This window comes from Magnolia sinica, chromosome 9, assembly GCF_029962835.1.
Source record: "Magnolia sinica isolate HGM2019 chromosome 9, MsV1, whole genome shotgun sequence".
NCBI lineage: Eukaryota > Viridiplantae > Streptophyta > Magnoliopsida > Magnoliales > Magnoliaceae > Magnolia > Magnolia sinica.
The window spans coordinates 58,717,029-58,853,939 of NC_080581.1; the positions used below are offsets into that span (position 1 = coordinate 58,717,029).

Here is a 136,911-nt window from a genome sequence, read left to right on the forward strand (position 1 = left end):
CACAACCAAATACACGCAACCTTGAGTAGTCAACTGCATAACCACTTCTCACTTCCTCTTGAATTTTGCAATCAATCGGCATAAATGGAGATCGATTCACTATGTAGCAAGCCATGTTAACAGCCTCAAGTTCATTACTCATTGCTTAACCCAACATTGCTCAATATACTTTGAGCTCTCTCCAAGAGAGTCTGATTCATATGCTCTGTCACACCATTCTTTTCAAGTGTATGTGTAACCGTGTTATGCCATATGATCCCTTCATATTTACAAAATTGATTATATTTTGTAGAAGTGAACTTTCCAAAAAACCATTATCGAAGAAGCATGACCGTCCAGTTAAATCTCGTTACCCTCCTGTGTGATTATGGGGGTGGGCCCGAAATTATCAATGTAGGAAGAATAGTATGATCATATATTACATAAATTATATAAAAGATTTATATATATATATATATATATATATATATATATATATATATATATATATATATATATATATATATATATATATGTAGGGGTTGGTTGCTCTGAGAGTGAAGTCGGGAGTTATCATGAATGGAGTCAATAGCTTGCCTCCCATAATGGGTTATTGTCTCCTATGAGAACGATCTCTCATCAAATTAAGAAATCAAAACCTCGAGTTGAGCATTTCTTTATATGGAATCAATTTCTCCTCTCTTGTTTACCAATTTCCATTAGTTTGACTTATGACTAGTTGTTTCAATTTAACCTAGCTAGCAAGCGATCCTAGTCCATGGCAGAGAACAAGACAACAAGCGAGCGTACCTTTACTAGCTTCTTCTCCACCAAGCATGAAAGTTTAAGGATAATCGTAGGTCGGTGGCTACCTAAGGAAATTCTAATTTTGTTAGTCCTGAGTATTTTCAATTTTTGCCTTGATTGTTTTTCAACAATTTCTGTCCACTGCTTGAAAGTGATAAAAAATAATGACCCCCTTTAGAAACAACAGGTGATTACCCCCACAGATCAAAATGCACATAGTGAAGCAATCTTTTATTATTATGTTATCCGGTTTTAAAAGACGATTATGAATGTTTACCGTATATGCAGTGCTCACTTGAATTCATATCTAAATTCTTAAAAGCAAGATTTAAACCACGATCAAGTAGTACCCTCGTACCACGTTAATTCATGTGGCTCAAGCATGTATACCACAGACGTGCTAACATGGAGTCTGTTATTGTCACTGCAACTCCACCTGATATAGTGCTACCGATCAACCTGTAAAGATTTTCGCTTCTATATACTTTTATTATAGTGAGTACCCCTTTAGAAACCTTCAAGACACCATCATGGGCATAGAACTTGCATCCAAGAGCATCAAGTGCTCCCAAAGATATTAGATTACTCTTCAATTTAGAAACGTGCCTCATATCTGTCAATGTATGTTCCATCTCGTTGAACATTCGTATGCGAATCGAACTAGTCTTGATCATCTTATAAGCATGATCATTGCCCATAAGTACCACGCCACCATTATACTTGTTGTATATGGTGAACCAACCCTAGTGAGGACACATGTGATACAATGCCCTAGAATCCAAGATTCACTTGTTATGCAAGTGCCCGACCTTGAAAACAGACAATATATCGTAGTCACTGACCTCCTCACTAGATTCCGCTGAATTAGCTTCTTTATGAGAACTATCTTTCCAAGTTTTAGAGTTTGTGCAATCCTTCTTTATATAACTCATTCTTCCACAATTCCAGCACTTCAAGTACCCTTTGCCCTTTGAGTTGGACCTCAATTGCGATTTGCCCTTCTCTCGCTCAAACACTCTTCCGCTAATAACTAGTGCGCCCGCAGATGCACCTTCTCCACCATTTTTCTTTCTCAATTACTTCAACTGAAGCGATGAGATAACAATGTATAGGTCTAAGGTATATCTACCATGGCACAAAGTATCCACTAGATATTCTCATATGAATCCGGAAGGGAGGTCAGCAAGATCATGGCTTGATCTTCTTCATTGATCTTCATCTCCACGTTCATCAGTTTGCAAATTAATTAGTTAAATGCATTAATGTCTTCATTGAGATCCGACCCTTCTGTCATCTTTAGAGTATACAGAAGTTTCTTAAAATATAGGTGATTGGAGAGCGATCTCGTCATATATATACTCTCTAAATTCGCCTATAAGCTCGAGGCAGACATCTCATTGATCACAGTGTATAGGACATTATTGGTTAAGCACAATTGAATTGTGCTCATAGCCTTTTGATCTAAGTCTTTTCAATCCTCTTCCTTTATAGTTTCAGGACATTCTTTGCCAACGAGTGCCTATCGTAGCCCTCATTGAATCCAAAAGGCTTTCATATTCAACCTCTATAATTCAAAGTTATTATTTTCTTTAAATTTTTGTCTCGTATTTAACATTTGATTCTTTAAAAGCCATGTCTCAGATTCAATCTAAAAATCTCAACGTAATAGCCTACCCTCTAATATCATTTGTTGCACGCATGAAAAAAAAAAATCAAAGAGAACACAACGATTTACGTGAAAAAACCCTTGCAGGAAAAAACAACGGTACAAAGCAACATAATCCACTATGAAAACGAAGTTACAAGAGATGAAAATAATTTACAAATTCAAACCCTAGAGTAGAAAACCCAACCTCCCCTTCCTTCAAACTCTAGAGTAGAAAACCCTAGTTCCCTTCCTCTAAACCTTAGAAACATTTTTCTTTGTTAGAATTACCCTAATCACACATTAACAAGCCCTTATATAGTGTTACACATGAATTAGGAAACAAGTCGTGCAAAATTGAAAACTTATGCGGTATGACGATAGGACTTGATAAGATTGACAGCCATCGACGGCCTGTCGATAAAATCAAAGCTACCCTCAATAGGATCGAAGAACGCCAAAAAACTGTCTAACAAGTAAATTAGGATTTCGAAATTTTTCTCGATAGGATCGAGACAGGTCCAATTCAATCAAAGATTCTGTTTCAGCATAGATTAAAGTCACCAATTTTTAACAATACCTAGGAGTGTCAATGGGCCAAGCTCGGGCCTGCAAAATAAGAATTTTGAATAGGGCCGACTTCAAACAGTTCAAAATCTAGGCCAAGGCCAACCCCAAGCCAGGTCGGTTGATAGCCCTAGTACTCAATCCACACAAGCACGGCACAGGCTAGTACTCTAAGGGGCTGACCATGATGCATGCACTTTATTCACACCGTCCATCTATTTTTCCATATCATGAGCTCTGGATGCACTGCCCATAATAATCAGAGCTGGTAATAGATTATTAGAATCTTCTAAAATGGGAGGCATTCAGGCCTTGCCCATCTAAATACACTACAAGAAAATTGGGCTTTACCTGCAGCCAAAAACGCTCCTAAAAGTCCAAAAAACAGCTGGTAAAGGAATTACCGGCATTCATATTCGAGCCGCTAAAGGGGGGTGTCATTGTATATTTGACCGCCGGTCGCACATCTTTACCAGCGTTTTTTATGACCGCCACTAAAATAGAGACTTTTATCGGATGCTTATTATCATTTACCAGCGCTTCTGGTGCCTGCCAGTAAAAACGGTAAAAGCACTGGTTAAAACTGTAAAAGCACCGGTAAAAACTGTACGAAGCGCCAATAAAAGCTGTAAAAAACACCGGTAAAAGCTATAAGAAACGCTGGTAAAATCTGTCACAAACGTCGGTAAAATCTGTAACAAACGGCAATAAAAGCTGTAACAAGTGCTGGTAAAAGATGGAAAAAGCACCGGTAAAAGATGAAAAAAGCGCCAATAAAAGATAGAAAAAGCGCCAATAAAAGATGGAAAAAACGCAGCAATAGGTTGCCACGACACCGAGAAAAGATATGTAGAAACGCCGATAAAGGCCTATCGAAAAGTCGTTTAGACTTATCAACGCATCGGTAAAAGCATTTTTGACCGCCGCAATAAGGTTGTCAAAACACCGGGAAAGATATGCACAAATGCCGGAAAAGGCATGCCGAAGTGTTATTTAGACATATCAAAGCACCGGCATACATCGGTGCAAATCTACGAAGCCATCAGTAAAAGGCTCCCGACAAGCCAAGCATAATTCAAATGTCATGAAACGCCGACATATGCCATGGAAAACCTTTAAATATGCACAAGTAAAAACTACTGACTACTTGTAAAAGTGCTAACCGCGAGTTATTTTTTTCTTAATCCATTTGATTGTTTATATTTAATTGAAACCTATATTATTTCTAAATATTTAGAACCTAAAAAATGTTGCACAACACAATTAAAAATGAATACTAAATAATTGTATTACTTTACAATGAAAAACATATAATATTTACAATAATGTATTGAAAATGTTCTGAATACATATAAAAGAAATCCCTCCATCTAGCCATATATCATCTGTCTAGGCCGGCAACCTGGAAGACAAAATAATAAAAATAAATTAATTACATTTCAACCATTTCATTTGATTTAGATAGCATATCCTATGACAATCAACACCCCAATAAGATCGCATTCCTGCCCATAAAAGTCAATGAAAGGAGGGGCCCATTCACTATAAGCAACACGGTCAAATTCCAATCCAAAACTTACATGAGGCATATCCGGTGACTTTCAATGGTCAATCCGATCTATGGTAGGGATTATTCATGGGAAGATGAAGCTGCAACAGCCTAAAACAAACAAATAAATGGAAAAAAAAAAAAATAGAAAAAAAAAAAAAAAAGCTGCAACCTATCAAAATAAGAAATTATAATAATGATGTCTCTTACCATTGCTGCCTTGATAAATCAACTCATCTAAGCCACTGCCTATTTTTACACCACTCATGCACTCTTTGTCCTTCATATACCACCATCAAAACAAAACCGTTATAATAAAAGGAAAAAAAAATCAACACGTCCAGCCAGGTGTTGGAAAATGTGACAATAAAAGCCTTTATCTTTATTAGAGAAAATCACATTAGATAATCCTCATTGCCTACAAACCTGGTTTTCCATTTTGAAATGGTTTGGAGGAGATCCATCCTAGCCGAGCAGCAATCTGGGATTTGATCTCACCCCATTCTCATGATCGAGTTGATCCATTGCCTGAATCATGTCTTCACGGATGATTTCCGCGACTATTTATTGAAGCCTGTTTTGTATCTATAAATACGGAGTTAAATCATGCAATTAGCTTACAAAGTCAAGAAATAGAAAAACAAAGTATACAAAGTACTCCACGAAATACTCCAGCATGTCGAGAGACACGACAATGATTCTTTCACCAGGTTGGGTCAACAATGATTCTTCCACCCATATAATAGCTTACAAAGTATTAAGTATGTGTAAAATTCAGCCCTTCCAACAGGTTAACCCCCACTACACCAAAATTTCTATTTAGGAATGGTTGAGATATGAATCAGATCAACAACATTCTCATCCACCATTATATTAGATGAAGGTCTATGAAATTTTCTAAGTTATTAGTCTCTCCTTTTTCCTAATAGAAGTTACTCTTCCTCTTTCCTTCAAATAGAGCTGAATTCAGATGATGTTCGCCTCACAGAAGAAATAATAGTAGTACCTTGTGAACAAGGTTTTAAAACTCAATTTTAGAGTTCAACTCATGGAAAACCATCATAAGTCATCGTGATTTGGCCAAAACCAATGAGTTTCACAGTGACTCACTAGGAGCCTATATATGTTTCAAAGAAATGCCCCGGACAAGTAGACTTTATCTGGATGAGTTTTTGACCTTGTTTGTCATGAATTGAAGAAAATTTAGTTGCCACAATATATAGTAGCAACCTGACCCTCGAAGGACTAAGAGCTATTTTAGTTCCCCGCCTGATAGAGAGACTAAACTCAATTTTGTTGCTTCCAACAAGTACGTGTTGATTTTTAAATGGTGAGTGGTTGTGACTGTTAGTCACAGAAAACATATAGTTAGAATGCCTGTCATGCTTTGGAATCTCACAATTAGTAGTGCTTGAAAGTCCGGAAATAGCTTAATTTGTACTTCTTCTGCTCCAGATTCATGTCAGGCTCCAAGTAAATATAACTATTACTCTAGTTGGGCAGCTTTAAGAGTATGGGATCCCACTACTGCTGAAGGTGCTAAAGATCAGTCTAAAGTGTAAATTTAGCCTATTTCACAAGACATGTCGATTGGTATCCCAAGCTAGGATTCAATATCCACTTGAGAAAATTTGAGCCACTCACAAGCATTTTGGATTTGATTGTGGATTTGGGAGAGAATAACAAGGAGGTGAGTTGAAAGAAGTAGACATGACTTCCTTCAATTTAGGATAGAGGGGTCAACCAGATTTACAAAAAAAATACAATTCCACTATAATTAACATAACTTCGAATCTAATCAAAGAAGATAAAGGTAGAAAAAAAGAATTTAATTCTGAATGAAAAGGGAGCACATGGAGCACATGGATGTATACAGCATACAATGTCTATGATAGAATACCTGTTCTACATGTGTATCTCTAAAGAAACCCAATTCAATTTACCTCAATCACAAATTTAAAATCTGCAAAATACCCATTAGTGGAATTTTGATGTAACAAGCAACTGAATTTGTTATAAAACAACAGAAACCGCATACCTGCAATATTTATAAAAAACAACAATGCCTTTGAAACAATCATTCAAAGTTGGCTAATGTAAAATTCATGCACTTGAAATAAATCACTTAGGGGCGTTTGGACCGTATGTTACTTTGGATAGGCCACGTATGCCACAAATAGCTTATCTTGGTTTCTATTTATTCAGCTGATAAGTATGTTTGGTAACCATATTTATCAACCAAAAGGTAAAAAAGCATGTTTGGTTTCCAACATCATAAGCAATTATCTCTTAAATCTGTTCCCCCTCACATCCACCATCCAATATTTGGGCCCAACCTTTGATGTGGGTCATTCATTGTGCAGGCCCCACCTTTGATGTGGACCGTCCATCATATGGGGATTGCATTCATATATTTTATCAACCCTCTTATTTGCGCTCCCCTGGGTGCAGATTTTGATGGGGATTGCATTCATATAATTTATCCAGTCTGCTGCAGCAAGAACAGAAATTTTGGATGCTATTTAATGTTGAAAAGCAAATCTATAATTCTTATAGTGGTACTCTGAATTTACAACTGGTGCATGATTCTTTATTGCCGTTTAAACTCATGTACTGGGTTATATCTACAGCTACATGAAATCTTTGGCTGTGGTTTTTAGGGCCATGGATGAAGCACTCAGTGACTGATTGCTTGTGTTCTTTTTATCAACAACATATTTCTATTCAAAACCAAAGCAAATAGATAAAACATATATCCATCAAGACATTTTTTCCTTACATATTTCTACATTTTTTCTTTGATGTCTCTGTGAACAATTTTCAATCTTGATTCTTCATGGAGATATGCCAAACCTCAAGCTATCCCGACACATATCTTGTGCCTCGTCGACCAACCCAATTTCAGCTGACATTCTTCTGGGCCTATAGATATCCAAAAACAAAAATCAGACACGTGCATTTTATTCACACACCATACACATCACAACACCAATTACAAATGCTGGTGAAGCAAATCATACCAAACAGCGCACAAGGAAGTTATTTGATACTCCAACAGCACATGATGCCTAATATGCAGGCACATCAACATGAACAAGTTAACTTCACACAACCAGTGCAAGCAGGTCTTGCTGTCTGTGTTCTCTTTAAAGCTGTCCAAGTATCTGGTTGAAAATTATTGATAAAGAATAGAAAAACAGACTGCAGAAAGGAAAGATCGACCAATTCAGAACACAAATATTACTTGACTGATTCATGTGCTGTTTGGATGGATAATTCACGCCTACAGTCCAGATTGAGTAATTACTCCATTCTTGCTATTTTGATATTTGAAATCTCATGATTTGTACCCATTTCATGTCCCTATTAGCCGGTAAAAATAGGCGCCTGGAATAGCGCATTTTCTTGTAACCCTGATCATCAAGAACGCCTTACTAACAATAACAGCTGAGGTGGGATGGGGGCATTTGCCACCATAGAGAATCAACAAGACCATTTGCTCATGAGTATGAGGACAGAGAAACGGTGAGTATTGCCATGTGCTTCAAGAAAGGTTTTGAATTTCCTGTATTCACCACTATCATGAGTTTCAATACTTTTGATTATGCACTCAAAGATATTCTCAATATTCAATTTAAATCTTCAAAAAATACTATATAAATCTACAAACATTATCAATGAAATGTATCTTATAGTGAAACCTTGAATAGATGACAAGGGAGTATGTCTGTTCCCACATATCAGAAAACATTAATTACAAAGGTCAATTGGCCACAAATATGCATATCATAGAAAGAAAGTTTCAAGTCTTTTGCCCATCTGGCAGGAAGAACAAGAGTTCACAAATTTATTGATGGAGATAGCAAGATAAAAGCAAGAAACCACATGATGAACTGTATACATTGTTGGATGATGGGTTGCCTCTAGATGATATAAATTGCCTTTGCTGGAGCTATGTAGATGAAATCTCTTGTATCTCTAGTCCTTCATAAAGAAAGCAGTTGGATTAAACTCAAAGTGAAACAAACACCAATTTATAACTATTGTACCAAACACCAAATAACCATTTTCAGCACAACTGTAATCATTATAAAATAGACACACCGAGCCAACACCATCCACATTGTATTATGATGTGAATCAAATGGACTTAAAGAGAACACCCCAAACTTGGTATTTCCCCGGCTTCATCAAATCCAATTCTATTAAATGAACACACTTGAGACTGTCCATCTATTTGGACCCATCAAAAAAAATTTGTTAGACAAACCAAGCCTAAATTTCCTCTCTTCTCCAAAATGTAGGCCATGAACCCTTTTTCTTCCACCATTGGTTTGGAATCTGCCATTTAAGTATTTCTAACCGTTCAGTCCAGATTCGTTGCTTGCCACAAATAATAGTTTTCTGTTTGTTGCAATGTAATTGGGTCACGTCATAGCAGACTGCATTTAATGCAGCAGTGCTGACAATGTCAGGGATGATCTGGACCAATCACAATGCAGGAATACAGGAAATGCTTGCATGTGATAAGCAAAGGATCTGGATTCATCAACCATAATAAAAAATGAAATATCATCCGACTTGTTACCACGATGAGGATTTTGATAGGGTACAGTGGACCCCTACCACATGTACCATATAAGGGTGTTCCACCTCTAGATTGCATCTTAGATGATGATATGAACTGATCAAGTTCTGAAGTTCTGCTACAAGGGCCATTTAAAGAAAATTTGCTTTGGATGATTGTGAATGAAGAGAAAAATGAGATATTGAAAAGTAAAATTTTTAACGAGTCATATTCAATTTAAAATTCAAAGGTTAGATGATCAATGATGCATGAGCACAAGAAAGTAACATAGGTGTATATAGTAGTAGTAAGAATATGAACAGTTCAAATCAATCTAAAAAAGTATCATGACCATTGCCACTACCTATAAAAATACACCCATCAAAACTATTTCTATTAGTTTTATTATATGACTAAAAGCAAAACAGATGGGGGCACTTAACAAATCAGTGAGTGTATACAAAAATGGTGATTTTGTACATGAGGTGAATGTTTTGTAGATAAAAAAGTTGTGGAAGGAGCATATGAGCAACAATTGAAAAAGAAAAAGTAAAAATACCTTCTTTTTCTTCTTCGGTGGTAGATGGAACTTCAGAGAGGATGGGACCACTATGTGTGTGTGAAATTAGCAAACCTCCTGACCACAGGACGTAGCATATGTCATCTTATTACAAGATTTGAGAATTTTAAAAAAAAATTTAAAAATTTAAAAATTAAAAATTGTAAGGGATTCATGAGAATGGATAATTTGTGGCACACATGTGAGAGAGATTTACGCCATTCATTAGGTGAGGCATCCCATTAGAGGTCATCGACCCCAAAATGTTGGTGTCGTCCCCTGCTCATGTCGCTCACCCATGTATGAGAAAAAATGGGCAGTGCTCTATGGGACTCGTGATGATGTATGTGTCCATTTTGCCTGCTTATTTTAGGCCACCTAACTCTAAAAGGGTTGTGATTCAATGAAGGCTCTTGATGTGAAGGTGTGGGACGTGCTAGAATCTAGGTAGACGCCAACATGTGCTCGAGATCTATGGTATTGATCCATATTCTGAAAGAGTATGTGACACAATCGAGAATATTAGTTGAAGCATTTCTTCAAACATGTAGGGGGCCATGGACAGCGGCGGACATGGCTACCGCTGCCATGGCTGCTGCCCAAATTTTTGGCCATCAAAAGAGGAAAATAGAGAGAGAGAATACCTTCGAGCGCCTCGTCCGATTTCTTCTATTCTCTTCAGTACTATTGGAGAGAGATCGATGAAAGGACTGCTTCGAAGAGAACGAGCTAGGAGGCCTCAATCTACAAGCGTGATCCTCAATCCGTTGGAATGATCTTCGGATCAGATGCTGGACATCAATTTTCTTGGCCGTTAACCACTGGCCGTTGATTAGGGTCCTTGATTGCTCACCGTTGATGACCACGTCCGCAGGTTGCCGGCCCTACTCGATTTGCAGCTCTAGATCTGATCTAAGAACCCAAGAATGAGAAGAAAGGAAGAGAAATAAAAGAGAGAATGAGATTTGGAGGTAAGATGGGAGATTGAAAGTTCCAAATCCAAGATGGGAGAAGCGCATGAGGAGAGAGAGAGAGATGAGAAGGGAGAGTGTGGAAAGAGGAACAAATAGAGAGGGAAATGAAAAACCCTTTGCGCTTTTTTTTTTTTTTTTTAAATAGCTAACATTTACCAGCGGCCACATACCAAAATCAGGGGCATTTTTGGACGGCCGCCAGTGATTCTCATCATCACTGGCAATTATAGATGGCCACCGGTAAAAATTGCGCCAACAAAGACGCATTTTCTTGTAGTGGCAAGGGACCATCAAATCAACAGTCAAGAGTATAGAGAATGCTAGTGTATTATATTTATAGTGTGTCCTTTTAGTGTAAGTGCATGTGCACACTTCCCTATTCCCCTGCAGTGTACTATATGCTTTTTCATAATAAAATATTATGTGTTAGGGCATGCAAGCCTAACACATATCATCTCTCCCAAACTTTCCTCCTCCTTCTCTCTCAATATTCTCATCTCTTCTTCACATTATCCTCATCAAATCTTTTTCTACTTGGTATCAAAGCAAGTTCAAGGCATTCCGCATCCAACAGGTTGAGAGGCGACACGTCACCTTGCTGACGTCAGCAGCCGTACGGCTGACGTCAGCGTTGTACGGACGCATGGGCTCTGTTTGAGCTAAAAGTTTAGGGGTTTGATAGATCTTGATTTTAGAAGATTTGTCATGATTTTTTCAGAATTTATTGAACCTCATTTCATGGTATTTTGGGCGAAATAGAGAAATTCGAAAATCGGTTCCAGATTCCGTTTTTCTTCGATCTACCTCAAATCGGTAAGCTTTTCTTCGGTTTCTTTGCTCAAGATGGACCGAAATCTTCCTCCCAAGCTATCCATGGTGGATTTTTTACTTAAGATCAATGTTTGAGAGGTTTTTAACCTCAAATGGGCGTGCGGCTGGGCCGTTTTTCACTCGGTCAGGCCCTATTTGACTGCGTTTCATGGTATTTTGGATGATTGACATTTGTTTGAGGTTTATCTCTTGTTATGTTGAAGGATTGAGTGAGATAGAGTTGTTTGAATCAATCTTTCTTGGCATAGGGGGTCTCTTGGCATAGGTTTATTTCTCTTGGACTCTATTATGGCTGACAAAAGGCCCTCATCTCTTGGCATAGGGTCTCTTGAATCTAACCCCTTGCAAATTACCTCCATTAAGTTGAATGGTGACAACTATCTTCAATGGGCACAATTTGTAAAAGTATTTTTAGGAGCCCGTAACAAGTTGTCGTATATTTTGGATGATTCCCCAAACTCTACAGATGTTACCTACAAGTCTTGGACAAAAGAGAATTATCAAGTTATTGCATGGTTGTTGAATAGCATGGATTCCTCGATTAGCCACTCAGTGATGTTTTTATCCTCGGCTAAAGGCATTTGGGATACGCTTCATGATATGTTCTCGGAATCTCAGAATTTTTCACGGGTATTCCAGCTTATTCAAGAAATTGGTCGGTTTCAACAAAACTCCAGATCCTTAAAAGACTACTATTCGATGCTTCGGGGTATGTGGGATGAGTTGGATATGTATCAGCCTCTTCCTTCCAAATGTAAAGAGGATCATGAACATGCTCATAAGCAACGGGATGATACTCGTATCATGCAGTTCCTCGCTGGGTTGAGTTCTGATTATCTTCACGTTCGCGATCAGGTTGTTATGCAGGATCCTCTTCCCCCATTGACGACAGTCTATGCCATGTGTCAGCGTGCTATGATCTCTACTCTTCCTTCTCATTCATTTGTGCCACCCGGGCGTTCGGCACATCTTGTTGGCGATCAGTACTCCCTTGGTCTTAGGGTACCATCCTTGAGCTCAGGGCGCATTTCTGGTTTTGGTGGTCGTGGTAGAGGCCGCGATCTAGATCGCAGTCGCGGCGGCCGTAGTCTTCGTGGTCGTGGTGGACATGGACGAGGACGTGATGGTTCCCACATTTGTTCACATTGCGGTGGAACTAATCACAATATTGATTATTGCTGGCAGCTACATGGTCGTCCTACGTATGCCGCTGCTTCTGTTGCTTCCAGCAGTCTACTTTAGGGGAGTCTCTTATTATTTCTCGGGCGGCATATGATGCCCTTATGCGGCTTCACATTCGGGATATTCCTGAGCCTTCTCACGCAGCTTCGGCCCAGTCAGGTACCGCCCTTCTTGCGTCATCCTCTCCTACCTCCTGGGTCATTGACTCTGGAGCTTCCTCCCATATGACTGGTAAGTTGCAATTCTTTTCTTCTTATTCTTCTTCTTCTTCTCCCACTCAATATGTCACAGTCGCAGATGGAACCCAATCTCCCATCTCTGGGATTGGTTCCATCCCTCTCTCTTCTTCCTTGTCTTTGTCCTCCGTATTGCATGTGCCTCGTTTTCCATTAAACTTATTGTCTGTTAGCTCTCTTACTAAATCACTCAATTGTTTCATCACCTTCTTTCCTTCTTATTGTTTGTTTCAGGACCTACAGACGAAGAGAGTGATTGGTGGGGGGCATGAGCGAGGAGGCGTTTATCTTCTCGATGATACACCTGTTGCCGCTTCTAGTACCCTTTCTCTAGATCAAGAGTCCATGACTCGGTGGCATTGCCGCTTAGGCCACCCATCCATTGCTAGATTGAGACTTTTATTTCCCTCCTTACCTGTCACTAAACCATTATGCTGTGATATTTGTGAATTGTCTAAACATCATCGTGCTACGTTTCCTCCTAACTCTTCTGGGAGGAAATCTCAACCTTTTCTTCTGGTTCACTCGGATGTTTGGGGACCAGCTCCGGTTACCTCGACTTTTGGATTTAGATATTTTGTTACCTTTATTGATGATTATTCCCGCATGACTTGGATTTATCTTTTGAAATCTAAAAGTGAAGTATTTGATGCATTTAAAGTGTTTTATCATGAAGTGTGCACTCAATTTCATTGTTCCATCAAATCCCTCCATTCTGATAATGGGGGAGAATACATGTCTACTGCCTTTCTGTCCTTCTTGCAGGAACGTGGTATTTTATCTAGGACGTCATGTGCTCGCACTCCTCAACAAAATGGTATTGCAGAATGAAAGAATCGTCATCTTCTTGACGTTGCTCGCACCCTTCTACTTGGTATGCATCTACCCAAATATTTTTGGAGTGATGCTCTTTTAACTGCTACTTTTCTTATTAATCGTATACCCTCACGTATTCTGTCTTATAAATCTTCATTTACTATTTTGTATCCTCATGATAACCCATTTCCTCTACCACCTAAAGTTTTTGGTTGTACATGCTTTGTTCAAATTTTGGATGGGAGTAATGATAAACTTAGTCCCAGGGCGATTAAATGTGTCTTTATAGGGTATACTCGGAGTCAGAAAGGTTATAAATGCTTTGACCCATTGACTCGCAAGAAATATGTCTCTGCCGATGTCACCTTCTTTGAGGATCTTTCTTTTTTCTCCTCTCCAGGCAGATCCCTCTGTGATCCTCTTGCGCGTCAGGGGGAGTATAACTGTTATCCTCTTTCCACTAATGATCATGGGAAAACTCCTCTCCCCTCTATTCAGCATCCTGTTGGTGATATGGTTGAGCCTAAGCCTCTGCGGGTGTATCAGCGTCGAGATAAATCTTCACAAGCTCAGTCATCTACCCTTTCGCTTACTTTGGATGTTGGTTCAGGTGACTCTCATAACTCGAGTTTAGATCTTCCCATTGCCTTGCGCAAAGGGTCACGATCTTGTACTCAATACCCCATTAGTAATTTCGTTTCATATGATCATCTTTCACCGTCTTTTCAGTCGTTTGCAGCTTCCCTTTCATCACAGACTATTCCTAGATCTCTCTCACATGCTCTTCAGAGTCCGGATTGGACAAAGGCGATGATGGAAGAAATGTCTGCTCTTAAGAAGAATCATACTTGGGATCTTGTGCCACTTCCTGTAGGCCATAAGCCTGTTGGCTGTCGATGGGTTTATACAATCAAGTTTCTTCCAGATGGCTCAATTGATCGCTATAAAGCCCGTCTTGTTGCTAAAGGTTACACCCAGACTCATGGTGTGGATTACTTCGAGACATTTTCTCCAGTGGCTAAGCTTAATTCAATTCGTGTTGTGCTCTCCTTGGCCGTTAATTTATCATGGCCCTTGTTTCAGCTTGATGTTAAGAATGCATTTCTCCATGGGGATCTTACAGAGGAAGTTTACATGCATCAACCTCCTGGCTTTGTTGCTTCTCACAACCCTGCACTTGTATGTCGGTTGAAGAAGGCTCTTTATGGACTCAAACAATCTCCACGTGCATGGTTCGAAAAATTTAGTCAGGCTCTCTTGGAGTTTGGCTTTGTTCGTAGTCATGCTGATCATTCTCTCTTTATATGTCGTCGATCGACGGGCATCATGGTTCTCATTGTCTATGTGGATGATATTGTTTTGTCTGGTAGTGATTCTGCTGGAATGAGGGAGGTCAAAGATTTTTTGAAGACCAAGTTTGAAATCAAGGATCTTGGTCCTCTTCGTTACTTCCTCGGAATTGAAGTTGCTCGCTCATCATCCAAATTGGTCTTGTCACAACGAAAATATGCGCTCGATCTTCTCATGGAGACCGGCATGTTAGGGTGCAAGCCTGCTACCACTCCCATGGATACTTCACAGAAGCTTCGACCAGATGATGGTCCTCTCCTTACTGATCCCGAGATGTATCGACGACTTGTAGGCCGGCTTATTTACCTGACTATTACTCGCCCAGATCTCTCATTTGCAGTGGGGGTTGTTAGCCAATTCATGCAAGCTCCCTGTACTTCTCATCTCACGGCTGTCTACCGCATACTTCGGTATTTAAAATCAGCCCCGGGTCTTGGCCTCTACTTTCAGTTGCATGGTCATCTTCATCTTTCTGGCTATTCCGATGCTGATTGTGCAGGAAGTACTTTTGATCGCCGCTCTACATCCGGCTTCTGTACCTTCCTAGGTGGCAATCTTATAACCTGGAAGAGCAAAAGGCGGCCAGTTGTTGCCCGGTCCTAGGCTGAAGCTGAATATCGTGCTATGGCTCATGCGACATGTGAACTTGTGTGGCTTCACAATCTTCTTGAAGAACTTGGCTATCCTCCTTCGGATCCTATTCCTCTTCACTGTGACAATCAAGCGGCTATCCATATTGCTCGTAACCCAGTTTTCCACGAGCGAACCAAGCATATTGAGGTTGACTGTCACTTTATTCGTGAGAAAGTTGCTTCTAAGGAAATTGTCACTCCTTTTGTTCGATCTGGGGATCAACTTGCTGATGTTCTTACAAAATCCTTGAGTCGAGATGCTCTTCATCGTGTTCGTGACAAGTTGGGCATGATCAACATCTATGCTCCAACTTGAGGGGGAGTATAGAGAATGCTAGTGTATTATATTTATAGTATGTCCTTTTAGTGTAAGTGCATGTGCACACTTCCCTATTCCCCTGCAGTGTACTATATGCTTTTTCATAATAAAATATTATGTGTTAGGGCATGCAAGCCTAACACATATCATCTCTCCCAAACTTTCCTCCTCCTTCTCTCTCAATATTCTCATCTCTTCTTCACATTATCCTCATCACATCAAATCTTTTTCTACTAAGAGTACCAAACAGTAGACCCAACATGTGTAGAGTCTTACCTAAGGACTAGATATCCTAGTTACAAATTGAGGAGAGAGATGCAGCGTCTGTCATAGTAGGATCGATCGTACTAATAAATTGCAAACGTGGCATACAAGCAATTCAAACTCAACCATCAAAATTTGGTCCCAGTTAATGCATTATCATCATCTAAGCATTATCTTAACTAAAGAATCCTATCCCTCCATCATACCATATCAAGGACCATATCCTTAATTGAACCATAGGCTCTGCCCATGCATAACCATATCCTCAATTGAACCATAGGTTCATGCAGTTTTAGCCCTTCTCTGGACTCTTGTAAAATCTTTCAACATGAAACAACTCATTCACCACATGGGTACTTGAACCCATGACCTCAGCTAAGAGAACCACAGGATCAACCCTAAGCCATGAGTAGGGACCCGGTGCAGTTCTTGAACTCCATTGCATACCAACAAACCATCTCAACTACCATGTTGTATGTGTTAAAGTCACTCTATCCATAAACTTATATCCTCCGTTGCAAGATACAAAGATCAAGTGAGCCAGGCTAGGAGATGAGATGCTGACCATAGGTCTCTCTGTGTGTATGGGGAGCAGATTCGGTGCGTCCTGGCTTCACCCAACAATGTGTGGCACTGACCGTGGGACACATCTTGATGTATATTTTGTAAATCTATGCCATCCATCTGTTTTACTGTCCGTATTTTGTAAATCCATGTTGTCCAAATCTCAGGTGGACCACACATCATAGGAAAAAGTGATGATTGAATGCCCACCATTAAAGACCCACCGTAGTGCCCACAGTGCTTATTTACCATCTAACCTGTTGATAAGGTCAAACAGACCTAGCTGAAGGGAAAAAAACAAATATCAACTTGATCCAAAACTTTTGTGGCCCAAGAGAAGTTTTTAATGGTCAATTACCACTGTGTCCTGTTGTGGTCCACCTGAGATTTGGATCTGATTCAATTTTGGTCTCATGTCCTAAAATAATCTGGCAAAATAGATGGACAGTGTGGATATAAAATAGATTTTTTTTTTTCCAAGGAAGGAGGAAATTTTATTAAAGACCCGCTAGCAAAAGCAGTCAAGAAAAGAATACAAAGGGCAACCAAAGGAAGAAGACCGAGAATCAACCAAATAATAATCTGTGTTCTTCAAGAGGGAGACCCACTAAAAAAACAAGGGCTGAAACATTAGCGATCAGCACCGCTGGTAGGGAAAACCAAGAGAAGCTTGTCTAACACTTCCGGAACAGACAAAACCCCTCTGTAAGGAGTCCAACAGAATGGATATATAATCTTTGAGAATGAAACATGAAAGTAGGATCCATAATTTGGCTGGTTTATTTAGTGTTCATGCATATGAGTAGCAATTCCCATGCTGGTCCCAATTGGGCAGACGTGGATTGCCTGTGTGGGGCCCACAGAAATGTCCATGACAAATCCACTCCATCCATTAGTTTTGCAAGGCCACAATAGAATAGAAATGTAAAAATCAGGTGGGCCACATCAAACAAGACAGTGAGAAGGGAAACGTCCACCATTGAAACTTTCCTGAAGCTGACCATGATGTGTGGCATGGCATGGCATGGCCCACTGGAGTTTTGAATTGGCCTGATTTTTAGAACCCTGCCTTATCATGTCATGCAAAACTGATGGAGTGAGTGGATTTGGCACGGGCTTCTCTGTGGGCCCCACACAACTTCCAATAACAGGGGGACAGGAATATCCCGGGAATGTCAAGGTTAATAATTACATATGGCCATGACTGTGTAAACATAGCTGTACAATTCGGATGGATGCCAAAAATAGAACTGGTTTATTGTCTATTTTGTAGGGCCTTGAATGGCTGTTAGTCTTAACTGAAATTGAGAGTGGTTTTTTAAAAAAAAAAAAAAATAATAATAATAATAATAACCTAGGGCAGGTCCTTTGAGTTTGTCAAGTGCCTACGTGTCCACAGCACACGTGCTAGCAGGCACATAGGTGGTAGATCCAATCCGTCCATCAGGTCAGCCCAACCTTCTACATGCTTTCCTAAAAGTAAATCTGATCCACTGAGCATGTGGGTCCAATAGTGAAACAGGTGGATGGCTTAGAAAACCTAGGTATGTCAGATCTGTGTTTGTGTGTGTGGTGTTTTGCTAACATCTCCACCTTCATGAGATGTTAGCAACTGACTCCAAACATTTTTAAATGACAGAAAGGGTGGTTTATTGTCCATATCAACCATTCATTCATTCATTCAACTACGAGGAAGCCATAGTGCAAGAATCACATTGTGGCACCCCATATGTGCATATGTACTACATATGCTATTGTGCCATGAGTGCCGCAATCCATCTTTAAGTGCTACACATATGCCATATATGTTAGCATACCACATGTGCAACATGTGCTGCCATCCATCTTCAAGAATCCCACACATGCCAATGTCCCACGTGTGCCTGTGTTACATGTGACAATGCCATATGCCATGCCTGCCACAATTCATCTTTAATACACGTGTCACCTTCCATTTTAAAGGAATTTTTAATGAAAAATTCATTTTCTCAAACAACGAATTTTCAAATGAAGTTTTTTTTAAAGAAAATTTATTTGAAAAACAATAAAGGACCGACTTTTCATTTATCATTGCTTTTTTAGAAATGCCATGAAAATGCATTCCATGAATCCAAGTAGGCCCTTACTATTACTGATAGATGGGTGGTGAAAGAAAACATGTAAGGCCAACTGTGTAGCTAGGACATAGCTATGATGAATGATGAGAATTCAATAAGCCCTTTTAAAAGGGCAAAATGGATGGCAAAATGGATGCAAGATTAGTGTGTAGGCCTAACATGGAAATATATTAGCAAGAAATTCCTAGCATAGTTTAAGGGATAGAATGTTGGATAGTCAAGGAATGACACATTCATAAGATGAGTGTAGCTGAAATGATGATATTGAGATTGATGAATCACATAGGATGAGTATAGCTGAAATGAGGATGATGAGATTGACGAGTCACAAGAGCAGGAATGATATAATTAGAAATGAATGTATTCGAGGTAACTTAACAATAGCTACTATAGGTAATAAAATAAAGTAAATTGGCATGGTTTGCACATGTATTATAGATACCAAGAACCACGCCGGCTAGGAGTGAGTTGGTATTAGTTAAAAGCTCTAAAAGGGGGATAAAATTTATAATTTTAAAAAAAATAATAATAATAAAATAAAATAAAAAAAGGGAGGGTAGGGGAAGAAAAGACTTAGAGAGCCTGATGGTCAGGTATGGCCTTTGATAGAGTTGAATGGTCGAATGGGATTCAAATTAATTGAGGTAAGGCTTAGCTGATGATGATGAGTTGGAAGGAGTTACATAATTCCCAACAAGAGGATACGCATAATATAGTCAGCCTTTTCCCCAGTTTCTTCTTCTTCTTCCTCCTTTTTTTTTTTTTCTTTTTTTCGTTTCTTTCTATGTGAGTTATTTGGTACTCTGGCAGCGCATGACACTTGATATGTAAGCACTCGAATGTTAACGCATTGCATGCATTCACTCAAATTAAACTTGCATACATTTACACAAATTAAACTGACTAAATTGTGGAATTCACTAAATTACCTGTCTGAAAACAAAATAAATTGGTTCAACAATCCTAACATCTGATTCATGGGCATGTCAATTTGGAAATAGGTCCATTAGGTACTTTTCATTTTAACTATCCAATATATGTCAACAAATCCTACAGCCAAAATATTTTTGGTTTATGATGCATCCAACAATTTAATTTGAACTACTTGTATCCCTGTATCCCACGTGTGCAATTTTTAAGGCCCCGTTCTTGTAGACGCCTCAAAATGAGTTGATCTCATTTCAGTAATTATGTATTAGAGATCTTGATCTATAATACATAACTCATGCTAACAGTAATTACTTATTAGAGATCAAGATCTGTAATACATAACAAATGTTAACTAAAATGAGATGAACTCATTTTTAGGTGTCTACCAAACAGGCTTTGAGTATATTTCTAATTGCCCAGATATTATCCATCATACCCTACCAGAGTATCAACATTTCTCCCTCTCCCTCTTCCTCTCTATGTTTTATTTTCTTTATTTATTTTTTATTTTATTTTATTCAAGTGGATCCATGGTTAGGTGATCCCAATCATTGTTCTGTTGGGCTCTGCTAGGGGTGTCAATGGGCCAGTAAGCTTTTGATGGTCTGATTTTTATTTAGGTTCAACAATAAGGCTTGGGTCTGGCCCATTTAGCAATCATGCCCTCAATTTCAGGTCCAATACAACCCATTCAGATCATAAATGAGCCTGCTCATTGGATCAGGCCTGACCTTAATACAGAATTTTGCAAAATCTAACTCTAGCCCCAACCCGCAGATCCACATCATAAATGCAAGCCTCACACTTGTAGCGCCATGACCCAAACATGACGGGACACCATGGATGGTTCATAAATCACTACCCCAAAGATCTCCTTGGTGGGACACTCTTATCCTTTCCAGTTGTGGCCTACACAAAAATATTAGGGCCGTTAATGGTCAGGGCCCAGGCCAGGCAAAATCAAAATTTTGAATAGGCCTAGGCCGAGCAGTTTCAAATCCGGTTCGAAGCCAACCCCAGGATGGGCTGACAGCCCTAAGAACCATATAGAAAGGGTCCACATTCAACTAAAGAAAGGCCCACTCATTGGTGTCTAGGATTGTCCCATGAGATATTTTGGAGCATGGTTCATCCAACAAGCGGCTAAATGGATCATTGATCTGGATCACTAAGCGATGGAACCCACTTGTACAAACTGAAAACTTGAGTATAGTGTTCATATCTTAGGGAGTTAGAATACCAGTTCAAATAATTTGTCTATGTACATAAGCTACTGTTTTGTGGGCAGAATTCCTCCAAGCCACCAGACAGAGATCTGCATCCAACATTCAAGAATCATACAAGTGGTGCATGTTGACAAGATCTGGACCGTTCGTGAGTGTCCACATCTTAAAAGACCACAGTGATGGGGTTATCCAAACCATCTGACTGGTGATCTACAAAATTAATGGTTCACATTCAGTGGGCAAACGTCTCATGTTTGACAGTAAAGATTATCCAATAAGTGCGTTTTTTTGAAGAGCCAATATAATGAACGGTCCAGATCTTGTACAAGCTTTGCCTGGTGTAGAAGTCGACTAATACAAAAGCTTTCTCACATGTTATGATGGATGAACAGAATACACAATAATATAGGGATTTTTCCATATAAACTGTTGTCTTTTGTTCCAATTCCAGATAAATACCTCCCTTTTTTTAAAATCCCAAATAAGTGCCTTTCTTTTAGGCAGCTACCAAAAAACTCCATCTAAGATAAATGGGAGAGAAACCTTCAATTATTGAGCAGTATTGAGGTTTTGGTGGCGGCAATCAAGAGAAAATTTTAGCTGTAGAATTTCCATTTTTTTCATTATAGAAACTTGATAATATCTAGACAAAGATCTTTAGGTTTACTTATACTAAAATCTGACTTTAAATTTTTTATATCCGCTGCATTTGAAAATCCTAACATATGCCTAAACGATGGGCCCTTATTTGGGAATTCAAAAAAATAGGGAGGAATTTAAATGGGATTGGACCAGAGAATAGGGGTTTATATGGAAAAATCTCAACTATATAAAGAAATGAGCAGGAGAAGGCTGCTTACATAAGCACATCAACAGTGCTACCTTCAGTTTATACAGAGATTCAACAACATTACAGCTTTTCATTATAGATGCACATGCTTTTGAAAATTGGCAATGGAAGCACAAAACCTGCCAGACAAAATAAAAACGTAGATGAGCGTTACTGAGTCTCACAAGATAAATATCTAATTCGCACATAAACGTGTGGCCCACCTGATGGGCAGACCAGCCAACTTTTTGGGCTGGGAAACGTTCAGTGCAGGTTGCACCTAATAAATGGCCCCGATTTTGAAAATGTGTGCCATGCTGGCATGTGTGATTCGACTCACCATTTTTACCTCTCCTTGCATGAATCATCTTAACATCTCCCATAGAAGTTCCTTCATTCATAATGCCAGTTTCATCGGAGCTCCACATGAAGTTTTCCATCATAAAACTTTGTAAGTGTACTATCAGAAGCTTGAGGGCCACTAACTGGACAAATAGGTAGCACATCTACTACAGGGCTCTTCAGATGAATGGCTCAAATAATCCCTCCAAGGGTTCGTGTGGGCCTCATCATGAATCAGCTGAGCAACAGATGCTTGACCACCACAGAGTGGAGTTAATCTCTTCAATTAATATGGGCCAGATGTGACAGCATAGAGGCGTTTTCTGATTATCCACTGCAAGAGACTTGAAAATTGCAATCAACTGCATCAGTGCAAATCATTTAGGCAAAAAAGAACAGGTTTTTGCAAAAAAAATGGATTCTCTTCCATTCTCTTAACCATCACTATTGCTAATCTCAAAGACGATATGTCGAGCAAGGGAAGTAGGATCCACTGTAGATGACACCATTGTCCTAGAACGGCAAACGGAGACGAAGGATTTTTGCTTTCTGCCAGAAATACTGAGTTTGCTTGCTGCCTGGAGGAATCGTTTCCCGACGTCACTTTTTCCAAGCTTGCTCTTTGGTGTTTCAGTACTCGGGTTGGCAAGCAATGGGAGGGAGAGAATTATAGGCGGGGTTTTGGCTGTGAATTGAGTATCATTAGCCAGATTTCTTGAACAACAACCGTTGATTCTGGACTTGGAAGAATTATGAACTTGGTGGGCCCCTTTGCTGTCAGAAATGTCATCGCTTGCAGGATTTCTCCCATTCTTATCAGGATCAGCTGGTCTTGTGGCAACCGAAACAAACGTTTCATTTTCACTCTGATTTTTATTGACCATGGAGGAAAAATTAAACTTGGAATTCTTTACATCAGAGTCTCGATGACCTCGATGGGTCCCATTCATAGCATCGCATCCCTCCATATCAATAACCATTCTCCCCATCGCAAGAGAAGAAGACACTCCTATTTTCCGACGCTTTTTACGAATATTGGCTGCAACATAACACTCGGACTCATCCACATCAGAATCTTGATGGCCTTGGCGGGCTCCATTGTCATCAGTAATGTCATTGCTTGCATCATTTTTCCCTGTCTTACCAAGGCCCTTTACTCCTATCACAACTGAAGCAGACTTTTTACTTTTGATACACTTTTCACTGATCTTGGATCCAATATTACACTTGGAAACCTTTACATTGAAATCTTGATGACCATGGTGGGCCCCGCTGTCATCAGCAATGTCATCACCTGAAGCATTTCTATTCTTCTTATCAAGACCCCCTAATCCTGTCACAGCAGAAGTAGACATTCCAGTTTTGCTGTCTTTTTTACTAATCTCAGTTGCAATATTACAATGGAACTTCTCTACCTCAGAACCTCGACGATGATGATGGACCCTACTGTCAACAGTAATGGCATCGCTTGCAGCATCTCTTCCCTTCCTTTCAAGACCCGTTATACCCATTGTGACAGAAGCAGATACTCTTGTTTTGCGACAGTTTATACTAATCTCAGTTGCAATGTTACCCTCAAACTGCTCAAAAGTAGAATCTTGATTACCTTGAAGGGCCCCACTGTCGTCATTAACGTCATAGCTTGCAACACTTCTCTCCTTATCAGACAATTCAGTTTTGTTGCATTTTTTACTGATCTTGGATACAATATTACATTTGGACTTCTCTATGTAAGGATCAATCAATGGATGGACCATGTTATTTTCTGACGTGTTCTTGTTATGCTTATTCCGTTTCATGGAAAATTCTACTCCAGTTGTACAATTAACATTATTGGTGCATTGAATTTCTACTAATTTTTGCATTTGTGAGTCTACAGATTGCTCGGCCAGTTCGTTAGGGTCTCCTATGCTCTCAGCTTGGCAGTTGAATATGTTCCGCTCATCGAATTCAGAAAAGTACCTAGTGAGGATACCAGTCACAGATATTATCCCAGATGAACTGACACTATCATTGCCGCTCATCGATTGAGAAATCCCGTCTTTTCGACCAACCATAGCATTGCTAATATCAGTTGTGGGCGCTACTTGACTATGTATATGCTCGACCTGAGTTGCACTCATTCGAAGAAACCAAGACCCTTTCGATCCTTGAAAAGCATTCTTTATCAGAAGTGAGTCTGGAAGGTGGTAAAAACATGACTTCCTCTTTACCTACACAAGTAAACAAAGGACTGTGACCAAGTAGAACTTTTCAAAATTACAATTCAAAAATAAGTGAAATAGTTGCAGGTCATACCATCAATGCATGAACTCTGACCTCTCCAAGATTCGGAAAACAAAGGTAGTGCTCCCTCCCAAGTTTTCCTATGCCACAGTTCAACACTAGTTACATTTTCAGAATCTATACAAAAAGGAAAGCACTGCAGAGCCAAGAGAGAGAGAGAGAGAGAGAGAGAGAGAGAGACAGGGAAAAAAAAAAAGGCAATATAGCACCAATGTTCGAAATATTGATACTATCGGCCGATATTATCGTTATCGGCCCCCAGCGAGACGAAACTCGTCCGATAACTCCCGGAAGATACTGAAAATCCAAAAATTCACATATCGCACAATATATCGTGCGATATCGAGCGATATAGAGTCGGTATCGCCGATACAACCCACATCAGACGATATCACAGTATTTCTTCCTCCATTATTGTCGGAAATCGACAAACAGAGTCACGAACACTCACGAGTGCGTTTGCAGGGGACTCACAAGTCTCACTGTAACCAACAACCCACAACAATAAAAAGCTGATGCCGTAGGTTGTGAGGAATAAAAAAAATATTGAATTAGAAAAGAGAGAGAGAGAGAGAGAGAGAGAGAGAAATCGGAGACTACTTGTAGCCGTAGGCTGTAGCGGTGATCAGAGGTGGGCCATTCGACAAGTAAGTATCTGTATCCCTCTTTCTTCGAATTTTTCTCGCTATTTTCTTCAATTTCTCTCTTTCTTCACTAATTGGAGCATGCTTGTGCGGATTTCTCGGAGATTCGGCGAGAAATCAGGCCGAATTTGAGGAAACGGAACGAGAAATCCTCCTCCGGAACCCTCGCTACGTGAAGGAGAGGTAAAGCGCTCGTGACGGAGAGGGAAAATGAAGGAGATGGCGAGGGAGGGGTGAAATGGGGATCGGCGCAGGAGCTGGTTTATTGAGCACGCTCTTATCGTACTTAGTAAACTCAGTTGGGCCCACCTTCGATGTAAGTGGTCTATCCATGCCGTCCATCTGTTTTCCCATCTAAATTAAGGGGTTGATCCCAAAACTTAGAGACGGGCAGTGGATCATACCACAGGAAACAGTGGTGATACTGATTTCCACCGTTGAAACCTTTCTGGGCCCTGCAGTGATGTTTATCGGTCATTCAAACCATTAATAAGATCATATAGACGTGGATGAAGGGAAAATACGAATTTAAGATTGATCCAATCATCTAAGACTTCTGTGGCCAAAAAGGGTGTTTCAACGGTGGATGTTCAATTCAACTGTTTTGAAAGGTGTGGCCCATTTAAACATTGTATATGGTTAATTTTTGGGCTAAAGCCCTGAAATTATCTGGTAAAATGGATGGACGGAGCGGATAAAATACATAAATCGTGGTGGACCTCACATGAGTTTACACAGTACGCTAAGCGTAGTGAGTTACTCACTGTACAATCGCATAAAGTGGTGTCCGTGTTCTGTGGGTCCCACGATAATGTGTGTGTCATATCCACACCATCCATTAATTTGGAAATAATTTTTTAGGGCATGACACAAACAATGATGTAGATCTAAATCTTTAGTGGACCCCGCCACAGAAAAAAGCAGAGAGAGTGAAGCCCACCATTGAAACTCGTATTATTCTTGAGGGCCCATCATAATGTTTATTTGTGATCTAATCTGTTCATAAGTCCAAGAAGATATGGAATAATGGAAAACACAAATATCATCTTGACCATCCATCTCTTGTGGCCCTCAAGAAATTTTTAATGGTGAACGTCACTCTCTCCACTGTTTTCTGTGGTGGGGTCCACTCGAGCTCTGGATCTGACTCATTTTTTGGCTCACACCCTAAAATGATCTATTCAAATGGTTGGACGGTGTGGATAGAAAAAATACATCATGGTGGGACCCACGTAACTTGGTGACCTCACTTCAGTAGCAATTTAGAGTCGGTATCTAATCCGCGCCAGGATTTGTAGCGGAAACGGATTGGCTACTCCACGCAACACCGGCCTTTCGCTGGTGGTTAGTGCTCTATGGGCCCCACCATGATGTGTGTGTTTCATCCATGCCTTCCATCTATTTTTTTATAGATCATTTTACAGTGTGAAACTAAAAATGAGGTATATCCAAATCTCAAGTGGACCACATTACAGGAAACAGTGTTGAATGAGCATCGACCATTAAAAACATTTTGGGGGCCATTAAAGTTTTGGATCAAGCTGATTTTTGTTTGTTCCCTTCATCTAAGTCGTCCATCCTTTTTTCTCAGATTATTTTAAGCATGAAAACAAAAATGAGGCAGATTCAACGTTAGAATGGACCACACACATGGTTATTAAATGCAACCAAGCTTATTATTTGGTATTTGGTGTGGTCCACTTGATCGTTGGATCTACCTCATGTTTTGTGTTCAAGCCTTAAAATGATATGAGCAAAAGGGATTGACGGCTTGGATGTACAGATACTGCACGGTGGGCCCACCCACAGAACTGCCCGTTCGGGGCTAGAGACGGGCAAGGGTAGGATGCAATCCGCGTGTCGTGCGGACACCCATTTCCTACGAAAGCCTTTCGTAGGAAGTTCCTACGCTGGAAACATGGGTGGGGGCCAACATGATGTTTTTGAGAAATCTACCCCGGCTATCCGTTTTCTGAGATATTTTTAACATAATGGCCTAAAATGAGCCGTATCCAATACTCAAGTGGACCTAAAATGTGAGTATTGAACGTACACAGTTGAAATATTCGTGGGCCACAGAAGTTTTGAATCAGGCTAATATTTTTGTTTTCAGTTCATCCAAGTAGGAATGACGTTATTAACGGTATGGATGTCATGTAAACATCACTTTCTACCCCAGAAAGTTTTCAACTGTAGGAATTTTCTACCCACCTTTTACTCTAGTGTGGCCCACTTGAGTCTTGGATCCTTCTCACTTTTGGTCTCAAGTCCTAAGATGAGCTCAAAAAACGGATGTACGGGGTGGACTTCTCAAAAACATCACGTTGGACCACAACTAGTCCTCATCATTGATATGTATATTTCTCAAATTTTACTTATTCAGTTCTTTTTTTCCTTTTCAATGAATTGGTTGTGTTTTCATATATGGCTATGATATATTTATAAATATCATTCAATTTAAATATAGTTGCGTTAGTTCAGTTAAACATCGCATAGCTTAGGACCCTATACAAAGGAAATTTATTATGTGCATCTTTTTTTTGAGATGTTATGATTTAAAAGTGTGTATTAAGGGCCTTTTTAACAATCCCCAAAGTTTCATTAAAAAATTCAACCATTTTCCCAATGTTTCCTCATGTTTCCCAAAAAGTGCGATAAACTATGCGATACAAACGATATCTCCCATGCGATAACCGAAATGTGTCTGTATCCCAAGGGTGCGATACATTGTGCGATACCGATATTTCGAACACTATATAGCACCATAAATATTGAGGGTGTGTTTGAGTGCCATTGAATTGAATTGTAATTAAGTCTAATAAAATGGAAGGAGATATTTTGTTGTTTCCTTCCTAATAGCTAGCATTCATGAAAGGTTTGGACTCCAAATGGCAATTAAGCTACTTTTCAGTTAAGAGTTGAGAAAGTGATATGTGAGGACTACTTCCTTGTATAATACTATGAAAAATCATTAATTTTCACCATTTCCTCTTGGTTAAATTGAATGTTTTCTATTTGTTGATGGACCGTGATATCTCACATGTGGCCATGTGTGGTCTACTTTACATGGGGATTACGGTTTTTAGAGTTGTTTTTCCTTTTAGTCCTTAAGATGATGTGTTGAATAGAGTTTTAATTCATGGGCCTTATTTTATGTAATAACTTAAGTATGGGGCTATTTTTATACTTTTGCATTTATTTTGAAAGCCCTAATAACAAGATAAGGAGAAGCTAGGGGTGTCAAAACCTATTCAGCCCTTCTCTCTTTCTCTCACTTCTTCTCATATTCCCTCTATTTCTCATTCTCAATCTCAGTCAAGAACACTACTAAATTGATTTGTACATCCAAACACAGCTTGAATATTTAGGTAAAATATTAAGTGACTATCAGTTCGGAAGGAAATAGCAAAAGTATCAAGGTGGAAGGTACACATTCTACTAACTATCAGTTTTAGTGACAAATAGAACTTACAAACATCCTTTGTCTTTTTCTTAATTAATGAGATACTAAACATTACTTCTAGTCTCGTAAGTCTAATTTTGTCTTAACACAATTTTCTTTCTTTCTTTCTTTCTTTCTTTCTTTCTTTATTTTCTTTTGATAAATGACGAAAAGTGCTGGTGGGGCAAACCCAAAATTGTTGTGCAGTATCTTGGCCTCCCTCTTAGGGCCTACAATTGAACAATTCAAGAAGAAATTGGTGTCATGGAAGCACCCATGCCTCTCCTTTGATGAGCATGTTACTCTTATCAAATCTTCTCTTGCTAATCAGCCACCAAATTATCTATCACTCATCCAAATTCCTTACAGTGTGGGGGGGAAAAAACTTGAGAAAATCCAAAGGAACATCCAAATGGAACTCATTGTGGAAGGGAAGATGGATCGGCGCACGTATCATCCAGTGAATTCTTTTATTATTATTTTATGATGGATAAGTATCATCATGTAAATTGGGAGGAAGCCCAACATAGAAAGGAGGAAGCCGGGCTCGTTTTTGGGTGGAATTAAGGAAAGAAATTGAGCTATTCTTGCAAATGGTGGAGGTTGGAAGTGAACAAGATGCATTGTGGAAGAAGGTAGTTCCCTCAAATACGGGAAACTAAGAAGATGATGGGAACAAGGCAATGTCTCAAGAAGCAATGGATCATCTATGTGGAAAATCATCTTGAAATTTTCCTTTCCACTAGAGGTGTGGATGAAAGCTTTGAAAAATGATCAGATTCAAAGCGGGCTTGCAGCAATAGAGTTTGCTTTTGGGAAGCTTTGTGATTGAAAGACAGCCCCTAGCTATAAGGTCTCCACAACTCTATACTCTTGCTATGCGAAACACGCTCGTGAGAGATTTTGATGAACTAGAGGATGAGAAAATTATTTGGAATCTGGACTTCATCTATGTGATTTTTTGGTTACTGACCTTTTGGACCTCCCATATTGGGTTGCCTTAATACCCCTTTGAAGAAGATGATGAATGGTGGGCTCCTTACAGCAAGGTTGTTTCTCCTTGAAGAACTTTGTCTCCTAAGCTCCCCCTTGGGAAAAAGTTTGGGGTGCCTATGCCCTACCTTGTCGAGGCATTATGCTTGGACGGTCACAACTAAAATGATCCTTAGAATAGAGAACCTTAAGAGAAGAAATCGGTTGCTTGTAAAAATGCATTTCATGTCTCAGGAAGAGGAAACCATGGACCATTTTTTCTTTGATTCTCAGTGACTTCTTCCATTTGGTCTTACTCTTTTTGAAATAGAGTGGGCTGTTCCGGACTCAATATTGAATCTTATGGATGGTTCGGGTGGTGGGCCTTTCATGTCAACTGGCAAGAACTTTGGAGGATGCTCCCTCTTGACATTATAGTGAACAAAAGAAAACATAGGATTTTTAATTTTAAAGCAATCAAGCTTGTCCCAAGTGATTAAGAAAACTAAGATGTTGTCGATAAATTGGGGTTGTGTAGCCCAAGATTTCTAAAACATCGACTCTCTCTCTCTCTCTCTCTCTCTCTCTCTCTCTCTCTCTCTCTCTCTCTCTAACGACACAGCCCACAGGACAATCATAAGAAGAGATCTCCCCAACGACACCACCCACCCCCCCAGATCTGCATGCCAAGAACAAATGAGGCCATCGATAGATTCAGGCATGACCTACGAAACCCCAGTCAAATCAAGGACTCTCCACCAAACTTCCAGAGTGAGAGAACAATGACGGAAGAGATGATCCATGTTTTCGAGGCACAACAGACACACATTAGGCAGAATCATGCTTCTTTTCCTCAGGTTATCAACCATGAGCACTCTATTTTTGCTCACCCATCACATAAAAGCAACAACTTTTGGAATCACTCTGTAAAACCAAATATCTCCTGTCTGACAACATCTCACTGACGAGGGCCGGAGGGTGAGGGATACATACAAATATTGCACTGGTAAGGAACCTGAATCCCAAACTGTAGCTGGATCAAAAGATTTATCTCCCCAAATCCCAAACTGCAACTTTGATCTCTTCAATTAGAATGCATTTATTGATTGAGGTCCACAAAAACACATTACTTAAGTCACCCTCCATAATGAATTTTCCAAAACTTATTTTGAGAAAATCCACAACCTTACCAAAAGAGCTTTAGCCACCTTTTCTGGAATCTCTCTATCCATCCTATTTGGCAAACAACAATATAATTGCTTGTTTATCATATGTAAACTCTATGCTAACTTGAAAGCCCTCTGTTACACTGAACGGAGTTGGAGAGGCAATGGGCCAAGTCTAGACTTGGGCCAGATCAGCCGGAGCACAACCCGATTAGTAATTGAGCCAAAAGGTCAGGTTAGGTCAGGTCAAGTCCAGACTGGGCTTGTTTGGTAATCAAGCCCCTAATTTCAAGCCCAAGCCGGCACATTAACATCCTAAATAGGCATGTTCTAAGGCTTAGGTCGAGACTTGATATAAATTTAATATGCTAGCATGACCCTTTGTCACCCATATAAAGGACCGATTATTAAGATCCTAATAGGTTAGCATGGCCCTTTGTCACCCATAAAAAGGACCAATTGAATTTTTGATTTCAAATAATACTGCCAGTGTACATTTTCAAATAGCCAAGGTTTTCATAGGGCTCCAGCTTGTTCTAAACAATTGCTCCAAAAAATTTATTGGATTCTAGAAAATTATTTCCCTTTTTTTATGGTTGCACATCTTCACCATTCATCATAGTGATTGATATGGTGGGGCATCATGTGGGTGAGCCAAAAAAAAATAAAAAAATAAAAACTCAAGGTGATTGAACTGTGATGGCCATTTGATCAGTGGCCTGCGAAAGAGCAATTACCACAAAGTAGAAAAAATTGGACAGCAGCCATATTTAATGGGTAAAACCTACAATGATTAGATGGCAGGGATGGCCCAACCACCACAATTTTTGGTGTACAACCCAATTGCTTAGTGGCCAGCCAGATCAAAAGCCCCAATTGCTACACATGCTTGCCACGTCTGATGGACATTCTACTTCATTGAGTTTCCATGATCGAACATCATAAAAGCAATTCTCTAATCTATATCTCAATGAAAGATGGGATCAATGGGCCACCAAGAATATCATCCGGGGCAAGGCACACCTTACTTTGGCAGTTGAGCCAAGACCACCTGCACCGAAAAATCCAACTATCCATTCAATCATTGCACTTCTTTCCATCACTCATAGACTGTTGGTTGTACTTCTAACCATCCATTTCTAGACCGAAACTCTAGATGCCCAGAATGGTTGGTGGGAATCTTCCGCAGAGCATCCCCATCCACTATGGAGCCCGTGAGACCGAATTGTTGGGGAACCTTGGAAGCACACAAAGACGAATCAAGCAAGGTACGAGCAATCGCACAACCAAGTCCAAACAAGAACAATCCAAATTTTGCATGGAAAAACCCTTTCGGGAAAAGAAAAAAAAAAACATGGCACAAAGCGACGAGTAATGCACTATGAAAGCAGAAATTATAAGAGATAGTCTTACTGATTCAAACAAGCCTCGAATCTACTTCACAAGCCCTAGCTATGCCCTTGAACTCTTAGGAAGGAATTAGAAATGCCTAATAAACCTCTTCTTTCCCAAATGCAGATTACACCCAATATATAAACAATCACAACCGGAATAGGAAAGAGATCCCACACTTACGCAACTCTGCACGCTCTCGATGGGACCTTCGATGGCATCGACATCCCATCGAGGATCTATCGATGGCATTGAACTTACTTCGAAGACATCGAGTAGCAACACTAAAACGTTTCAACAACCAACATGAAATTTTCCGGATTTTTCTGATGGGATCGAGTATCTATCGATGGCATCGACATCAGTTCAATGGCATTGAGTAGTCTGTCCTTATTGACAAATTTAAGACATCAACAACAATAATCACAATAATGTACTTGGGCCCCACTTGTGAGAAAATTGCTGTTAATCTAGCAGCACCCTGCGCCTCTCACCAAAAAAAAAATATAATAATAATAGATAATAAATAAATAATCTGGAGCGTTTCTCGAAATAATTGGAACCACCCATTTCCCTCCCACATTCGAAATAAATTACAGAAATAGTATCATTGATTATTTCCGGCCTAATTCAATCATATTTCTAGCGCATGGCGCCTCAATAAACTCCCAACAAATAGCCAAATAACAAAAAATAGAAAATACCCATCTCCAACGAGCATCATCAAGAATCCATTTTCACATTTTAAAAACAAAAAACAAAAAAAAAAAAAAAAAAAAAAACATTAAATGACAAAATGCTCCATACACACCAATAGGACATCCAACCAAGTAAAAATTGCAAAACCCATCTTGAGAAATGCATCGAGAACCGACTTTTTTTAATCAAAACAAAGCATCGGATGTTCATTTGAAGGATTCCAATCAAATAAACAGAGAAAGATAAAAGACTAAGGAAGGGATTACGAGATAATGGAGATGATGATAGGATTTTAATCTTACTTTTGAGGTCTCCAGTTGTAATATCTGGAGGAGTAGATATTGCAATGCGGGTGCCGAGGTTGGTTTCTGTAAATACAGGAAATTCTGTGGAAGAAGGCATTTGAAGATGGGAAGAGCTTTGGAGCTTCTTCCTCTTTTTAAATGCGAGGGAAGGTGGGATGCGATTAGAATCCCCGTGAACCTGTCCGGTCCTTGCCTGGGACGCGCTTTGGCTGGTAATGCAGCCACTAGCCAGGGGGCTAATGGTCGGTGCTCTTATGGGGCCACCATGATGTCTGTGTTTTATCCACGCCGTCCATTCATTTTAAGATCATTTTAGAGCTCAATAAAGAAAATGAGGCAGATATAAAACTCAGGTGGACCACACCACGGGAAAGCAATAATGATTAAATGTCCACCATTAAAAACATCCTAGGCCCACTGTAATGTTTATTTGACATTCATCCTGTTAATTAGGTCGTACATACCTTCGGGAAAAAGAAATATCAGCTTGAACCAAAACTTTTGTGGCCGGTGAGAAGTTTTTAATGGTGGGTGTTCAATCAACATTGTGTGGTCCCTTTGAGATTTGGATCTCCCTATTTTTTTGGGCCCATATCATAAAATGATCTAGAAAAATGAAAGGATGGCATGGATGAAACACATACATCTTGGAGGGGCCCACAGAGCACCGACAACAGGCTATTGGCTAATGACAGGGTCACTGGCCCGGGAAGGGACTGGCTACTCCCCCTGCAACCAGCGGGGTGGCTGTTGGTCGGTGCTCCGTGGGCCTCACCATGATGTATGTGTTTCATCCATTGGGCTTGATACTAAAAATGAGAGGGATATAAATCTCACGTGGATCATACCAAAGGAAAACAATAGTGATTGAATATCCACCATTAAAATACTCCTAAAGCCCGTTATACTGTTTATTTGATATCCAATCAGTTGATTAGGTTATACATGCCCATGTGAAGAGGAAAAACAGAAATCAGCTTGATCCAAAACTTTTATGGTCCCAAAAAGTTTTTAATGGTCGACGCCCATTTAACACTGTTTCCTGTAATGTGGTCTACTTGAGATTGAGATATACCACATTTTTTATTTCATATCATAAAATTATCTGGAAAAATAGATGCAAAGAATGGATGAAACACATAATCATGGTGGGCCTCACAGAGCACCGACCACCGGCCATTGGCCAGGGCAAGGGAGTAGCCAATCGGTTTCCCAGCCAATCCGTTTCCCTGTCCCATCTGATCCGGACGCGTATTTATTGTGAAAGCCGAAATTCCTGCGCTCGGAACTCAGATGGGGGCCATTGTGATGTTTGTGAGAAATCCTCCCCTTCCATCGGTTTTGTGAGTTAATTTCAAGAGACAATGCCAAAATTGAACCGTATCTAAAGCTCAAGTGGGCCGTACTAAAGGAAAATGTGGTTAGGAAAAATCTTACAATTGAAACCTACCTGAGTTCCACGGTGATGTTTACATTCCATCCATACCATTAATAACTTTATTCATACTGGGATGAACCGAAATAAAAAATATTAGCATGATTCAAAACTTCTTTGGCCCACGAATATTTCAACTGTAGAAGTTCAATTATCACACTTTCAGTCCACTTGAGCTTTGGAAACGGTTTATTTTCGGCATCATGTCGTAAAATGAACTCACAAAACATATGGGCAGGTAAGATTTCTCACAAACATTGTAGTGGACCCCACCTGGGTTCCCAATGCTGGAACTTCCTGCGAAAGCCGTTCATAAGAAGCCCCTGGAACCCAGGTGGGGCTCACATTCATGTTTGTAAGAAATCTACTCAGTTCATTCATTCATTCATTCTATGAGCTTATGTTTTAGACATAAGACCAAAAGTTAGAAGGATATAAGACTCAAATGGACCGTACTACAGGAAAAGGTTTCCTAGGAAATAACGATTATTGAAACCTCATTGGGGTTGACAGTGATGTTTACATACCATCCATACCATTCAAAATGTCATTCCTACTAAGTTGAACTGAAAGCACAAATATTAGTGTGATTCAAAACTTTCATGACCCACAAGTATTTCAATTGTGAACGTTCAATTCTCACGTTTTCCGCCCACTTGAGTCTTATATCCTGCTTACTTTTGGTATTACATTCTAAAATGAGCTTACAAAATAGATGGATGGGATGGATTTCTCACAAACATCACAATGGGACCCACACAGGTTTTCAGGCAAGAGCTTCAGGCTTTCCAGGAAATCCGTGTCCTCCCTTTCCTATCGCCGGTAACCCAAGCACTGTGGGACCCACTATGATGACTTTTTATTATATGTAATCCATCCATCGATTTCTTCAGCTTACTTTAAGATATGTGCCATAAAATAATGGAGATTTGAATCATAAGTGAGCTACACAATAGGAAACAGCAGGGATGAAAACACCTACCGTTGAAACCTTCCTAGCTCCTGCCGTGGTGTTTATCACCATCGAACTTGTTCAAGCACAGATTAGGTACTATCCCTGCCTGTTCCAAGTTCGGGACAGACTGGACTCTTAGGGGTCTCCTTGGGTTATGAGCCTAAAGATAAAAATAAGGAAAATCCAAGGCTCAACTAGACTACACAATAGAAATTAAATTCCAACGTTGAAATTTGTTTAGGGTCCATGGAAGTTTTGAATCAGGATGACATTTGTTTTTCCCCATCATCTCGTGTCAACATGGTGGATGGCAAATAAACAACGTAGTAGGTCATATGAAGGTTTCTTATGTTAACAATCTAAAATGATATGAAAATAATAATAATAATAAATGAGTGAATGGTAACACTATACATGATGAATGAATGGTATAGATAAAAGTTATACATAGTGATGGCCCCCTCATAGCCTTAACTTGTCCAGAGCTCGGAACAGGCAAGAGTAGTATCTACTCCACACCTAACCTATTCATAAGAAACACGAGCTTTTGGAATATTGTTGGTGATATAATCTAATAAAAATGCAGGAGTTATTGTGTGGTTTTATTTTTGGTTGTGCGTGAGTGGGCATGTCAATGACGTTATGGATTTTCGCTATTTTGGATTTTTTAAAAACCCTTTTAAAAAATTTACTAATGGCCGACCTTTAATGCTTGAGGCGGGCCTATATGCTGTTGGTACTAATAAAGAATTGTACCAATCTAATTAATCAACCGTGTGAAGTCGACGAATCCACATGATCACTTAAACATTGAATTTAGTGGTGTGATTTCTTCATCCAATGTCCAAATCCAACCGACCTACCACTAATTAATTGAGACAGTGGTAATTAAATAAAGACTTACCTAAAGTCGAGACAACTATAGGTCAAATTTTAATTAATAAACCAAATCAACCTAGTTACTCCTCTATCTTAAGAACTAATGGTTTAGAGTGATTAAGACTGAATCACCTTTTTCGCTAATTATGAATATGCCATATTATAAACTTGTCTAATCCACACTCCAATCATCGCACACAAGAAATATCACTATCCAATTCATATCGAAAATGCTCTAATTATCTAAACAAACTTTATACTGCTCGTTAATGGGCCACTAAACCCAATACTATAGAAAAACATTATTCTTAGTGGGCTTGACGTCTATCGAGAGATATCGACCGATGCTGTATCTTGAATTGCTCAACTTAAACCCGCGGGCCAAGTGCATAAGATACGTGAATGCCTTACCTGAAAATTCATAATTTAAGTGAAACTAGCCCCTTTGCTCATTCGCGAAGTTGTAATTTCTGGACCGTCGATTCATGACCAGAGTTGGGATATTGATTAAAAACATTTATCCATACACATCCGCATAATCACGGCCCCGATTGATCATCAGTGACTATTTATCTAAGTTATAGCCTTTTTAATTAATCTGCGTGCCCAATTATTGTATGTTTGTGTTCGAACATAAATCACCTTATGGGACACATCCCATGGTTTAAATTGCTTGTGCCTTCCATTAGGTCCCATTAGTGAAAAATAACCCCCTAAACAGTTAACATAATTAATAAAGGGCCATTGGGGCAATTTACATTACTTATAACACTATATAAGGCCATTATTTAGGCATTCCCTCCTCTCATACGAATTTTAACGAGAAAAAAGTAGAGAAATAGATAAAAGAAAGAGGAGAAATGATGAGAGTGAGAGAGAGAGAGAGAGATTGGGTGTGAGTGTTGATTCATCTTCACCCTCTCATCCTCTCTCTAGCCGCCTTGCCGTAACAAGAGCCATTGTTGGAGTTTTCTTGACAATGATTGGAAATGCTAAACCCCATTTGTAATTTAGGGCTTTAATATGTATTTATTCATAATATCACAAGTTTGTATGTTTGTTCAGGTCTTTTAACGATATTTCACAAGTATCATGGCGCGCCTCACCTGGCATCTAAGCACAAAAACTTCCCTTCAAAACCCTGCCCAAACTCGGGTCTAAGCCTCAGCGTCTTGGGTGACATAAGTTTCTAAAAGCCTTTAGCATGAAGTTCATACCCTGTATACTTAATGGAGCCCATTTTGTTATATCATTACAATAGATACACCAAAATTTAGGTGAATCCAAAACTCATAGCCACAGTGAGAAAGAGTTTTCTATGGTTGAAACCTTCATGAACTCCACCTTATATTTATATGCCATCTCAATCTTTTATAAGTACATTTCTAATTAGATTGTGATACAAAACTTTCATTTCCACATGAATCATTAAACAGTGTCGCTGAATCTCCACCATTTTATTTGGATTAGCCTACTTAGTCTTTAGCCTCATGTCCTAAAATGATTTTGAATAATAGGAGTAGATGGATATTTCACAAACATCTTGGTGGGCCCTACCTAAGCATCCAATGGAGGAACTTACTCACTTCCTGCAAAAGGCTTTTGAGGAAATCCGAGTCCCATCTAAAATTCTGAGACCCATCTAATGTAATCCGTAGCCTTCCCACGAAGGATGGATTGGCTACTCCCTTGCCACCAGCCGCATGGCTGGTGGTTGGTGCTCTAAGGCCCCAACATGATGCACGTGTTTCATCCATTTTGTTCATCTATTTTTACCAATCATTTTATATCTTGATCCAAAAAATGAGAGGGATATAAATCTAAAGTAGATTACACCACAGGAAAATAATATTGATTAGATATCTAACATTAAAATCTTCCTAGGGCCTCATGTACTGTTTATTTGACATCCAATCTATTGATTAGGTTATACATACCCAGACGAGGAGAAAAACAAAGATTAGCTTCATCTAAAACTTTTATGGCCTCAAAAAGTTTTTAATAGTCGACGTTCATTCATCGCCATTTCCTGTGATGTGATTCACCTGAGATTGGGTTAACCTCATTTCAGGTTTTATCACATAAAATGATCTATAAAAGTAGATAGATGGCATGGATGAAACACATACATCATGTTGGGGCTCACATATCACCCACCACTAGCCATTGGCCGGTGGCAGGGAGTAGCCAATCCGTTTCCGTTGCCCGCACCAGTGCGTTGACGTCACCAATTCTGTCAGGCCGCAGTCCACATTGATGTATGCTCTCCATCCTCTTTTTTTTTTATATCATTGTAAGATATCAGCGCAAAAATAAGATAGATGCAATGCTTAAGCGGACCACACCAAATAATAAGTTTGGGTTGCATTAAATGATTTAGCGTTAGATCCAAGGCATTTTGTTCACTTATCATGAAACAATTGGAGAGAAGGAATGGACGGCGTGGATAGATGGATACATTACGGTGGTCCCACCCACAGAACTGTCCACTCGCTTCACGATCCGCGTCTGGAAGGTTTCAATAGCGGGCATTACTTTCCCCGCTGCTTCCTAAGCTATGACCGACTCGAGCTTAAGAAATGCTTGCTTTTTCGTCTTATACCATTAAATGATCTTTTTACAATGGATGGGCGATGCGGATATAACACATTCGTCGTGGTAGGGCCCACAGAACCAGGTGACGTCTACGCATTACCAAGGTCGGTGATGTGTGGCACATGACACAATTCGCTCCGCCCCTGCTCGTGTAATTCCACATCGGCGTGTGTGGGAAGCGCTCCACGCGCGTGGAATTAGCTACCCCTCATGTTCATGGAAACGGCTTGGCTACTCCTATTGGCCGATGGTCGTTTCTCCGTGGGCCCCAAAATGGTTAATGTATTTCATCCCTGTTGTCGATATGTTTTTATAGGTCATTTTATGTATGAGACCAAAATTGAAGTATATCCCGATCTTAAATAGGTCACATTACAGGAAACATTGTTGAAAGAACCTCGACCATTAAAAACTTTTTGGGCACAAAAGATTTGGATCAAGCTGATATTTGTTTTTAACCTTCATCGGGGTCTTTATGACCAAATCAACAGATTTGATGTCAAATAAACAGTGCAGTGGGCTTTAAGAGAATTTTAATGGTGGATATTCAATTGCTATTGTTTTCCCGTGGTATGGTCCACATTAGATTTATATCCCTCTCAGTTTTATCAAGGCTTAAAATTATCTGTAAAAATGGATGAACGGAATGGATGAAACACATACATCATGGTGGGGCCCACAGATCACAGACCACCAGCCCGGTGGCTGGTGGCATGGGAGTACCGAGTAGCCAATCCGTTTCCGATGTTCATTATCCGCTTCTCCTCTGAAACCGCACTGCTCTTTTTCGGGAGAAAAATGGAGGGAACTGTCTCTCCCGTTTTCTCTCTCTTCTCAGTTTGTCCTCACTCGAATTTCTCTCTCCGCGAGAATTCTCGTCTCCCGAAAATCCCATCGAAATCCGACCACACTACGTATCAAATCAGGGCCGTCGTTTCAGCAGACAGAAATGCAGCTTCGAGGGTTTCTCCTCAAAGAGCAGGTAACCGCACTCACCTCCTCTTCTGCCTTGTCTTTCGCCACCGGCTCATGTTAACCCTATCCACCTCTGGCGTGCTAACGTGCGCCAGGGCCGTCGGGAGCTAACAGCAGGTAGGCGTGCTCAGATTCCCCTTTGTGCTGTCCTTGCTTTCTAACGAGAAGTTTTGTAATTACAGGGCTTTCAAATCCCCCGAGGAAAACACAGAAGCTGCGTCCGGAGTTTCTGCCTCGTAGAGCAGGTAAGAATCGTTGCTTCTTTTTTCGTAGCGCCACTGCTCATGTTAGCATCGTCCTCAGTGTCTTACTAACATGGGCTGGGGGCATGCTGCCTGTATGGGCGGTGATGAATTCAACTGAGAGAGTTCTAAATTTTCAGGGCGTTTCAGTCCTGCAAGGAAGATTCAGAATCTGAACTCGGAGGTTTCTCCTCACAGAGCTGGTATATGCAATCCTCTTCTTCTTAGTTCAGTTCTCCGTTGGTTTTGGTTTCCGTAATTCTGTCCCACCCACACATGTTAGTGTCCCATTATGTGATTTTGCTAACTTGCGCCCCTGAAGATCTCAGGTAGAACTTTGTTAGAGAGAGGTTAATTCCAGTTCATTGTGTGATGAACCAGTCTTGTTGCATTGCCACTCTATACAGCTGGCGGTATACCTGGTCAATCCCTGCTGTCTATCAAGTGGGCCTTACTGTGTATTGTCCATGGTAAAGAAATGCAGTGCCCCTAATCCCTATCTGCTTCAACTTTGCCCATCAAATGGACAGTGAAAATAGAAGAAAATGGTCAGTAGTTTACATTCAAGTTGGAAACATCCATGAATCAAGAGGCTAGAATCAAGGTGTCAAAAAACGGTTGCGTGATAGTCACTGTGGCTATTACGTAATGGTTCCCATGAATCAGGAGGATAGAATCAAGGTGTCAAAAAAATGGTTGCATAATAGCCACTGCGGCTATTACGTAATGGTGATGATGGGGACTGTTATGTGTTATGGGGCCATGAAGGTATGTATCATAATGGCAATATACCTTGGCTATAATTGTCCAATTGTTGTGGTTTTTGTGGGGTGGACCATCTGCAGTAGGGCCAACCAGATGGATGTTTCCGCTCAGCAGCACATATGGTGGTGAGTGGCAATGAATACTGCATGTTCCATTGGGATTAACCAAAAAACTATTTGTTCTGGAAAATGTGGGCAGAACTAGTCCAACAGATTTGTTGATTTGGTGCTGGAAGTCAACTTTTATACGATAGAATTTTTCTTCATTGTTAATTTGGATTTTCATCCCTTTTTTTTTTTCCAAAATGTTTTTATTACTGTAGTTTCTGCGGTGAGATTGTTGCGGATAGATCAAGGAGGTGCTTTCGCTGACCTTTTGAATGACAAAGGAAAAAATTCTAGTGAGAACGAGATGTGTTACGTGGAAAGAACTCTTGGGTTTCGCACCCGTGCTTTGGATGATAGAGATATCAGATTGGTATCATTTCTTATATTTTTCCCTTTTTGCTTCGATTTATTTATAAGGTATTCGTTGATGCCTTCGACAAAATTTTTTTATTAAGAGAATATCTTTGCATGTGTAGATACATTGGGTTAATTGTTTGATTGGGTTGGCAGTTTTTCAAACAGAGGAAATTGTTCACAATTATGTGTTCTTTTTTGCATGTATGCGTAAATGCATCTAACGTTTGTATATTTGGAAATAAAAACATTAATATTCATGTGTAAGAGTACACAAGTTCTGGTGTTTATGCAAAGAGTGCATGTCTTGTTGGGGGACCGCGAAAGCACATAGAGACGAATCAAGCAAAGTATTCCAATAGCTCAATCCAACCCAATCACAAAGACTTCGAATTTAACATGGAAAACCCCTTGCTGGAAAAAACCGCAGCACGAAGCGACAAATATGCTCTATGAAAACAGAAAATTATAAAAGAGAGTTTACCCCATTCGAACAAGCCTCGAATCACCCAAGCTACACCCTTGAAACCCTAGGAACGAATTAGAAAGATATTGGATACCCCCTATTCCCGATTACACCCATATATATAGCCTCTAGGTGAATCACAATCAAAATAGGAAATAAATCCCGCACTTGCGCAATTTTGCATAACTCTGCGTGATTGTTCGATGGCACCTTCGATGGCATCGACAGGCTGTCGATGGCATCAAACCCCTTTGATGTCATTGAGCAAAACACCAAAATGTTCCAATGACTGAACATGTATTTTTCGGGTTTTTCCGATGGCATCGAACAGGACTTCGATGGCATTGGTAGCTCGTTGATGGCATCGAGCAGGACACCTCAAAGTATCCAGCAACCAGCATGGGATTTTTGAATTTTTTTGATGGCATCGAGTTGTCATCGATAGACTGTTGATTTACAAATTTAAGACATCAATCAGCATGTCTAATGTAGAACCACTAGTGGGACATATGAAGTTAGACATGTCTGAGGTTTAGTGGGCTCACGTTGGGGGGTGGGGTGTCAAGGATTACACATTTCACATGTAGGAAGTGGTTGAGAATAAGTAATATTATATTTCCCAGGCATGCATGGGCAAGGGATGCTTTGGTTGATGATGGAGTGAACATGAGGGGATTTGGAGAACTTTCCAATAGTTTTATGTATATTTCTTTACCCTAAATGAGGTTTAGATAGAAGAATACAATGCTTCATAAGGAAATAAAATGAACTGGTATACAAGGAAAGTAAATCAATTAGAATAATTAGAGGGTGAGATTGATTCTTCTTTCTGAGAATGAAAATATTACACCAATCACAACTATCACCTCCTCTCAAACTGATGCAGGTGATCAAATAGCAACGGTTCGCAAATTAAGAAAGAATGTCCGGCAATTGTCATGGTCTTCATGAGAACATCCACAATTTGATATTGAGACGCCATGTGTGGAAGAGAAATAATCTTAGACTGAGACTTCTCTCAAATGAAGTGACAATCTACCTCAATATGCTTTGTCCTTTCATGAAAGACATTATTAAAGACAATATGGATAGCACTGGTGTTATCAGGGTATCAGATGAATCCCAAAATCGGAAAATAATACTCGTATCCAGACAATCTCATTGTAGGTGGAAGACATTGCCTTGTACCTGGCTTGCCCATTCGTGTGGAAGACAATCTCAATGCGGGGCCCACCATGATGTATGTGGCTAATCCACATTGCCCATTCGTTATGCCAGCTAAATTTAGGACATGAACCCAAGAATGAGGTAGGTCTAAAGCTAAAGTGGACCATACCACAGGAAATAGTGGTAATCGAACGCCTATTGTTAAAAACTTCTTGGGGCCCCTAGAAGTTTTGGATCAAGCTGATATTTGTGTTTTCTCCTTATCTATGTTTGTGTGACCCTATGAACCGGTTAGATGATGAATAAACCTGAATGAGGGCCCATTGAAGGAAGCAACTTTCAATGGTGGACGAATTAACGCCATTGTTTCCTTTCTTGTAGGCCATTTGAGCGTTGGATCTGCTTCATTTTTCAGCTCATGCCCCAAAACGTTCTGATAAAATAAATGGACGATGCGGATATATTATATGCATTATAGTGGGGCCCACATATTTAAGTCAGCACTTTCAGACTAGTTTTCGAGGGGGAATTACTCACCCATTTTCAAATCATGTGAAAAAATAATAACTACTTATTTACCAAAGATTTATATATATCATGGAAAATCAAATAGGCCTTATATTGACTTTAGCTACCAAGGAAGACATCTAAATGAGATTTTAGAAAGTTGAAATGTAATGGTTTGTATTGTTAATACGTTTGTAATATGTAAAATCATATCATGCATTAGATACTATGTTTTGATACCCAGCTTGGTAACTGAGTTGGTAATGTACCTACTCTTCTGATCCATGGCCTAAGACCGAGTCTGCTTACCATGGCGTTTGGAGATGAAATGGCACATTAATGCAGAGGCATTTTCACACCGGGCTTGAGTGGGGTGGCTTGTGGGATGCAACGACACACTTGGGGTGGGTGGCCTGTGTGAGGTAGGTGGCTCATGTGTAGTAAAACACGTGTCATGTGGGGCCCGGGGGAGGGGGGGTTTGGTCGAGGACCTAACCCATGAGATGCGGGGCCTGGGCTATGAGATAAAGGGATTTATTCGCCACGCTCTATCAGTTCGAGCTTTTAGAGCAATTGGCTAGTTATCCTGCATCACATATGCCCTTCGAAAAAAAATAGATTAAATGTTTTGTTGGGTAAAAGAGATTTCAATATATGCATCAAATTAAGTTTTAATTCTCTCTCTCTCTCTCTCTCTCATTATAGCCCTGCCTGAGTTGAGGTTAACTTTATAAGTCCTGTTTTTCCAATCATTTCTATGTAATTATAACTCCCTGTCATCGGTAAGTCTAGAAACCTTCATATCCATACTTAATTTTTCTCTCGTGAATTGCATCCTTTAGACCTTACCCTCCTTTCCCACCCTTCAATCCTAGCCGAAGGCTCTCACTTTATTGGATCTATCAAAATTTTTTTTTCCATCGCATAGGTGGACCATCTTAATTAGCTATTTCATTCTATTTCCCACTGGGGCTATTCTTAGGCTGCTTCTGGTGTCCCCATCCTTGATGCTATTCTTAGTAGTCTTTTTGCATGCCCATCTTAGCGTCCTAGTTTTGCAATGCTCATTCTCTGCTAATGTTGCCTCCTAATTGCCCAACTCCGCCCTAGGATTGGGTAAAGGAGGGGGGTTGATGTCAAGCAGGCAACTGGTTGTAGACTCTTTTCTGATGAGAACTCTTTGTTAATTATGAACTTCTTTATATCGAAAAAGCAAAAAACCAAGATGAGCATGGCAATCAAAAGTATTGAATGTTTTGTATTGACCAAGGGTCTCATATGATAGGCAAAAACAATCTTTTGAACATGTATAAAAATTGCATTGTTGATACTTCAAAAGGCTGTTCAACAAGGCTTATTGGAAATATTGTTTACCCACCAAAATTAAAACATATTTTTCCATTCAAAGTTCATCTGTTGAATCCCTTATTGCTTTAGACAAGGTTAAAAAGTTACCATGTCACTTGATTTCAAGTCATTAAGTGAATGCGGATTTGATTTCTGTACTGTAGGTGACTGACATTGTTGGAGGTGCTGTTCGTTGGAGGCGTTATCTGGATCATCTAATCCTGTCACTTTGTAATGACGAGAACATGTTTAGAAGGATGGAGCCACTTCTCTTACAGGTATGTTGTTTGTTCACATATTTGGGCTCTTATACTAATTTGATAGATTGTAGAATGTGCCAATGTGGAACTATACCTATTTTCTTGTGGGATCCCACATTCCAAAATCGTCATAATCTCAACAACCGATGAGGAAAATTTTGATAACACTAACCTGTTTATCTTACTCATATTGGTCAGTGACTCACAGTAGAAAATATAATAATTTTCAGCAGCAGTACTTATGTATTTTCCTATGTATTTTGTACAACTTGTCTAAAATTTATGTTTCCTTGCTTTTAGATTCTTCGAATTGGTTTCTATGAGATTCTCAAGCTGGATATGCCACCATATGCTGTTGTGGATGAGGTGAGGTGAGTCTACTTTTTGAAAGCATCCCACCCTGTAAAATTTGTTAACTGTGAAGCTGTCCATTGTATTGTTTTCCTACAACTTTCTTTCACAAAATTGCATCCCAAAATCAAGGTATTCAATAATTGTAAAGATGGCTGTAATGACCATTACAGTAACCATTACTAGACAGGTTGTAACAGCTATCATGGACATATGACATCCTTTTTTTAAAAAAGTTTTTTAAAATACCTAAAAGCATAAGCTGTATCAGCCCCATAATGGGCTGTTACATGCCATTTTTCCCTACAATGGGCATTATAGCCCTGTAACGCATAACGCTTCCCACTGTTGCGTTATGTAACGGCCCTTATGACTGTTCCATAACGGTTTTTGAATACCTTGATCCCAATTGTATGCATATGCTCCATCAGCTCTCTATATGCTAGCATGTGCATCTCCATCTTCTATTCAAAGGCTTCAGCCTGACTGGTTGGAAATACAGCCATGAAACTGTGTCCCTCGCACATGAGAAAAAGTAGGTACTTGAAAGTAACAATGTTAGCATCCTTTGAACATTCTCTTTGATGAATACTTGTGGCACCACATTTTTTGGTGTACCTAGGACAAATACTTATCCAGTGCATATGATATGACTTGCAAGTTGCAATGTAAGCGTCCGTATCAGTAGCCCAACAAGTGCTCCTCATAACTTGAAGCTTATTCAGTGCTTGGCACTACTCATGTGCGTTAGACTTATGAACTGTTTTTCATGTCATGTTTTCTGTGTTTGGTATATGTGGACTCAAAAGTGGTTTCTTGATGTGCCCCTTTATAGTCACAATTAATATATTTTCAGTCCAAAGAAGATGTTGGCCATGTAATTGACGGTATCTTCTCTTCAACTCCAGAATGTAAAGCTTGCAAAGGTAGCACTTAGGCCTGGTGCGGGTAACATGGTGAACGGAATTCTGCGGAGACTGCTTTTACTGAAGGTTTGTCATTTTCTGTAACATTCACTATACTCAAATCAAGGGGTCACTAAAAACCATGTTCATTTGAATGCCTTGGCCCTTTTGTATCTATTGATTCAGGAAAAAAACTCACTTCCACTACCCAAACTGGAGGGTGATGAACGTGCGAAAGCACGCTCTCTGGCAACTATTTATTCACATCCAGTGGTATGTTTGTCATTGCACCTTCCCCCCCCCCTCTCCTTTTTATTTCTAGAAAATTTACTTCAGGAAGAAGGGTTTTCACATTTTCATTCGCTAATATTTATTATTGAGGAATTCTGCCATGGTAGCACGCTTCATGGAGTTCTGTGAAGTGTACATCAGAATATGTCCAATTCACATGTGGTGCCTGTGCATGGTGATCAGCTCATCGATTTTGTGGACCTGAAAAGCAATGGTATCTGACTGTTCTAGCCAAGCATCTGCTCAGTGGTCTGAAGCGGGCAATTAACCCAAAAAGAGCAACTGTACGTACATGTTCAGTGGGCAAAACTTGCAATAATTTGGTGGTCAAAATTGTTGAAAAATGGTTATGCCCATAGTTTACCCATATCGTGGCCAGCCAGATCATTGGTACCACTCAGCACAGACGTTTTCCACTTGTAGTGACATGTGTGTTTCTATGGCAAAGCTGTCTTTATATCATAAAAAATGCTCTGAATCATGCTTCACCACAAGTGTGTATCTTTGACTCTATGTAGCATTCTATCTGTAATATCAAAGCCTGATCTCTTTATGCGCAAACTGAAGAACTTTCACTTTTTATTATAGTTATACATATAACAAGGCAGAATAATGTTAGATGAGGACTCATCATCTGCAGCGGAAATGTTGCTTGCAACCTTCTCGAATGCATACGTTGCATGTATACAGTATATAGGACATTCGAGCCGTGTGTTACGTATGCTCCATCATGATCTCCTGGCATGCAAATCAGGTTTGTTTTCTCATCAGGGAATGACCTATATGAAAACAACACATGATTTAAATAAGAGTCACCACGTTCTGATTCAACTTACACTTGTGTCCCACCTGATGACTAGATTGGCCTGATTACTGTCCTGGGTGATCATGGTTGTGCCGCCTTAAACATGTCCCAGATTTCCTAATTCCTACATGTTTGTTGCAATGGCATTTTAACGAGTTTCCATGTGATGATCACATGAAACTGGTTGTGGTGATGAATTGTCATGTCAATTAATTATTATAGATTATAGAGGTGCTCATGGTCAATTTTCTGTTATCCAGTGGATGGTTAGACGGTGGATAAAATATCTTGGGGTAGAGGAAGCCATGAGGCTTATGATTTGGAATAATAGTGATCCCAGTTTCAGCCTCAGGTTCTCTCTCATCTCATTTTCTTCAGTTGATGATCTCATGTGCTGTTGATGTGTGGCTGATTTGCAGCCACCTCTTCAAATGACAGGGCAAACGGTGCGAAAGGTTTTACAAGAGCTGACCTTGTTGAGCGGCTGACAATACTGAAGGTGCTTTAGTCATTTTCTATTGTGCACACTATATGATCTATAATTTATCTGTGTTAAGCATTTTGTTTTTCTACTGACATTCCCCTCACTTTTATGCAAATGACAATCGCCTTCATCATAGCCTGTCTTATCACAGACAAAAGTGCCCCTTTCTTTTATGGAAAAGATTTTTTTCCCCCATTTTTATACATAAGCTGGTATTGAATGTCAGACCTCAATGTCGAAATGCAGTCTACCATTGAGCTACAGGCTCGAATCATGGAAAAGACATGATTATAAAGACATTGTGAATTAACTTTGAATTTTGGAGGTGCATTATTTTATGGTAAGGTGAAGAGATGGTATGTCTGTATTTACTTGATAAAGTTGGATGTTTGCTTAGTCGTTATTTCACCCATGTTGCAAATATGAAAGATGGGTGAGTGAACAATTCTTGATTGAAAAGGTTGGAGTTTTGTAGGAAGTTCAACAGCACCAGATAAAATCAAATCAACCTAAATTCATCCGGGAATGGGTTTATAGAATTAATGTTTGGTTTTTGCGTTATCAACTAAAGGCTTGAGGTCCTTACTCATGCCTTGGTGGTAGACTCACAAGAGTTTCAACACGAGGTCATGGGTTTGAGTACTCATTGTGGTGAAATCCCACTGTGGTGTGAGTGCGTGGGTGTGTGCGTAGGGTGTGATTGCGTGTGTAACAAAAAAAACTTGTAGGCTTGAAGTACACCTCTTTATTGTAAAGCAATGGGAAAAGATGATTTTCCTTTTTTATCAATGAATTCCGTATATTGAGGTTTTCCTCTTATATAAGGTCCTCATAACATACCACTGTACCTAAAGAATAATAACATGGTAGCGTCTTTTTCTGCATAGTTTATGGACCTATTTGGTTAATTAATGCTTTGAAGATATTCCTTGATGTATGACATGGATTCACATATGCCAGTCCATAAGGACACATCACCATTTCATCCGTAGTGAAAAGAAACGCTGACAAACATGTCAATAAAAATAAGCAAAAAGTTGAATGTTTTATTTTCCTGCCGGATTATTGCCTAGCACGTCGCGATAGACCCAACCCTATCAAGTTGATGGCTCTAAAAGGGTAAGGGAAGGTCCTAAAGGATGTGAGTGGAGTTAGTAAGAAAAGATTTGATGACTTATAGTGAATATGGTCCCTGATAGAGTGGAATCATGGAACAGGACTCATGTGGCCGACCCCATTTAGTTGGGACAAGTCTTAGATGATAATGATGGTTTTTTCCCCACCACAAAAAGATGGATTTACCACTAGATACAGCAAAAATGAGGATGTGGCTGCCATCATTTTGGTTATCATGGTTGTCTGGCATCTATACACACCACATCCCTGATAAAACGATATAACAATCCCTGCCACTAGAACACCTTGAAGATGGACACATCCATGTATACTCTAGCACACATGCGACATATGTGCCGAGAATATAGGACATACATCTCACACACTGCCTGAAGTGACATTGTCAAATGACACCTTGCCAACTTAATCAGCACCTGGATTTGATACATGATGGATTTCAGACTCCAATTTGATTCCCAAATTTTAATCAAGTTTACAACTGGTGTGCATGCACTTTTTCTTTTTCTAAATGAACATGAAAGAGCATGTTTCCTCGCCCCAACAATGTTTTACTGTACTTGATATTTTTGCCTTATTTGATCATTAATAATGCTTTTCTTGAACTTTAGGTTCCTCATGAACCATCCTTGCATATGGATGATTTTGTCCGCATCAAAACTGGCATGCAGGTGTGTGTTAAAATCTATAACACAACAAAAAGGGTATTGCTATTACTTGTTTCCTTTTCATAGGACTTGATATTTTGTCCGTTTAAGGGTCTGGATGGTTATTCAATTCAAAATAAATTGATCTTCATCACAAAGAATACCAAGCACATGGTTAATGCATGGGACTGGGGGCAGTGTGGGACAATTTCAGCTTACTCAGATCATAGGGCTGTTTGCACTTTGATACATGTCCAAAACCCATTGGCCCCTTTCCATCAATGTTTCCATTGTTGTTTGAGTTAGTTATTCTTTACTTCATGTCAATCGGAAAAGGAATTGTGGCTTTCCCAGTGAAGGAAATTTGAGTTCGCAATTCCTCATGTTACGCTAATAGCTTTTCTTAAGAATGAAATGCAACATTCTTCAAACAGCCGATCATAAGTCTTCGTCATTGTTATTGACCGCTTTTTGCTTCAATTGTTTTATCAAGTTTGCTCACAAGTTCAACATTTTATTTTATTTTATTTTATTTTTTCTGCTTCTCAGACTTTCATACAAGCGGGCTTATTGAAAGATGGTCTATGTTCAGTTCAGGATGAGAGTGCAGGTCAGTTCTTTTTCCAGACCCTACCCCAGCCAATTTTCTAAAATAGGCTTTGAAGGCTATGCCTATATGCAGTGCAAAAACTGAAGTGTGTATTCACTAAAAGTTTTTATTTAGAAGCTTCATTATGCTCATTTTGTTCTGGTGAAATAGAAATATAAATTGATGCATTTTGATCATGGTTAAAAGACTTGGTGACTTGACCTGACTTGTTCGACCTTGAGTTGAGTCATGACTAGGCCGAATCGTGGTTGAATCGACTTGCCTGTGTTGGGGATGACTCGTGGTGTCAAACTAGATTGGGTCTGACTGAGTCCAAGTTGACTCGGGCAGGTCTCACCTGACTCATCCATTTCTTAAAACCATGATGTTGATGCATATGTCATATCTCATAACGTACAAAGCATGGTTCATTTATAGAATCTGTTTGTTTGGGAAACATGTGGGCCAGGCGGAAAACAGTGCTGGTTTTGGTTGTCGTCTGGAGGGGTTGCTTCTCCCAGTTCTCAATTGCTGGAGTTTATTGAAAAATGGAAAATGCATAGAGTTACCAAAAGCCGATGTTGTCTGTGAGGCCTAGATGTTTCCTCAACAAATGACTTTTGGAAGGAAACTAAAACTTGACCTAAACATGCCCCAAAACTTCTGTAATTGTTGGAAGTTTTATAAATGTGTGTAAATCAAGAACCCACATAGCTTGCACAAGGCTAAGAATGACGTGGTGATGGTACTGGTGATGTCTTAAAAGGTGCATGCTTTACACCTTGTTGTGAAAGAAATTGTCGTGGAGGTTGTTTTTGATGTTAAAAAATGTGAGGCTTATGCTTCACGTGGCCAAGGCATACCTCAGCCTCACATATTTGAGTGAAGTTTGGATAGTTCTACACTTAGTTCTATGCATGCGTGGCATTTGGATGCATGGGTGATTAAATCAATGAATTTTGGGTCACACATCAAAGGCCACTAAGAAAAACTTGCTCCGATTAATTGATTTTAACCATCCAATTAGTAGCCTATAAAATAGATGCTCAAGATTGCTTATACTAAATGGGTCTGGTCGTCAATTTGAGCCATCCATTTGTTGGTCCATTTACACCTCCGTATATTCATCTCAACCAGAAGATCCTGACCATCCCAGTTGTAGCTTGAAAAATATAGCGACATAAAATGTAAGTGCCACATTTGCATGGTTATGATCATTTGACAGACGATCTTTCATTGTGACCCATCAACTGTGGGCTAGACCTAATGGAGTGTCCAAATTGATTGATTAGGTCGTCCATGGGTATAAGTTCAAGTCAATGCACCATAAGTTGTCTATGAGAGCATAAGATTTTAACTGCTTAATTTGAAACTAAAGGTTAACCATTTTTTGTACCAACAAAAGATATAATCAATTTTTGTAAGCCAGAACATTAATTTGGTGCCTCATTGTAGATTGGGGATGCATGAAATAGACTAATGCAACCCCTCATGCCAGGTACACACTGCACTTCATGCTAAATTGTTTACAAGGTTTGATCATAATTTACAAGGACCCTCTAAGACAGTACTTTAAAATCTAGATTGGACCGGACAATCACACCAATTTTGGACTCGAAACGTCCACTATGGTGGTCTGGTTTCATATGATACCCGTTTTTAGAACAAAACCAACTAGGTTTTTGAGATTTTCTAGTCCTTAATTGGAACCATTCAAACTGGGCAGTTTTGTGTGAGCTTCCCGGTCTGCCTATCTCCTCTCTCCTCCATTAAAAAAAGTCAATGACATGTCGCTAGAAGATTGAAAATAGTGTAGCCCACTGTCCACCATATTGAAAACTAGGATGTCACACACCTTTGTTGTAGTGGCACATATGTCGGTATTCATATGGGCAGTGCTGTGCGGGCACTTGGGTGTAACACAAACAAGAAAAGAAAATTGGATGTTGCAGCATGTCCGCTTCTTTTTTCTTTCTTTCGTTTTCCTCTTTCTATGTCCTCTTCTTTCTTCGTCTCTTGACAACCATCCAATCCTGTCTCTGTCAAACAGGACTCAAAGATGGGGAGTCATTTGATACATCGGAGAATGCGATGGTTGATCACATGCATTTGAAAAGCGTATGCATGGCATACTTAGACGCTGCTTAACCATCCATATTGTGGGATTCAGTGTAGATAAGTGGTGGACTAAACATTAGTGCTGGTACAAAGAATCTAAACTTGGATTCATGGACCCTTATTTGCTTAATGAGGACCATTGGCCATTTCCATTCTTCCATCCACTAAATGGCTACAAAATCAGATGCTTAAGTAATCAAGTTAGTTGTCATCATCATCATCTAAGCCTTATCCCAATCTGTTGGGGTTTGCTACATGAACTCTGTTCCTCCATTCAGGCTTACAACTTCAGTTAGACCATGGGTCAAGTCTTTTCTTACTACCTCCATGTCCTCGTCGGGACATGGGCCTTCCCTTGCAAGTCAGTGTAACTTCTTATTTTTAATCCATCTACATTTGGATTCACAATTTAGACAGTTCAATTTGAGTTACTTTGTATGCCGTTTTTATCTTTTTTTAGTGCCTATGTATCAAACTTAGCTAGAGTATTAAAGTGGTTCTCCTCAAAGACAAGTCAACTCTGTTAGCATCCAGGTCCGGTTTGTAACATTGCTCCCAACTATGCTTGCCTTTTAAAAGTCTTGATGGTATTAGGAACCTATCGGATAGGTGTTCAGCATATGTATGTTAGGAACCTATTAGATGGGTGTTGGGCATGTGCCAAGACAGCTATTCACAACTTATTTCTGTAGACGCGTATTAGGCATATTTCTCAGGCATATATTAAGATGTTGGGTTTGGATAATCTTAAATTTTCTGATGCTATTCATATGTGAAAGTTTCAATGCTTTAGTGGGTAATGTATTTTTTGTATTTCTTTTTTACTTACATGAACTAATAAAATCCTCCAATGGAAGTTTTGTGCTCCCATTGCTTGTCCCAGGCCTGTGTAAAGGAGGGTTGCGTTAGGTTGGTAGCCGGCGTCAAGCTTTTGCCGCATCTTTTACTGATGAATCCTCAAAATCTGACATTTCAAGTAGAGTGGAACAACATAACAGGATGTGTAGTAGCTCCGACCCCAATATGGGATAAGGCTTAGATGATGATGATGGCAGCTTTAACAAAATAGGATTTTGGCAAGACATTCACCACAAGTATCCTAGAGTATTTAGTATCAATGCCTGTATCATCTACATGTTTAGCATGGTACATTGAGCATATACAAGTAAGCGGGTATAGTAGCTCCACAAGCACATCAATGCACAACCACGTGTGTAGGATCTCCTAGTTGTGTTTCAGGTGGGACCCACAGGTTAGATCATTTGGCCAAAAACTCAAGCTCTTTAACTATCAGTTAAGCTACATGCTTACATACACAATGGAGGGTGAGTTCTTTCAGCCAACTACTATTTTCATATGTGTGTGTGTGGCCTACCTCATATGGTTAAATGACAATGAGTGCACCCATCACAGATGTCCTGCCACATGTGGTGCAGTCCCAAGTGGCCCAGTTGGGTAGCCACTCAAGAACACAACAGTGAAGAAGAACACACTCCACACAAGGAAAGTCAAGTTACTAAAACATGCTTTCCGTGAATTTCCAATGGGGAAAACCATGTTGCAAAACAAAAGAAATTAGATTGATCACCTTTTCTTTCTTCAACAATACTTGGATATTAAAAAAAATGAAAAAAAAAAAAAAAACAAAAACCCCTTCCCTCTTGCATTGAGGGTTGCTTTTAATCATAAATTTCAACGTGCCACATAACTTCCAACTGATAAGATTCAATCACTTCCAACTGATAAGATTCAATCATATTCTTCTATTAAGTCTCTAACCAACAGAAAATCATCTTAATATCAACATATATTGAGAAATAAGCTAATAAACTATCAACCAATATGAAATAACATCTAAAAGAACAACCAACATAATTTAATCTAACACCCAAGCAAAGAAGAAATCCCAATAGGACTGCTGAAATCATGTCGTTGTTGTATGCTGTCCTCAAAATTGGTGGTAACTCAAACAATATCAAAATTATGTGATCTTGGACTCATTGGAGAGCTAGCTAATTCAATAAGCTTTCGAACAGGGCCAATTTCATGTTATTCCAACATTGCTTGATACCTCCAAAGTGGGCCACAACATAAGTGACGGAAATAGTAAGTGAGCCTATAAAATTATTTCGATAACTAAAAACTAGGCGAAAATCTAATGGCAATCTTGAGCTAGGAGAGTTAGAGGAATCTTCATGAGGGACCCACGATGGTGGCCCACTCTCCAGGTGATCATGATTAGTCTTCTAGGGTAAAAATGTTGACCCTCGTGTGATGTGTGAAAAAGTCTAGGCCTTTGGATGGTTTGATCATGGGACATAGGAAAATCCACAATGGAGATTTGTTTGGCCTAGATGCAGTCTGCATCAACATGTAACATGTGGTTGTTTGGCGGTCCTTTTTCTTCTATTAAAAATATCATGTTACCATGTTGAATGATGTGTCTGCATGTTGAGTTTGCCTAGGCTGCCACATCAGATGCTAGTTTCATTTCTTACAGCACCTCGTATGTCTAGGTCAAATAGATTAATCTGCTAGAAATAGTAGTTCATTGTCTTTAGGATTACTTTCGTCTGCTTTTCCTAGTGAAATTCTAGGAGTGACTTCCTATATTCATCTTTCAGCTCAATTGTGTTGGGATTTGGGGCTTCTAGTAAGTATATATTTCCTAACAGATCAAAACTTAACTGCAGGTTTGGTGGTGTCTGTTGTGGATCCACAACCCGGAGAGACCATTGTCGACTGTTGTGCTGCGCCTGGAGGAAAGACTCTATTCATGGCATCACGTTTGAGAGGCCAAGGTGATCTTCAATGAAATCCGATCCTCCGTATCGGATGGGTGAGGAATTATTGAGTCCTGAATCTCTTAATGCATTAGGATGTGTATAACGTCCAAACTCCTGATGTGCCATGTCATATAAGAGGTCCTATGAAATGGTCAAAGACCGTACATGTAAAGGGAAGGGCCCTTCCATGGATGAGAATTCCCCAAAAATCCCAAATTCAAATATCCTAATTAAAAAAAAAAAAATCATAATTTTTAAATGGTTGTTGACGGTAGAAAGAAGATGATGCTGCATCAGTCAAGAAAAAAGGTGACAAATTGGACATCTAGAGTCATCAAGTCTGAATGATTTTTGGATTCACCATCCACAATGGGGCCCATCTAAGCTTTAAATTTTTATTCCTCGTTCCATGTCGAAAGAGTCTTCTTACTTTTGGTCCGTCTAAGATGAGTGAAGGGCCAAAACCTGCTAAAACTACCTAAAATAGTTGCTTGTTCCAGACTGAAATCACATCAACTTGGTCATGACCGAAACTGAGTCGATTCATTTTTTTTTTCCTGATATTTGATTTCATAGGCATATCTGGTCAGCAATCTAGATCTGGGGACTGTGGGCTTCACCTGTATGGATTGCCTGCATCAGGTCACTAATCGTGTCCTGATGCACATTATCCTGTAATTCTTATCTATATGTGAATATAGCATTTGAACATTTCACTCATAGCTTTATGAGCCATACCTGTGTACAAGACATACCATTTTCACACTATCATACATGCTACGATGGCAGAAAGGTACAATATCCAAGCCCTTCAGTAAGCGGGTGCGATGGGATTGTTGTTCTCACCCAAAAATAAATCTGGTCCAGGTGGACCACTACACACACACACACACACATGCACACACACCCCCACACACTCACGCCATAGTGGAATTTCACCACCTATGGGTATTCGAACCCTTGACTGTGTGTTGAAACTCTTGAGAGTCTACCACCAGAGCAAGAGTAAGGACCCAGGTAGACCACTATATTAGAAACAGGTGATGGTTAGAAAACTTCAGCCAAGTTTTCATCAGCCATAAATTTGTATTGTGAGCTATTGCCTGCCTGACTAGTGGACTGACCTGATACTTGGGCCAGGGCATCTATGTAGAGGTAGCCCTCTGATTGGTAGATTGTATCTCATTCCTATTTGCATGCTGGTACATCTGGCGTGTACATGGGCTACCTTTAACATGTGTGTGGGTTTAGCAAAGATCTTTCACTAATGCCTTGTCATGGACTCATGATGTAGGTATGGTGTATGCAATTGACGTAAACAAGGGCCGCTTAAGAATTCTTGAAGAGACAGCCAAGTCACACAATGTCAATGATGTCATCACTGTTGTGCATGCTGACCTTCGTATTTTTTCTGTAAGTTATTTACCAACAGAAAATTAATGAATATAAGTAAAGGAAATTTTGAGTTCATCAGGATAATCCACATTTTCAATTTTCTCCAACCATGCTTGCAATGTTCTAAATCATCTATTACAAATTGAGATGGGTATATTGTTTGTATTCTAAAATTATACGCGTTATCCTTGGGGAATGTACCATTGAGATGCGTCTATTTTTTGCTTTCTGCCTTTTTATTTTTGTAGATATGTTCATAAGGGGCTATGCCATCAGCAGAAGATCATTCACTTTCATGCTAATTCTTAGTTATGTGGCTGAATTGCTTCATTTTCTCTAAATAGCCATGTTGGAAACACGTCTGCAACATGCTAGGAAAGCATGTTGAATGCACATTGCGATGGCTATCAGGAAAAACCACACTTTTACTTATCTTCTTTTTAGGCTTATACATTATATGCAATTTACACCCACTTTGATTGTTTAATTCACGTATCCTTTCTGCTTTTGGTTTATATAGTAATCCAAATTCTGACTATTGTACAATAGTGCCTCTGATAATGAATATTCATGGTGGATTGGTGGAGAGAGTAATTGTGACTAGAAAAGCTAAATGTTAGTCTCTCCTTTTATGTTATAATAAATGTCTCTCAGAACTAGTGTATTAAATAGTGTGCACTACATAGTGTAGATTACTCAAATAGCACAAATCCCTTGTAGTGTACACTATAGGGGTTGTAGCATACACTACAACTACGTAGTGTGTAGCATAGGTAGCGTACGCTACGTTGCACCTTTTTTTTTTTTTTTTTATTATTATTATTTTTTAAGTTTTATGTATTTGAAATGGTGTCAAACTCATATTGTAGAAAATCTTATAATGTAAAATTGAAACCAAAAATGCCCTATTGTTTCTAAATTTAAGCAATGGTGCTTTTTTATTAAAACGTGTGTTGAATTCACACCATAAAGATATCCTAAAAACTTAAATTTAAAAGAAAAGAGTTCAAAAGAGGGATTTCAAAAACCCCTCTTCCAAACCCTAGCCGCCAATGCAACTTCTCCATTTCTTTGAATCTAGCGATCCAGAAGGCCATTGAAGGGGATATTTCGGCCAATCATTAGAGCTTGCAAGGCCTATTGGCTGTATTTTAAAGAACATTGGAGCTGAAACAAAGGAGAAATCAAATTTCCCCCTGTTTGCATTTGTACGACTACGAAATTATAAATTTCAGATTTTTTATTGATTAAATCTCTTCTTGAGCTTGTAAAACTAAGAGGTATGTTCTTGCACCTTAATGAGTTCCTTTTCATTTAGAATGAAGATTTGTTAGTTATTTTGGATTTTTTTTTTTTTTTCATTTTTTAATATAAAAATGTTGGTTACCATGCAATATTTGTAGGATAGGGTTGGTATGCAATTTTTTCATATCATTTTTTTAGGTGGTGTTTGTATGGGTGGTATGCATTGTTTTCTATGGTGTGGCCCATGTGGAACTCACTATGGGTTGTGTATGGATGTAGATATGCATTGTTTTCTATGGTGTGACACACGTGGAGCCCACTGAGGTGTGTGTATGGGTGTATGTGCATTATTTTGAAAATGCTCATACTTCAAAAATTTTATTAAGCGTATGTATATATATTTTGTTTTTTCTTTACTATTTATTATTATTATTATTTAAAATTTAAAAATAGAAATACGATGTAGCTTACGCTACACACTGCACTATTAATGCTACAAGCTATAGAGGGTTGAAAGCTACGCAACACGCTACCGCTATTTAAAACACTGCTTAGAGCATTCTTGCAAACCTTTCTGGATTCTTATGCATTCACTCTCTCTGTGTGGTATGTTATGATAAATATCTCTCAGAACATCCTTGCAAACATTTTTAGATTCTTGTGCATTCACTTTCTATGCATTTTATGCATTAGTAAGGCATAAAAAGCTCTTGCAACTCATACAACCAATAGATGTATCAACATCTCCTGAACTTACAATAGATTTTCTTGTGTGAGGGAGGGCTTTACCTTTCACTTGCCAACACAATGGGCTATTCATCTGGTGGTGCCCACCATGAACATGCATTGGCTGAAAAATCAGGCTGGTCTACCTACTAGTTAACTTATACATGCATGTTGTATATGGGTGTTCGGTAATTTTCTTTTGACTACCCATTTTATCATATATGCATAACCAGTGTTTTAAGCAGTAGTTAGCGTGTAGCTTAGTGTTCACCCCTCTGAAACATGAGGCTTAAGCTATATAACATGTGGCATGAGCTACAAGCTACTTCTAAATTTTTAATTAGGGTTGTGCTTGGTTGTGCCAAATATCATGATATGATATTTGGCACCAAATTTGTTTGATTAATAATGAAATTTAATGTCATTTTGTGCAACCAAAGACAACAAAAAATAAATAAAGATCAAGTATAAAGGTAAAGAAAGAACAACGTAATTGATTTAATATGGTTACTAATATTATTTTAGTATAGGAACCTTTTCTAATTCAACACAAAATAGCCCCAGTTTGGAAGACCGGACGGAAGAGTGAAGACCGGACGGAATGCGATCGACGACCGGAAAAGGTGATAGTAGCAGAGGAAGAGTAAAGGCTGATACAGCAGCATCTGATGGAGAAGAAGAAAATGGTGATTCGGACGCTCCTGGTACCAGTGATTGGAAGCTAGTATCGAATAAACACTATAACTAGAGGACAACAACGGTTAAAGAGAGAAAGAGGAACTCCTATCCTACCCTATACGTTAGGTGTCCAACGGGATGGCTCCCTATCAATATTTCGAGGGTTTTTGGGCGAGCGGGAGCGGTTATGGATGTTGTAATGCCCCATGACTGTAGTACTGGCTCATACCGAGGCTTTTCCCTAGTTCGTATGAGTTCAGAAACGGAGCTGGCAAGGGTGGTTGAAATGCTGCATGGTCAACGGTTTGGGGGAATCCCGCTCTTAGTCCAGTGGGCCAGATTCGGGCCCTCATACAGAGATCAAAAGAGGCATGGCTCTGTACGGGAACCCCATAAGGAGAATTCTAATATCCCTTTAACCTCCAAAGCTATGAGATCAGAAGGCTTTCATTCAGGGATGCCCTCCTCCATAGGGACCCAATTCCTAAAGAAAAGCCCCTCACCCCCCCAACAATGGAAGCGGAAACTAGTGTTTCTAATGGACCAACTCGAGAGGAAGCTAAGGACGTTCAACCAACTCCAACATCACCATCAACTAGGAATCATTCGACAAAACCAGAGTTGAGTTGGCTACGTCAGTGATCATCACAACCAAAGAGGGAGCCTCGCTATCGGAAGTTTGGGAATGGATTTCTGAATGCATTGGATTCAGTCCACACAACTATATCATCAAGCCTTTGGGCTACAATGAGCTTTGGGTTAAAGTTTGCCCCGGTCTCAACCATGCGATGCTAACAATGGCAGGCCACATCCATACTCATGGGCCAGTTGTTAAGGTTATGACGTGGGATGAATTTTCCATTTTTGGGAAGGAGAATATATGGGTTCTCATTTGGGATATTCCGCTGGAATGCTGGTACGATGAATTCCTCATTTCTGCAGCCTCCCGTTTGGGATTCCTTCTTGAAATGGACTTCAAAACGAAATCCGGTGATGAGTTAGGAGTCATTAGGGCGTGAGTAAGAAGAAAGAAGGGTTCTCCTTTGCCCTCCCACCTTTAGATGAAGATTGACAAACGGATCATCAATCTTTTGGTCGTTAAGGAGATGCCGGGTGTAGTTTATCCCAGGTGGGGTGACATTTGGAGACAGAAGGAACCTGATCCTTCAATTCCGGCTGCGGCACCGGAGAAGACGACAAATGACGGAGTACGACTTCCATACTCCAGCGGAGTATCATTTGCAAACCATGCCACCTCAACTTCAGCCATTGTAAACCGCGCCTGCATCCATCACATCGAGGAGCTATGTGGCAAGATCACCGAAGCTTCCACGTTACGTTCGGACGAAGCAAACCTTTCCTTCAGCGAGAAGCAACCGCGACGTCCAGAGCCTTTGACACATGGAGCGCATGCAGATCTGAGATTTAACGTGAGGCCCCCCTCCGTTGATTTATCGGCAAGAGAAGACACGTGTTCATTGCAGATCCATCCTCGACAGCGTATGGATGTTTCCGCTTCGAGACATATCCATGATCTAGATGCTATCTCCTCTAGAGCCAGACACGTGCCCAATGGGAATCTCGAGGTTGGTCAGACGTCCCAATATGTCGCCTCATCCTCTTCCAGCCCGAGACTGCTGTCTCTCATTGATTTCGGGCCTACAATCCTGGGTCCATTTCCTACCCGAAATCATTGTTCCCCAAACATATTCATCCCTTCGACCAGACCTGTATCTGAAAGCATCTATCCTATCATCTCCACACCTTTGCCTCGCCCACATCCCAACTCAGATAACACTCTTTCCTATCTTCATATTCCAACATCCCCGCAGGATTCCTTTCGCCTCGGCCGGGCCATGGCTGATGACTTTTCCAGAGGGGAAGAATCTGATAGCTGATTTTCTGAATCCCAAACCTATTCATCCCTCCCAACTTCACCAATCACCTCCGTACCTGCTTCTTGGGACTGGGCTGAGATGGGCCCTATTACTATTTTTCTGGAAGAAGTATCTGGCGATGTGACAGTTGCTGAGCCTCTGCAGATGTGTGCAGACTACCCCCATCATCTTCAGCAAGACGTGGATATGATCTCCATCAAAGGAAAAAACCAGAGAACAGATTTTTGATGAGATCCAAAATAAAAAATGGATCAGGAACGCAGTTGGCCATGTCGGGAGATCCCTGGGCCTCTCTCATGGTGACAGAGTCGAAGATTACACTGCCTTATTTCAATATATTGAAAGTAGGGGAAGACTTCTCCCACCATCCAAAACTCCTATCAAGCAGGTGTCCATATCTAGCAACAATCGTGAGTTACAAAGATTACAACTGAGCCCAGGTCTGTTAGCTTCGTCCAGCGCAAGGAGAGGACGAAAGGGTACTCGGGGAAGTTCGGTGACCCAATGATCATCATCTCTTGGAACGTTCGGGGGGTGGGTTCCAAGCTAAAAAGAAGTCTTTGATTAAGGAATCCATAGGGAGAAAAGATCCTGACGTTATTTTCCTTCAGGAAACCAAAGTTCCGTTATTTTCTGATGGTCTGCTGGCGTCTCTATGGAAAGCCAAGGATGCTAAGAGAGTGACTCTTGATGCTTCGGGATCCTCGGGTGGTATTCTTATCGCTTGGAAGTCCTCTAAATGGGACCTTCTGTCCTCTTCCACTGGAGCCTTCTCGGCGAGTGTTATTTTGCAAGATAAGTGTTCTAATTTCTGTTGTCTTATATCTGCTGTTTAGGGTCCTAATGAGGACTCTAATAGACCAGCATTCTGGGACGAATTTTCTTCTACCAGACTGTCCTTCTCAGGTCCATGTTGCTTTGTTGGGGACTTTAACGTCATCCGATTTGCTGCGGAACACTCTCACAAAAGAAGGGTCTCCCCGGCTGTGGAGGCGTTCTCATATTGGATTCAAGCTCAGGAACTGGTCGACATTCCAATGCTAGGGGCCATATTTACTTGGTCGAATAGGCGTTGGTCCCAAATTCAATCAAGATTGGACAAATTTCTCATTTCTACGGACTGGCTAGAGGCCTTTCCTTCTCTCTTCCAGCAGGCTCTTCCAAGAACAATATCGGACCACTGCCCAATCTTGCTCTCATCGGAAGAAGAAAACCGGGGTCCGAAACCCTTAAAGTTTAACTCTTCAGAAGATAGTCGAATGGTGGTCAACACTCTCAGCTGATGGATTTGCAGGGTACAAGCTGCTATGCAAACTCAGACTTCTGAAGGAGAAGATTAAAGAGTGTAAAGAAAAAGAACTTCTCAAGTGAAAAGCAGAATCGGATGCTCTATTTGATGAGCTGTAGTGTATTGACTCTGAAGCTGAAGGAGGGCCCATACCCATATAGGTTCTGAGTAGGCGCATCCAAATCATCCAATCCATTTCGACCAGGGCCCTAGAAGACGAAGTATCTTGGAAGTTGAAATCGAGGGCCAGATGGATCGCTGAGGGAGACAAGAATACTAGATACTTTCACAGTATAGCCAATATGCGCCACTGTGCTAAAGCCATCCTCAGTATCACCGTCAATGGTAGACAAGTCGATGATAAACTGGAGATAGCTGACCTAGCTGTTTCCCATTTTGAATCCCTCCTTACTTCTGATGATTGGATCAGGCCCTGTTTAGACGGCATCACCTTTAACTCTCTTGAGCAATCGGAGGCAGATATCCTGGAAGCTGCATTCTTAGAGGAAGAGACCAAAATAGCTATTCAATCATTGGGGGGAGACAAGTCGCTCAGTCCTGATGGATATCCCATGATATTTTTTCAGATGTTCTGGGAATCCATTAAACATGATGTCATGGATTTTCTACATGAATTCCATTGTAGAGGCAGAATTTCAAAAGGAATGGGTGCTTCATTCATTGCTCTCATCCCAAAAATTGCCGGTGCGAGCACTTTTGCCGAATTTCGACCCATAAGTCTGATTGGGGGCCCGTACAAAATTCTGGCAAAAATTCTTTCCTCTAGATTATCGAAAGTGATGTGGAACTTGATCTCGAAGTACCAAAATGCGTTTATAAACGGTAGACAAATCATTGATTGTGCCTTGATTGCCAACGAATGCCTTCATTCATGCCATAAGTCCGGGATGAAGAGTATCTTCTGCAAGCCGGATATTGAAAAGGCATACGATCACATTGATTGGGGATTCCTTCAATATATGCTTCTCTGTATGGGCTTTGGCGATAGATGGAGAAAATGGATAGAGGCGTGTGTGGAATCGGGCCACTTCTCTGTCCTTATCAATGGAGCCCCTAAAGGTTTTTTTAACAGCTCGAGAGGTATACGCCAAGGGGACCCTCTATCCCCGCTCCTCTTTATCATAGTAGGCGAGGCATTATCATAGATGCTTCTAAGCGGTTAGAGTGCGGGAGTTCTCAAAGGGATATCTATGCCTGGTGTCTCTCCTCTAATCGCCCACATTCAATTCGCGGATGACATGCTCATCCTCTCTGATGTGGATCCGGCGATCATTGACAACCTGCGAACGACGTTAAGGTGTTTTGAAGCTGTTTTGGGGCTGAGAATCAACGTGGCCAAATCAAAGATTTTTGGGATAAACGTATCAGATGATGACCTCTCTAGATATGCCGACTCGCTTGACTGTCCAGCTGCCTCCTTCCCTACAACATTTGTGGGTCTTCCCCTCACCATTGGACCTCCACCGAAAGCTATGTGGGATAAAATTGTTATCAAGGTTCAAAAATACTTAGCCACGTGGAAATGCTAGTATCTATCTATGGGAGGCAGGCTTACCCTTATCAAGGTTGCCCTGTCTAACCTCCCAATTTATTACATGTCTTTATTCAGATGCCCGTCTTTAGTTCTGGTACGCATTGATAACCTCAGACGTGATTTTCTTTGGAGCGGGAAGGAGAACCAGAAAAAGCTACATCTTCTTGATTGGAAAGAAGTCTGCAAACATTTCCAAGACGGGGGTGCCAGTGTTAGAAACTTGAAGGTCATGAAGTATGGTACTTCTCCAGGTGGTTGGTGGACCAAAATCTCCATACATAGTTTCTTTCATTTGGAAAGGTATTTTGCGTTTCAAGCAAGCTGCGATTGACAACACCAGCTTCGAGATTGGTAGCGGCTTAGCGATTCGCTTCTGGGAAGATCAGTGGGCTGGGGATGCGCCCCTTAGTTCTTTATTCCCGAACATATACCGATTGGCCCCAGACAAGAAGATCCTTGTCGTAAATTGCTACACTGTGTCCGGCACCACGGTAGTTTGGGAGGTGAAATGTGTTAGAAATCTTCATGACTGGGAAGTCACGGAGTTTGTGGAATTGCTTGATTGCGTGTCCAAGGTGATTCCTGACCAGGTCATTTCAGATAAGCTGGTTTGGAACAGGGACAGATCCAGCATATTTTTGGTAAAATCCTTTTACCCTTATTTGCTCCCCCCCTGCCCAGTCCAGCGACCTCCGCCTTCCCTTTCATCTGGAAATATTCTGCCCCTCCCAAATTCATTTGTTTTGGTTGGCTGGTTGGAAAAAACCGTATTCTTACAATCGACAATCTGAGAAAAAGAGGTATGCAACTCGTCGATGTGTGCCTATGTTGCATGAAGAACGAAGAATCGGTAGATCACCTGTTGCTGCATTGCCCGTTCATTGCTCTCATATGGTCAGATTTCTTCATCAGATTCAATATTAACGGGAGTATTCTGAGTTCCTCCTCCAGCATGTTACTTTATTGGCATGGATTTAAGCTGGGTAAAATCAAAAATCGCATCTAGAGAATGACTCTCCTTGCCATTTGGTGGTCTGTTTGGGAGGAAAGGAACGATAGATGTTTTAATGATATCCATTCCTCGGCTCAAGCGGTGTGTTCTAGAGCCAAAAAGATGATTATAGAATGGGTGGTTAATATTCCTGGGCTTAAGGATGTTGATCTTTTGTTTTTAGGCCTGTAGGTTTTTTGTTTTGGCTTCTCTGCTATCTCAGCAGTTGCCTCCTCCTGTAATCCTTTTTCTTCTTTAATATTATCCTATTATCTTTGAAAAAAAAAATTTATTTTACTGTAATCATTGAAAGGATTAACTTTTTTTTAAAAAAAAATTACATAATAAAAATGTAATAAATAATTGAAAACATCAATTGGTTTTAATGTTTTATTGAAAAATAACTTGTAATGTAAGCTATGTTGCATATACCATAGGGCATAGGATATGTAGCGTGTAGCGTATGAAAAATTAGTATTTTGCATGGGCGCACGTGACTTAAGCTATTTTCATTAGCTATACAATATTAAGGCTAAGCTACACTACATAGTGTAAGCTACATGCTACATAGCGAAGCTATTTAAAACAATGCATCTACCTTCTTGATGTGTGGACTAGATTGATTTTGTGCTAGGGTGTGTTCATGTGGGTCCACTGGAGTAATGGGCCCCACCAAGGGTTGCAATAGGTCGAGTAGGGGTCATCTCGAGCTTGACCTTTGCTAAATGGAATCAACACTAGGCTTGACCCCGACCCAAGACTAGAAGTGAGATGACTAGGCTTGCTTGTGAGTAGATTCTTATGTGCAGGCGTGGCTTGGTTGAACCCACTTATAAAGTGATATGAATTAGGGACGCTTGAACTTGTGACCTTTTATATCTTTTTAAACTATGTTGAGAAGAAGGAAAAGTAGAAGAAAAGGGAGGAAAAGAGAGATTCTACTGGCAGAGAGTTATGGGATACTTCGAAAGAGTAGGATGCCTAGATACATAGGTGCTCAAGTTAGACACGTAGCATACATCGACGTAAATTAAACCTACCATGCTGTGGAATTAATTGTCGCCTAGTCACAGTCCCAAAATCAGATTGATTGAGCAATCTTAGCCTCTGATTAGTGGGCACTTGGTTGTTGGAATAGGACCCTTTTATATTTTTCATTTTAAACCGTTCAATAAATGTCCACCTATCCAATGGTTAGATAATCAAATAAGTATAATTGTTGGTTCACGATATAACAAAACTGGAACCCATGATTTCAACAATTTAATTTGAATTACTTTTGGACCACACATGCAATTTCTAAGTACTTGCATATCACCCATCACATTCAGCGAGGATGTCAAAGTTTTCTCTTTAACCTCCTTCTCACTCTTAACATCTTTTTACAACACAACCCTAAACAAAACTTACTAAAAAGATATTGCTCACCGTAGGAGTACTGAAGTTGATGTAACAGTTTTAACACTCCCCTCAAGCCATAGGATAGATATCACCCAAACCTAGCTTGCCTAAGATATCTTTAATTCAATAATTCCATGTCGATTGGAAGCCTTCATGAAGATGCTGGCCAATTGCTTGTTTGAACGAATAAAATTAGTAATTCGGACAAAGTGACATTGGACCTTTTTTATATATTGTAATTTCTTTAATTTTTACAAAAAGGTAGGAGCACACCACCTATAATTGTGTTAAATAAAAAAAAATGGCTTTACAAATTTCAAGTGGGTGCCACAAAAAAGAAACGGGCCTCACCTATCATATAAAACTGCCTTATTAGATCTATATAACTAGGGGTGTCAATGGGCCGGGCTCAGGCTTGCCAAAATAAGAATTTTGAATAGGCCCAGCCAGACAGCCTAGCCTAAAATAGTTCAAAATCTGGGCCAAAACCAACCCCAGGCCTGGCCCGTTGACAACCTTATATCCAACAAAAGGCCCAACCTCCCCTAAACCAAAAAAGAAGAAGAAGAGAAACTAAAAGAGCCAAGAGAATCCAAGCTGCTTGCAACAAAAGGGCCCAGAGATCAATCTAGTAGAGGGAAAGATGTTTGAGGAGGACACAAGTCATGCCACCATAGCTTGCCCAATGCCTAGATCTAAATACTAAAATCCTGCACAAAACAAGGCCACTCCAAAGCAATCCACCTCACTGCTGTAACCTTGACCAGTGTTTTAAATATTGATGATATCGGTTGATATATCCCATGATATATCTTGTATCCCACCTGTGCGATACGAAATGCACAAGTAGTGGGATATATCCCACATTTTCAATTTTCAATATTTTTTTTTTGTATATCATGTTAAGTCATTGTCAAATTGTTACAAATCCATGATTTTTCATGTTTTGCATAAAAAATCATGGATCTTCGATTTCGAGATTTGGAGGAGATAGGCTGAATTGCAAAAATTTGAAAAAAAATCAAAATTTCCCAATTTCTCACAAATCGGTTGCAATATTTGTGTCTGTACATAAAATCAAACACGTGTATAACCTGATCTAGTGATTCTTCTTTTGCTTTTGAATGTATTGCTTGTGTTTCCACATGTCTTCTTACATTTATGAATTATGCTTTTGAATGTATTGCTTTTGTTTCCACATGTCTTCTTACATTTATGAATTATGCTTTTGAATGTATTGCTTGTGTTTCCACATGTCTTCTTACATTTATGAATTATATGAATAAACTTTGAATATATTTGCATCAATTCGGTTACACAGCGCATAAATTAGGACCGCGTACAAAGAAAACCTATTACGTGCACTTGTTTTTTGTAATGTTTTGATTTATAAGTGTGTATTGATGTTTTTTAAAATAATCATTGAAGTTTCATTGAAAAATTAGACTGATTTTCCAATGTTTCCAATGACAATGATATATTATGGGATACAATTGATATATCCCATGTGATAATCGATACGTATCCGTATTCCAAGGGTGCGATACATAACGCAAGACCAATTTTTCGAACATTGACCTTGACAACCTTCAACTAGTAACATGCAGAACATAAACCAAACTCAACAGTATATGTGCCAAAACACAAAAAAATCACATTGCTGCCCTAGCCACGTCAGACAGATGGGTACCTCTACCTCAGACCTATGTTAACCAGATCAGATGCAAGCACAACCAAGAGGGCTGAAGCCTGGCATGGATCAGACCCCCACATCAACAAACATTGCCCCTGGTGGAATCGGTGAAAAAAAAACGCAGGAATGTTGAGAAACAATGCACGCTTTAGACCCCCACAACTACCCCACATGCCCTTGATATAACAAATGCAGATTGCCAGAAGGTCGGGCCACTCAAAGGTCACGAGCAATAAGACCAATGCCGTCTTAACCAAAGCAACAGATAATGGGGCTGACACCCCCATTTTCAGTCAGGCAACCCTGGAATCGAACCAAATTACCTCAATGTTAATATTATTGAATGCCCTATTCCCATTAGACTAAAAACCAATTGGACAACAACTATTGCAACGGAGCTGGGGCACCTGCACAAAAATGGAAGGAGATTTTCACCTTCGAACATGATCGACTCCCATTCACCCCACGCAACAACCGGGAGATAACACAACCCATACACCAAATCCCTCCAACCAAAGATTGCCACCATTCACCCCCATACAACCTTCACAACGCTACACAACCAGGCCACCAGACAACTCCATCATGCAAATAACAGAGCTTACGTTAGGGGAAGTGACATTCCACTTCAATATTCTTGCTCCTCTCATGAAAGGCATGATTATTAGCAATGTGAATGATGCATTAATTGTCACGGTGAAGAGGAATAGTACTGATATTAAAGCCCATTTTAAGGATGGGACATTAACCATATGAACTTATCAATATTTGCTATCTTTTGTAGATGATTGAGCAACAATACTTAGTTTCTTGCTTTCCAAGTTACTAGATTCATGCCACAAACGTGTAGTAATCACCATTGTTGTCAAATTGCATAAAATTGCATAAGCCATCGGCCTGGACTGATTGCTTATGCCATCGCATAATCGCATAAGTGATCTCTTAGGCTGTTGGCCTTTTTTTTTTTTGAAAAATTAAAAAATGGTAAAATTCATTAAAAAAATCTTTAAAAAAAACTAAGAATCTCTAATTTTTACAAGTGATTGGATTGGGTTTATTTACCTATTTCATTGTAGCTAGTGGTTTGACTATTAGACCATCTATACGCTGAGTTATATTATATTATATATAGCAAAACAAATTTAAACAATCAACAAGTTAAACTAAGAAAGAATTAGTTATTGAAAACTACAAATATAGAAATTGTATTGATAACTTGAATCTTGATGACTTGATGCATACAATACAAGTTAAAACTTATTACAATCTACCGGAAATTTGACCGTTGGCCATTATGCCATAGCACACTAGAGTATGCCATGATTACATCATTATGCCATCTCATAACCATCGCATACTTTAGTATGTCATGGCATTCTTCCTGCATGGCATATGCAATCTGAGCCAATGTATGTGCTTATGCAATCGTATATGACAACACTGATAATCACTAATCACTTATCGATCTTCTGTTGGCAAAATAACTTGTTGGTGCTTTTGGTGGACCCTAAGGGGCTTGCCGATATATGGAGTGGGCCTTGAGGCTAATGTAGGACGGAATGATCTAACCTAATATGATGCCATGAAATTAAAAGACAGATTAACTAGAGCAATAGAACGACAAAACAAAGCTAATTTACGATAAATTTAGAAATTTCAGATTCAAGACATGTCCAAATTCAAGCCTATGCCAATGCTGCAATACGAATTCATAAATTACTGATTAACTAGGACTTGTAGGAGATAAAAACCTCATCCTAGCATATGGCTAAATCTGAATTCAATTGAAATAATTTGTCTTGTGCCGGTTTTAACATATTATGGCGGTTTAAAGGCTAGGTAATGTGGGGAATGGGTTTGGTGTTGGAACATTAAGGTTGAGGTTTTGGGAGGTTTCTGGTTGGGATTTCAGATTTTGGGTTAAGGGTTTTAGGACTTGGGGTTTTGGGATTTAGGGATTTCGAAAATTTGGGGGTTTTTTTTTTCTTTTAAAAAAAGAAATTAGGGGATTTTGGTGGAAATTAGAATTAGGGTTTTAGTGATTTAGGGTTAGGGCTTTAAGGATTTAAGGTTTTGAGAACCAGGGTTTGGAAAACTACGATTTTGAGAACTAGGTTTGGATGGATTAGGGGTTGTAGAAAGAAGAAGAATGAAGGTTTTAAAGAAGAAGGAAGAAGAGTGGGTTGTAGAGATGGAGAAGAAGAAATACCTTGATGAGAAGAAAAAAGAAGAAGATGATATTGTCGAGAAGAGAGAAAAGTGAAAAAGATAACTAGGGAATCGCTCCCTATGGTTTCGTACAACCAATTCAATTACAGGATGATTTTTTTTTTTGCTCAATCTCAAAGTAAGAGGAGAGAAATCTCTTTCATTCATAACATGCATATTGACTAGGGTGGGGACATCCAACCCTTTTGTCTCATAAAAGAAATATTCTTCATACATATATAAAGTTTTCTATTTTTACTTTAGCTTCTTTTTTCACTATGTTATTATTATTATTATTATTTGAAGTCTAAACCGTATTAAACTTGAACTTTTCATTCTCTAAAATTTTGGTGTATCCGTTTTCTTGACTGAATTTTTTACTGTATTTTTAACAATCAAGACCGGATTAAATATGAACATTTCTCGCATCTTATTTATTTATTTAATTTTGTTGTTCAATGCCATTTTGCTAAAATATGGTTGATCCAAATCGTTGCCACCCCTAGCTCCCACTAACCTTGATACAGATTGATTTCTATTATGAGGGATTGACAGAACAATTGCTGCCCCAATAACTGCTTCAATGTCTTTTCAATAGATATAACAAAGATAGAGCAAATGTCTAATTTTGGTTGGCAAGAATCAAGTAAATTAGAAAATGTTGTGAGATTTATATTGAACATATTCAGTAGCCATGAACCCCACACCAAATTGTTGCAGCACAATTGGCACATCTTTGGATTTTGCATGTCCTATCATGTCGATTCTGACATTTAAGATGTTCAGAGTTACAGATATCGCAATTCCTACTGATTCCCTGTAGCCTTAACTGCAAACTAATATATTGATTTTTAGGCAAATTTTTTGGTGTTGGCGGTGGTGCCCGTATCTAGGAAGCATATTTTTTATTTGTTTTTTGTTTTTTTTTTGTTTTTTTTGTTTTTTGTTTTTTTTTTTTTTTTTTTTTTTGAGTTTATACAGATTTCTGAGGGAAGGTTCTTCATTATTTTTATAAAATACTATTTGGATGATTCAATCTTTTATTGACGCATGTTGTTTATGCAGTGATTTGGATCTTTTTGCCATCATTTCCTGTTACAATTTTTGTTTTTTATTCACAAAGCTTTTGAATTTTGTAGGAAAAGATATCCAAGAAGTTTGATAAAGTTTTGTTGGATGCTCCTTGTTCTGGATTGGGTGTCCTCTCCAAGGTATTCCTTAACAAGTTCATATTTCTCGGAAAGATAATTAAATTGGGATTGTTTTGGAATTTGGGAAAAATTAAAATAGCCAATATTGGTTCGAATCATCAAACAGTTGCAATCACTGATAGTATTGACTTATAATATTATTCTATTTGGGTCAGTAATTGTTCACGTGCTTGTTTCTAAGATGCTTTGATTGGTAATGGTAGGTGTTTTATGAACATGATTATTTTCTGCATTTCCTAAGTCTTAATGACTAAATCTTCCTTTCCTATTCAATTTGTTGTTTAAGAGAGCAGACTTACGTTGGAACCGGAGATTAGAGGATTTGGAACAGTTGACAAATTTACAAGATGAGCTCCTTGATGCAGCTTCATTGTAAGAGTTCAAACCCTTTCTTCTCCTCCTAATTTTCTCTTAGAGGCCTTGTGCTATGTAACATGTTTGGTTCTTTTTTAAAATAAAAATAAAAATTGTGATGCTAGATAAATGCTCTTTATGCTCTTTTATTTTACATGGCCGTTTTGTTTTAATGCATTTCTATGTATCTAGATTACAAAAGGAAATACATTATGGTTTTCTCTGAAAAGCTATGTTTACACGACAGCTGTTTTTTTTTTCCTTCCAAGAACCAAAAAGTACAATATTAGATCGCCAAAGATATTATAACAAGCTAATGTATATCCCATAATACTGCAGTGTTTTACAATTTCTGCTAAAGAATGGTGACTTCTATATTTTTACATTGACATTAGTGCATTTATAGATTAGTGAAGCCTGGAGGGACACTAGTGTACAGTACTTGTTCCATTGATCCTGAAGAGAATGAGGAGAGAGTGGCTGCCTTTCTCCTCAAGCATCCGGTATGGACTCTTTTCTTTTTTGCATCATTCACTGTTTCCCGCTTTTAAGAATTTTAAGGTCGATAACTTGATAGTTCATAATATGTAATATTTCGGTAATGGTTTTCTTGGATTGGTTGGCTTGTCTTCTCCTTCTTGGGTTCCACCCTCTTTTCTGGAATCATCATTATTCAAAGTCAGCAACTTCTCTTTTGTTAAGAGAATATACTCGTCTACACATGCCAACCTTGCTTGTTTGAGTACATCTGAGACATGCACAAGCAGGTCCTTGCCATTGGGATGATGAGGTCTGTCCATTAATCAAGACAGCTGTCACATATGTTGAATATCGGCTGCTTGAAATTTCTTCATTTCTTGAGCCACCCATTATTTTTTAATTACATATTTGGTGACTTGATTGCTTGAGTGGTGTGGTTTTGAGGCCAGGTTTGTATACCATGGAGCCAACCTTATGCACGAATCAGATGTCCTTTCAAGTGCCCATTTGGCATGTGAGTTTCCAAGTAGAGGTGCTTGTTGGGTTAGAGAAACTCCTGCTGTAATATAGCTATTCTGCATATATTCCCTGACCTGTCCAAATTTCTATTCTCTCAATTTTTGAGATAGAGAAAATTAAGTCTGTGTTACTTGGGGCCTATTTTTTTTTTTTGTTTTTCGTTTTGTGCTTTTTTTTTTTTTTGGCTGTTACTTCTCCATGAAATTAAAAAAAAAAAATGAAAAAAAGGGAAAAGCTTGACATATTGGCATGTTGCAGTTATGATTGGGGTGGGTGCTTTCTACCCAAATGTGATCAGCTTCATTTCACGCGCGCATGCACACACATATGCAATTCCAGTTAGGGCACACTTCAGTTAGGTTCTACCTAATGGGGCTTTTAACCCAGCACACTTTTATTTATTTATTTGTTTATTTTTTATTTTTTTAACTCTTCATAATTTCACACCTTACATTTTTAATATGAAATTGATTGCAGGAGTTCACTATAGATCTTGCTGATAGGTACGTCCCACCTGATTTTGTTACGGACAAAGGGTTCTTCTTCTCGAACCCAGTCAAACATCATCTTGATGGATCATTTGCAGCCCGCCTGGTCCAATCTGTAGACCACAAGATGAACCCTGGGTAAGTAGACCAAGAATAGTCTAATTTCTATTTTCTTGAAAATTGCTTCAATTCTCAATGAGGGTAAATTTTTTATTTTTTTTTAAAGAGCAATTAAAAATCAAGGCATGTTGAGCCACCACTCTAATCATATTCATTGATATCACTTTTTTGGAGTGCAGTTAGCAAGCAAAACGTGAGCCTCTCCTCTTTAATCAAGACAAGGTAGGGCCATGATGGGATACAATTATCCAACAAGAAACTTATCTCTTGTAACTAATGTTGTCAATATCGTTATCATATTGTAAATCGTAATTGGGGTTGAATCGTATCGAGTCACAAATTGTAGATCGTAATTTTTTTTTAAAATAAATTAAAAAAATATATATAAATAAATCAGAAAAAATTAAAGACTTGAACACTATTATGACATGGCATTACTTAAAAAAGTAAGATGATTCTTATCTTCCTAAGAGTGTGAATCTCAAGCAAGGCTTTTAATAACATCCATCTAAGAGAATGTTTTGATCTAAAAATGTAATTATACTGTAACTTGCTTGTCGGGCTTTGAGGCCCATCTTAAAATTCATACCCATATCTCAATCACCCAGATTAAGACCATGTACAACTGGCTGTCAGCCCAGCCTGACCATGCCCATTTGGAAGGGCAATTTTGTGATATATACAATAAGTAAAACCTCAATTTATTTTATTGAGAGGTCATATTTATTTTGTAGCCCTAGCTCCATAAAAAAAAAACCCTCGCCCAACTGCTATTTTTGCTCGTCAACAATGGGCCAGGCTTAACAAAGCTTGGCCTAGCCTGACCATCTGCCCAATCACGTTGTGGGGGAGAATGCATGAGATCCACGCCGTTCAGGCGCCTCCTGCATATTAACCTAAATAAAAATTGGGTCACTCAGACAGGCCGCACCAGGCAGATTTTACACTGTTTCTTATATTTAAACCTACTTGAGTATTGGATCAGTGTTAAGTTTGGTATCAATGCTTAAAATGAGGTGGCCCATCTGTTGGATGGATTGGATCTAATCCACATGAAATCCTCCATCCATGTCAGCTAATAACACACCACGAATGACTACATGCAGTCATTAATGGCTATGTTAATGGCTGTCAAGGTACATATTTTGATACAACACCCTTTTTATTATTATTATTTTTTGGTACTCTAGGGTAGAACGAGCTGCTTTGGAACTTGAAATATCAATTTCATTGGTTTTCGCATCAATCGCGCTTGAAGGTTCCGTGATGGACCCACCGTTGCTGCATGATATGACGATCCAACCGTCCACCTGGTAGGCATCGAGTTGATGGGCTAATGTTAGAAGATTATAGGAGTGATTTTTGTTTGTAACAGTTCGAGTGACGATCTCCAGTTGGACGGACATCATACCAGTGATGGATATATGTAGAGATGAACCGTCAAGGATCATCCATCTCCGTAACAGGTAGGCACGTTGTCAAATCTCAACTGTTCATAAACGTTTTTTTTTTTTTTTTTGTCTTTCCTCCATCTGGGAAGTAAAAGACAAAATTACCCCAGTTCATGATTTGTTTCAAAGATTATAGGCCCCACCGTTGCAAACAATGGACAGCCAGCGATCAAATAGACGGCCCAAAATGAAATGTTCCGTTCACGTAGGTGATCGAAACTTCTAGATGATCTGACTGTTCTTTTGGCTTTAATCGTGCTATGTTCACAGAACTAGGTCGTTGAAACCAGATGAACGGTTTGTGGTAGATGTGGCTTTGTCTACTAATCTAAACCATCCAAAATTTGGCTTGGTACATGAGATCCATGTTCAGTGACTTAAACTATTGATCCAAACCGTTGAATTTGTCAAATAGTTCTTAGGCACTGATCTAAACCATGGAAATCTTGGCTTCGACCTAGTTCAACGACCAAAAGCTTTGATTGTTGGAAATAGTGACATGGAAATGTTAACTTAGCCCATTAAAAATGATAAAAATAAAACCATTGATTGTGCCTAAAAGTGGAATGGGCATTGATCCAATCCATCCAAATATTGAACTTGGCTCCTCACCTGGCCCCCTTCTCAATCTGTTGACTCATTTTCCTGCCCGCATCCCTCCAAAGCGAACAACAGGACGGCTCTGCCATTGATGGCTGTATTTCAAAGATCACATAAATCCGCGTGCCTCCTCTCACAGTCTCATTTTATCATTGGGAGAGGGTGTAGGACGCCCAAAATATCAGGCCATTTCACCTATTGGGTGGGGCCACACCACAGAATACACTGCAACAACCATAGGAGAACACCCAAGCAGAACAAATGATTGAATCAACCTGATTACTCGTAGGGCTGTCAATGTACCGGTCCGACTCACCTCAGGACGTGCTTGGTCTAGAGTACTAGTCCCGAGGGCTTGACTCAGGCTTGAAATTTAGGCCCGTTACTTAATTAGGTCAGGTTTAGACAGTGCACAACTACTTATCTGGCTCAGCCTGTCACTTAAGGGTTTACAAGGGAATTCTCTGTTATCCTGGCCTGAGACTAGATCAGCCTGGCCCCTGTTTGGAACATGGGATTACATGGTATGAAATTGCATTTGGTCTCGTATAAATTTCATCCAGCGTTTGAAAACTAGGGCAAGAATTGGATTGATTTAGGTACCATATCATCTAAGTCCCAACAGTAATTACTACTAGATTTTTGGTGGATTGTGAAATCTACCACATCTGTGGGCCCCACATTAATGTATGTGTTTTATCACTGCTGTGCATCCATATGCGTTATTTACACGTGACATTTGAGTTGCATATATGTACAGGTGACCGACATTAATGTTAATATGGTCCATTGGTTGCAATTTCTTGGTGTAGTAAGCATAGGTTTTACTTAATACAATGTTTTTTTTTTGAAGGAAGAGTTTGATCTCAAATGTGAGTTTGGATGGTCAAAATACCATGGCATTACCAAACATGCAATTCCATACCATTTAATTCAGTGGACCGAACTACGTTTACAAGGCAACTCTCTCTCTCTCTCTTATTCACTCACTTGACCAACCCTTGGGATTAGACAAAAGCATCTTTTTATTTTTATTTTTAAATGAAGAACTGACTTCATCCATGCCCCAATTTATAGAGATGGTGTGAAATGGGGAGTTTATGAATAAGGATTTCGATTACATGTAGGACTACTTTGATATGCTAGCTGAAAACGCGCAATCTCAGGATACTTAAGCCAAGTCGACTCATCCCAAGTCAACTCAGTCCAAGAACAATTAGAAATTTATATCCTAAGGGAAGAAGACAATGTCAATGCCAGGGTAGACAACTTCACAAGAAAGTTGATGCTATAACATTAAAAAGGTGAAAACTGTCAAACCCAAGGATACCCTTGAAACTGTTTATGACATTTACGGAAGTAACATACATTTAATGGAGGAATGTCCCACAATTCTTGCATTTAATTGAGCAATCTAATGCCATGAACAATTATGAAGTGCCTTTCAGTGCTCTGGTTTTAAACGCGTATAATTTTAGTTGGAGGAATCATCCAAATGTCAGTTAAAGGAATAAATCAATGGCTAATGCTGATAAAAATCCTCAGGGGCCTCTTCCTTCGATCGTTATCTCGTCGTCGATATAGAAAAGGACCTAAGAGGGTCCAGTTCAAAATTTCATGCATGATCAAGAGAAATTCAATCAAAGTGCTATGCAAACATTCCAGGGTATTAAGACATCCTTAAGGATTTGCATAATACATTTAAAGATTGGAGTCACAACTAACTGTTAGGGAGTAAGGAACTCTTCTAGCCCAACATCTTCCTAACCCGAAATTGCAATATGAGATAAGTTAACCCAGCTCTTCGACTCAATATGTGGAGCAAGACAAGCCTATCACCACTCTTAGAAATAAAATATCCCGACGAGGGCTGAGAAGCCTAAGGACTTGGAAGAATCTGAAAGTGATGATGAGCCTAGCAACACTCCATATGAGAAAAAATCGGAAAAAAAAAAGTATAAGCTTGTGACTCTATTTCCACAACGGTTGATCTCACCGAAATCTCTACTCAACACTCAGGATATCTTAAAAGTTCTTAAACAGGTGAAAATCCATGTCCTTTTGTTGGATGCCATAAAACAAATCCCGTCATTTACCAAATTCCTTAAAGACCTTTGTACGATCAATAAATAGCACAATGTTCAGAAAAAGATATTATTGATAGAAAAAGTTAGTACGACCATCAAACAGGATGTGCCCTAAAAATACAAAGATTTTGGTAGCCCAACCATCTCATGCATGATTGGGAACTATTCAATTAAGCATGCTTTACTCAATTTGGGGGCGAATATAAATCTAATTCCCTATTCGATTTACTTACAACTTGGTCTAGGTGAATTACAACCTACCAAGACCACAGTCTAATTAGTCGATCACTTGATTCTTATACTGAGAAGGATAATAGAGGACGTGCTTATCCAAATTAATATATTCTATTATCCAGTAGACTTTATTGTTTCGGATACGCAGCTCGTCATTAATGCTAACACTCAAATTCTTGTCATCCTTGTTCTCCCATTCATAGCCACATCAAATACAATAATAAATTGGAGGAATGAGATTATGAAGTTATCCTTTGGGACTATGACACTTGAGTTGAACGTGTTCAATATGTGCAAATAATAAGAGAATGGTGATGAGGTCCATAAAATTAATTTAATAGATTCATTTGTAGAAAATAAGTCACTTTTGACTTTGTAATCTGACACTCCAGATGCATGCTTAGCCCAATCCACTGATCTAGATGATGATATAGTTTAGAAGATGGATGCCTTGCTTAATGCAAAGCCTGAAGCTTGGCATAAAACCTTTGACTACTGATCTCAAATATACTTATTTGGGTCAAGATGAGACATATCCAGTGATGAATTCTTCCTACTTAGATAAGGAACAAGAGTATGTTGATTTCTACTCTCAAAGAGCATAAGGGAACTCTTGGATGGACTATTACGGACCTCGAGGGAATTGGTCATTTGATTTGTACTCGCCGCATCCACCTTAGAGATAATACAAATTAAAAATATCTAGGCAACAACAATGCCATCTAAATTCAAATACAAAAGAAATAGTTAAGGATAAGATGTTAAAGTTATTGGATGTGGATATCATATACCCTATATTCAATAACTAATGAGTGAGTCTAACTTAGGTGGTGCCCAAAAAGTCTAAAATTACCATTATAACCAATGCGGATAATGAACTCATGACAACTAGAGTCACTATTGGTTGGGGAATGCGCATTGACTATCAGAAGTTGAATACCGTTATGAGGAAGGACCACTTTTCTTTGCCATTTGTTGGCTAGATTTTGGAAAGGTTAGTAAGTCATTCCTACTATTGCTTCATGGATGGATATTCGGGCTACAACTAAATAGAGATAACTCTTAAGGACCAGGAGAAGACTACATTTATATATTCCTTTGGCACTTTTGACTACTAAAGGATGCCATTCGGATTGTGTAATGCCCCCTCCACATTTCAGCGATGTATGTTGAGTATTATTTCTGACATGGTGGGATAATTCATAGCGGTCTTCATGGAAGATTTCTCTTCATTTTCTTCTTATCAGCCAATGGTTTCTCTTTCTCCATTGAGAGTGGGAGTATGCAGGTGATGATAGATTCAGTCGAATCGGCGACTAATCCCAAGTAATATTCTTCCCAACATTCATGGAATATCATCTACAGATGGGGATGACATTCAAATGGAGGGCATAGGAAAGTAGCACTCACTGATTGAAAGCTTTTATGTAGAGAAATATAGAAATCGACCAATTCTGCCAGCGAACATTCAAATGGTGGTTGGTTTGAAGGTGAGTGTAAGGGTAAGGAATGCACTGGGACAATCCAAAATCATTGGCAATGAGATTTGAAAAATATTGTTCAACTCTTAATTTAACATTAGCATTAGAATCGATGAAACCATCATATGGAAGATCTTTGCAGATGGGGAAGCTCTCCCAAACTTTTTCTCTTTTTCCTAACAATTCAGTATCGGTCGATCGAGGTTTTCTGACAAAAGTCAAGAAGTGTAGATATCTTTATTTTGGAATATGTAAAAGAAATGATGGGAAAGATTGTGGAGAGAAAAAATAGTTTATGCACTCAGCGAATGAATGAGAGATTCTTTGGTATGAGAGAATGTGTTATCCATGATAAGAAAGGACAGTTGAAGATGAAACAAGTTGGTAAACAAAGGACTTGAAATATTAAAAAAGTCATATTTGTAGAAGCCACATCGGGCCTCCACTACTGTGAAGTCCTTTGGTGGTTGCTTCATATAGACCACGATAAAGATGACCAAGCACAAAAGGAGCAAGTGCTAATTGTTGGCTATTACGCAATGCCTCATCCAAATGGAGGTACTCTTTGGTGATTTGAATTGTGTTTACATGGAGTAAATTTTGACAAATCCACATCAGAAGAAATGTTGCATGCTCTTGGTAGTCGACGATATCTTTATTTGGGTGGAAGAGCAACATAAAGCTTGAATACGATCTACCTTGCCTCTTTAGGTAGATGAGGAAATGTTCATCCTTAGTGGCAAAATTCGGGTAGACCGCTTCATTGAATGGAAGAAGATGAATAAGGGAACATACATTCCTAATTGTTAAAATCATAGGGCCACAACCAAAGTGAAAAGTGTTTGTCGATCAAATCTAGAAAGCTGAAGAAACAACCATTAAAGACGAGTAAGCTGAATAGTCGATGAGGAAAATTTTGATGCATTCGTCAATGCCAATCAATTTTCATGTATCGTCATGCTACTTGGATAGACGGTCGTACTTTTCTTCCCATCCGTATAGAGGTTTCAGACAGACCCTTGGGGATTTATGAGACGAAGGATCTGGGAGAATCAATTAAAGGAGAAGGGTTTCATCATGCTATGCATGGAAGCATTGACTCAATGATTTAAGTTGAGAGCAAGTGGTTTCAGAATTGAAAGCTGGCCCAAGTGCCCAAAAAGTCCTATTATCAAAAATAGAAGATTCAAACAGGATTTCATCCATAACATAAGGAGTAAGTTTTTATAATTCTTTGGACATTTCTTCTTGAGATGCAGGCACAATAATAGATGATGAGGAGGTAGCCATGAGGTACTTAGAAGGTTTTAACAAGAAAACGAAAAGATGTGAGCAACGAAGGATGGAAAAGAGGGAAATATTTGAAATGGCATATATATCACCCGAAATCATTTGCTTTAATGAGGTAATCATGATCCCTCAAGTGATATAACTAGGTGGGACATGTTGTAAGGGTAGCGAAGAACAAACTACCATTCGATTGTTATCTTGGTCGCATTTGGTCAATAGGGAATTGACACATAGAAAAGGACCAATTGCATTAACTTCATTGCGTAACTTCACCTTTTTCAAAGGCAAGGTGACGTGGGGGTAATGTTGTACACTATTCCTGACTGATCGGAATAAAGTCAATAAGAGAATGACATGTGACATTACACAAATGGTAGGAGGTGCATGAAAAGATTTTTTGAGAGATATAGTACAATTTTTATGGAATCATAGTTGGCACTGATTTGGCGATACACGTCATCTGAGGATAAGGCGTAATCAACAAGGTATTGTGGTCGAGATAAATAAAAACTTGGAGTGCGACTCAGAGGTAAAATATAATTGAGAAGGCAAAATGGAATTTGGTCGAGAGAAGTGGAATAGTAAAAAAGAAGAAACGTAATAAAAAGAAGGATCTAGAGAGAGACTCTTCAACCGCTTTAATCGACGAATTAAAGAGAAGAAACATTTGAACGAAGGTTGTAGGAGAGAAGTAGCAGTGGATATCAACAGAGAAAGACACCAACACACAATCAAATCAAAACAAATCTATCTTTTATCTCAGTTTATCTTAAGAGTAACGATAATCCAGTAGCAGTAATTCTTAACTATACTTCTTAGTTGTAATCCAAATATATACTCATATTATGGATTTGCCTTTTATCAAATATCAAGCAATTCTTTCAAAAGACGCATTCTTGCAATCGCTCCTAGTGATCGATTGTGAGTTTTTCCTTCTGTTTAATTGCACAGGTATGCTAAAAAAGTCCTCTCTTGTGAAAGGAAAGCATAACCCCTTTTTAGAGGAAGAACCCCATGCACCCTTTGATTATCATCTAATCATTACAAAATTCGGTAAGTGGCTTTGTAGTCAACTGATCTTATCATAGTCCGTTCATATATGTTTATATTAGATGTATTTGCTTATTTCGGTACTTGGGGTAAAAGTTGATTGGTTTGAATCGAGCCAATTTATCGATTCAGGCACACCACGTGATAGAAAACAAACACATTGCCAACACATCTAACAAATGTCCACTAAGAAAATGGTTAGATAATCCAATTAGCATTTATTTTGGATTATCATACATCTAAGCTGGGAGGCATACTTTGGACATATCAATTTAACTTCCTATTTTAAAGTAAGTTCTTAAGTAGCCATGTATCATCCATCACTACTGGCAATGGATATCCATTTACTCCATTGTTCAACAAATCCAACCGGAAAAATTGGGATTCATATATGTGTTTTCTACCCAATAACCCCACTTCTGTGTGGGTCGGATATGGAAATCACCATAGCTGTATTTGCTTACCCAAATATCTTAGGGTATTTTTGTTGTTTAATATTTTGAAATATTAACAAACATTAAATCCTAATTATATAATTAGAATAAAAAATGTACAATGGTTGTATTTTAACAAATATTAAATCCTAATATAATTAAAATAAAAAATGTACAAGTGCCCATAAATCAGAGGTTAGAATTTCTCAACCATCCTGATTTTAGGACGGTGGAATAGAGACAGCGGGTCCCATAGTTTAGTCAGTTTAAATTGCGTGAGCACCTACATTTTGCCATCTCTGCTGCTTATGTATTGTACTCTGCCACACTATCTAAATAGTGACAGAATACGAGTTTTCTAGTCTCAGAATCTTCTCCATCACCTGCTTTACCTAATGGGCAAAATAACCAAGCTCTATGAAATCCACAAAGTTGGATATGTAACATCCACTCCGTCCATCTGGTATGTTATGGATTCAGGGTCTTGGGACAAAAAACCAGCTAGATCCACAAGTCAGGTAGGTCACCCCACAGAGAACCATAAGGATGGGATGCCAACCATAAGCTATAGCGTGGGGACACCATGATGTGTATCTTTCATCAGCCTGTTGGTCAAGCGTAAATCACTGAGATGAGTTGAGGATAGAAATTTAAAAAAAAAAAAAAAAAAAAAAACCTGAGCCAAAACTCAAGTACGGCATACTGTTTGAACGTTTTAGGAGCAATTTTACGTTCTTCTCATCTTTGTGGCTTAAATTCCCTATCAAGTTAAGCATTTTGTGCATATGGATCTCTCAACATATATATGAACTGAGAGGATTTACATATAGAAAATGGTGTGGCTAGTAAATCACTGAAATAGATTTACAAATAGAATATGGTGTGGCCCACAGAGGTAGAGGGTTTTACATTCTACTTGAAAGGTTTTATGAACAAATCTGGGCAAGTTTCCTTATGCCTAACCCTTTAAGGGTTACAACGTGTTTTAGAAGGAGCTGTGTAAACAAAACCCTATGAGACTCACCATGATGTCTATGTGGAATATCCACTCCGGCCATCAATTTCTCCAGCCCATGTTATATGTAATGAACCCAAAAATGAGGTGAATCTAAACCCTAAATGGGCCACAGCATCGGGAAAAACTTGAATAGAAATGCGCATCATTGAAACCATTTTGAGCCCACTTGATGATTATGTGCCATCCAAAACATTTGTAGACTTACATAAGTTACGATTCATCTAATTTTCAAGAAAACGTATTAACATGAGCTCAAGCCACTGCTGAACTGAGTGAATATAACACAAACTTCACAGTGGGCCTTACAAAGTTTTTTGTTACAAGACTACTTGAAAAACTCTCTCTCTCTCTCTCTCTCTACAAGACTACTTGAAAAACTCTCTCTCTCTCTCTCTCTCTCTCTCTCTCTCTCTCTCTCTCTGTGGATGCGAAATGCCTGTGTCCCCTCCCATAGGAAGTTCCTGTTGTTGGAAGCTCTATGAGGCCCATGGAGATGCCCATGAAAAATCCAACTCCATTCATGAAAATAATAGGGCAGGAGTTCTAGAATCTGGCAAATCCAAAACTAAGGTGGATCAGGCCACATGTAATAGCAGGGACTGAATCCCCACCATTAATTGGAAACTTTATTAAGGCCACAAAAGTTTTTATATTGGGATGATATTTGTGCCTACAGTTTAACTCAACAGTATTAACCTTATGAATGGTTCGAATGGCATATAAAAATCATGGTGGTGGACCTTTCCATTCTCGCTATTTTATGTTGTGTGGCCCACCTGAATTTAAGTCTCTTTCCCTTTCCAACCTGATCATAATCCAAACCCTCTACTGGACCTGACAAGATGCAGTGGTGCACCCGACAACTCCCATTCCTTAGTTGGATAGCTCATACATTTGCCCATACTAGTTGAATCCGTAGTGCAATTCAATCCTGATCAGTTGATAGCACTTTTGATGAAATCTGAATGGGTTAACTTATCAACATATTTTCATGTGTGAAAAACAGGGCCTTCAACACATGTAACATTGCCGCACACATGTGAGAGATTTGGTACATTTATTGGTTGAGGATCGGGTCCTTATCATGAACATAACTTTAAAAAATAAAATAAAAAAATCCACTCATCAAGTGGACCATGTTCAAACATTCAAAAACTCAAATCCAATTTGTTAATTTAAGTATTTGAAATTGTGGTAAATACCGCTATAGTAGAAGTAGGAATATGTCAAAGTGTCCTAGAGAGGGTGTGATTAGGACTATAAACTTTTATGACAATTTAAAATCCTATTAACCTAAGCTTGATCTAATGTGCAATTATCAAGATATATTCATTTTAACTCTACAGGCTTCCAAGCCAAGTAGAGGATTCAATCATAAGACTATTCAATATTTAAACAAGATATGACACTTAGTCTATGATGGATGAACCATGTGAAAGTGTGTGGGATGTGAGTCTTATCAGTTTCAGATATTCATATTGTCATGCTTTTATGTGATCATTCTAAGTAAACGCAATAAGAGAATATGTAAGTATCAATCCCAAACATAGTCGTTTATAGTGGTTTGGCTATGTGCCTACTCTACTTCCAGCAGACGCACTTAACCCTTGAGTGTACTGGATTTTACTAACGAAGGTTTCAAATTAGGTTCACCTCAAACCTTTCCAACCTACACAAGGTAAACATGCTTACACAAGGCAAACGTTTATGCCCTACACAAGAGCAAAGGTCCTACACAAAGCACATAGGTTTTATGTCCTACACAAGAGTAAAAGATCCACACAAGGAACATAGGTTTTATGCCCTACACAAGAGCAAATGATCCACACAAGGAACCTAGGTTTTATGCTTTACACAAGAGCAAAGGATCCACACAAGGAACCTAGTTTATACCATACAAGTCAAGGACCTACACAAAGGACCTGATTTTATGCCCTACACAAGAGCAAAGGTCCTACACTAAGAACCTAAACATACTCTCCCGTCAGAGGTCTCCTATGAGGGCTTGTATGGGGTGAGATGCACCTGTGACCCAATCCTACATAAGGAATGATCAACAGGGTCTCTGGACACTAATGACTTACAGATAAGTAGACGAGCCCCGTTCTGTACGTTGATGAAGACGATCTCCCTTAATGACGGAGATTCTTTAGCTCCCTTGATCCGCAACACTTATGATGCTCCAATGTAAGGTGACGGGTTCGGTCAGGGTTATGTTGGAATCTACTCTAATAAATGTTACTCATTTGAGAGACATAGAGATTCCAAGCTCTTAAGCATTCAAGGGATCCCAGCTCAATAATTTACCATTAAGATGGTAGTTGGAAGATCTTTGACTGAGGAAGTTCATTTACCAATCCACTCTATTGAATATCAATGATGATGGTGGATTGAAGAATAAACTCCCATGAGAAAAAGGGCTTAGGGTAGGTGGTATGCAATTACTCTCTCAAAGCTCCCTTTTTCTCCCTTTTGCAACTAAGAAAAAACTCTCCTTATAAAGGCAAAAAGCTCCAATGGGAATCAAACTGTCAGTTTTTTACTGAGTTTGATGTCATCGAATGTCTACTTTCGATGCCATCGAATATCAGTTCGATGATACGAACTCAATTGAAAAACATTCCAGGAAATTTTTGAAAGAAGATCAATGTCATCGAACCTGATTTGATGTCATTGAGATTTGAACTCCGATGTCATCGAATTACAGTTCAAATCCTTGACATTATATGTGATATTACACGAGAGCTTATTGGACACTTTTAAGCCTGTCTTCATTTTTATCAAGAATGATTTGATGTCATCGAAGTTTGAATTTCGATGTCATCGAATCCCAATTTGCTTCATCGATCATTTCAGAAGATATTCTTTGAAGGCTCGCTAGACACTTCTTTGTCCAATTTCGATGTCATCGAGGTTTCTTCGATCTCATTGAAGTTTGAATTTCGATATCATCGAGGCTAGCTCAATTCCTCAAACATTTCAGTTGATTTTCCTTTGAAGCTTGCTGGACATAGACTTGTCCAGATTCGATGTCATCAAACCTTGCTCGATGTCATCGAAATTTGAATTTCGATGACATTGAAGCTCATTTGATTCCTCGAGCAAAGTTAGAACATTTTCCAAAAAGTTTTGCTGTTCGATGTCATCGATTACTGATGTTCAATGTCATCGAAGGTATGTTCAATTCATCGAATATTTTGTCCAAATATTATGTGATTGCTGGACATAAAAGGTCTCATTTCGATGTCATCGAACATGAGTGTTCAATGTCATGGACGTAAGCTCGATGTCATCGAACTAAGCAGAAAACTTAAAAAATTTTCCTGTTTAAAAACAAGTTTTCAGACTTTTAACTCCTATGTTGTTCTAAGGCTTTTAAGGATTTATTTACCTGGGTGTTTTGGGACATGGGATGTGAGGCTTAATTTACCTGTGACGAGGTCAGAACACACATCTGGTTGAGGCAATAGCTTGTACGATCTTCATATGGGGCCCACTTGACTCATCGACTCGACCCTCACACCAATTGACAAACCAGAGTACTTTCGGTATTTAGTTGGGACCCACAGGCTTATAATTACTTGCCCTATAGGATATGGTAACTTTGAAACCTTATGGATCTACATTATGACTCAGGGAGGGACGTGAGGTCGAGCACTATTTTCCTCAAGGGGATAACTGTTCCGAATCCATGGAACTTCTATGGACTCCTCACAAAGACTTCTCGAACCCATGAGGAAAAGAATAAGAAAATTAGAAAATAAATTCTATAAAATTCAAAATTGATTAATGAATCAAATAAATGAGTTGACACCCCTTTAAATAGGGATACTAAGCTATGAAAGAAGTTTCGGAATCAAACTACAACTAAAATTCCTAGAATTCACGACTTACTATAAATAATAAACTTATTATTTACAAATGGTCGTGATGTCTACTAGTGCGCAAGGTTTATGGTCAAAAATAGTAAGTGTCCTATTTGGCTGAACCATGCTCTTCTCCTAATTATTCTAAACACTTTTCATGTTGGGCGCAACTCCTAAAGCCCAACGGATGAAGAGTTATAATCAAATTAAAACTTACTATTTATAGTAAAAACGGAATTAAAACAAGGAAACGATCGTCGATTTGATGGTATTTCGCAAATCTTGCTTGCACAACTAGGCATAGCATATTGGGTGGTTAAAGTAGCTCGTCCTACCCTAAAATCATATTTTTTACGTCCGATAACTCATTTCGATTTGAGAGATACGTCCGTTTTAAGTTCTAACGGTGCAGATCATCTCCATCTCCGATCGGGCCTTTTTTGGTCCATCTTAGTCATAAAATTATCCGCGACCCTCTCTACATCAGTCTTATCCACTTCAAAAGAACTCGTCCTTGAGTTCTTATCCTGCTACGTGTATGATACTCGGTCAGGTCCGCGACATTGAAAGTCTGCGAGATCTCCATGTCTTCCGGAAGATCAATAACGTAAGCGTTGTCATTGATCCTTCAAAGGATTAACATCGTTTCAAACTTCTTATTCTTTAACTTGTTGTACGTACCGGTTGGAAATCTCTCCTTGCGTAGATGGACCATAACTTGGTTGCCTACCTCGAACACCTTTTGTTGCTGATGCTTGTTGTCTTCCTCCTTGTACTTATCGTTCGAGGCGTGTAACTTGTCTTGTACCTCAGCATAAATGCCCATGATCCTGTTTTCCAAATGTTATGCTGCAATGTTCATACTTGGGAGCTTGGGCAAAGGGACTAAGTCAAGTGTGTGGCGAGGCACTCGGCCATAAATACCCTGGAATGGGGACTTTTCTGTCGAGTGGTTTACCATGTTGTTGAATGTAAATTCTGGTTAAGACAAGGCTAAATCCCACTGCTTTGGCTTTTTTCCTGAAATACATCAAAGGGGGTTCCCCAACGTGCAATTCACAACTTCAGTTTGCCGTCAATCTGTGAATGGTAAGCACTACTAAACAGAAGTCGTGTACTGAACTGGTTCCACAAAATCCACCAAAAGTGGCTAATGAACTTCCTGTTATGGTCAAAAGTGATAGTCTTGAGGACCTCGTGTAGCTGCACGACCTCTTTGAAGAACAAATTTTCCACGTGTGTCGTGTTGAGGGTCTTCTTGCGTGGTATGAAGTGAGCCATCTTCAAAAAACGATCTACCACCACGAACACCAAATCCATGCTACGCTGTGTGTTCATGGGAGACCCAATACAAAGTCCATCGATAAGTCCTCCCAAGGGCCATCATGTATAGGTAACGGTGTGTAGAGGCCCGTATTCTCAGATTGCCCCTTAGAGACCCGACAAACATGATAATGCTACACCGCTCTACCCACATCACATACTAATTGTGGCCAGTAGTATCGTTCTTCAATAAGTGCTTGTGTTTTGTCCCATCCAAGGTGTCCACTAAGGCCACCTCCATGTAGTTCTTGGATGATCGTCTCCCTCAACGAGCTTTTGGGGATGCACAGTCAATTCCTTTTAAAAAGGAACTCATCTTGCATATGTAGGTCATTGGAGGTAAGCAGACCAAGAATAGTCTAATTTCTATTTTCTTGAAAATTGCTTCAATTCTCAATGACGGTAAATTTTTTTTCTAGAGCAATTAAAATCCAAAGCATGTTGAGCCACCACTCTAATCATATTCATTGAAATCACTTTTTTGGAGTGCAGTTAGCAAGCAAAACGTGAGCCTCTCCTCTTTAATTAAGACAAGGTAGGGCCATGATGGGATGCAATTATCCAAAAAGAAACTTACCTCTTGTAACTAATGCTGTCAAAATCATTATCATATTGCAAATCGTAATTGGGGTTGAATCGTATCGGGTCATAAATTGTAAGTTTTTTTTAAAAAATAAAATTTTTAAAAAATATATAAATAAATCATAAAAAATTAAAGACTTTAATACTATCATGACATGGTATTACTTAAAAAAGATAGACGATTCTTATCTTTCCCTTTTTTATTTTTTATTTTTTATTTTTTTGCCTTTCTAGAAATTCTCCCAGAAAAAAAAAAAATACCAAGATCCTTTATTTATTTATGTTCTTGTTATCTTTCTTGAATATAGAATCGTATTAGAAAAGCGGCATCTGGTTCTGTAGACCGACGAAAAAAGATATTTTGATTTCTAACCATCATTCCACAATACATATACATCATGATAATCATAACCATCCATTAAAACATGCCAGATAGGTCGTAAATCAATTTAGTTTTTCGATCAGTTAAGTAAAAAATCATACAAAAAACACTACCATTTAACATTGAAGAAAAAACTATATAATTTAATCTCTTGTAAAGAATAAAATAACATAATTTACATAATTTTCTAAATGATCTTTATATTTTTTAAAAGATTTTTTTACTAAACAATTCTTAAAGCCCTTGCCAATTTAAAATCAAAAAATGAAAGAGAAAAGCTTAAAATAGAAGAAAACAAGTATAATTTGAATCGTAATTCAGGATTTGAATTGTAAATCATAGAAATTCAAATCATAAATCGTGAGATTCATATAAAAAAGGGATTCAAATAATTTTACTTGAAATTAAACTCAAATCCTAAATCATAGAATTTTGACAACACTGCCTGTAACAATGTTCCTAGAGAATAGCATGTCATCATTACAAGTTATGGAAGTGCAATTGGCTTCGATTTTCTTCATCAAATAAATGCACTTTGCATTTTCTAAAATTTGTGCATTGTGCATTGTGGGGTCTACTTAAATTTTCTTTTATTTCTATGATCCAAACCGTTGACGATGAGGGACCCATAATGGATGCGCAATTGCCCAAAAGCCTCCTAAGTTGAATGTATACATCATGCCACTAGAAGCTAGGAGGTTTCTGGTGCATCCTCCATTCATAATAGAAGCTTAATATCAAATAATAGGGATCACCAAGCAGTGGGCCCACATTGGAAGGTCTACATTTTCTGATGATTGGAATGCTATGTAATTCATCGTAGTGGGGGTAGGTCGGGACAGATTTCAGGCCCAAGTTGTACTGTGACACTAAAAAAAAGTGGAGAGGATCCTCTCACACCAGGCATACTTTAGAAGGCTCCAATTGCAGGCATCTCAAATAAAGGTTTTCCTAACGGAATTAAAATAAAACAACAAGCTTATTTTCAACAAATGCGATGGATAGTGAATGAACCACACATGAAAATTCAATACCTTCTAGAATCTAGGAGATGCACTTGATCTGGACCATCCAATTACTTGGCCACATTTTGTATGGACCATAACCAAAACCCATTTTGATTAACTAATGTTAATAGTTGGATTGATAGACCTGCTGTGGACAATGTCAATAATCCAATTGGAAGCAACATCCAAGGGGTTAGCATATGAATTTAACAATCCAAAGTCACACACAAGATTCCTTTTGGTGGTCCATTTGAGGGCACAAATCAGATCGTTAGGATTGTTGGATGAGTCTAATTTGAGTAATGACCTATTTAAGATGGTGGTTATAATATTCTACACATGACATAGTTACAAACACATGCTATATATAATAATCAAGCTTAATATGTGATCCAACATGCCTACACAACCCAAATACATAATAAGTTTCAGCCTAGTTCTCTTTGTTCATGGGGAGCTAAGCTTCTACTTAGCAGCTGAGGTTAGGCATGGATTAAAAATACCATCCCATGTTTTGCTTAATACATTTCACTGATTGTGCTTGGTGTAATCTTTTTATTCCCAAAAGGAGGTATTAGTTTGAAGAGGTAATGGGGATTTATGATAGTTGTGGAAGTTTGATTTGGCTGCCAACTCAACACAAGCCTCCTTATCTAGCCTTAGGATTGGTAATGTGAACACAAAACATATAGTACAACAAGAAAAAGATGAGCTATAACGTCTCGAAAAAATCCGTACAAAGACCCGAGTATCACCTCAGGCAGAAATCACTCAGGACCAAATCCTTTAGAAATTAGACGAGAATTAGCTAGTGCTACGCTAGAGTACCTGTAAAATTAGCACTACATACTTTATATATGATCTACAAGACTCAAAACGTGTAGAATCGTTAACACTACATTACCTTAAAACTTAGGACCCATCTCTAAACCCGGTTGCTCTTGGGAGCACTTTGGAACTCCGTATCGAACCTGGACCACACGTCGAAAGTCCGATTATCCCAAAACTATACGGTTATGACCGCATTACTGAACTTGACAATCATATCAGAAATCAAGTCCTAACAGTACCTAGAAACACACAACTTGAGCCCCGGAGTGAAGTGTGTGAGAAACGTGAATATCTTTAGGAAATGAAATGAAACTTAAGTGAATTGCGTCGTTTCACTTGTAGGCCAAATTTAAGGATTCAAACTGTCGAAATCTGACCCAATTACACCTTCGGATCAAAGAAAAATTTCAACACATGTTAGTACACTTGGGGCCCTGATCGAGTATCGGTGACCGTTGAATTGAAACTGGTCTGCCACGGGTAAATCCGATAGGACCGAAAATTTAACTCGACCTAGATCCAATATCAGGGAGCTTAAGTTCGACCGCATGCAGAAAAGGGGCCTCCAGAAGTGCTCCGTTGGTTTGGAACAGACGCTATTTGGCTGTAACCTAAGTATACCTTGGCCCTGGGGCCATTTTCATCAATCCTGGGCCTATATAAGGGTCTTAAACCCTCTCCCTCTCATTTCATACGAATTTGGAAAACTTTAAGAGAGAAAAGAGAGAAAAGAGAAGGAAAGAGAGAAAGTGAGAGAGAGAGTCGACGTTTCTTCCTGGGATTCAATCCCGCCGCTCCACATGCTTAACTACCATTCCTGTATTGCTATTCCTGCGATTCTGATTCCGTTCTTAGGTAAGTAAACCTAACCCTAATCTGTTTTAGGGTTTCCAATAGTGTAAGTGATGAAATAGCTAACCTATTTCATGTTATAGGTTGTTGTGGTGCCGTAGACAAAGACTTAGCTTTTAAATTGAGTTCGTTACGAGTCTACCGCCGAAAGGTGCGGATTATAAATATTTAGGTTATGATTTTCAAGGCTTTTAATGTCAGCTAATGATTTATGACTGACTTGAGTGCTATCACATGCGTAGATACGATGTTTCCCGCACTTTACACATAGATATGAACTATGTTGAATATAATGTATTTTACGTGTTTATTGATATGTCTGAATGAATATGGAATTTGAATTTGTGCTTGCCATGATTATTAGCTATGGATATATGCTTGTTGTATATGTGGCAACTCTTTTGTAAAAGGGGCTTGCCGGGATGTGTGTTGTAACTAGTCTATTACATGTGTGTAATATGTGTAGGCTAAGTGTTTGATAAAATGCCTGAATGAGGAAATGTTTGTTTAAATGTATGCAATAAGGGTGTTGAGATAGGATTCTCAATTCCCTTAACTACGGCTATAGTTTCCTTTATGTAACCTACATCGCTACTACGTGCTTTATGGCTGAAATGCCTATGTATGCTAACATGTACCCTATGTGTTTGTTGAAATGCTCATATGAGATTTGTATTTGAGTTCAGTTGCCACATGCTATTTGGTTTAATGTGAATGCTATTGTTTGAAATGTGATTGGGGTTACGATATAGTCCAGGCAATCGGTAATGGTTTACGATAGGTGTCCGTACTACTTAGTCACGATAGACATGCCCGATGAATCCGAGTCGTACGCTGATAGTCGACAGTGGTTAGGCCATGTGGAGTGCTTACACACTCCATGTCGATCGGCTTGACATATCCTCGTACTAGTCGAGCTTGTCAAGTAACCCGATTGACCTGATGTATGTTCACTATGTATGGACGCTACTACTTGAACCTAAGGTACCAAACTCACCAGTGGAAACCCCGTTAACCTTGGTACCTCGATCCGCTAAGACTCATGAGCTGGACATGGTGGTATGAGATACTGTGGTCGAGCTGTCGGCCTACACTGGGGTGACGAGCCTCACCGTAGTGTTCAGTGAGCAACACAGCCTCGTGAGCCAAATACGATGGTATGAGACACTGTATTCGAGCTGTCGGCCTACACTGATCAGGTGACGAGCCCCTTGTAGTGACCTTGAGTATACTTTGAGACTGCGTAGAGGTGATGAGCTTTTCCGTAGCAACTAGAGTACAAACTAGGCCTACACTGATCAAGTGATGAGCCCTTTGTAGCGACCTAGAACTGTAACATCATATGAGATTTACTAGGACTGATGACCCTAGAATGGATCATCGTTTGAGATTTGATATAAGAGAGGTACCTTAGTTTCCCAATCATGCTGTATGAAAAGATCTAATAAGAACTTGACAATCATGTTCATACACCGCATTGCATATGCCTTTGGCGTTGGAGTTGAGTGCTGTGGAAGGGATGCATGCCGCGACCGTGAGATGAAGTTCGCAGAGGGAGTGCAGGCGAGGGCATACATCATTAATACATAATATCCTTGCATTAACTAGAGTACTTAGGAATGCTTGTTGTATTGCTTTATCATTATTGCTTGACTGAATTGATAACATGTTAATCTTTGCTTTATAACTCCATTGAGTTGATCACTCACTCCCACGTTCCAGGACGGTATTATACACACCAGCCAGATTCTTTCTTAGCTGCAGGTGGTGGCAATGCCTACGAGGCGGAGCCAGACTTCGAGGATGACGATGAGGCATTCTCCTACATGTAGCTATCGGGCGAGTTCATGTGAGTCGTGTCCTGATTGTCGTGGCTACATGGATACTAACTAGATGCCCTTACACTATTATTCGATATTTTAGAGCACACATGTATATTCATTTTATACATTTTAGGAGTATACATGTATATATTTAACCTGGTAACATGATCACACTTCGGAGACATACTATAGTTCGTATATCTTATACATGTATTACAGTCTTCCGCTTGCAAAACTCACTTGTGTCTAGAGTATGATATGTTGTTTTGGTATAATCCCATTCATGTTTAATGTACTAATACGGACAACATTTAATCATCATTAACTATATTGCATAAGTGATGTGTTGGAACTTGGGAGTTGGGCCTATGCTCGACCCTCGATTTCAAGCCGTTACATAAGCCTATAACGTGATAAATGGATGTTAGATACTTTTTAATGGTCCCTGCCTTAATAACTTTGGCCTTATTATGACCAATTTTTTCTCACAAAAGGACACAATAATGACTTAGAGAGTCAATAGAAAAGCAAGGCCACATAATGTGATGGATCGATGTCAAGTAACTTTCTTTAGGTCCTTCCTAAATAGCATTGACACTACCATGACCGACTTAAAGCATAGTTGGGCTTAATGATGAAAAAAACATCTTAGCAACTTGAAGACTTAATAGTGGAGGGGAAGATAATGGGGTTTATGAGGTGGTGGATGAATCAATATGCTAACAATTTTCCATTCTTCTATGACCATTAGGTCAAATTAGTGACTTGAAAAGTCAATAAAAAAGTGGGGCCCATAAAGTGGCTAATGAATTTAAGTACCTTTCCAAGGTTCTATATTTTATATTATCATGGCCAACTTTTCGTCACAAAAGGACAAGGTGGTGACTTGAAAAGTTAATACAAAAGTTGAGCCCACACCATGACAAATGGATTTAAGTACCTTTCAATAGTCCATACATAATAATTTAGACTACGACGACCAACTTAAAAGTAATGACTTGAATACCAGTAATGTGGGGGACATAATAGTGACTTGAAGCTTAATTGTGGAGAGTAATGAATGTTAGGTACCTTTCCATGGTCCCTCCCGGAATAGCTTTTGTACTATCATGATCAACATTTTCCTCAGAATATGACAAATTAGCGACTTGAAGGGTCAATAATGAAGGATAAGATGGTGGGTTAATGAGACGATGGAAGTATTGTTATCTGAATAATTTTCCATGCTACTATGACTAACTTTTTCTTACAAAAGAGTAAAATAATAACTTGATGAGTTAATACGTGACTTCCAATAGTGTTTGAATTCATTCAATCCAAACATAAATTCTATTGATGTCTTATCTCTTTAAGTAATTGAATAACTTTGGGGATGGCCCTTTGCATAAATAGGGCACTCATTTGCAGAGACAAGTATGTAAAATCTCTCATCCCAACCCCCATCTACACTACTTAGACCCAGATTCTTCCTAGCCTGATTTTGGCATCAGAGGGTCCCCTGCTCTAGCCAAGGTCTCCTTTGTCTTCCTCCTATGTAGGCATACAGGGCTCATCGTGAGTACTCGGAGCTTGGAGGGGGTGAGCCAGATTTCTGCATCAACATTGCTCATGCAATACTGACATGTTTCCATATTCCAAGGGTGTGATACGTGCATCAATAGATTCAAAACTGCGCAATATTTAAATCACTGATTACAAGAAAGATCAATGATATGGACTCTGATTTTATCTAGATTCTGTGTGTCTAACAGAATAAGTACCACAACAAGTAAATTTTTATGAGACAGGGTTGCCTTGATGCTTCCAAGGGGTTCCCTCAACAGATAGCAATAGCATGATGGATGTTCATCCAAAATAATGTGTTTATGAGACATCTTTGATTGTGGCCTTCACAGCATTAGGAACAAATGCATGAGCAAACTCTGGTAGACATTCCGGTTAGCAGTGACGACTTGTCACCCCAATATTGGTTGAGTATATGATTATAAGACAACCAAATAGCTCTAGTTCAGTAACACTCTTTTTATCTTTTTTCTTTTATCTCTCTCTCTCTCTTTTTTTTTTTTTAAAATAAAATTTAATTCCTTCCTATTTTTCTTTCTTTCTTTCTTTCTTTCTTCCTTCCTTCTTCTTCTTCTTCTTCCTTAAAAAAAAAATAAAATAAAATAAAAAAAAAATAAAAAAAATCTCTAGTTCACTAACACTTGATTAATGTTTACCTAAGGCCTAATAAACATGTACAATATGGGCTATATATCAATCCCTAGTGCAGCCTTTATATTGGTTGTTGCGTCCATTTGCATATTTAATTCACTAACAAAAATGCATGTTTAATTCACTGACATGGATAAGAACAGAGAAATTATCTGGACGGTCAATATTGCTTGAATGCTACCATCAGCTGATAAGTAAGAAAACTAAAACAGTATAAGAAGATAGTAACATGAAATGGCACATAAAACCAAAACCTTGCATCAGATAAGTAACTTATGATAAGAACATGTGGATTTGCATACCTAACCAAACAAACAACATGCAATCAGTACCTTTCCCTTTTGCAGAGTGGTCATCCCATTAACAATATAGAAAAACTACATAAATTTAATGGATTAGGATAGTCACCCTAGAGAAGTCGCCTTCATTCTTCTCTAGTGGCTTGTATAATGCTGGAGGTACCGGAACTGATGTGGTTCATGCTGTAAAGACTGCCTCATTACAAACTAAACGCTTGGTGATTGCCAACCCAAGATCACATATTGCAAGTGAGTTTTGTAAAATTCACATGATCACATCATAAAATCACTCAGGGTTCATGGTTTGACAAGAGAAATTGTATTATTTAAACCTAGACACAGGGTTAGTCTGGGCAACAGCAGAAAAGTCTCAACTGGAGAAAATGGAACCTCTACCTTAGATTTCATTCCATCAACTACATCTTCGTAATACTTGATACTTTGGAAGATAGACAGTATTGTAGAAAGACTTTCTCTTGTTGGGAGTAATGCTTGATTGCCCACCTTCATATTTGTGCATTAGCACAGAAAGAAACAAATGCAATTGCCTGGAAAATACATAGCTTAGATTGCCAAAAAGAAAAAGAAAAAGGATGCCCCACATCTCCTGTGTTCATTTCTCATCCATTACCTCTAATCCCGCTCAGACCGAGCACTGCTCCAGCACCATACGTACCAGACCCACGCTCCACAGCACCAGCAAAAACAGGACAGCAGACAGGCCGCAACTGCCACCCAAAAAGCCACTTGTAATGAACACGGCCACCTGAACAACATCTGCCAAACATCTAGTATCTCCCAAACAGCAATTTTTAGCACCTGCATGAACCAACAACTTCCTCCAACTGCCAAAAATCTAGCTCCTCCCAAGCAACAGATCAAACATACAAACATCAAGCAGCAAGGACATTACCCAGGGACACCATATGCAGCACAACATGGCCAAGAGCAGGAGGCAACCCATATGCAAGCCACACAGTTTTTGGATTGCCAGTGCAGGAGCCGGGCTGAGGGCATAACAGGAACTGAAAAAAGAAAAGTAGAGGAGCAGGGCCAAGCTTACCAGGCACCTCTAGCGCTAGAGGCCCCGCATCAAACTTCCGTAGGAATGAACCAATGCACTGAGACCTCACAGAGAATTAACCTGTCCCCCTCCAACTGCTGCAAAGTGAAATTCTGCAAGCACACCCATGAATTCACTAACAAGCATTACTGTTTGGTACATTTAGAATAATTATGTGGAATAAATACAGTCTTTTAAACCAAAAGCATAACTAGACCTGCAAATCTATAATTTTAAGTTCATTTATTTATTTATTTATTTTTGGTAAAAGCTTTTACTAAAAGAGCTAAGAAACATTACAGATGCGGAGAGCATTCCAAGACACAACGATGCTCACTCAACGATGAAATCCATTTCTTGTTCTCAAAAGCAACTTTTTAAAAATGCTGAAATCATTATATATGGCCTTTGAAAATTGGGCTCAGACACTTCTATCGACATGTAACACCAAACACCTATGTCTGCGCAATTTTTACAACGTTTTATACACAGAACTGAGAAATATAAACACACAGATTTACACATAACTGGATATTGGCTTGTATTCAATCAGAACACCATCCCATGTAGAATCCTCAATTTAGAGCAATTAAAAGGCAAGTAAATTGTACAGAGCAACAAATGCAACAGAGAAGAGCAAGGGATAATGGTAAATTGATAAAATTCAAATGCTTGAACCTCCGTTGATCGACATTAGGATATGAAGGATGATGTGCAATTGCATAGACCACATGTGAGAATGTTTTCTGGATAAATGGAGGATGAGTTCACACGTTGCATAGTAAGTTGGCGTGCCTTCAGTTGGTGACACATTTGAACAACTTCTATTAAGTTATGTTTGTCCTATGGGAATCAATATGATAAAGATACAAAAGACATTAGCCAGTATGAGAAACTTCATACCCATCCATACAGCCAGAAAAGGCACAACATTTAGTGAAATGCAGCATAGAGAAACTTCGCAAAGTAATTGGTCTATATATGGAATAAATTACAACAAATACTTACCTCTTTAAATTAAAGAAGATGGGATCCAATTATATTGAATAAGAAGCCACAAGCATACTTTGCATTCAAAATCCTTTTGATGAGGACATCACATCACGTACGCAAGGCGTACGTATCAGATGAAGCGGTGGGCCCCGATTTCTCCGTGGCTAAGCGAGTATCCATGTTGAAGACCCCATAGTACATATGCGAGCATCTGGAAGACCCCACACTAGGAAGATGTACATGCATTGCTTTAGGGAGTGATTTGGACCGTTGGATTTGAGGGACATGACGATCGGGCTATTGGGTCGCATACTTTACATGATCGGGCTATTGATCGTGGACCATTCTTTTCATCATAAGACATCTATATGTTTTAGGATATAGTTTGTTTTGGATTTATGCTTTGGACACTTTATGAGTGTTTTTATATGTTTTTTTCATTAGACTAGGGTTATTTTCGTTAAAAGTCTTAAAACATTCTCTATTTTGTAATTTTCAAATTTTCTTGAAATTATATAGTGGGCATGTGAAGCACCTCAATAGTGTTTTGATCATAAAAAAGAAGAAGAAAATAATCTTTCTTTTCTAATCTTCATGAGATGTTAAGAAGTCTTTCATTTGCTTTGGGAGAGAGATTGGTGCGGGGCTTATCTTTCTTCAACGAGGGCGCGTGGTTCTCATTTATCCATTTAAGTTATTTTTTGTAAGATATTTTGTTAAAATCTCTTTAGCTCTTCATCCCAAATCATCCAAAACCTATCCCAACACTTTCCTTTCTTCTTCCTTGTCATTTTCCCTAAAATAAAATAAAATAAAAGATTATGGACCAAACCCCAACCGACTAGACCTCACACGTGTGACCGTACGACCACACGTGCGAGCCCAAGAGTTGGTCCGTATGGCCACATCTCTATTCCCCCTTACATCTTTAAACCTTCCTGCCAAAACCCTAACCCTAACTCTAAAATCTCAAATCTCCCAATTTTCTCACTTTCCAAAACCCTAGATCTTCAAATCCTTCAATTAACCTAAAATCCGTAATTTTCCTACATCCAAAACCCTAATTCCCACATCCTAATACCTAAACCGTTTAATCCCTTTATTCAATTCCCCACTTTAACCTTAATTTCACCATTTTACCCAAACTTTCCTAACACTAGCTTTACCTACATCCAAATCTAGTAAACCCTAAGTAGTATTAGACACTCCCCTTTATAATAGGCCTAACCCTATGTTGTTTGGATGTTTCTACATCCTAGTTTCTCATGTTTAATGGTCTCGTAGGATGATGCTTGGCAACTTAGGCTTAAACTATTCATGTTTTCCTCTTAGAATCTTAATATTTGTGATGATGGTAACAAGATTTGTAGTTTTCATTAATTAATTTAAATTGATCTCTCACATTATTTAAGTTCATGCATTTGGTTCTACATCAAAAGTGGTATCAGAGACCATAGGTTTAGCATAGGATTTTTGTGTTGCACTTATGTTAGAGTCACATCTATGGTTAGTAGAGTGTACATTGCATAGAGGATATAGGATCATATTACTGATTTTTGTTCCTAGTTTGGAGTATCCTATTGCTAAATTTCAAGTAGTGCTTTGCACTTATACCATTGCTAAATTTTCAACATAGTAAACTCAGGTTGTCGCCTTGCTAAATTTCTAATTTACAATTTTCAGATTACACTCTTATTGAATTTTCAGTTTGGTACTCTCAAATTATCGTCCTGCTGAATTTTCAACATAATATTTAAGGGTGATGGCTTGTTGAATTTTCATATTAGTGTTTTTAGTGTGTCCAGTTTGATATCTAGGTTGATTTTATCTTTCTCATAACATTATCTTAAGATCTGGGTTTTCCTTTTGGAGTTTCCTTTGTATGCCCACACGTTCGGGACGTGGCTTTGGTTTACATTCCACTATGAGTCTAAAGCAGATTGTCGAGACCCTTAATATTGTCAACTATCGTATAACAGCCATTGAAGCACACAATAGAACCATTGTTACTCAATTAACTGTGACCAATGCTCGTCAATCAACTTGAGGCCTCCCTATACCCAAACTCTAACATTGGGGGAGATGTTCAATCTCAAGCTGGAGATCGACTTGAGAGGGGAGGGCGTAGTTGTGGCCAGGGCATTGGCTGTTGTCGAGCACACGTGCAACCACAACGTGATGAACATCATGACCGTCATGATCATAAATGTACAAGTTATGAAAGGTGTAAAAGTTGAGGCTCCTAGTTTTGATGGTCACTTAACCCTAAAGAATTTCTTTATTCGGTGGCAAACACAGACTACTATTTTGAGTGGTATGATGGTTCGATGCTTGTTGAGTGAGATTTGCCAAGATGAAGCAGGTGAGCTAAGCCAGACTTTTTTGGACCAACATGGAGCGTATGATTAAGAATAGTGGAAAACCCTCAGTTGCGCACTAGGCTGAGATGAAAGAGGTCTTTAAAGAAAAGTATATCCCTATCTTTGATCGTTAAAGGCTCCTAGACTAGTTGCAAGCCTTGCATAAAGGATCTATGACTGGTCAGACTACATCGCTAAGTTGGAGGAATACATGATGTGATGTGACGTTGAGGGAGACTCGATGAATACATTGTACAGATTCAGGATGGGCCTCTGATTTGAGATCCAACGAGAACCTTATTCTCGTGATGTTGGTACCTTGGAGCACATGTACCAAGTGGTGCAAGAAATCAAGTATTATTTCAAAGCAGCAGTTGGGTGGCGTTTCAACTCTCGGGATTCAAGTGTTAATACTTATCCTCAAGGGACTAAATCTAATGTGGGAAGTCAATCTCAGCCCCAAGTTGGTTCCCAGTCCAACCCTAAGGATATTAAAGGAAAAATGATAACAAGTGCTAACTCTGGGGGAGGTGAGCAAACGCGATGCTTCAATTGCCATGGATTTGGTCAGTTTGTGCATCGATGTCTGTAACGCCCTGAAAATCGAGGGGTCGAGCAGGTACCTAACTCCCGAGTTTCAACGCATCACTTATGTAACATAGATAATGATGATTTAATGTTGTCCATGTTAGAGCATAAAACATGAATGAGATTAAGCTAAATCAACAAATCATACTCCAGGGATAGTTGAATTTACGCAAGCGGAAGACTGTGGTAAGTGTATAAAACGTATTGTATAAAACGTATAAACCATCGTAGGTCCCCAAAGTATGAATGCATTGCCAAGTCAAATAGTTACAAGTATTGTTTCAAAATATAAAATATCAAAAGTGATGGTCCACTACAAGTATAAGCCCTGAAACCCCGTCGATCAGAACGGTCTATAGAAACTCGCCTGAATACTGCATATATGAGAATGCCTCCTCATCATCCTCAAAGGTCGGCTCCGCCTCGCAGGCTGCGCCATCATCTGAAACTACAACAGGGTCTGGTTGGTGTTTAAAACACCGTCCCGTAACATGGGAGTGCGTGATCAACTCAGTGGAACAATAAAGCAAAGGTTAACATATTATCAATTCAGTCAAGTAGTAATGATAACACAATACAACAATCAGATCCTAAGTACTCTTGTTAATGCAAGAATGATATGAAATAATGATGCATGCCCTTGCCTGCTTTCCCTCAGCGACTTCATCTCACGATCGCGGCATGAAACACTTCCTCAGTGCTTGACCTGCTACGCCAAAGGCACACGTAATGCGGTGCATGCACGTGATTAGCCAGGTTCTTTACTTAGGTTTATTTATACAACAAGATTGGGAAGCTAAGGTACCTCCCTTATATCATTTTTCAAACGATGATCCATTCTAGGGTCGTCAGTCTTATCTAGTCTTATATGATGTTGCGGTTACAGGTCGCTACAAAGGCCTCGTTACCGCGATGCATGCCTGGTTTATACTCTTGTTTACTACGGCGAAGCTCGTCACCTCAGCGCAGTCTTAGAGTATGCTCGAGGTCACTACGAATGGCTCGTCACCTAGACGTAGGCCGACAACTCAAATACAGTGTCCCATACCACCGTATTCGGCTCACGAGTTTAGGTTGCTCACTGGTTACTACAGGGAGGCTCCTCACCCCAGCGTAGGCCGACAGCTCGACTACGGTGTCCGATACCACCATGTCTGGCTCATGAGTCTTAACGGATCGAGGTACCAAGGTTAAAGGGGTTTTCTACTGGTGAGTTTGGTACCTTAGATTCAAACAGTAGCGTGCATATATGGTGAACATACATCGGGTTAATCGAGTTACTTGACGAGCTCGACTGGTATGAGCGCACGTTGACTTGATCGACATGGAGTGCGTAAGCATTCCGCGTGGCCTAACCACTGCTGTCAAACGACGTACGACTCGGAGTCGTCGAACGTATCCATCGTGGCTAAATTAATTCAGCCACCTATCGTAAACCATTACGGATTGCCTGGACTACATCGTAACCCCACTCACATCCAAACAATTGCACTCACATATAATAATCCAAAACAGCATATAACAACCAGTGTAAATATAAATCTTACTTAAGTATTTAAACAACCACATCATACACATGTTATCACACATAAGCATTTCATCTATAATCACATAGTAGTAAGATAGGCTTCACACAGGAAACTGTAACTACGTATAAGGGGATCGAAAATCCTATCTCAACACCCTCATTAGATACATTACATTAAGCATTTTCTCATTCAGGCATTTTATCAAACACTTAGACTACCCATATTACATACATGTATATATTAATATAACACATATTATAGCAAATCCTTTCATATAGGAGTTGTTATACATATAACAATCAAGTATTTCCAATCAGAAATCATGGCAAGTATAAATCATAATTCCATACTCATTCAGACATTTTAACAAACACATGGAATACATTTCAAATAAACATAGTTAACATATATGTGTAATATACGGAAACCCTTGTATCTAAGCACATGTGATAGCAATCAAGCTAGTCATAAATCATTACTGACATTGAAAGCCTTGAAAACTATAATCTAAACATTTATAGTTTGCACCTTACGCCGGTAAACAAGTATCAAACTCAGTTTGTATACCGAGTTTTTGTCTACGATACAACGACAACCTACAACACGAAATTTGTTAGCTATTTCATCACTTACATGATTTAAAACCCTAAAACAGGTTAGAGCTAGATTTTTCTTACCTAAGAATGAAATCGGAATCACCCGTATAGCGATATAGAGATTATGGTTAAGTATGTGGAGCATCAGGGAAAGATCCCGGCAACTAACTCCCACTCTCACTCATTTCTCCTCCCTTTCTCCTTCTCTTTTCTTTCTCTTTTCTTCCTAGGGTTTGAAAATTCGTATGTGGTGAGAGAGAAGTGGGTTTAGGCCTTTATATAGGCCTAGGTCTGATGGAAATGGCCCTAGGGCCAATGTATACTTAGGTTATATCCAAAGGGCGTCTGTTTCAACCCAACGGAGCACTTTTGGTGGCCCTTCTTCTGCGTGCGGTCAGAATTAAGCTTCCTGACATTGGATCTAAGTCAGGCTAAGTTTTCAGTCCAATCGGATTTACAGATCGACCGTGGCGGACCAGTTTCAGTTCAATGATCATCGACGCTTGATCAGGGCCATTAATGTACTGACATGTGTTGGAAAATTTTCCTGATCCGAGAGTGTAATTGGGTCAGATTCTGACGATTTAAATTCTTATATTTGTACCTGCAAGTGAACGACTCAGTTTACTTAAGTTTGAGTTTATTTCTTAAAGGTATTCGCGTTTCTCACACACTTCGCTCTAGGCTTAAGTTGTGCGTTTCTGGATACTATTAGGACTTGATTTTCGGGATGGTTGTCAAGTCCAATGAGGTGGTCATATTCGTATAGTTTCGCAGTTATCGAACTTTCGACGTACGGTCCAGGTCCGATACGGAGTTTCGATGTGCTCCCGAGAGCAACTGGGACTTGAGATTGATCCTAGGTCTTAAGGTAATGTAGCGGTAATGATTCTGCACGGTTTGGGTTTTGCAGAACATATTTAAAGTGATTAGTGCTAATCTCACAGATTAGCTAGTTTAGCACTAGTTAATTCCCGCCTAATTTCTAAAGGATTTGATCCTGTGTGATTTCTGCCTGAGATGGTACTTGGGCCTTTGTACGGATTTTTCCGAGACGTTACAGTGTCCCTCGAAAGAGAGGAACAAGGCCCTGGTGATTGGCGAAAGTAAGGAAGATGAAATTGAATATGCCAATTTTAAAAAAGAAGTCTATTAGCCTAATATCACCGGTGCTAGTGATGATGAAGTACATGAAGAAGGGACCACACCACTTGCGGTAGTCAGGTGTGCCTTGACCAATGCTAAGGAGATTGGTGACTTGCATCAGAATATGATTTTTTACACGTATGCAAAATGTTGGGAGAAGAATTGTAAGGTGATCGTCGATAGTAGTAGTTGTACAAATGTGATCTCCACTAACGCTTTATCCCATTTGGGTTTGAAACTCGAACTGCACCTTCATGCTTTTAGAATTTCATGGTATGACACATCTTTCATGCATGTTACCTAGCAATGTTTTGTGCCTATTCATTTTGGATCATATTCAGATTCGCTATAGTGTGACATTTTGCCTATGGATATTGGACACATCATTTTGTGCAGTATTAGTTATTTGACCGTGATGTGACGATATATGGCCGCTCGAATGTGTGTTCATTCATGTGTTATGGTAAGAAGATCACTCTAGTTCCTCTTCCACCAAAAAGCAATGCAGAGAAGAAAGCTGAGGGGAAGTCGAGTAACCTAAGGGATATGAGGAGATCCCAATCTAAGTCTCTCTCCATGTTATTAATGTCAAGGAGTTTGAGAGACAGGCTAAGGTGGATTCATAGTGTACATCTTAGTGGCTAGAGAAGTTACACCCGAGATTAGTGTAGAGGGACCTCCTAAGGTGATTTCGATTCTGGATGAGTTTCACGATGTATTCCTAGAGGACTTATTAGATGAGCTTCCACCCATGAGGGACATCTAGTATGCAATTGATCTTGTCCCAAGAGATGAATAGAAGACAACCTTCAAGACAAAGGATCATGTTCTTTTCCTTGATTAATGCCCTGAGCACATTTATGAGAGTGATGACTCAGGTGGTCCTTGATGGGTAAGTTTCTTGTGGTGTATTTTGATGACATTCTTATCTATAACATATCAAAATAACAACATCTCCACCGTCTAAGGCAAGTTTGCGGGGTCCTTAAAATTGAAAAGCTTTATGCCAATATTAAGAAGTACCACATACATGTAAAAGAGTGTTATCTTCTTAGGGTTCATAGTATCATCTAAGGGCATGAGAGTGGATCCCAGAAGGTCCACGCCATAGTTGAGTGGCTTGAACCGTACAATATTCATAAGGTGCGAAACTTTCACAGCTTAACAACTTTTTATAGGTATTTCACTAGAGAGTTTAGTTCCATCATGACTCCCATCACTGATTGTATAAACGAAATGAGAGTTTGTATGGACTAAAGTTGCTTTAGAGTGTTTAAGGAGATTAAAGGTAAGATGAATGAATCTTCCATTATACAAATTTCAGACTTTACTAAAGTCTTTGAAGTTGCGCGTGATACATATGGGGTAGGTATATGTGGAGTACTTAGTCAATAAGAGCACATCGTTAATTATTTTAGTGAGAAGTTGAACGAGTTAAAGCAATGATATTTTACCTATGACAAAGATTTATATGCAGCCATCTAATCCTTTCGCCATTGGCATAATTATTTATTACCATAAGAATTTGTTAAATTCTTATAAGAAGCTAAATCCTGTGCCTAATAAATGGGTCCAATTTTTTTAGAAATATTTTTCCATTCTTAAACATATTGTTGAAATCGAGAACAAACCTGTTAACGCTATTAATCGTTATGTAATGCTACTCCAAATTATAAATGTAGATTAAACGATTACCATTGAAAGTTTGCAGCGACGATGAAAGTTTTAGATCAAGCTTAAACTTCAAGAGGTTGGATGGCAAATAAACATCGTGGTGGGCCCTTGGAAGGTTTCAATGGAGGGTGCCACTTTCCCTAATGGTTTCTATGGTATTGTCCACTCGAGCTCTAGACCTGCTTCCTTTTTCATCCTTTGTCCTATAATGATTTGGAAAAATGGATGGACGGTGCGGATATAACACATACGTCATGGTGGGCCCACAGAGCTAGGTGACGTCGACAAACCACCAAGGTCGGTTGTGTGCGTCACAACACACCGTACGCTTCCCCCTCTTCACACGTTATTCCTTCTAGGTGCGCGTGGGAAGCGGTCCACACGCACGTGGAATTAGCAAACTAACCGTTTCTCTCAGGAACGGATTGGCTACTCCCCCTGCCACTAGCCCGGTGGCTGGTGGTCAGTTCTCTGTAGGCCCCACCACGATGTATGTGTTTCATCCATTCCGTTCATCCATTTTTAAAGATCATTTTAGATCTTAATGCCTTTTAGATCTTAATGCCAAAAACAAGCGGGATAAAAATCTCAGGTGGACCACACCACAGGAAAACAATAGTGATTGGATATCCACCATTAAAATCCTCCTAAGGCCTACAGTACTGTTTATTTGCATCCAATCGGTTGATTAGGTCATACAGGCCCAGATGAAGGGAAAAAAAAATCAGCTTGATCTAAAACTTTTATGGGCACCAAAAGGTTTTTAACGGTTGACGCTCATTCAACAATGTTTCCTGTAATGTGGTCCACTTAAGATTGGGATATATCTCAGTTTTGGCCTCATACCATAAAATGATCTGGATAAATATATGTATGGAATGGATGAAACAAATACATCATGGTGGGGCCCACAGAGCACCGACCACCAGCCATTTGCTGGTGGCAGGGGAGTAGCCAATCCGTTTCCGTTTGTCTCCTCTCAAAATCGTCCTGCGAGAAATCTCATCTCCGCAAAATCCAATTGAAATCTGCCGACTTTACTTCTTCAATCAGGGCCGTCCATTCAGCAGACAGAAATGCAGCTTCGAGAATTCCTCCTCAAAGACCAGGTAACTGCACTCACATCCTCTTCTGCCTTGTCCTTCTTCGCCACCGGCTCATGTTAGCCTTATCCACCTCTAGCTTGCTAATGTGCGCCGGGGCCCACCGGGAGCTAACAGCAGGTAGGCGTGCTTAGATTCCCCTTTGTGTTGTCCTTGCTTTCGCCGGTGGTATGTTGTCGCCCTGGCGCAGGTTAGTAGCCTTTCTTTCCTGGCATACTATCTTTTGTGGATTTCTAACAGAGAAGTTTTGGAATTACAGGGCTGTCAAATCCCCCGGGGAAAACACAGGAGCTGTGTCCGGAGTTTCTGCCTCGTAGAGTAGGTAAGAACATGGTCGCTTCTTTTTCGTTGCCCCGCTGCTTAGGTTAGCATCGCGCCCAGTGTCTTGCTAACATGGACTGGGGGCATGCTGGTGAGATGGGCAGTGATGGATTCGCATTTCGATTCTGCGAAGAAGTGCAGAATCTGAACTCCGAGGTTTCTCCTCACAGGGCTGTTTAATGCAATCCTCTTCTTCTTAGTTCAGTTGTCAGTTGGTGTTGGTTTCTGTTATTTTGTCCCACCAGCACATTTTAGTGTCCCATGATGTGATTTTGCTAATGTGCGCCCCTAGATATAGCAGATAGAACTCTGTGAGAGAGGTTAATTCCAGTTCATTGTGTGATGTACCAGTCTTATTGCATTGCCACTCTATACAAGTGGTGGTATGACAGGTCAATCCCAGGCCCAACTGTCTATCAAGTGGGTCTCATGGTGTATTGTCCGCGGTAAAAAAATGCAGTGCCCCCAATGCCTAGGTGTTTCATCTTTGCCCATCAAAATGGGAAATATCCATGAATTAGGAGGCTAGAATCAAGGTGCAAAAAATGGTTCCGTGATAGCCTTTGCGGCTATTACATAATGGTAATGATGGGGACTATTGGGTGTTACGGGGCCATGATGGTCCGTATCATAATGGCAATACCAGTGGGCGTTTTGGTCACCGTTGCCGTTTTTGAATACCTTGGCTAGAATTGTCCAATTGTTGTGGTTTTCGTGGAGTGGAGCATCTGTAGTAGGGCCAATTGGACGGATGTTTCTGGTCAGTAGTACATACGGTGGTGAGTGGCAATGAACACTGAATGGTTCGCTGGGATGAACCAGAAAGCTATTTGTTCTGGAAAATGTGGGCAGAACTGGTCCAGTAAATTTGTTCATTCAGTGCTAGAAGCCAACTTTATATGATAGAAATTTTCATCGTTGTGTTATTTGGATTTTCATTTCATTTTCTTTTTCAAAATGTTTTTATTGGTATAGTTTCTGCAGTGAGATTGTTGTGGATAGCTAAAGGTGTTGCTTTTACTGACCTTTTGAATGACAAAGGAAAAAATTCCAATGACAACGAGATGTGTTATGTGGAAAGAACTCTTGGGTCTCGCACCTATGCTTTGGATGATAGAGATATCAAACTGGTATCATAATGCGGAGGCATTTTCACACCGGGCTTAAGTGGGGTGGCTTGTGGGATGCAGGGACACACTTGGGGTGGGCGGCCTGTGGAACCCACGTGATTTGGTGCTCGTATGAGGTGGGTGGCTCGTGTGAGGCGGAACCCATGGATTTGGGGCCCATGAGGAGGGTTCGGCCGAGGACCCAACCAATAGATGTGGGGCTTGGGCTATCAGATAAATGGATTAATTCACTATGCTCTATCAGTTCAAGCTTTTAGAGCAAGTGGTTAATTGTCTTGCATCAAATTTGTTTAAGAGCGGGAGGTCTCATATTCAAGACTCCTCACCAGGGGTGATTAATGCAGGGACATTTTCACACTGGGCTTGAGTGGGGTGGCTTGTGGTATACAAAGGCACACTCGAAGTGGGCGGCCCGTGGAACCCATGTGATTTGGGGCCCGATAAGGGGATTAATTCACCGTGCTCTATCAGTTTGAGCTTTTAGAGCAAGCGGTTAATTGTCCTGCATCATATCATTTCTTATATATATATATATTTTTTCTTTTTGCTTTGATCTATTTATATGGTATTCTTTGATGTCATTGACCAAATTTTTTTATTAAGAGAATATCTTTAGATGTGTAAATACTTTGGGTTACTTGTTTGACTGGGTTAACAGTTTTTCAAACACAAGAAACTGTTCGCCATTATGTGTTCATTTTTGCATGTATGTGTAAATGCATCTAATGTTTGTATATCTAGTATGCAAAGAGTGCATGTCTAATGTAGAACCTACTAGTGGGACATATGAAGTGGGATGCGTGCGATGTTTAGTGGGCTTTTGGGGGGGGGGAGGAGATTATTTTGCATGGGCAAGGGATGCTTTGGTTGATAATAGAGTAAACATGAGGGGATTTAGACAATTCTCCAATATTTTTCTGTATATTGCTCTATCCTAAATAGGGTTTAAATAGAAGAATACAATGCTCTATATGGAAATAAAATTAACTAGTATACAAGGAAAGTAAATCAATCAAAATAATTAGAGGGAGAGATTGATTCTTCTTTCTAAGAATGGAAAGATTGCACAAATCACAACTGCCACCTCCTCTCAAATTGATGCAGGTGATCAACCAACAACAATTTTCAAACTAAGAAAGAATGTCTAGCGATTGTCATAGTCTTCGTCAAAACATCTGCAATTTGATCTTGAGACGCCACATGTGGAAGATAAATAATCTTAGAATGGAACTTCTCTTAGATAAAGTGGACATAGCTTTGTACCCAACCTCCATGCTAAATTTGGAGACTTTTTTTTAAAAAAAAAAAAGCTTTTTCCATTTCCAAGATGTAAGTGAAGTGCTAAGAAACAATAGTTTCCCGTAGTAGATCTTTGAATAAGGGCGCAATCAACTCAATCAACATCGGCATAGGTAACACGCTCAATAGGAGATATCGAGGAAAAGAATAATGACTGATTATTGGTACCTCTCAAATATCCGATAATGCGTAAGATGACAGTCATATGCAGGGTACGGGGCGCTACAACAAACTGACTAACCACTTGAATAATGTAAGCGATATCAAGTCTCGTCATCATTAGATAAACAGGACCACCAACAAGGCAACAAAATAGAGTAGGTTGCTCCATGAGATCCCCATTTTGTTTACCATACTGAACATTTATCCCATCGGTGCCTCGATATTTCAGTGATTAGAAAGTTGTGCCAGTTTGATGAGGTCCTGGGTATATTTCCATTTACTTACAAAAATATCTCGGTGATGGAGATGCCGGCAATGGGTTTGGGATGGATTGACATCACAACAGCAATGATGATTATGGGTTTGCAGTTTTGAGCATGACTTGATGGAGAGGTAGGGGCAGATGGGGTTGGGGTTTTGTTGAATGGGGTTTGGGGTGACTAGAGAGGGTGCCACAATCATGCGTGTGTGCCGGTAGGGTTTGTGGAGGACACCGTTGATGAGGACATCGTGCACGCGCGCCCGCACACCACCACCCCTACGCACGTATGTACGCAGAAGGAGGACCCCACCATCGATCTGGCTCGATGACGACGTCCAGGAAGGGCCTCCTAGCTAGAAGACAAGTTTTGGTTCAGAAAAGTAGGCCCGATAGTCAAGAAAAGCCCATCATGGGATTTCATGATTGTGGCCCACTCGTCGAATTGATTTCATATTTTAAGTTTTATTTATTGTTATTATTTAGAACATTGTGAACGCTTTAAATTTCTTTGTTTGATTTTTATTTTAGTTTACTTCATCGCCAAGTAATAGGTTGCGCACATGGTGCGAGTTTTGGGGTATAGGATTTTCCCTATAAATAGGCACCCCTTTAGTTCTTTGGATTCATTGAAGTTTTTAAAAAAAATTCCTGCTTTATTTTTCTGCTCTCTTCGTGAGTTGTGGAAGAATTCAAAAGTGGGTGCGAAGCCTTCCCTTTTCGAAGGGCTAACAACCATGGTACGAAGCCACATCGATCCCGATTTACCCTCATCCTCCATCATCTTTTTTTTCCATCTTCCCTCACCATCCGTACTTCGAATTCGTCCTTTTGTTGCATCAAATTTCTTCATTACAACAGGTTTTTAGATTTCGGCTCGCAGGCGAGCAGAAACTTCGGCGGAGCATCACGCACAAACTGTACATCGGATCGAGCTGAGATTTGGGGGTTTTGGAGACCATCTCTGGCCGACAAGGGCCAAGGTGGCCTTTTTCTAAATAGTGGGCCCCACAAGTGCGGTCGGGATCACACGCACGTCCGTCTGGCCATTGTTGCTGTCCACATGCGGGATCGTCTTTTGGCTCAGATTTTTATCCTCTTTTATCCTCTCATAGCCGTTTTTTCATGAATCCTAGTCCTAGATTACGTTTTTCCTAAGTTATTTGCCAATTTTCTTACCATAGGGTTCCCCGAATTGGAATTTCTGAATCCATTGGATTAGGGACTGATTACTATGCACGCATGGATGATTATTTCTTATCTTTGAGTATTGTTTGGTTCGTAATTTTTATTGATCCAGCCCTATCATGTGTAGGCCTGGACCCCCATAGATTCCCCTTAATTGAATGTTTGGACTTTCATGTGGGATATGAAATTTGTGTAATTGTTTCTGAACTAACGTGGTCTTAAGCTTGAAATCTCGCATATCATATTTAATTTTCATGTCTTGCATCAAATTTGGTATCAAAGCTTAGGGTTCTTGTAGGGGAATTTACCACATATTTAGGGTTTAGTTTGTTTGAGTCCTTCATGCATTTAGTCCATCATATATAGCTGAATTTTAGTAACGGTGTGTAGTCTCCTTCATATAGAGTCTCGTAGGGTCATTTAGTTTTTTAGACACATATAGTTGCCATAGCAGGTCCTTAGGATTGAGTTAGCCTGTGTATACCCACACGTACGGGTCGCGGTTTTGGTTTGCACCCTACTCTAAACATGGAGCAACTACAAGAATCAATGGCCCAGTTAGCCCAGCAGGTTGAGTCTATGTCTAAGCGCTTGGAACAATGCATAGATCAACGCTTTAACCAATTTGATGATCGCGTTACTCAAATAGAGGCCTCCCTCTGGGCAAACCCCACCATTGGGGAAGATGCCCATTCTCAGGCAGGTGGTCAGGAGATTAGACTAAGGAATGGAGGTGACCAAGGAGTTGGTCATGGGCGCGCACCTGTGCACCCCCCCCGTGAGGGACATCATGGCTAATATGACCCAGATGCGCACTCCTCAAGGGAGTTAGAGTAGATGCCCCTACTTTTGATAGCCACTTAGACCCTAAAGCTTTTTTAGATTGGTTGACGGATATGGACCACTATTTTGAGTGGTATGATATGTCAGATGCTCGACGAGTCCAATTCGCCAAGATGAAACTTGTGGGTCAAGCAAAGAGGTTTTGGGCGACGGTTGAGCGAAAAAAAGAAAGAGCGAGGGAACTCCCAATATTCCATTGGGGAGAAATGAAAGAAACGCTGAAAGAGAAGTACCTCCCTTTCTCTTATCGCCTGCTGTTGATTGAGTGGCAGTCTCTTCACAGGGTTCCATGAGTGTTGCTAACTATATTGAGAAATTCAAAGAGTACTTGACCCGCTGTGAGGTTGATGAGGATCCCGTACTCACCCTTGCTCGTTTTAAAACGGGCCTCCGTCCTGACATTAGGAGAGAATTGCTCGCCAAAGACATAGACACTATCGAACAGTTATACCAAGTAGTGTTAGATGTCGAGCAATACCTTAAAGCATCTGTGGGAAGGCGGTTTGACTTTCGTGAATCCGGTGCTAAGGCCAACCCCTCTGGAGCTAGACCTAACACGAGATTCCAAAATAAACCTTCCCCTAATGTTCAGCCCAGACCTAAGGATGATAAGGTTAAAGAGATTGTTGGGTCTAGTTCACGTGGAAGTGGGGTCACTAAGTGTTTTAGGTGTCAGGGGTTTGGTCATTTTGCTCACCAGTGCGGCACGAGAGAGGGCACCAAAGCACTCCTTATTGATGGGCAAGTAGAAGTAGTGGCCCCAGAGAGTGATAGTGAGGAGGAAGAATATGAGCCAGTCGGAACCCCTAGTGATGAGGAAGAGGGAGCACAAGAGTCTGTGACCCTCGCAATTATGCGTTGCGCCCTGGTTCAAGCCAAGAACATTAATGACTGGCGCCGCAACACGATCTTCTACACTTATGCAAAATGTGGGGAAAAGAGTGGTAAGATGATCGTGGATAGTGGTAGTGCCAACGTGGCATTGACTAGCACTGTGAGTCGTTTGAGCTTGAAGATGGAAGTCCATCCTCAGCCCTATAGAGTCTCCTGGGTTGATAAAACATCCATTCCAGTCTCACACTGCTGTCTTGTCCCTATTCAGTTCGGATCTTATAAAGAAACAATTTGGTGTGATATTGTTCCTATGGATGTGGGTCATATCATTCTGGGTAGGCCGTGACTCTATGACAGGGATGTTACCATATTTGGTCGTTCAAATGTGTGTACATTCTGGTTTGAGGGCAAGAAGGTCATGCTAAATCCTCTACCACCTAAGAATACAACTGGAAAAGAGTTCACCACACAGAGTGGTGTGAGCGGCCCACAAGAAGTGAAGGAGTAGAAGTCCAAGTCCAAAACGCTCCATATTTTGAATGCCAAAGACTTTGAGTGAGAGACAGAGGTGGACTCGATGATATACGCCCTTGTGGCTAGGGAGAGTGTACCAGAGACTAGCGTAGAGTTACCCACTGAGGCCATTCAGGTAGTATATAAGTTTCGTGATGTTTTTCCTGATGATTTATCAAATGAGCTTCCCCCTATGAGGGATATACAGCATGCCATTGATTTAATCCCTGGGGCAATTCTACCAAACCTCCCGCATTACAGAATGAACCCGAAGGATCACGCTGAGTTGAAGAGGCAGATTGATGAACTCCTAGAGAAGGGTTTCATTTGAGAGCATGAGTTCATGTGCCGTGCCCGCCCTTCTTACACCTAAGAAGGATGACACATGGAGGATGTGTTGATAGTAGGGCCATCAACAAAATCACAATCAAGTATCGGTTTCCCATACCGCGTTTTGATGACATGCTAGATATGATGGCCAATGCTACTATCTTCTCAAAAATCGACCTCAAAAGTGGGTATCACCAAATCTGTATACGCCCTGGTGATGAGTGGAAGACGGCCTTCAAGACGAAGGATGGGTTATATGAGTAGCTAGTTATGCCTTTTGGGTTAACTAATGCCCCAAGCACTTTCATACGTGTGATGACCTAAGTGTTGAGACTCTTCATGGGGAAGTTCCTGGTTGTATACTTTGATGATATCTTGATTTATAGTATGACTAAGGAGCAATACCTCAACAATTTGAGGCAGGTCTGTGGGATCCTTAGGGCTGAGAAGTTGTACGCCAACCTAAAGAAGTGCGTGTTCTTGTCTAGTAGTGTGATCTTCTTAGGTTTTATTTTGTCAGCTGAGGGCGTACCGGCGGATCCCGAGAAGGTCAAAGCCATCGTTAATTGGCTTGAACCCCGCAATATTCATGAGGTGCGCAACTTTCATAGCTTAGCCACTTTTATAAGTGGTTCATTCGAGGTTTTAGTTCCATTGTGGCTCTCATCACGGACTGCATAAAAAAGGGAGACTTTCAATGGACAAAGGCCGCCTCGAAGGCCTTTAAAGAGATAAAGGTCAAGATGACCGAAGCTCCAGTTACGTGACTTCCAGATTTTTCAAAAGCTTTTGAAGTCTCATGTGACGCATCAGGAGTCGGCATAGGAGGAGTACTTAGCCAGGAAGGGCACCCTGTCACCTTTTTTAGTGAGAAACTGAATAAGGCGAAGCAAAGATATTCTACCTATGATAAGAAATTCTACGCGGTAGTACACTCACTACCCCATTGGCGACATTACCTGTTACCGCAAGAATTCGTCTTGTTCTCAGATCACGAGGCCTTAAGATACTTTAACTCTTAGAAGAAATTAAGTCCTAGGCACGCTAAGTGGGTTCAATTCCTTCAAGAATACACTTTTATGCTTACGCACAAGGCCGATGTAGAGAATATGCCCGCCGAGGCGTTGAGTCGTCGAGTCGCATTACTTAACTCCATGAGCGTTTAAGTTACGGGCCTTGAGCACATCAAAGAAGAGTATTCTAAGTGTCCAGATTTTAGGGTTGTGTATACATCTTTATTAGAGAGTCCGTCAGGAGTTAACAGTGAGTATTTGATTTTGGACGGATATTTGTTTATGAGTGACCACTTGTACATACCACGCACATCCTTTCGCGATTTTCTTATCTGGGAGTTACATTCAGGGGGGTCGCGGGTCATTTCGGTCGTGTTGGCCAAGCCTCAAGCGGGACGTGGTCAAAATTATAGGGCAATGCCGTACTTGTCAACTGGCAAAGCAGAGGAAACAGAATACAATATTATATACACCTTTGCCGGTCCCATTCATCCCTTTGCAGGACATCAGTATGGACTCCGTGCTTGGACTTCCCAAGACTATTCGAAAGCATGACTCCATATTTGTTGTTGTGGACCATTTCTCTAAAATGACCAACTTCATTCTTTATTCTAAGACCTCCGACGCTTCTCATGTTCCCAAGCTGTTCTTTAGTAAGGTCGTCAAACTGCATGAGTTACCAAAAACCATAGTGTCTGACCGTGACGTGAGATTCATGAGTTACTTTTGGAAGACACTGGCATATGATGAATACTAGGCTCCAATTTTCTTCTACCTACTACCCTCAGACCGATGGCCAGACTGAGGTGGTTAATAGGAGCCTAGGGAGTTTACTTCGATGTTTAGTGGGGGAGCATACCAGGACATGGGACGCCGTACTTCCCATAGCCGAGTTTGCATACAATAGTTCTGTCAATAGGTCCATAGGTCTAAGTCCTTTTGAAGTCGTTACTGGTTATAAGCTTACGAAGCCTATTGATATTATCCCCATGTCTTTGTCGCATAGGCTATCAGAGTCTGCAGAGTCTTTTGCGCATCACATACATTCATTGCATCAAGAAATTAGGCGAAAGATCTATACTAGTAATGAGCATTACAAATGTTTTGCAGACCTACATAGACGTTTCAAAGAGTTCAATATTGGGAACTCTGTGATGGTCCGCATCAGGCCTGAGCGGTATCCTCCACGGGCCATTTGTAAGTTACACGCGCGTAGCGCTGGGCCTTTTAAAATTATAAAGCGAAATGGTCTCAATCCGTATGAGGTAGATCTTCCACTTTCCATGAGAATTAGTTCCACATTCAATGTGGAGGATCTAGTTGCCTTTTAGGGACCCACTGATACTTTGTTCGGCCCTTCGCCCACCTATCCTGATGCCCCAACCTTACCCTTTGATCCATGGCCTCTTCTTGACCTTTCATCCCAGCGTTTGCCTCCCATACCTAGCCTCCACACACCCAGAGAGGAAATAGAGGATATCCTGGACCATTAGATAATTTTTACGTCGGATGACGGGTTTCAGAAATACTTAGTTAAATGGAAGTCACGCCAAGCTTCAGACAACACATGGCTCATTGAGGAGGAGCTTCAAAGACTTGATCCCGACATCCTAGAGTGGTTCAGGAGTTTTATTTCGCCAGTGGTGAAATCTTCGCAGCCGTGGAGAGTTGATGAGGACATCATGCACACGCACACCTACACACCACCACCCCTACGCACGTACGTACGCAGAAGGAGGACCCCACCATCAATTTGACTCGATGACGACGTCCAGGGAGGGCCTCCTAGGTAGAAGACAAGTTTTGGTTCAGAAAAGTGGGCCCGATAGTTAAGAAAAGCCCATCATGGAATCTCATGATCGTGGCTCACTCGTCGGATTGATTTCATATTTTAGGTTTTGTTTATTGTTATTATTTAGAACATCGTGAACGCTTTAGATTTCTCTGTTTGGTTTTTATTTTAGTTTACTTCATCGTCAAGTAATAGGTTGCACACATGGTGCGAGTTTCGGGGTATAGGATTTTTCCTATAAATAGGCACCCCTTTTAGTTCTTTGGATTCATTGAAGTTAATAAAAAAATTCCTGCTTTATTTTTCTGCTCTCTTCGTGAGTTGTGGAAGAATTCAAAAGTGGGTGCGAAGCCCTCCCTTTTCGAAGGGCTAACTACCGTGATGCGAAGCCACATCGATCCCTATTCACCCCCATCCTCCATCATCTTTTTTTTTTCCATCTTCCCCCATCATCCGTACTTCGAATTCATTCTTTTATTGCATAAGATTTCTTCATTACAGCAGGTTTTTAGATTTCAGCCCGCAGGCGAGCTGAAACTTCGGCAGAGCACCACGCACAAACCGTACATCGGATCGAGCTGAGATTTGGGAGTTTTGGAGACCATCCCTGGCCGACCAGGGCCAAGGTGACATTTTTCTGAATAGTGGGCCCCACACACATGCGGCAGGGATCACACGCACGTCCGTCTGGCCATTGTTGCTGTCCACACGCGGGATCGTCTTTTGGCTCAGGTTTTTATCCTCTTTTATCCTCTCATAGCCGTTTTTTCATGAATCCTAGCCCTAGATTACGTTTTTCCTAAGTTATTTGCCAATTTTCTTACCCTAGGGTTCCCCGAATTGGAATTTCTAAATCCCTTGGATCAGGGACTGATTACTATGCATGCGTGGATGATTATTTCTTATCTTTGAGTATTGTTTGGTTCGTAATTTTTATTGATCCAACCCTATCATGTGTAGGACTAGTCCCGCATAGATTCCCTTAATTGAATGTTTGGACTTTCATGTGGGATATGGAATTTGTGTAATTGTTTCTGAACTAACGTGATCTTAAGCCTGAAATCTCGCATATCATATTTAATTTTCATGTCCTGCATCAACCGTGTCAGGGTAGTGATGGGTTTGGGTAGTGACGGAACACGACTGGGTTGTTGGATTTGGAGACGCTATGGCGGATGACAATGGCGGTGGTGCCGGGATGACAAGGTGTTGGGATGACAATGCTGATTTGATTTGTAGATTTGTGCACCACATAGAGGTTTGTTGCCAATCGGTAGAGTCGATGAAGATGTGTTTTGCAAAGGGAAGATGTGTTTTGGTTAGTGAATGGGGACTGGAATGGGTGTTTTTGACAATGGTTGGTTGCTGTGATGGGGCTGCGGTGATTGCGGTGGCAAGGATGGTGGTGAAATGTAGAGACTCAGAGACCGCTTAGGGAAATGGACTAATGATTAAGGGCGAGGATGAACCGCTCTAATACCATGATAATAGAGTAAACATGAGGGGATTTGAAGAATTCTTCAATTGTTTTCTATATATTTCTTTACCCTAAATAAGGTTTAAATAGAAGAATACAATGTTCTACATGGAAATAAAATCAACTAGTATACAAGGAAAGTAAATTAATGAAAATAATTAGAATGAGAGTGGTACTCTCCTCTAAGAATGGAAAGATTACACCCATAGCAACTATCATTTGTAAGGGTGGTTATTTAATAACTCTAGTGGTGTTTGCTTGTCGAAGTTGTTAGTTGTTCATTTTGTAGGTTTCCAAGGTCATTTGTCTGCTATTTTGTGTGATTTTGATGTGATTGGATGTGGTTCCCAAGGTCATGCATTCTTGGCAAGTAATATGGTGTAAATGTTGATTTGTGGGGAGGTCTATATAAGACCCATGGGGAGGATGAATTTAGGGGAATTCAATATTAATTTTGTTTAGAAAAGATTGTCTTTTGTAGTTGAGATTTGTTGCGATCCTATATAACAACCCTCCTTTGGGTGTTTATCTTCAAAATGGAAGCTTACTCATTCCTTCTTTCATCTTGGTTCCGTTGTTTTATCATCTTGTTCTTCTCCTCCATCAATGTGCTATGTTCGTGCACATATGCACATGTTACATGCCTTCATATCTCTGCAGACACTACAAATCCATCATTTTGTTTTGTTCATCTCGTAAGAAATTATATTGTCGATTGTAGGATGTAACTAGATTGACTTCGGCTGCCAAGGAAGGCATCCAAATGAGATTTTAGGATTTTGAAATGTAATGATTTGTATTGTTGATACATTTGTAATATATAAAATCATATCATGCATTAGATATTTTGTTTTAATACCAAGCTTGGAAGTTGAGTTGGCAATGTACCTACTCTTCCAATGCATGACCAAGATTGAGTCTGCTTACCATGGCGCTTGGAGATGAAATGGCACATGCCCTTCGAGAAAAAAAAAAGATTCTATGTTTTGTTGGCGAAAAGAGATTTCAATATATGCATCAAAAAAAGTTTTAATTAACTCTCTCTCTCTCTCTCATCATCATCATCATCATCATCATCATAGCCCTACCTGAGTTGGGGTTAGCTTTATGAGTCATGTTTCTATGTGATTCTAAGGCACTATCATCAGTAAGTCTACAAGCCTTCATATTGATTCTTAATCTTGCTCGTGTGAATTACATCCTTTAGACCTTTCCCTCCTTTCCCACCCTTCAATCCTAGCCAAAGGTTCCACTTTATTGGGTCTATCTCCAGTTTTTTTTTTTTTTTGGGTGGACCATCTTAATTAGCTGTTTCATTCTATCTCTCATTGTGGCCACTCTTAGTCTGCTTCTGGTGTCCTCATTCTTGATGCTATTCTTCATAGTCTTTCTACATACCAATCTTATCATCTTAGTTCTGCAATGCTCATTCTCTGCTAATATCGCGTCCTAATTGCTGAACTCTGCCCCAGGATTGGGGTGAAGGAGGAGGGTTGATGTTAGGTAGGCAATTGGTTGTAGACTCTTTTCTGATGAGAACTCTTTTTGTTAATTATGAACTTCTTTATATCTAAAAAGCAAAAAACCATGATGAACATGTCAAGCAAAGTATTGAATGTTTTGTATTGCCCAAGGGTCTGATATGATAGGCAGAAACAATCTTTTGAACATGTATAAAAATTGCATTGTTGATACTTTAGAAGGCTATTCGACAAGGCTTACTAGAAATATTGTTTACCCACCAAAATTAAAATTGAGTGTGAAATTATTAGTAGACAAATTCTGTTTTAGGCTTTAAGTGAATGCCACGTGATATCTTTCCATTCAAAGTTCATCTGTCGATTCCCTTATTGCTTTAGATAATGTTAAAAAGGTTACCATGTCATGTGATCTCAAGTCATTAAGCGAACGGGGATTTGAATTCTCTACTGTAGGTGACTGACATTGTTGGAGGTGCTCTTCGTTGGAGGCGTTGCCTGGATCATCTGATACTGTCACTTTGCAATGACGAGAACATGTTTAGAGGGATGGAGCCACTTCTCTTATGAGTATATTGTTTGTATACATATTTGGGCTTTTATTCTAATTTGGATAGACTATAGAATGTGGAACTATACCTTGACAACCGAGGAAAAAATTGATAACACTAACCAGTTTAACTCACTCATATTGGTTACAGACTCACTATACAAAAAATATTATGATTTTCAGCAGCATTATTATGTATTTTACAATGTATTTTGTACAACTTATGTTTTCTTGCTTTTAGATCCTTTGAATTGGTTTCTATGAGATTTTCAATCTGGATATGCCACCATATGCTGTTGTGGATGAGGTGAGGTGAGTCTGCTTTTTGAAAGCATCTCACCTTGTAAAATTTGTTAACTGTGATGCTGTCCATTGTATTGTTTTCCTTCAACATTTTTGCATAAATTGCATCCCAAATCAAGGTATTCAATAATTGTAAAGATGGCTGTAACGGCCACTACGGTAACCATTACTATATAGGCTGTAACGGCCACTACGGCAACCGTTACTATGTAGGCTGTAACGGCCATTATGGACTTGTAACATTCATTTATTTTATTTTATTTTATTATTTTACCTATAAGCATAAACTGTATTGGCCCCGTAATGGGCCGTTGCAGGCCATTTTTTCCCAGAACGTGCATTAAAGCTCTGTAACGCTTAATGCTTCCCAGTGTTACTGTTACATAATGGCCCTTATGACCGTTCCATTACAGTTTTTGAATACCTTGATCCCAATTGTACGCATATGCTCCATTGGCTCTCTATATGCTGGCATGTGCATCTCCATCTTCTGTTGAAAGGCTTCAACCTGTGCTGGTTGGAAATGCAGCCATGAAACTGTGTCCCTGCACATGAGAAATAAAGTAGGTACTTGAAAGTAATGATGCTAGCATCCGTTGAACATTCTCTTTGATGAATAATGCCGAGGAAGATTGACTGACACAAGAGTTTAACAATGCACCACATTTTTATTTATTTTTATTTTTTATTTTTTTGATGTATTTAGAACCAATACTTATCCAATGCATATGACTTGCAAGTTGCAATGTAAGTGTCTGTATCAGTAGCCCAACAAGTGCTCCTCACAACTTGAAGTTTATTTAGTGCTTGGCATTACTCATGTGGGTTAGACTTATGAACTGTTTTCCATGTCATGTTTTCTGTGTTTGGTATATATGAACCCAAAAGTGGTTTCTTGAGGTGCCCCTTCATAGTCACAATTGAGATTTTTTCAGTCCAGCTAAGATGTTGGCCATGTAATTGATGGTACCTTCTCTTCAACTCCAGAATGTAAGGCTTGCAAAGGTAGCACTTAGGCCTGTTATGGGTAACATGTTGAACGGAATGCTATGGAAGCTACATTTACTCAAGGTTCATCATTTTTTGTAACATTCAATATACTTAATCAATGGGTAATGCAGGGGCATTTTCACACTGCGCTCGAGTGGGGTAGCCTGTGGGATGCGGGGACACACTCGAGGTGGGTGACCCATGTGATTTGGAGCCCATAGGGGAGGTCTCGTATTCGATACTCCTCACCAGGGGTGATTAATGTGCATTTTACACTGGGCTCAAGTGGGGAAGCCCGTGGGATGCTGGGACATACTCGGAGTGGGCGGCCCATGTGATTTGAGGCCCACGAGGGGGGTTCGGCCGAGGTCCTAACCCATAAGATGTGGGGCCTGAGCTATGAGATAAAGGGAGTAATTCGTCATACTCTAACAATTTGAGCTTTTAGAGTAAGTGGTTAATTGTCCTACATCAAATTGGTATCATAGCGCATTTCACACCAAGCTCGAGTGGGGTAGCCTGTGAGATGCGAGGACACACTCGGGGTGAGCGGCCCATGTGATTTGGGGCCCACGAGGGGGGTTTGGCCGAGGTCCTAACCCATGAGACGTAGGGCCTGGGCTATGAGATAAAAAGATTAATTCGCCATACTCTAACAGTTCGAGCTTTTAGAGCAAATGGTTAATTGTCCTACGTCAAATTGGTATCAGAGTGCATTTCACACCGGGCTCAAGTGGGGTAGCCTGTGGGATGCGGGGACACACTCGGGGTGGGCGGCCCATGTGATTTGAGGCCCACGAGGGGGTTCGGTCGAGGTCCTAACCCATGAGATGTGGGGCCTGGGCTATGAGATAAATGGATTAATTCGCCATACTCTAACAGTTCAAGCTTTTAGAGCAAGTGGTTAATTGTCCTGCATCAAATTGGTATCAGAGCGCATTTCACACTTGGCTTGAGTGGGGTAGCCCGTGGGATGCGGGGACACACTCGGAGTGAGCGACCCATGTGATTTGGGGCCCATGAGGGGGGTTCGGCCGAGGTCCTAACCCATGAGATGTGGGGTTTAGGCTATGAGATAAATGGATTAATTCGCTATATTCTAACGGTTCGAGCTTTTAGAGCAAGTGGTTAATTGTCCTGCATCAATGGGTCACTAGAAAGTAGAAACCAAGTTCATTTGAACGCCTTAGCCCGTTCATATCTATTGATTCAAGAAAAAAAAAACTCACTTCCACTGCCCAAACTGGAAGGCGATGAACGTGCAAAAGCACGCTCTCTAGCAACTAGTTATTCACATCTAGTGGTACGTTTGTCATTGCACCTTCCATTCTTTTTTGAAGAAATTTTATTTCAGAAAGAAAGGTTTTCACATTTTCATTCACTAAATTTATTATTGAGAAATTCTACCATGTCCGCATGCTTCATGGAGTTCTGCAAAGTGTACATCAGAATATGTCCAATGTACGTATGGTACCTGTGCATGGTGATCAGCCTATCGATTTTGTGGACCCAAAAAGCAATGGTACCTGACTGTTCTAGGCTTCTAGCTAGACATCTGCTCAGTGGCCTGAAGAGGACAATTAACCCAAAAAGAGCAACTGTACATGTTCAGTGAGAAAAACTTGCAATAATTTGGTGGTCAAAATTGTTGAAAAATGGTTATGCCGATATTCTAACCATATTGTGGCCAATGAGATCAATGGTACCGGTCAGCACAGACGTTTGCCATGTGTAAGGACACTTCACAAATGTGTGTTTCTATGGCAAAGCTGTCTTGATGTCATAAACAAAACACTCTGAATCATGCTTCACCACAAGTGTGTGTCTTTAACTCTATATAGCATTCTATCTGTAATATCAAAGCCTGATCTCTTTTATGTGTAAACTGAAGAACTTCCACTTTTTGCTATAGTTGTGCATATAACAAGGCTGAATAATGTTAGATGAGGAGTCATCATCTGCAACTGAAATGTTGCTTGCAACCTCATCCATTGCTTATTTAGCAGTGTGTAGGACATTCGAGCAGTTATGTATGCTCCATCACGAAGATCACCTGTCACACAAATCAGGTCTGTTGCTCATCAGGCGAACACCCTATATGGAAACAACACATGATGTTCTGATTCAACTTGTACTTGTGTCCCACCTGATGGCTGGATTGGCCTGATTATTGTCCTGGGTGATCATGGTCGTGCCGCCTTAAACATGGCCCAGATTTCCTAAGTCCTACATGTGTGTTACAATGGCATTTCAGCGAATTTCCATGCGATGATCACATGAAACTGGTTTTGGTGATCAGTCATCATGTCAATTAATTATTATGGAGATGCTCATGCTCAATTTTCTGTTATCCAGTGGATGGTTAGTCAGTGGATAAAATATCTTGGGTCAGAGGAAGACACGAGGCTTATGATTTGGAATAATAGTGATCCCAGTTTCAGCCTCAGGTTCTTCTCGTATCTCATTTTCTTCAGTCGATGATCTTATGTCTGCTGATGCTTGGCTGATTTGCAGCCACCTCTTCAAATGACAGGGAAAACAGTTCGAAAGGTTTTACAAGAGCTGACCTTGTTGAGCAGCTGACAATAATGAAGGTGCTTTACTCATATTTTCTATTGTGCAACCTATATGATCTATAATTTATCTGTGTTAAGTATTTTGTTTTTCTTACACAGGCTATCATTAACAACCTTAAAAATAAACTTTCTACTGACGTGCCCCTCACTTTTATGCAAATGACAATCATCATCATAGCCTTGTGTCTTATCACAGACAAAAGTGCCCCTTTCTCTTATGAAAAGAAAATTTCCCCCATTTTTATAGGTAAGCAGGGATTGAATGTGAGACCTCAATGTTGAAATGCACTGTCTACCATTGAGCTACGGGCTTGAATCATGGAAAAGACATGATTATAAAGACATTGTGAATTAACTTTGAATTTTGGAGGTGCATTTATGGTAAGGTGAAGCGTTGGTATGCCTTTATTTACCTGATAAAGTTGGATGCTTGCTTAGTCATGATTTCATCCATGTGACAGATATGAAAGATGGGTGAGTGAACAATTCTTGCTTAATAAAGTTGGAGTTTTGTAGGAAGTTCAGCAGCATCAGCTAAAATCAAATCAACCTAAATTCATCTGGGAATTGGTTTACAGAATTGAACTTATAGGGCTTGAAGTAACAGCTCTTTATTGTAAAGCAATGCAAAAACATGATTTTCCTTTTTTTATCAATGAATTCCGGATATTGAGGTTTTCCTCTTATATAAGATCCTCATAATATACCACCGTACCTAAAGAATTATAACATGTTAATGTCTTTTTTTGCATAGTTTATGGACCTATTTGGTTGGTGCTTTGAAGATATACGTCACTTTGTTTCATGGACTGGCATATGCCAATCCATAAGGACACATCAACATGTTTCATCCATAGTGAAAAGAAACACTGACAATCATGCCAATAAAAATAAGCAAAAAGTTGAATTTTCCCACCGGATTATCGCCTAGCATGTTGCGATAGACCCAGCCCTATCAAGTTGAAGGCCCTAAAGGATGTGGGAGGAGGTAGTAAGAAAAGACTGATGCCCTATGGTTTAACTAAGAATATGGTCCCTTATTAAGTGGTATCGTGGAACAGGATTCATGTGGCCAACCCCATTTAGTTGGGATGAAGCTTAGCTGATGATGATGATTTTTTTTCCCGCCACAAAGAAGAGGGATTTACCACTAGATGACAGCTAAAATGCAGACTTGGCTGCCATCTGTCTCTATTTCATTTTGAACGACTAAACGGCGTCTATACACATCTCTGATAAAACGATACAATAATCTGCTTGCCAATAGAACACCATGAAGATGGACACATTCATGTATACTCTAGCCCACGTGACAGATGTGCTGAGAAATATAGGACATACACTTCACACACCGCCTGAAAGTGAAATTTTCAAATGACACCCTACCAACTTAATCAGCCCCTGGATTTGATACATGACGGATTTCAGACTCCAATCTGATTCCCAAAATTTAAATACAACAAGTCTACAACTGGTGTACATGCAGTTATTCTTTTTCAAAATGATCATAAAAGAGCATGTTTCCTCGCCCCAACAATGTTTTGCTATACTAGATGTTTTTCCCTTGTTTTATCATTAATAATGCTTTTCTTGAACTTCATGTTCCTCATGAACCATCCTTGCATATGGATGATTTTGTCCACATCAAAACCGGCATGCAAGGCGTGTGCTAAAATCTATAACGCAACAAAACGGGTATTATTTTGTCTGTTCAAGGGTCTGGATGGTTATTCAATTCAAACTAAATTGATCTTCATCACGAAGAATACATAGTACATGGTTAATGCATGGGACTAGGGGCAGTGTGGTACAATTTCAGCTCACTCAGATCATAGGGCTGTTTGCACTCTGATACATATCCAAAAACCATTGGCCCCTTGCCATCCATGTTTCCAATGTTGTTTGAGTCTATTATTCTTTATTTACTATCTATTGGAAAAGGAATTATGGCTTTCCTAGTGAAGGAAATTTGAGTTCACAATCCCTCATGTTATCCTAATAGCTTTTCGTAAGAATGAAATGTGGCATTCTTCAAACAGTGATCATAAGTCTTCGTCATTGTTATTGACTGCTTTTTGCTTCAATTGTTTTCTCAAGTTTGCTTCCAACATTTTATTTTATTTTATTTTCTCTGCTGCTCAGACTGTCATGGTCTTTTAACATCTCCCGGAGTGAACACTAAATGTGTGCACATGGTTATTTAACATCTCCTGAAGTTAACACTAAAAAATTCCACCTTTTCCCAATGTTTCCCTCACTCAGTGATATTTCCTTAGATATTGATGATAATATCGGCAATATCAACACATGTTTTTGTATCCCCAGTCATTGATATATGTACAATACTGATACTTGGAACAATGCTTTGAAGTTTGAACACCCCTAGGAATGGATCCTCAAAAAAATTTGAAAAGAATTTTTTTTTTTTCCGAATTTCACATGTATTAATGATGGAATCGTTGATATTATATTATACGATCACATGCATTGTTGATACATTGTATTTATTTCAAAGGTTGTTACTGATATCTTGTAATATCAACCATACGATACCAGAGATATTATCATTAATATTGACGATAACCTGCAAAATTTATTTTCCCTAAGTATTCTTATACTTGAAGTGCATTATAGCTAATATCAGCCAATATTATCAATAATATTGGTGATCTTTGAATAGTGCTAACAACTGACAATCTTCAAAAGAGACATGATGGTAAAAACTGTGTGCCACGTGCCTTCAGGATGCTGAATCAGTGGACAGCTTATTTATGCACTGCATCTTTGCTACAGCTGTCTAGGGAAGATTTTTTTTTTTTTTTAAATCCCTTTGTGTTTCTGGGTGATGCCATCCTCGATTGGTCCGTTCTTCTTGGCATGACACGAGGGCAGTGCTAGTCCTAAAGGGAGATTTTCGCACATCATAGGCTTTTGGTCGATTTGGGCTGAGCGCAATTATAGATGCTTCTGTAGTTGTCATTGCGTCAGTTAGGAAAGCCAAATTTGATATGATGGCCTGGGCATCAATACTTAAGTTGCCTGTTGGCTGCTCTTTCGAATCTTTTGGTTCTTTTGGAGTTTGCTTAGTTATATTTTGTAGGGTGTTGATTCCTCATCTTCGCCTTTTCTCCTTAGGCACGTGTGGAAACATGGAATACAAGGGGAAATGAAAACGGATTCCCTTGGCAAGACAACAGTGGCTGTTTGGATGGATGGTTTCCACAAAGTAATGATTACCATTTTCCATGTCGGGCTTCTCTCGCACAAGAAGTGAGGTGACCTTTGTCTTCTGAATCTTAGGATTCCACTTGCTATCCAAACAGATCCTTAAAAATGAAATCTCTCTCTCTCTCTCTCTCTCTCTCTCTCTCTCTCTCTCCCCATTAGTATTGATGAAAATAATCATTAGATAATCTTTTTTTTTTCATATCCCCACCTAGGATTCCTTGCAGCTAAACACACTAGTAGAGTCTGACTCCAAATTTCACAGCATGTTGGAACATATGTAACTTGTTCAAACATATCTAACTCCAGACATGCAGTCAGGGATTCAAATCCCTAACTGCATGTCTGGATTTGGGGATTCGAATCTAAATCCCTAATTGGATGTCTGGATTTCTGAATTCAGGGATTCGAAAACCCCTGAATTAACTGGATTTAGGGTTCAAATAATCCCTAATTACTGGATTTAAGGTTTTGAATAATCCCTAATTGCTGAATTTAGGAATTAAAATCCCTAATTATATACAAAATTTGAAATCCCAATTTGCCTGATTTGGGAATTTCGAATCTCTGATTTTGAATTTGAATCTATAATAGATGGATCTAAATCTGATCATCCATACCTTTGCACAGTGGGTCTGATACCAACTGTGGGACTTAACATATATGCAGAATAGGCCCACGGATCTATCTGTGCATAGGACATGGGGATCAAGGGTTCGGATGGCTTACCTAGTTAAGACGCCATGTATACTAGATAAGAATATCAGAATACTAATGTTGTAGTCTTTCTTTCCTTCACACCCTTATACAGAATATCATATGGGAATTCGTCTTTTGTCGCGGTGTAGGTTCGGGGACCCAGTAATCTCTTATATAGAGTCTGTGGAGAGAGTTTGAAACCCATCACAACTCTCTCCCACGCTCCACATCGCTATGTCCAAGTTCAACTCAAGTAGCCCTGCGTAAGGCTATAGCACTCCACCCCTAATACGCACTGCTGCGCAGCAGATCACCTGAAGTGGGGCCCACTGGTTTAATCACATAGAACAACTGAAGGACAATCTAGACCGTTGATCAATACGGCCCACCACATAGAGTTCTTACATATAGAAATTTTAGAAACTAGGATTTAGATTTTACAGCCCTAGGGGATCCCCATTAAGATATTCTTGACTTCTTAAAGAAGGAAACTAAAAACCAACGGTTACGATCTACCTGTTCACAAGCCCGCCCAATGAACTGTTGTTTTGCCGATGCCATTTTCCATTGTAGGAATTCTCTCCTAGATCTATCCCAGATGGAGAGGTGAGAGCTAAACATGTGAATCGTTAGAGTAGGGCCAATGAAAAGTTACCTGTCCACCCAGGTGGACCCACATGTGTGGAACATGTGATAAAAAAGGAGAGAGGACAAGGTGTTCCGTATCTGTTATGATACGCATGTAAAGGTTGATATGTATAGGTAACCACCATGGCTATTACACGATACGGGATGAAACAGGGCTGTTGGTTTTTTTTTTTTTTTGGATTGTATCGACTATCGCAGTGGCCATAAAGGCCGTTACGAGGCATAATAACCGTTACCCCCGTAACGGTTGAAAAACGACCACCTTTTTCTATTTAAATCCATTTTTTCTCATGTTTTTTTTGTCACTTTTTTCATTCCAGAAACTCTCTTAGATCATTTTACAATAGATTTTGACCACTCTTAATATAGTTTTTAAGATTAAACCTATAAATTGAAGTGATTTGAGCGAATAGAAGCTCCAAGGGCCATTTTTTTTCAAAAAAATTGAAAAAGTAATATTTATGACTTGTTTCTGATTTCTAGTTTTAATGCTTGATTGTGATGTGTAAACATGTTCACAAATTCACTAGATAGCCCGATACAACACTCTCACCAAAGAATGGACCGTTACAATACTATAAATATGTTCAACACACACCAAAAAAAATAAAAATAAATAAATAAAAATATGAATACATATTTGGAATATTTACATTATTATGGATTTTCTAGAGTTTTTTTTTTTCGGAATTTTTCAGGTAAAAGAAAATTTTCAACTATTATGGGGGTTGTGATAGTCGTGACACCTCTATATTGGCCGTTATGACGGATACCTATATCGGTAATGGTGGTGACTATTATGCCCACCGTTACCGATACTGAATGCCTTGAGGGAAGAAGAGAATGGTCATTATGATCTATAGCCAAAATCATTCATGTCCCGTCCACTTATACCTTGAGGGAAGAAGAGAATGGTCATTATGATCTATAGCCAAAATCATTCATGTCGCATCCACTTCACCAGTGGACAAGGTTCACATTAGTTTTCCACGGGACAATACCATAATTCCGACATGGCTATTGTTGAAAGATGCATTATTATATACCTTAATGTATGACCCATATCTTGCTTATCGAGACTGTCTCGCATTGCATGCTCTAAACCTTATGTATTTTCAAAATTTCCTTTTTGGATAATGCACACTAGTTAGGCTCAATTGCAGTTATATATGGGCATGATTTGTGCTGGCATGCGAATGATATTTGGTACATGTATTGGTGACTACCATGCTGTTTGTGCAACTAAATACTTGAGATGACCACTGATATGTGTGGGTGCATCCGGCTTAGTGGTTTGCCTGGCAATTGCCTCGCAACGACCCAACTTTGTGGCTCTTCCTTTGGGGCTTGTTTCTAATGGTTAGGCTGGCAGTCAATATTGAGAGGGATTATGTTGGCATGTGAATGGTGGCAACATTAGCCTTTGCTATGGCTGGTTCCATGAGCCTGGGGTAAAAGAGCTAGGTAGGTTGATGTGTGGTGGGCATCTGATCTTGAACCTTTTGCCATTCTACCATTAATAGACAACCTCAATTTTCTGTGAAAATTAAAGTTGATGGTGACAACGATGATCGATTACATACCATTAGTTCATACCAGTACAAATTATAGAACAATTTGTCATTTATATATAGTTAATGCTGACAGGAAGGGGAACTAAAATGAAAGGGAAAGATGGTCAATGGTCATTGCAGATTATAGCCTCCCGCGAGGCAAGGGCCCCAACCCTAAAAAACTGTGGGCTAAGGGACCCCCTATTTTACCTGGCCATGATATTTCCTGAACAAATGATACAGGTTCCAAGTTAGTTATTTATTTATTTATTTATTTATTTATTTTTATAAAATAAAATAAAAAAATATAAATAAATCAGAAAAAAAATTAGAGACTTTAACACTATCACGATGTGGTAATACTTGAAAAAGTTAGATGATTTTTATTTTTCCTTTTTATTTTTGTCTTTCAAGAAAATATCCTAGAAAAAAAATACAAGGATCCTTTAATATTTTATGTTATTGTTACCTTTGTTGAACGTAGATTCGCACTAGAAAAGTGAAATTTGATTCCGTAAACTGATGAAAAAAGATATTTTGATTTCTAACCATCATTCCACCATACATAAGTTAAGATGATCATAACCATCTATACAAACATTCCAGATAAGTCATATGGGCCATTGTCAGAACCCTCCCAAGTTGAATGTATACATCATGCCACTAGAAGCTAGGAGGTTTCTGGTGCACCTCCCACTCATAATAGGAAGCTAATATCAAAGAATAGGGATCACCAAATAGTGGGCGCACATTGCGTCTACATTTTCTGATAATTGGAACGCTACATAATTCATTGGTTGTAGTGGGGACATGTCGCAATAGATTTAAGGCCGAAGTTGTACTGGGACACTAAAAAAGGTGGAGATGATATGCTTACACTAGGCATCTCAAATAAAGGTGTTCCTGATAGAATTAAAACAAAATAGCAAGCATATTTTCAACCAATGCCATTAATAGTGAATGAACCACATATGAAAATTCAATACTTTCTACGGTCTTGGAGATGCACTTGATTTTGACCATCCAATTACTTGGCCGCATTTTGTATGGACCATAACCAAAACCCAATTTGATTAACTAATGTTAATAGTTGGATTGATGGACTTGTTGTGGACAATGTCAATAATCCAATTGGAAGCATCATCCAAGGGGTTAGCATATCAATTGAACAATTCGAAGTCACATACAAGAATCCCTTCAATGGTGCATTTGAAGGCACGAATCAGATGGTTAGGATTGGATGAGTCTGATTTGAGCAATGACCTATCTAAGATGGTGGTTATAATATTCTACATAAGACATGGTTACAAACACATGCTATAGACAATAATCAAGCTTGATATGTGATCAACATGCCCGCACAACCCAAATACGTAATAAGTTTAAGCCTAGTCCTCTTTGTTGATGGGGAGCTAAGCTTCCACTCAGCAACTGAGGTTAGGCGTGGATTAAAAATTATAGCCCATGTTCTCATCGTTACACAAGTTGAATGTGGAATCATTGATCAATCTAAACTATGCATTACATTCTTACATGCATGCTCAACTTAATGCACCAAAATACCATCTGGCCCGCTTTTTGGTACTTTTCACCTGATGTGCTTGGTGTAGTCTTTTTGTGTAGTGGCGCAATGCTTAATACATTTCACCGATTGTGCTTGGTGCAATCTTTTTCTCCTCAAAAGGAGTTTATGATGGAAGTTGTGATTTGGCTGCCAACTCGACACAAGCCTCTTTATCTAGCCTTAGGACTAGTAATGTGAATACAAAACACACGGTACAACAAGGAAAAAAGAGGAGCCCATAACGTTATAAAAGAGGAGCCCATAACGTGATAGATGAATGCTAGATATTAAAACTTTTAATAGTCCCTACCTTAATAACTTTGATACTATTAGGACCAATTTTTTCCTCACAAGAGGATAAAATAGTGACTTGAAGAGTGAATAGAAAAGTGAGGCCCCATAACGTGATAGATGGATGTCAAGTGCCTTTCCTTAGATCTCACCTAAATAGCATTCACACTAGCATGACCGACTTAAAGCAGACTTGTGCTCAATGGTGAAAAGGACATCTTAGTGACTCGAAGACTCAATAGTGGAGGGAAGATAATGGGGTTTATGATGTGGTGGATGGATCGGTATGTTAATAATTTTTCATTCTTCTATGACCATCAGACCAAAGTAGTGACTTGAAAAGTCAATAAAAAAAGTGGGGCCTATAAAGTGGCTAATGAATGTAAGTACCTTTCCTTGGTTCCTACTTATATATATTTTATACTAACATGACCAACTCTTTATCACAAAGGGATAAAGTAGTGACTTAAAAAGTTGATAGAAAATTAGAGCCCACACCGTGACAAATGGATGTCAGGTACCTTTTAGTAGTCCCTACATAAATAAAATTTAGACTTAGGGGACCAACTTAAAAGTAGTGACTTGAAGACCAATAATGTAGGGACTATAATAGTGACTTGAAGCTTAATTGTGGAGATGAATATAGTGGGTTTTATTAGGTGGTAGATGGATCACTACCTTAATATCATTCCACGTTACTGTAACCCTCTTTTTTGTCAAAAGAGGGCAAAGTAGCAAGTTGAAGGGATGTGGATTAAGTACGATCCCTACCAGAACGTAGTTAGAGATGGACAGTCCTATTAGGGTCTCTGTGGGGCCCATTGTGATGTATATTTTTTATCCACACTATCCATCTATTTTGATAGATCATTTTAGGGCATGAACCTAAAAGGAAAGCAGATCCAAGTTCAAGTGGGCCACAATGCATGGAGTGGGGATTAAATTCCTACCACTGAAAATTTTCTTGGGACTCATGGTGATGTTTATTTGCCATCCAAATTATTAATAAGGTTAATGAAGGAAAAGATAAATATCAGCTTGATCCATGACTTTTTGAGGCCCCAAAGAAGTTTTCAACGGTAGGCTTTTAATCCCCATTACTTCCTGTGGTGTGGTCCACTTGACCCTTCAATTTGTCTCTTTTTTGGTTTCATATCCTAAAATGATTTGTCAAAATGGATGGGCAGTGTGGATAAAACATATGCATCATGGTGGGCCCCATAGAGCCCCTAAGAAGGCCACTCGTCTCTAGCTAGGTCCCGGTGAAGGTAGTACCCAATCCGTGTCCAATCTGAAGTGTCAATAGAAACTTAATGCCCACAGAGTGAGTAATGAATGTTAGGTACCTTTCCATGGTCCCTCCCTAGATAGTCTTCGTACTATCATGATCAACTTTTTCCTCACAAGAGGATAAATTAGCGACTAAGGATGAGATGGTGGAGTTAATGAGATAATGGAAGTATCATTATCTGAATAATTTTCCATACTAACGACTTGATGAATTAATAGGCGACTTCCAATAGTGTTTTAGTTCATCCAATCCAATCATCCTCTATGGAGGTTTTATCTCTTTAAATAGTTGAACAACTTCAGAGATTGCCCTTTTAGTCATGTAAATGGATTGGTGTCCCAAGGGTCCAGGACTAGACAACTATGACTAATGACTTAATCCAATCTGATCGCCCAAAGGCAAGGATCTAGTGTTTATGTCATCAAAGTAGATGGATTACATTCAACAGCTCAAATATCCTTTGTAGTTATTGCGGAGTCTAAATCATTTGCTTGGGTCACATGGTTATGGTGCTTAAATGGACAACTTAGATCTGACAATGTTGGTTGTCTCAATAGATGGTTAGGATCCAATAATGATGGACAAAGGATTTTGTTGTTAAGATTTCTAGGTGAGATGGGCGGTCCAGATTCAATAATTCCACTTTCATTTAGGAAGCGGCTTGCCTGGTGTGCCCTTATGAACATGGGCCCTAGGAAGGTTTCAATGGTGGGTGTCATTGTGTATGGTCGACTTGAGCTTTGAATCTATTTCAATCAGCTTCCATTCGTAACAATGTGTACCACAACTTCTTTACAACAGTATTCGAAGCAAGTAAATGTCATGGTATAAAGTATTTAGGTCATGGGAGAATATATACACTACTATGATAGCATCCACTTGGAACATGCACGTTAGCAATCTTGGCAAGATTAAGCCGCTGATCAGGCAATCCTGACCGTGTAAATGCCTTCCTTAAAGAATTAGGCCCATCATCTAATAATGAGATGGGCAATCTATTCTATCAATATTTCATTTTCATGTGAATAACTGGTTAGACTGGACTTGTTGCTTGTGAGGCAAGGCATCTACGAGATGGTGACTACTCTGTTGAGATGCATGACTTGTAACTCAAGGTATTTGGAAAAATGGTGACTACTCTAATGAGTGGCTCCCGTAATTTATACGACTTGTAAGACTAGACATCTGAAAAGATGGTGACTACCTTGATGAGTAGCTCCCGTAATTTACATGTGTGACTCTTAAAGCTATGTTATATATGTAACATCCATTCTGTCCATTAGGTTATGTGCTAGATTTGAGTTCCCCGGAGGAAAAACTTACCAGATCCATAACTCAAGTAGATCACATCACAGGAAACAATGAGAATTAGATACCAACTATAGGTTTGTGTGTGGAGACACTTACATCTATATCTTTCATCAAAGCTGTTAGTGAATTGTAAATCACTCAGACCAATTACCTGATTAGAGTCTTCTGCTCATTAAATGAGCTAGTGAAAACCAGGGTTCAGAAACAACCTAATCCAAAACCCAGGCACAACACATGGCTTGAACTCAAGAAGTTTCCAAAGCATTTTTACATTGTTTACATTGGTGAGGCTTATGAGAGTTTTCCATCCAGTTTTGTACATATAGTTATGTGTGTTAGTTAACTATAATTATGAACTCAGTAAGAAATGGAGAAATGAAGACAGTCAATAGTTAAAAAAGTATGTGTGTGTGTGTGTGTGTAGGGAAAAGGTACTATGCGTTCGACCTCACGAGTCCGTCACATGAGGTTGAGCTGTGTGAGCCCCACCGTGATGCGTTTCGAACATCTAACCCATCAGTCAGATGCACCATTCCATCGTGGGCCTAGGTCTCAAAAATCAAGTCAATCCGTGACTTGTGTGGGCCACACCACTTATAGAAGTGGGGAGGGGCCGTGCACCATTAAAACATTCATAATTAGTTTTTTGGGCCCACCGAGATGTGGTTTGCAAATCCAGCCCATCCATCATGTGTGTCACACTTGCATGAGGGTTCAGACCAAGTTTCGGCAGCATTCAAAACTCTAGTGGGCCCCACCAAGTGTTTTTATATGTTTTAATGGTGTTTCACATAATTTTAGATGGTACGGCCCACCTGAGTTCCGTATACGGCTGATTTTTGGGATATCCCATAATTTAGAGGGTACCCATCAAATGCACGGTGTCGACGGTCGACACGCATCACGGTGGGGCCCACACAGCTCGACCTCACGGGAGCTAATCGTGAGTTCGAGCGCATAGCACCTTTTCCCATATATATATATATATATAGTGCACAGACACTTTTGCATGAATAAATGGTGTCATGTGCTTGACCTGCTTATGGTCATGGCTTGCTTGACCCGGTGAGATTGTTGGGTTAGGAATTCCAAGAGCAGTTGGAAATTAAAGCATGTTGGGCCCCACATCTAATGGCCATTGTCAAATTCATGCATGTATGTATTGCGTGTGGAAGTGTTCATTTTAAGAAAAATGGACCGATGGTACTTAGAGATGGGAAATAGGACACTTGATGCCGCCTTCCTTGAATGATCACGGCCAATGACACCCGTTCATGTAGTCAATTGATTATCAGTGTTTAGAAATAGGGCAAATTTCAACCCATCCATCTAAAAGGCCTAAGCCCAACTTCCACGTTACATCGTGGATACAAGGTGAAGTGGGCCCCACTCTATTGTGCACGGTACATGCCTCCACATGATCATAACATGGAATTTACATACTGTAGCCTCACTGCATAGATGCTTTGGCTGGAATTAAAAAAGAAGATTGGGTCAGCCAACTTATGAGGTGGGACATGGTGCATGAATCAAATGTATGACATAAGATCATCTTTGTACATGCATGCATGCATGCATTTGTTCACTGCACTTTCTTTCGGCCACTCAATACACGCACAAAAAAAAGTTACACGTGTGAGATCGGAGCCACTAGCTATGCAATTAATCCTCATGGGGAAGATGCCTTGACTCAAAGAGCTGGGCGCACATGTATATAGAATATGGTGACTATAATTCACTTAATTTATCAATCATTCACATCTTGATACATGTCTTCCCTGATTTGTGAG

General features: G+C 39.5%; 2 protein-coding genes and 2 long non-coding RNA genes across 15 annotated transcripts; 2 read left to right on the plus strand and 2 right to left on the minus strand.

Moving 5' to 3' along the window:
* Positions 1–4,247: 4,247 nt before the first annotated feature.
* LOC131255475 (uncharacterized) lies at positions 4,248–10,948 on the minus strand. The gene is made up of 5 exons (XR_009176071.1): positions 10,318–10,948; positions 9,674–9,751; positions 8,449–8,531; positions 7,568–8,112; positions 4,248–7,469 (listed from the first exon to the last, which is right to left on the minus strand). It is a non-coding gene; the product is annotated as an uncharacterized LOC131255475 (long non-coding RNA).
* An 11,027-nt stretch (positions 10,949–21,975) lies between these two features.
* On the minus strand, positions 21,976–33,408 carry LOC131255474 (uncharacterized). The gene is made up of 3 exons (XM_058256202.1): positions 33,189–33,408; positions 24,584–24,651; positions 21,976–24,498 (listed from the first exon to the last, which is right to left on the minus strand). The coding sequence occupies exons 1-3, from the start codon at positions 33,286–33,288 to the stop codon at positions 22,720–22,722; spliced, it is 1,947 nt and encodes a 648-aa protein (XP_058112185.1). The 5' UTR covers positions 33,289–33,408; the 3' UTR covers positions 21,976–22,719.
* A 6,398-nt stretch (positions 33,409–39,806) lies between these two features.
* LOC131255476 (uncharacterized) lies at positions 39,807–88,950 on the plus strand. 12 transcript variants are annotated; one of them, XM_058256206.1, is made up of 19 exons: positions 39,807–40,037; positions 40,213–40,275; positions 40,413–40,475; positions 41,360–41,514; positions 45,150–45,263; positions 45,546–45,611; positions 46,505–46,588; positions 46,688–46,774; positions 47,858–47,949; positions 48,036–48,096; positions 49,827–49,919; positions 50,412–50,472; positions 55,194–55,370; positions 56,650–56,768; positions 71,579–71,644; positions 71,931–72,016; positions 72,405–72,501; positions 73,475–73,623; positions 73,785–73,928. In XM_058256206.1, the coding sequence occupies exons 1-19, from the start codon at positions 39,854–39,856 to the stop codon at positions 73,786–73,788; spliced, it is 1,821 nt and encodes a 606-aa protein (XP_058112189.1). In that variant the 5' UTR covers positions 39,807–39,853; the 3' UTR covers positions 73,789–73,928. The 12 variants fall into 12 exon arrangements, with proteins under 12 accessions (XP_058112189.1, XP_058112188.1, XP_058112187.1 ...); XM_058256205.1 differs by lacking the exon at positions 73,785–73,928 and adding an exon at positions 88,932–88,950 and having other exon boundaries at positions 39,809–40,037; positions 71,573–71,644; XM_058256204.1 differs by lacking the exon at positions 73,785–73,928 and adding an exon at positions 88,779–88,914 and having other exon boundaries at positions 39,809–40,037; positions 71,573–71,644.
* An 18,418-nt stretch (positions 88,951–107,368) lies between these two features.
* Positions 107,369–125,155, plus strand: LOC131255479 (uncharacterized). The gene is made up of 8 exons (XR_009176079.1): positions 107,369–107,487; positions 107,741–107,803; positions 120,577–120,690; positions 120,912–120,982; positions 121,961–122,044; positions 123,178–124,410; positions 124,497–124,557; positions 124,787–125,155. It is a non-coding gene; the product is annotated as an uncharacterized LOC131255479 (long non-coding RNA).
* The last annotated feature ends 11,756 nt before the right edge of the window (positions 125,156–136,911 follow it).

Excerpts from the sequence above, each read along its gene's own strand:
- LOC131255476 (XM_058256205.1), top strand. The coding sequence starts at position 39,854 with ATGGAGGGAACTGTCTCTCCCGTTTTCTCTCTCTTCTCAGTTTGTCCT. Across the intron at positions 40,476-41,359 it reads GGTTTCTCCTCACAGAGCTG|TTTCTGCGGTGAGATTGTTG; the intron begins GTATATGCAATC and ends TTATTACTGTAG. Across the intron at positions 47,950-48,035 it reads GATCCCAGTTTCAGCCTCAG|GGCAAACGGTGCGAAAGGTT; the intron begins GTTCTCTCTCAT and ends TTCAAATGACAG.
- LOC131255474 (XM_058256202.1), bottom strand. The coding sequence starts at position 33,288 with ATGCCTTCTTCCACAGAATTTCCTGTATTTACAGAAACCAACCTCGGC. Across the intron at positions 24,652-33,188 it reads TACAACTGGAGACCTCAAAA|GAAAACTTGGGAGGGAGCAC; the intron begins GTAAGATTAAAA and ends ACTGTGGCATAG. Across the intron at positions 24,499-24,583 it reads TCAGAGTTCATGCATTGATG|GTAAAGAGGAAGTCATGTTT; the intron begins GTATGACCTGCA and ends TTACTTGTGTAG.